Raw genomic sequence first — 141,914 nt, forward strand, 5'->3', positions numbered from 1 at the left:
AAACAAAAAAAATCTTTATTTATTTCCTGCAAGTAGATTTTTTTCCATATTGCAGGCTTTTCTTGGCTTATCTGTGTATTCATGCAGCTATGTTCACGTGTGAGAGTGGGTGCATAATGCATGGCCCTGTTGAGAAGAGTGATTGCTTTATTCCTGCCTTGTAGGTGCTATGGGGGCCAGGGCCGTGTCTTTGGGCAGCTGTATGGATGGCTTGAGGAGGTCTCCATCATTCATAAAGCACACTCCTACATGTAGAATTGATCTTGCAAAGAAACAGGGTGGCAATAGCAGTTCATCAGTCTTCCCCGACCACAAATCACTCTGAGGTGTCCCCCCTGGGGGAGAGGTGACACCATTGTCAGTGCAGCAGTCCCCTTGGACAACAGAAGGGGCAGGACAAGAACTCTTGCTCATATGGAGGCCTCAAAGTGTGCAATGAAATGTGGAACATGTTTGTGTAAATGTAAGCAAACAGAGTAAGTCTCAAAGAATATCTAAAGAATATTACAAATACTTGGAATAAAAAGCTAAATTAAATTGTGAGAATATCTAACTGTGATTCATTAATTGTTCTGATTGAATAGAAATTTTCTTAGCTTAATATCACCATCACTAATGTGTGTAGAACAGATTTATTAGAAACCACTGAAATTTCTAAGGTAGAGTGAGGCAAAATTGCTACATTAACTAATTTGTCAAGAATCTGATTAAGTTTGAAAATGCACCTTCGGAGCAGGTGCTGAAGTCAAACAGGTTTTATAAAGGATTCATAATTAAAGCTACCTTTACTCATGGTGTTTAAAATATGCACCTCTGCCTATTAATAACCCAGGTCATTAATTTGTGTAAATCAGCTATGTATGGCACTGTGTAATTTCCACTCCTGTAAAGAGAATTGGTGAGATGAAGCTCTTGCCTTTGGCCTTGAGTTGCACATTACACTCATCTTACATTAGTGTCGATGTCTCTCCTGCTCCTCCTCCTCCTCCTGCTGCTCCTTCTCACACCGTTTGGACTTTGTCATTGATCTTCATTCTAAAATAATCTCTTATCATTTCTCATTGTAAGCCTGCAGAAAAACCTTCTCCAGATCCCAATTCATTAGCTTCATACTGAAAATAGAAAAGCTCTGGCAAAGGTGGACATGTGATGATAGCTCAGAGCAAGCACCTTAATAATATGTCCAGCGATCCAGCCTTAAACACTCATGATTTTTCTTTAAGCTTCTGACATTCTACAAATTTCTCCTTGGACCATTGGTGCCCGAAAGCTTGGATTCCTCACTTTAATAGATAAACTCGTCTCGTGTTGAGTGTTGTCTCTCTCTTTCCCCCGTTATTAAGCCATGTGGTTTAGTTTTCAGTTCATGTCTTCATTAAAAAACATTAACATTCACAAGCTGAATGGTTCAGACTTTGAAAAGGTCTCCTTAACATTTCTCAATGCTTCTCCCCAGACAGCCAACAAGCAACTCTTCCTTAATCATTGTCCAGACAGGAAAGCAGAAGCACATAAGTGATGCAAGTAGATTTGATACATTTGTGGCAAATTATTTGGAAAAAAACCCACTCAGTTGATATGCTTAATCTTTTAGGGGAGGGAGATCGCTCGGCACCATTTCAATTAACACACTTCTGATTGTAGAGGCAGGACTCAGACGATTGATCAAGTCTCTCTGTCGTCTTCTCTTTCCCTGCCTCATTGCCCAAAAGACCCTTTTAAAATATTCAGGTAGATTATGAATTGTTACATCCCTATCTATTTATATCTTCTTTATTGACAGTATTACATTTATATGAAGTCAAGGTGAAGGATTTAATTTAAGACTCTTCCAGAACTGCTGAGAATATTTAGAAAGAGACTGATTAAGGAACAGTGATATGTATGATTAACACTTCTTGCAAGAAAAAGTTTAACACAGGATCAGTTGTTTCTCAGTTACAGCTTTTTAGAGTTGTGCTACGGTATGCAGAATTCTGTACTAATTCAGTAATGTTGCAGTAAGTTCATGGTCTCACTGAGTGACTTATAATTGTGGTGTTACCTTGTTATGGAAATTCAAATCTGTGTCTGGCACATTGCTCCTCTGATGTCACGTCAGTCTGCTTAGTGCTGTCAGCTCGTGTTTGAGAGAGGGCTGATTTCTCTTTCCTCTTCCTTCTCAGGCGGGGAACATAAAAGGGTGGATGTTTATGATGGACGGGCAGCTTTTTAAAGTGAAGCATCACAGGGTGTTGGATGGGAGGGATCCGAATCAGGACGTCTGTGATGTGACGAGACAGACAGGAACATCCTTCTCCTCATGTCGAGATGTCAAGCAGGGGGAGTCTTAGCAAAGCAGACAGTATCATCACTCTCTGGAGTGAAGTAAGAATTCGCAGGGGTGGAGAAAAGTGGAGGGACAGTGATGCAGAGCGGGTGACTGACTTTTGTGTCAAGATGGGCCTTTTTTCAGCCACACTTTTTTATCTTTAAAAACAAAGAAAGGCTTAGACTCAGACTGAGTTATAACGATGGTGAAGATTATGGCCAAATAAATCAACAATTTAGAAAATGGTTCAGCATAAAATTGTAAAGAATTGGGGGATTTTGCCCGTAGAGAATCTAGGGAAATTTTATAATTAAGAGACAAGGCATACAAGTGTTAGAGAATGACCTGTGATCCTCAGTTTCTCAGGCAACACCTAATCAAAAACAGATATAATTCTGTTGTGGAATTTACATCTTGGGATTTGAAACACAGTCAACATAGTTTGAAGTAACAAGCACAAATGTAAGATATAATTGTACAAAAAAAAGAGAAAAAAGAAGAAGAGGAAACAAACATTTTCCAACCAGATCTGGCACATATGACATTAGCATACTTACTGTAGTAAGAGTAAGATGCTTAATTAGGTTGCCTAATAAGATGGTCCAAACTTTGGAGCAGCTGAAATCCTGCACTAATGGTTAAATATTCTGCCAATACCTTACAATTAATCTTCAGAGCTCCAAAACACTGACAGAGTGCTAGTAAAGAAAAGAAGCGATGCTACTAGAGCTAAACGTGGTCTTGTCCCAAATTTAAAAAAAAAAAACCCAGCACTTTTAAAAGTACTATTATCAAATTAATAAAAAGTTTAAGTGATTCTTAGATAGTTCTATTGAGATCTATATTTTCTACATTCTAAGTTCTTGATTGATTGGACCGAGTTAAGTCTCTGCTGTCAGATAATTAAGTTTTTCAAACAACCCAATTCAGTCTTTATCCTGAAGGTATAGACATTTGAGTGGTAAGAGAGTAAATATGCTTGAAAATATTGATAGTACAGTATTTTAATCTTCATTTTAAAAATGATGGTGTGGTATGATTTAATGTTTTCTTTTTGCATACGATTCATTGTTTTTCCCCTTCACGTGAGATAAGCCGAAATCGAGCACCAAGACAGGTGTGCTGTTAAACTTTGGATACATATGTGGAGCAGCTTTTTCTTCTTAAATTACAGCTGAAAGACATTCTACTCTTAGAAATAATCTGCATAAATTTACACCTCTTAAAATTGTGAACGCTCTGTCTTTCTCCTCCTCTGCCTCTTATCCTGTTTGCTAATTAGCCTTTGACCCCCCTGGGCTCGTGCAGGCATGAAAATTGAAGGACAGAGATAGTTTAAGCGATGGATTTGTCATAGAAATTGCTCATCAATCCGAAATCTTGAGGGCACAGCTCCCAATTCATTATATTATAGAGCACATCTTGTAGCACTATCACTTAGGGGGGAGGTGTCGAGAAGAATCTGGCTTTGACTGTCGTGCCAACTCCATTTGCCTGGGTTTTGCAGCTTGCCCCTTGACTTTGCCATGTGTGGAGAATCAGTCGATGGTAGTGATGGGCAGTAATTCCCTTGCCTATATGAGTGAGTGATCAGAATTCATATTAGCATCTTTACACGCTGATGGCAGCCTGTCACTCCAGGTGCCAAGTGGTCTCCTTGGACTGCAGGCAGTCACTCACAGGGAGGAAGCTGCTTCATTTTTTTTATCCTGCTGCAGAAAAAAAAACATGTTTAGCTCCATCTGGAAGATAGAAAAAAAACCCTGACTTAAGATGTAGCATATTTTTAACATAAGCAAATTTTAGCAATTGCTATTTAGTGATGTGCCAGCCTGCACATCCTTGCGTGTGTGTATACTCCCAAGATTTCTGCGCAGCAAAATGTGTCTTTCTATGCACATATTCTATTAGCAGTCTGTGATTCTGTTGTATTGGTTTCTCTGTCTGTAATTTCTGGAGATTAATGATACTGTCATACACTTGTGAAGCGTCCTTAACTAAGATTCAGCAGCATAATGTCCACTCCATCTTTGTTTCATTTTTCCTATTCAAAAGGAATTCCAATCAGCTTAAGGCCATCTTGAATCCCTCCTCGTTCTGGCTACTGCGCACTGATGGTGCCAGTGTTGGAGGGAGAGTGTTTTTGCCAAACAGATGGAAAAGCATCACTGTGTTGCACACCCACAGACTCACATACTTCTCTCTTGGTGGTTTCATGGCCTGCATTGACATTCAGTTATTCATTACAAAGTGAATTAATGTGCCAGAGTTGCAGTTTTCCCTTAAAAACAGATGTCGCCGGAACATCTAATTAAGCTATACACCAAATCATTACGGCTTGGTCGTCTCCAGCCTTTTTGCTTGTGTCTAAGAAAGTGTCTCTTAAAAGTGTGCACAGTAAAGCTGCATCTCATCTGGATCTCTCTATAGGTAGGTAATTTTGCTGTGACCTCGGTGCCCAATAACCTAAATCACAATTTAAATTATTCACACAATAACGACACCGGAGCACTCCATTATGAACATTATTGCTGAGAAATGGGCTCAGCTGAGGTGAAGGATGAGTCTTATCTTTCGCTGTCAGTCGGTGCATTAGTCATTGTAACGGGTCCCTCAGACCTGTGTTCGAGGTTTTCATTGAGCTTTACATAGCAGATTTATCACAGATCACTGCTGGATGTCAGCCTCTTAACAATAAGATGAGATGACCGTCTTAAGATGTTTAGCTTCACTTTTATAATTTAAAGTCGAGCTGATGCAGAATATGGCCACTGGCATGTGGTCTGTGTGATTAATACAAAGAATGTGGAGTAAAAAGGGGATCAAAATCACGTGTGTTTAACCGATAGCAAAGATACCAAATTCATCACCACGCCACTTTGACACTGACGTCTACATTCACTGTGGCACAGGAGTAAATGAAACTTCACAGACAGAAAAACTTTCCATTTGAACCAAACAAGATAGGAGAACGGAAAGTGTTTTCTCTGTCATTGCTCTTTTTTTCCCTGTCAAGAAGCCAAACTCAATTTATGTCAAACAAGGTTTAAAGGACCTTGGGATTAAAGCCATAAACTGGCTGCTGTCAGACCTGAAGCCCTGCTAACAATTTAGTGCCAAACCGGCGTTGTTCAATATCATTTCATATTATATCATGTCACGACACAGTGACAGCTACGCATCAGCCCAGTCACAGCTGGTTTGCCCTGAAGAACTCCTCCGATGTCGACTCCAATCGAAGCTGACTCCACTTTGCTCTGATCTAAAATGGGAAATCTATCTGAAGTACTCTGCAGGGAGCGGCTACAGCTTTTGGTAACGAATGCTAACAGGTCGATCAGGTAATGAGACGAGATATTTGGGGGATGGGGGAGGTGGGTCGGGGGGCTGTAATGGGCATGCCAAATGCTTTCACTGGCCCATTATTATAACGGCTTTAGGCAGTGCTAATGCAGTACTCACCTATACGCAGATAGAAAAAAGCTACACTGTAATGTGCAGCATTCAACTGCACTGCCTCTCTTATTATTATTATTTTTTCTGCTAATCTGTTTTGATACCATTTTAACTTAGTTCTGTTTAATGGTATCAGAGGCCACATGCAGATGTATTTCATTTGTGTGGAAATTTTTGTTCTTATACTCAGGCTTTTAAATTGTTTGCAGGAATTTCTAAATCCATGTCAAAGCAAGAAATGTTTTATTTTTCTTTAAAGGCCCCTTTAAACAAAAGTTTTCAATTTAAGGCCAGCAGGTTTCCACTTTTTGCTTCCACATTTCTTATGTGTAAGAGGTATGAGGAAGCAAGCTTCCCTTTTATCACAGATCATTACGGAGCAGATTCATGAAAGTTTTCCAATCCCTAAAACAGTGAAAGGACTGTTTGCAATACACAGTCCAGTGGAAAAAAAGCACACACACTTTCAGTTTTAAAGTTTTATGCATCAGGGTATAATTAAAAAAAGGGTCTTAAAATGATATCAATACAACCTCCAATAAACAACATAACAACTGATGCTGTGTTAATCATAACAGCGTGTCATTATTCATAAAGCAAAAACTTAGCCAAAATATTGAAGCCATGTATGAAAAAATAAGTACACTACCTTTGGCAGCAAGTTTTTGTTTTCTGTAACGTGTTATCAGTCTCTCACATAGTTGTGGATACATTTTGGCCCACTTTTTTACAATGTTGGTTCATTTTATTGAGGTTTGCAGGCATTCATTTAAGCACAGCTCTCGTAAGGTTCTGCCACATTATTTCAGTATGTTATGGTCTGGACTTGCTGGACTGTTGGAGATTTTCTGGTGTGCTTGGCACCTTTGACAGTTGGTATGAGGCGTTTATGCTGTGTTTGTTTTTCACTAAAAGCAGAGCTGTGTATTATGACCAGTCATCTCCACTTTATTTTGTCTATAGGTCATTGTTCCAGAAGTCCTGTGGTTTGTTCAGAAAAAACTCTGCAAACTTAAGCCATTTTTTTTAGTGAGAAGAAGCTCTACCCTGGTCACCACACAAACAAACCTTTGTCTTTTTTCTAATTGTACTGCCTTGTACTTTAACATTTAACAAGTTAACTAAGGCCTGTAAAGTCTGAGATGTCTTGGGTTTTGAACAGTTTCTCTAAGCATTGCACAGTCTGACCTTGTGAAGATTGGCAGCTGTCGTGAATGAGTTGCAGCAGCTGGCTACTTACACTCTTAATTCTATGAAAGTGGTAAGGGTTAGGGGTGTATTTACTTTTACCCATACTGCTTCAGCATTTGAACTTTTTAATGTTTTTGTTAAACAAATAATGACACGGAATAATGTGTTTTTTGTTTATCTGAAGTTGTAACAAACATTTTTTTTTCTAACATGTTAAGGACCAGGTGATTTTTTTTCTATGACCTAATATATAAAACCTAAGAATTGAAAGAGAGTGTAGTTTCCTTTTGTCATGATTATAAGACAGCGAGAGGGCAAAAAATAATCATGAAATCAAATATACATACAAACGTATTTGCTGTATGAACATAACATTTAATGATTGCCTATTGTATTAAATAGCTTTATAACCAAGCATCTACAAAAGTTTGGAATTGAATTAATTTAATTTAATTGAAGTACTTTAAGTTTGGAAGAATGGGATTGTTTCCTGGTTCCAGGATTGTTGTTGTCTTGTTTTTCGTTTTTTTATTTCTCTGGACAGCTGAAAGGAAAAAAAAAAAGAAGGAAAATGCTCTTTTTAAAATGATCAAAAGCAATGCAGCAGAACCAGGACAACAAGTTATTGCTCCTTATTACATACAGACTTATTTCTTGTCAAGACCTGGTGCCTTCGTTATAGGCAGTGCGAAAGAATTTCCAGCTTCACTCAGTCACTTATGGAAGTAGTTTTGTTTTTTATTGTTTTTAATGGTTAATTGTAGCTTTAAGCTACTGTTGTTCAGTGATGTGGGCATAGCCACAGAGTTCTGATAAGTTAGCTTTCATCTAACTCTATAATATTATAATCTCAGGCATTATTTGTTTTCAAACTAGCAGACCCAATCAGGAACCCAATGTTTTTTGACAAAGGATAATGCCCTTTGGGGGGGTGGGGGCAGGCAGTCCTGAATTCATGTTACTGACAGCAAACAACCAGATAACAAACAGTGTTGGGGTCACGACTTTATATTCTGATCAATGGTAATCATCATCAAATAAAAAAAAAGGTAATATGAAGCGATATTGTCATTAAACAATGGTTGATGGTTTTTAGTAATGCATTCAATGTCTTTTAGTATCCACATCACAACTAAGTCGTAGTTTATGCTTTAACGTCAGTCGACGTTGACCCCTCCGCCGTAGCCTGACGTGCACCTCCAAAAAATTCTAACGTCACGTCGCGTAGACGCGGGCCGTAAGGCCTGTGATTGGTCCGCTCAGAACGTAATTTCCGGCAGTTGCTTTTTCTGGTCTTAATGGCTGTATACGGCGAAGAAGCTCGACATTCGAAATGATTGAAAGTGCATTTGTTCATCCAGGTAGTAAATTCACACCAGTGAATTCCCAGCCTCGGCCGGTCGTACAGACCACCTCCGTGAACGTCTTCTCTGTCGCCTGTGCTTCAACATTTGCAATTTAAGCATTTGTTCTTCAATATTGATGAGCTCCAACTACAACTACAGCTGCTGCACCTCGGTTGCCATTGTTTAGTGTTGTTAACTGTGACTAGAAGAAAAAGCAAGGATTCGGCTATAACCCCTGAGACCACACAAACACACATCCACACACCCCTACCGGTATGGTGAATTGCAGAGCAACGTGTTCCCTCGACGCAGGACTGCGAATGCTCAATGAAGACGTCATGTCGACCTCGTCGACGTTCTGGAAGAGTATAAATCTAGCTTTAGATGCATGCAACCAAAGCTCAAATGTGTTAGCCAATACTATTTAGTGAAAAAACATGAGATCACTCTTTATCTGACATTGTCCAGCTCCCTTTAAAGCCACAAAAGATGTCATTCAGCTTTTTTTTCAGTTTGTAACCTTTGATGTGCAAAATAGGTTGACTTCTAAGCTCAGTGTCCAGGCTCAGAGTTTATCATTCCCCACATGTATGTTTCCAAGAGAATAATGAAGATATGAGTGAATATTTAAATCATCAAAGTATAGATGATACTGGGCAGCAAGCAGAACAGCAGCAGCATGAGCACATCACAAGGAACGATGGAAATTTTGCAGCTTAAATAGATCACCAAATTGAAAGCTTGCATTTGGTCGATGATGTGTGAAGAATGAGGTTAATCATCTGAGAACCTGGCAGCACAGCTCAAGCTCATGCCCTTAACTAGTTTTCAGGTTTCACTCCAATTACTCAAAATGTCAGAATTTGGAGATACACAGTTTTTTTTTTTGGACAGTGATAGTTCAATATATAAAGTGTTTCTTGCAAAAAGTGTAGTGAGAGCTTTAAATGCCATAGAGAAATCAATTGCCCTATCAGCTGCGTTTGGGAGTAATTTTTGCCCTGCTGTTGAAGAACCAATGAAAAAAAAATGTAGCTAATCATTCACATGTTTCATTTCGTCTTACTCTGAGAGCTCCTCTTCTCCTCTTCCACGTCGTTGGTAGATGCTTTTTGTTATAATGTGTCTCCACTTGCTTTGTGGCTTCTCATCTTAGCTTCTTTCACAGAAGATGTGAATCCCATGTTTCTGCGAGTGCAGCAAAAACTTTTCCCAAGAAATGTTTATGGAAAAGAGAGGTGCCAATCCCAAACATGTGAAAGTCAGACCAAAATATGTGGATGTTGTGACAGTGGCCATGATACGCAGCTATAATCAGTGCTGTTGATGGCGGGGCATTACAGCAGGAGCACTATCCGCACTCCTGATAATGTCACAGCTGCGCTCCAAAACAAAACACTGAGGACATAAAAACAGTGGTAGGGATGATAATGTACACTGCAAGGCCAAAACAGTCCATCCAAAGCAAATATTAGTATGTATAAATGTGTTTACTTCTTTTGAATTCAGTTATTTTACTATGACTCATTTACACAATGCTGCATATTTTCTACTGATCCAATAACAATAGATGCCCCTTTTCTTTACAGGCAGTCCTTTGAAAAAAATCCTATGCAGACTGTCCTTAATTTAATAAAAGTGAGTGGAATTTACTGCCAATAAACTAAGTCAAATGTGCCATAAAGAGACAGAGAGAAAAAAGGAAAAAAAATAAATAGAAAACCACAAGGAAAGACAAATTCTCACTTGGCATTTAGATTGTTTTAAGAATATTGGACAACATCCCACTGTTTTGGGTGGATAAAGACTCTCCCAGTTGTCTTTCTCTCTTTATATAATCCTAGTCATCATGGTTCAAAAAGTCCTAGAAAACTTTGTTGTTCTTTTTTTTCTCAACACTCCTGACAGTTTTGACTCATATTTGTCTATAACAACAGACGAGAGGCACAAATCTGGGCCTAACAATTCCATTACACTCTACATCACGACGTCTGTATATTTACTGCTATCTCTAAGTCCCTTTTCATAAAACCTCTTGAGCAGAGAAGGACAGAAGAGATCTGGGACTGCAGGAGTTGAAGGACGATGGGACAATTTGTACAATCGGAGGAGAAGGCTGAGAAGGAGAGCGACAGAGGGAGGGTGAAACCTCCACGTATTTGATGGTGATTGGAGACATCACTTACACAAACAATGAGGCGGAAGACGACAACATCTTCTGCATGACGTGTATGTTTGTGAAGGCTGTCCTCACACAACGAAATGGCACTTTGAATCATCCTCACGCCCCAGAAGTGTACACACGACAACGTGCGCAGACACATCTTAACACACATCCACGTGCAGATTTCACTTCATATTTTCCAGTCTGATGTCATTTAAAGTATGTAACTGCAAGAGGTGGGTGCAAGACACAGGGTCACTTTGTGAGAGGAGAGGATACCCCTTGTTTGTCAATCAATATACAAGCTCTCAAAGGAGAGAATTAAATACAGGTGTTGTGTATGGAGCCACATCTGTAACACAGAATCAGTAGGTTGTTTGAAATTAACTCTGCTCACTCTCTTCTCTCTCCATGTTTGCTCACTCTTTCTGTTTTTGTCCCCCCAAACATAAATGGCTGTGACAACTCACTGGTCTATGGCAACTCCACAGTGCTATCCTTTCATTTGCCTTCCCCTTTAGGTTAATGTGATTTTACGCATTCGAAGTGGAGGCTCTAACACATCCAGTAGCGGCATAACAGTGGGCTTAGCATACAGGCCAAGTCGTTCTACAAGTGTGAACTATTTTGGAAGCCTTCTTGGATGTGGCTAAGAGGGGAGTAGAAGAAACTAAACTAAAAGTATTATGTCTAATGAATTATCTAAGCAGGCACAATAGATGAATGAAGTGTGTGAATGAAGTCATGCTAGAAGAATATTTGCGGGCTCAGATTCGATTTATAATTTATTACTGTTTTAGGATGACGTATGAGTTAGCTTTATATTTTTAGTTTGTTGTGGCCTCAGAGTTTCAAGCATTTCTCTATAAATTCAAATACTGCCATATAAACAGACAAAAAACATTAATCAGCCAGTCTGTCATCAGAATTGTGTGGGTATTTCTATCACTTTTGATCAGGATCAGTAATCGACATTCCCACCCCCCTACATTTGCCTAATTTTATACCAAAATTATTTCCAAAGATTTTTAAGGGATTTCACTGTCACAGGCAAATTTCCAAAGACAAAATAAAAACAGGGGTTTTACAATAATTGTGTCAAGTCTTTCGTTTTGTGCCATATAAAAAGTTAAGTTTAACCATATCAGCGACAACCAATGGGGGCTCCGCTGTCAGCATCCAATGTGAAGCAAGCAAAAAAATCTGTATTGGCAGTAAACATGGAACAGACACTGGGGAGATGCAAAAGCATTGATAAGCATTGGTTTGCTTTCTTTCAGTTCAAGTTCAAGGGTCAATGTCATTCAAAGTCGCAAATACATTTACAGTTTACAGTTGTTGAGCAATGCAGTTAATTAAACTACTTTCCTTTGTCTCAGTACACATGCACGGTAGGGGAATTTATTTTCGACAACATTGTGGATTGTGTGAAAAAATATTCAAGACATTTTTCATGTTCTGCTGTATCTTTTCTTTTACTATTTTTATTTTGTCTCATTTTGGCCAAAAGCTGCATCCATTTTTTTTTACACAAGCATGATGGGAAATACTCTCAGTAGGCATGCAGCTGTAGTTTTGTTAATAGTGACCCTGCAAGATAACAAGGCAAAATTTTAGCCTATGACTGACCTGTAATTCATTGTCTTCAGATTTGTCAAGGTGTCAGACTTCAGTCTCTTAAAAGTCAGTTCCGTCTTTCCAAAGTTTTCTAGTGTATTAAAGATTGTGTATGTATTCCAGATTAAAACAGTGAAAACATTAACTGAAACCAGATTAACTGGATGGGACAATCAAAGTGGTTTTGATCTATTTTTAAGGTAAATATGTTGGCTCTTTAGAGCACAGCTTCTTATAAATGTAAACTATAGATCGATACTACAGATTTCTGTCTATATGACTGCTTGTGCCACATGAAAAGTGGTACAAAAGGAATGATCATGATGACACAAGAAGACATATGTTCATCATTTCAAATAAATGCCTAGTTTGTTGTTATTTTAGAATAACATTTCTTGTTACTTTGTCATTTTTACCACAGTTTTAGTTGTTATGGATCAGTCTAATAAGAAGTATAAATTGAAAATGTAATTTACAAGTAAACAGTTACATAGAAATACAATGCATGTAGTAAAATTAAATTCTTAGTATAAAGTAAATACAGTATCCTGAACACTAGTATTTATTGACTTTACGTATTATTTACTTTTATTTTATTAATTAATAAACATTAATTAAAAATATTAGGTTAATAAATTCACTTATCCACTATACAAGTCATAAAGCAAGGCATTAATTATATCTGCTCTTTTGGTTTGATAATTGCTTTTATTTTGTTAGCGATAGTTTTTATGATTTCCAAATCTTTATCTTAAATTGCTGACCTTTACTTCATTTGTGGAGTTGCCATTATCCGTGATTGTCTTCCTCACTGCATCCTTCACATGCATCAGCGAAGAGTTCAAATGGATGTCATCACGGGAGAAAAAGCCTACTTTTTTTCACATGCCCTTTTCCACTTGGAGGTCAAAGTGCAGCCGCAAACACAACAGCACCACTGGAGGTGATCATTTTTCAGCGCTCAGTGGAGCAGATGATGCAAAATACCGGGCGTGAACGCAGTTCTTTAAACTGTAGTACACTGTGATGACTAGTGATATATAGATGGTGTTGTAGTTGGAAAATTTCCCAAACAGATGTGATACAGTATGTTTAACAATTTTTGTCAATACTACACGGTCCAGTGCCCCCCACCCATGCTGTCATTTATAAAACCCATCACCTCCTCAGGTGTGGTCCTCCCAGTTACAGACCATCAGCTGTGCAATCCACCAAATTCTACTGCCAGGCTAATAAATGGCTTGTGTCAGAGGCAGTGTCTGTCTATTGGTTACTCATTTTGAGTTTGTCTAGGGGTTGAAGTGGAGCTTTGCATTCTCTGCTGCTCTGCTCAGTGACTGGTAAAGTCCTGACTTTATTGATTTCTTTCTTCGCTGCTCTTTGTCAAAAGATCCAACTGCAGACCTTAAAGACCTCCACCATTGCTCGACATCTGCAGCCACACAGAGCTTCTCTTCAAATGGCCAACCCAGGCACTTTGTTTTTGGAAGGGGGAGGAACGGATGATAGGCTGTGTGAGTGGAAGATGATTGGAGAACACAATCTAAAGCCTCAGCAGCTCTCTTTTTCTCTCTCCCTTTCCAGTCTGACACAGAGAAAATATTGTACACTGACTGGCTTCCATTGAATCCCCGTTGTGATTCATCGCCCAATTTCAAACTGCCAAGCAGCTAAATTGCACCAGGTCTGCCAAAATTCATCCCAGGAACACGCAGGAGATGTGAAAAATTAAATGTCATCGTGGCACAGTGGAAAACTTTCACCTCTCATCGAGCAGAATATGCTCGCTTCATTCTGTACTGATGGATGATGGCCCAGGGCTATACTTAACCTACTTAGTAATGTCATGTACCGCAGAATGTGTTTACTTTTGAAAAATAGTGAGAAAACATAAACTCTATCAGAGCTTGACATCTGCGCATTCTTCCTCCAAATAAAGTGGCTTTTTATGTTGATGCAGGAATGAATTTTCCCCTTCATCAGACTTGTTTGCTGTATATCATGTGCTAACGCTGGATGTGTAAAATAATGTAGGCCAGCTGAAGAGACAGATACTGTTTCTTAATATGAAAGGGTTTCTGTTAGGCTTCACTGCTTGCTGCAAGATTATAATTTTTTTCCTCACATGGCTACACTTTAGCTGCCAATTTGAAGTTTTATCAAGCAAAGTTGAGACAGTTCAGACATTTTGAAGAGATAAAGGTACATTATTGAGCATTAACGAGAGAGAAGGCAAGAGACAATAAGTTGAAAAGCGGAGAAAGGATAAGGTTTGGAAGCAGGGAGAGGGTAGGAGGGCTGAGCGATGACTGGCTACTTTAGCAATTAAAATGTGGGGCAAAGACACAGAGGCTTGGTTTGACCGAGAGACTGCACCATTCATCATCCCAGCTGCCATAAAGCAGCAGTAGATGGAATCTTTGATTTGAGCTTCACAGGAACATAAATCAAAATCCAAACCATGGCCTGTCAGGGCCATCGCCAGAATAACCCATTTGAAAGAGTGAGAAAGAGGAAGAGAGGGGAGGTAAGGTTGGGGAGAGTAAAGGTAGTTACTTTTCTGGCTTTGCACTTCACCCCCCCTCCCTCCCCACACACACACACACACACACACACACACACAGAACACAAAGACAGATACAGTTTACAGACACACACCTTTGTCCCTTTATATGTATTTGATGCTCAGATGCTGCTGCCTCACACACATCTTGCCACAATATCGAATCCAGGGGTCATTGATCAAGTGGCTGGGTCCTGTCAGTGGCCAGTGGTGTGCCTGACCCACCCCGCCCTGCCAGCATATCGCCGTCCACACCCCTCCTCCCTTTACCCTGGAATACAAGGCAGAAAACAAGGAAGTGAGGTCATGCCGCGTGTACATCCATCCATCTAAATAGCATGACAACGACAGCTAATAAATCATTCATTCATTGTTTAATCTATTGTCTGCCCGGGCAAAAGTCATGTGGCTGATATGAAGACAGATTTGTCCCATGCAGGTGGGGCCCTTTGAAGGGAGATTTTTTACTGTTTCTGGTTCCTTATCAATTAATAATGTGTTCATTATACCTTGGAGCAATTAAAACCACTAATGATTGAAATAACACAGAGGGTCTTTCATCAAGTCAGTGCCAAAGTAATTTAAGCCAATTTAGTCATACATTTTATTTTGCTGGAGGCTTTGGGATCTCAAATACTGTGATTTACTTACTTTACTGACTGAGAAATAAATTATTGCTCATCAAGTTATTCTACCCCACATTCACCTGCACAGTTGCCTGAGTGACTCAAATAATCCATTAATTTGGGAAGGTTGGAGGCTATGGATGAGACTGTTGGCTTGTGAGGTCAGGGAGGGTTCACTTTAAATGCTATGCACAATCTCAGAAGGTTGAATTTTTAGGTTTATCTTCTCCACTGTGAGCCATGCTTAATTTATTCTAATTACCAAAAGTCTGAGTGAAGGTGGCGTGTTATGAGCAAAGGTAACAACTCTAACATAACCCTATAATCGAAGGGGTTATGTTTCCCCAGTGCAGAATCAATGTAAAACATGTGACCTGAAACAGCTCAGGACAGGTTAATGAGACTACATTTGGGATGTGCATCTCATTACGACAGCCAGAGGGAAGGTCACGAAACATCAGTGTTTACCTTAGCCTGCCGCTTTACAGAATCATTCATGAAAAGCAGGGGGAAATACAACAATACACCGACAAATCATCACACAGTTCTGGCATGACTTGGATACAAGCACCAAAGCACCAAAAAAACTCACAAACGCTTACATTTCCATTTGTAAAAGGTCATAAGCATATGTCCCATAGCCAACATGACTGCCATTTTTGACCTGTTGTTAAAGCGACACCTGCAGTTGTTTCATGCAAGATTAGCCTCATTCACAGTGTGATTTAGACGCCATAAAAAGCGAGGAGGTAGTGTTGATCTTTCTGATGAATGATTGAACTTAAACTTGACAATGGGAGGCCATGAGAAATTCTATTTTCATTTATGTGATGGTGTACACAACAGCCAAAAAAACGGTGTGGCGTTGCTGCCTGTGCCTGCATGCGGAGCGTGGCATTAGTCAGTATGTGTAAAGCCTTACCAGTCAGACGGGAGATGGGTTGAGGGAGATGAATGGGAGGCAGGTTCACTTTATTACTGTCACTCTGCTCTTTTCCAGTCTGCCTCAACCTCCCCACTACCACCTATCCATTAATCACATGATACTGCCTCCTCCCTCCCTCTTTCACTGTCTATTTTTCCTCCTCCTCCTCCATCTCTACCTCTATCACAACTGCATCACTATTTCCAAACTCTCACTTAGCGCTTGTCCTCACATTCTCTCTGTCATTAGATCACGTTCTGTCTAGTTTGACACTTCCTCGATGATGCCAAGGCCCAAGCAGACTTTAAATTGTGTCAGTAAGTAAGAATTATCAATACATATGGCATACCAGGATGATTTAGTAATACTGGGATAGAACGGGTTGCACAGTGGGACTTTTCAGGCCTGGTGTTGTCAAGCACCCTAAGTAAGGGTTTAGCTCTAAATACATGTCTTCACACCCAGCATTAAAATGAGTCTGGAGTAAGTATTTGTGTGTGGATCTTAGGTCGTCGCTCTAGTGTATGGAAATGAGCACATCGTAGCTCTTACAGGCAGCTGTAAACTGAGCAACAAACAGGTCATCAGTGAATCTACTAATGTTTTTGTAAAATCACAAATCCATTCACTGACCTTAACTGCATATTCTGACATTAGTAACATGTTTTAGCTTCACTTGAGTTGGATGTAGATTGTTGCAGAATCTATTATTACAACATTTTCATGATGAGAAAGGTAAAGCTGCAAAAAACAACTGATTTATGGTCTTGCAAAGCTTGGTGTAGGTGCACCTCTGATGACTAAAGAAACAAACTGGATGTTTTAAACTTTCTGCAGCTTTTGCTCCTACAAGCCAGATAACATATGCTCACAATAAACACCAGTTTTGCTGTATGTAGTACATTTGTATCGTGTAACGTGCGCAAACAAATTTCCAGTTCAGTTGTTTCCATGTTAAGTCCTGCTGTGTTGCATAAAAACGAGGAGCAGAGATATGTGCAGCTTGGCTCCAAACATTCTGGGTAAGTGCTATTTAAAGGAATCCAGGGTCAACACGACAGGTTTAAGTCTCAGTCTCTCAGTTGCTTTGTTGATTGTCGCTTCAAAAAGAACAACACAAAAGTCAAGCAAGGGGTATTAGGTGAATTATATGTTCTGGTGACAGGAATAATTCACAAACACGGTACATGTAAGACATAATGGGGGGGAATAACCACAAAATTATTGCTTTTCAACTGTGCTGTACCTTGAAAAGTTTTACTTTTCTCAACGTTCCACTGCAAACAACTCAGTCAAAGAAAAGCTGATCCACATTCAGAATTTTCATTCATCCCATTTAAAGAGAATGAAAAGACAAACTCTGGGCTCTTAATACACTCAACAACTCTTTGCACTCATGGTGTTATGAATGCTAATGTGACACAAAAATACGTCAAACAAAAAACACTTTAACTCTTTTATTGTGTTCAGTCAAAGAACAACCCAGTGTGACAAAATATGAATGACCTTCAGCTAGCATCCATAAACTTTGCTAAAGAACTTCCTCAATGCCTCAAAGATCAAACCGCCCTGATGTCAGTTAACTCTTCAGATGGCCTTTTTTGATGGAAGGTAAGGCAGGGAGAAAAATAGTGCAGGCCAGAAACTGACAAAGAGATCTATCTTTGTCTCGTAGACCAAACTAATCTAAAATGTCCAGTTTTACAAATACTGTTTCATTAGATTTAAACCTGCTTAAGAAAAGCTGCTACATTAAACTAACAGGCAAACTCGAGCTCAAGATAACTGTCAAACCAGATACACCAGATTTTGGCCCTGCTTTGGCTGTAATATCATTGATATCACTGTGAATGCAATACTGTTGAAGGCTACTGAATGTGAATTTATTCCCTTTTAATGCATTCATCAATAGAATGAGTGAATTTGGTATTCCCTCCCTCTCTATCATGGTAGCCAAACCACTATTTATTTCTACTTCACTATGTTATTTTAGAAAGATTTTATTGTTATCACTCATCTGTCATTCAGAGCAGATTTACCAGCATAAATCAGACCTTGTTATGATGTATGTACATTGCATCAGATCATATCAATCATCTACTCTTTGAAGTTAAATGGCTTTTTAAAGCTGAACTTTATGTATGAAACAGTTTGTGAGGTGCAACCTGTTTGAATTGAGGGATCTACCCATGCTGAACACTTTATAAGTTATGAATAATCCTGAGATTCATTTTATGAGGACTGGTGCAACTGGCTTCTGGTCCATAAGCATGCACACTGTTATAGTTGAGACACAACAGATCAGTGTGGAGCAGCAGCATTACCCAACCCCTGCAGTGATGCCACCAGCTCTCCCTCTGTCCCAGCAGCTATCAGCCTCTCTGCAGATCCCATGGGCCACATGTCAGACAGTAGTGCTGTGTTGATGCTTTTGCTACATAATATATATATATATTTATATATATATATATAGCCAGCCAGTGCTACCTCTCTGGGGTACCTGGATGAGCTGTGTGCAACTTGGATACCAGGTCTGAGGGGGAGGAGGGAGATAGAGAGAAGAGGCCCCCATAGGCTGGCCATGCCGCCGCTCCCCCGGATCCTATCGGCTAATGGGTCGGCAGGGATTTGGGGAGGGGGGTGGAGGTGGACAGAGACGGATGGCTCCTGACAAACTCACACTGACAGCCAGTGAATACAGGGCAGCCTAGCAGAAAGGTCAGAGCAGGGATGGATAAAGGACCGCTTGACTTTCAAAGTTTCATCGTTTGGTGCCACCACATTGTCAACACTGGGAGAAAAGTGTTTACGGCTCGTCAGTTGTTTTTTCTGTACAGCTAGCTGTGCATATTCACAAGTGCCTCTTCTTCACACACGATAGTCTGAGATTCTACACACCAACCTGTACAGCATGTGCATAGCTTTATACCAAGATCGTAACATGACAACAGTCACCAAAAAGGACTTTGCCTTGTCCAAAATTTGTAAAATGTAAATTGTAAATATGTGTACCACATATATGCAACAACACTAACTTTATCATTAAGTCTTTAGTAAGCTGTATACCTTCAAGGAGAAAGAATCAAACCCTCTCTAAATGAACTAATCTGGTGTTCACCCTGGAGGCTCAGTAACTCAGTGCATGTGTGTGTTTGTGCGTAGGTGATGTGTTTATTGACTCTAGTAGAGGAGTGGATAAGAGGAGAGCCTCTGACTGAAGAACACTGATCCAGTCAGATGTCACAGGCCCTCAGAACTGCCTCTAATGGGGCCCAAGGGACTCTCTATCTTTCTTTCACCCTCTTCTTACTTCTCTCCCTGCCTCACTAGCTCCATAAAGCCAGCCCCTCTATCTATATGCCTCTGGCGTTCTGCTCTTATTACACTTTGAGAAGCTATTGTTTCATGTGAAATTATAAAAAGGATAAATCTAGCAAGCAGTGAAAAGTCCATCATAAGTACTTTTCAGTAAACAACATAGGCATGGCTGTTTTTAATCTAATTTTTTGTTTGACATTTTGGTAAATATCTACTTTTTAACAGCAATTTTCTTTTTAATGGATGTTTATTATATGTGTTTGTTTGCTCTCTAAGATCAACATCTTGGTTGTCAACCATGCACCCCTCCTTCTTCTCCTTATGAAACCTTCTAACTGGTAAAAGTAATACTCACAATAGAGGTTATGTTGCTTATATTGGGAGGAGATTGTCAGAGCCCTGTATAAATAAGATCACAGATAGTTCAGCTTGTCTACTTGTCATCAAGCTCAGTAAAAAAACATGTAATGACCCAGCTACTGAAATCAGGTGGGTTTTTTTTAGCAGGGAAAGTTCTAAAATCTGCAGAGTGGGGTCGTCCAGGACACAGAATTGATTTAAAGTATAATCGGCACTGACTTTTATGCGTTCTTAACAATGTTTTCAAATTATGGTCTACAGAAATTTGATATGAACCTATTTGTCGTCAGAGAATCCTGGTCTTTGTCAGAGTTAAAGCATGTTGAAATGGCACACATTATTTAGTGAGCAGCCACATATGAAACAAAGCCAGTCTTAGGATAAAATATGAAACAGACAAGGAATTTGAATCACTGTATATGTTAGCAAGGTGTGTTGGCACAACTTGCAAGTAATGTATTTTAGCTGAGAGATTTTGTTTCATGCCTACTCCACGTTTTTGCATTTTGCGGTAACTGTAGTTACCTCCTACGTCAAAAAAGGAGATTTGTTGCAGGAGTTACATGTGAGAGGGTCTGTCTATTTTGAGGCAATAATAAGGCCATGATATTTATTTCCCGTAACCTAGTTTTATTGCCTCATTCCAGTCACATATGTTTTAATGCCTAAACCCAACCAAATAGCAAGTGAAAGTAGACATCGTCTGAGATCAAACTTGAAGTAAAAAACCAGATAGTGTTTAAAGTACAGAGGCAAATGAAAAGCAAAGTCTGATCTCCTGGAGGGTAGTAATATGTGTAACTCAGACAATTCACCAACATCCTAAAACATCACTAAGATTAGTTTAAATGGGAAAGCCTTAAGATGTTTTTTCAATAAAATCACATGCTAATTTCAAAGCTTTCAAGGGGGTTGTAAGCATTTGACAGTAGCCTAGCTACAGTACAATTTTCTGTCTTACTCTCAGTACGAAAGTGAGATGGAAGGTTTTTTTCAAAATGTTTTTGAAAATTTTCTTCAAGGTATCCCATCTTTGAATATGTTGAAAAAAATGTATGTTCACTTATAAAAATATCTTTAAACTTTCATCTATGCCAATAAATGCTGTTTAAGTTGAATCTGTGTTCAATGTCCAGATGAATGCACCATTGCTGAATGTCTTCTGTAGCCCTTATTTCCACATTTTCTGAATAAATGTAACTTTCCAAAAAAAAAGATAAATAAATTATATAGAAAGAAAAAAATCAGTTATAAGACAAGTTCTTGATATCAATAATATACTAAATTGTTTGCGCAAGCTGTTACAACATAATGTATGCATCAGAATATGCACATTTCTTGGCTAACATGTCATCTTACATTTTAGATAAGGCATGTGCTGCCCTGATTACTCCTGAAACTGTCCACACTTGATTTGCTTACTTAGTGTGAGCCTCATCATGTGAAATCAGTGAGGACACCACTCGTCAGCAGGCCGGAGGAACGGGAAGGGACAGTTCCCGGCAGGATGTCCACTCCTCCCACCGCTCCCAGAAGGCCATGCTTCAGCCATGTGTCCATCATCACCGTCGGGAGGCGTCCATTTTTGAGTCCTCGCGTCCTCCATCTGAGGCACCCCTGTCTCTTTGACGAGTCGTGTGACCTTTTCCCCACGTCAGGTGTCGTGCTCAGTTACGTCAGGACGGCGGCTGAGTGTCAAAATGTGGTCCTGTTTGTGTCTGTTGACTCTGTTAATGGTTATACCCAAAGAGCACTGCTTTGGAGTGAAACAAGATCTGATGGGAGATGACAGGGGTGACACAGACAGGGCCGGCATTGCTGTGTTCTACGAGGTGGCCCTGACGCGGTGGGAAGCCTCCTATTAAGACACGACACACGGCTCATTATCAAAGTGGAAAAAGAGCAGATTCCAGGTTGAATGCCAAAACCTAGTACACACTGTATGTGTATTTGACACCTCAAGCCTTAAAGAGAGTGCTGATCCGGCAACACTGAGTTCCAGGGGACCATTATCAGACAGATCACAACTAAAACCACACACAATAAATGTCTCAGATTATGAAGACAGTCAGAATACATAGTGGCTCCTAGACAGAGTTCTTTTTGGCAGATTTTTAACAGCTTAACAGCTCAGTTTATGTGAGTGTCTCAATGAACAACACATACTGACCTTACAACCCCAAAAACGCTGAATCTAAGGCCAGGCAGATAGTGCATGTCTTCCCACTGTGTCATAACCCTTTTTCTTCTCCCTCATTACATTTCTTAGGGTGGGCAAAAAAACATTGTGCTTACACACCATTGCCTGATTATGTTAGAGTTGACTGGGACACCAGAGCAAGAGTTCAGTGACCTCCCCTGAGGCTTTTCCCTTACCCCCTACTGTTACTGTACGTTCACAGAAACAGTAACCCAAATCCTCCATATTTTCCTGTAAATTAGCAACAAGCTGTTCTGTTCAGAGCCAAGCATTTCTGCTACAGACTATCTGAATGCGATGCATTATTAGATATATTATATGATTTTTTGAGAGGTCCATGAAAAGGGCTTGACTTCATGGCAGTTGTGTCAGCACATAGTCCCTCCATTGTATAGTTTATTTGGAGGCATATTTTCAGCACTGAAACCACTCCTAACTGATGGTTTTGTTCCAGCGTTTAAACCTGCCTGAAAGGCCTGTTTGAAGCCTCCAACATTTGGTGTTAATAGGGCAGAACGGAGGGGTGTATTTGATAACCACAGCAGCTACAGTATGACATCCACAGCCAAACGATGGCTACCAGCTTTGCAAACAACCACCACACCCTCGATCCATTTTTATTGTATTTGAGCAGCAGTGTTATATTTCCTGGCCTCCCCTTAGCACCACACACACAGGGCACTCCAAACAAAAAATCCATACTATCGACCCGCCAGTGTCACCACAATTACTCTTCCCAAACAGCCATTGAGGACAAATTACATCTGCACTGCCTTTTCACCCGGTCACTATGGCTGAGCAGTCCCCCTCCCCTTACACCATCACCTCCTCCCCCTACTCCCCTTCTCAGCCTCTTGTCTCCGTCCCTACATTTGCCCCGTAACTAAAGTATGGATGGCGATATGGCGAGAGGGGTCACAACAGGGGATTGGAACAGCAGAAGAGCAAAAGAGCCAGCAGCTTATACTATCACAACGGCAACACTTCATGAAATAGCTTCAGCTTATCGGTGATCACGCAATTTCATGGCCTCTAGGCAGCTGCCGCTACATGTGCAACAGTTATTCTGCCTTAGCCCTCAATCATCAAAGCAGATTTTCCCTTCCATTGACACACAGCGTAGGTGCCCAGAAAAAAAATTGCTTTATATTTACATACATTATATTAGAATGGGTGATGCTCAAATATCATCTTCCTGCCAGCGGCAGACTCTGAGAGCGGCATCTTCCTCTGCACCCGGGCAGACCTCCAGTGGTGAGAGGTAATCTCACTCTGAGGTGTGAAGAAAACCACTTCCCATGTTTACATGAATACAGAGGCTCAACGCCACAGAAAACCCTCTTGTATTGATTTTCCTGTCTGTATACACTGCCAAAATCATTTATTCACTATTGGCAGCAGTACTCGCAACAACCAGCATTTAATGCTCTTAGCTATTAAGTTTCTTTGCAAGTAATCTCAGAGAACGCTGTCCCCCTCCAACAGCAGACAGGGTGATTGAATTTTTTTCCGATGTTACGATGGCCCAGGAGGACATTTAAATGACTTCTGGTGCAGGTGGTGTATACCTGACTTTTTGAGTTTGATTCTATTTCAGACGCTGCAAAGGTCCCCATTCTGATCAAGATCATCAGTCACCACCTACACACACAAACACACACACACTCTACCTTTTAGCTTCATCTTAAACAATGAAAGGCTCAACACTCTTTTAGGTTTAATAGCTTCAATGCCATTTACTCAGTATTTCTCCTCATAGGTGCAGTTGTGCAGAACTGTTTCTCTCTCTAAAGACTGGAATCAGTGTAGGTTTTTCTTAACGCTCTCACTTCTGGTGCAACATGCTGACACATCTAACAGCAGCGACCAAATAAGATGGAGCATTAGAAGAATAGAAAATATGTTTTATTCAACTCCTCCAGCAAGAGGAGGTTACTCATGTAAATGATATTCATAAACAAGCAGAGCTAGCTTTTCACTGGAATCATGAATGTAACAGAGATATAAATAATGAGATCTTTATTTTGGTTGAAGTTGTGAAAGCTCCAAGTCATACATCAACTAAATCTTAAATTCTTAAACTTAAAACATTTGGAATGGCAGAAGATATTTGACTGCACCAGTCTCAGACAAAATACATGTACAATAGTCACCGGGATATCTGCATACTCTAGTGGAAAGATACTGTAGAATATATCTCGTGCAGGTACTTCAGGCTGTTCAGATTTGAAGCAATTTTAAATAGTTTTGTTTTGTGATTTATTCAAACAAATAAAGCGCCACCAATTCACATGACAGCGTTCTTCCTCTCTAGGTCCTGCATTAATGCACAAATCTGCATTACAACACTGAAGCTCCACCTATCAAGAGCCCGTGTGCATGTGTGTGAGGGAATCATCCATGCATCTGTAAGTGTGTATCTGTATGATATATGGCGATCAGTCACAGGAGGGGTTTTTACTGCGTGATTATTTCTGCTGTGACACTAACGAGCTTCGGCTGCAGATCCACTGCAGACCAATTACACAGGGGAAGAGGCTGCTTGCTTATTACAGTCAGATAATCAGTGGGTTTAACCCTCCATGTTAAAGCTCCAGCTACACACGTGAACATTTGATTATATATGTCTGTATGTCTATGTGTGTTTTACTCTGCTCTTCAGATGGACAACAGGGTATTGTATGTGATGTTGTGCTATCTATATTGGGGAGCTCTCGTTTGTTGATTTATCACTCCCGCATTGTTGCCACAGCTCTCCTCTTGATTGTGTCTGTGGTGCACCAATGTGCCACCTCTGCATGTGTCACATTGTGACCGGTTCGGTATGAGGGATTTGTGACTGGAGGGGAACCTTGAAAACAGTAGACTTGGAGAAGATGAGGGGAGAAAGAGCGTTCAAAATTTTTCTGTATTTCAGTGATTGGGTTATTCTCAGCAGCACTGTCAGCACTTTCCAGAAAGAGTTGCAGAAAACTGGGGAGGGTGATGGGGGAGATCCTTTGATGTATACAGTACGAATGTGTGTATGTGTGTGTGGGTGCATGTAACGCACTCTAATCACCTTAATTATTTCCTCTAATTACCTGCAAACAGCTAATGAATTCCTCAGGAATCCTATCATGTTGTGTATGTGCTCACATCATCATCCGTTTTGCACGGCTGCCATTAATTTGCTCATAAACAAATACAATTAGCATAAAATGTTTCATTACAGGCTCATATATCTGGTTTGGTCTCTGGTATGGGTATGAAACAGCTGAACAATACACAGAAACAGAGTATTTTGTTGCAGTACCTCTTTTGCTTTTTAAATGGTGTGATGAAATGTTGATGGTTTAGAGGAATATTTCATGTTGCGTATATTTGTTGTCCTTGGGGATGTTGATGTGTGCACTGGTTTGCATGCTGGCGTGTCTCGGTGTTTGTATTTGTGAGTGTTTGTTATTTTTTTTGCTTTATAAATTTTCCATCCAAGGTCGTCTGGCGAGGAGGGACAATGGATTCGGTCCTGGGTGGACTAATGATGAATGTGTACATTTCATGACAACAAAAGCATAATGACCTTATTCTATAATGAATGGATTCATCATTAAAAATCTCTGGCCTGCGGCAAAGTCTTTTTTGCATATTCTGATGTCACCTCCTCTCAGAACATCTCGTGCATTTGTGGTCTCTGCCTCTGGTGCTCTGTGTGTGTGTGTGCATGTTGTAGTGTCTTTGCATTTTTGTTTGTGTCGGTCTACGCTTGCTTTCCTGTACATATTCATACGTGTGTCCTTCGCACCTTTGTGGTGCATTAGTTCAGCATTACTAATCATGGCCCCCATTAATATGGTCGTATATGGAAGCCCAAAAGGAAGGATGTTTAGTCAGTCTTGTCACAGACGTGTTTATGGATCCATTTGTACTGCAGGGTATGTCTTTGTGATTGCAGTGTTTATTCAGTACTTTTCCTCAGATAGAGATAAAACCACCCCAAATGAAGCTCCGTCCTGCACAATAACACCGAACCCAAATTTGAAGAACTGTGTTCATCAAACCAGGAAACATTAACTTAAAGACTATTTATTTATTTATTTATTCTTTCTTTATTTCTTTCTTGAGAAATCTCTGAGGTACTTTCCTCGCTTATTGATCGATTGCTTGCAACCAAATCTTCAGTTTTTTTCAGCCATTCAAAGCACAGATGCGTTTTATTTCCACTGGTGGGAAACAGTCAAGATCTTTTAAGACTTTTTAAAAAAAATTCATATAATTTTGTACTTTGTTTCAGAGTCAGTTTCTCCACTAAGCCTACATACATCTGAAAGCCATACTTACTTGTTCCTTTAAAGTTAAACAGATTCTACAAACAAATTATACATTACTTTTGATTCTTGATCAATAATAAAATGACAGAGCTTCATGTGCATTAAATTAACTGCCTTCTTCTCATCTTATTGAAGACCCAAATCGCGATAAATTGATAAATCTGTCTGTTCGTTTGCCATTTTAAGATAATCATCATTGGCTTACATTTTGGCAGAGCTGGTAAACAAAAACATGAGGCGAGACATCTGCGTTCCAGGCAGCCTTGTCAGTGTGGCTGCTGTGGTTTGAGGTTTTTGATTACCTGATTTGGTGGTAAATGCAGAACAGAAACTACAAAATAAATATAGATGAAACAATGCTTTTTTTAAACAATGATAAAGAAAAGAAAGCCATGATATCTTAGTCATACATTGGCAATCAGCTACTACCTGCTCTTTAAATACTCACCACTGGCAATAAAACAGCAACATATTGGTCAACTTCTGCACTTGAAGCACTTTACAAAACAAGTATTCATATAAGGTATTTATTTTACACAAAACGGGGCTTTTTGTATCAAATGCAGACTGATGATACATTGGGAGCAGCTGTGTGGTTCACAGTCCTGCTCAAGGACACTTTGACGTGTGGATTAGACGAGCTGGGGATCAAAGCACTGACCCTCATATTAGTGCATGACCCACTTTACTGCCTGGTACACAGAATATCAAATATCACGACATTCACATGCCGTTATTTTCTGCATTTAATTTTCACCTAATTTTTAGTTGATTCAAGTTTAAAGTATACACTTTAATTTAAGTGAGTCTCAGTGCAGGAGTCTGATGAGCAGATATGCTGCTTATACTGCGTAAAGCTCTATTTTCTGCCTCCCTACTGACAAAGACACATTTAATGGCTGCACAAACACAGTGTTGATTGATTGACAGTGGTCAATTATCAGGTCCTCTCTGTGCTGTATTGATCCCTGCGCGAGATTAGTATCTTTTCTCCAGCTCTGTGTCCTGCAGGTCAGGTAACATAGTCTGACCCTGCCATGGATACAAATGGCACATACGTCTCCTGAACTGCTCCAAATGTCACCTGTCACACAGGCGCAGACAGAATGGGGAATTTAGAGTCATTTGGGGTAAACACACATGCTCAAGCATACACTGCCATCAGAAGAGAGGTTTGCAAGCTGTAGAGATGTCTCTAGTTATAAAATGGTAATGATGTCATGTGACAGTCTTGCGTCTCTCCATGTGCAGAACTTGTCTGGTTAACTGTGTTATACCCTGCAGGTATAGTTTGAATAGCACTTGAATTTGATCATTCTTTCATCAAACATTCGATTAGAATATAGAGCAACACTGTTTCTTAGCCAGTCACCTCACTGTTGCAATTCCTGATAAAGAAATAGGCTGAATTTAGAAGCCACAATGGAGGTACTGTACAAAACTGAGAAGGCAGCAGTGGAGTCTGGGTGCCAAGTTGAGAATTCAGATCTTCCCCCCTGTCTGTAGTCAGGTGGGATGACAGGGGGCGAGTGCTGGTTGGTGGCTCTCCAGCGGCTCTGACAGCCTGTCACAGGAAGATCACTGCCACATGCCTGTCTGTCCACAACACTGACGGCTGACCCGTCCAACATGGCCCGGCCCGCTGGTCATGCCATCCCTGTCTGCTGTCGGACGTCTCTGACAGCTGACAAGACACCTGGGACACGGCCGGCAGGGGCCAGAGCACTGCTACCTGTATAGACATCACGATTTACTGCTGCCAAGGAAAAAAAGTGTAGAGGCAGAAGAGGAGAGAGAGCATGTTCATTTTTAGAGCATCAAATACTGAATTTGCTAAATTCTGTTAATTTAAACAGTGTGGACCTGCCACCCATAAACTTTATCATCACTTTCTTTCCATATTGGGTCTTGAACAGTAACATGTGTGTGTCTAAGTTGCTTTGTTTGTGCCTGTGTGCATCACATTTTTCACAGCATAACTCCCTTTAGATCTGAAGACAAAGGAGGCTGATGGCTGGAGACTAAGCTGCTGAAACATATGGGCCATGTCATTTATCACGTCTGCTGGTGAAGGAATGAGAGCCCATCAGTGGCCTGGCATTGATCCCTGCATGGGCCAGCCATTGTTCCCAGCAGCACCTGGTGGAGTTCTGTCTGCAGTAATAGGGAGGAGGACACACACAGAGGGAGGACAAGATTACTTTAGGGAGGGGTTAACATTTTGTAGGCTACTCTTTTAAGGTAGCAAGAAAACTGAAACATGAGATGTGTTTTTTTTTTTATTAGTTTGTGTATTTGTGATACATTTTTTCAAATATTGATCTTGAAAATGTCAGTCCTGGTTGATTTGGCAACAACAGCGATTACTGAAGATAACTGAATCACGCTAAACTCAGGGAGAACTGCTTTCTGAGAAACACCTCAATATTTAATACAATGGCCCTTAGGGGAACATAAAACTGCACTGCACAAAACATACCATAAAACCGAAAATTTGTTTGCCAAGTGATTGCTAGACAAGCACAAAAGAAAACAAACAAATAAACAGCACAACATTTCGCAAACAACTATATTAAAGAAAATAAACAAAAACCATGTAAACACAAAAGAAAAATCACAATAAGTTATTTTTTTAAATTTCACAGAACACAACAAAACAAAAACAATGCAGAAGTGTTTATGATATTTTGTGCCCAATCACACATCTGTTTTGATGCGATACATTATTAAAGTGTCTGTTTTAATGCAAGCCATGAGGTTTTCCTTTCATTGACCATGTAGTTTTTAATAATCAAACATGTTTTTAACGCCTAACCTTGACAAAATAGTTTGGACTTTGTAAAACAGTGAAAAAATGGTGAGTGAAAGTCAAGGTAAGTGGAAATAATGACTTGAAAACATTAGTGGCTGGGATGGACTTCAAGCTTGGCTCTTCAGCTTGGCAGTCGTGTGCATTGCACCATCCTCCAACCCCATTAATCTTCAAGTATGGACTTTTTTGCATGTATGGTGAAACAGTGGAGTGGATTCTCCTTTTCTTTCTTTCCTACTCTTACGTAAGTAAATAAAGTTTTATGTTCTTTTACAGTGTTCATTTCCCCTTAACGTTTGTCATGTTCTGCTAACTCTATAGGATGTCTTGAAGGCTTTTTTGTCACATACTGGTACAATCAGCGTAGTATGATTCAGGCCGACATGTGTTTAAAGCTGTGGCTCCTGTTATGATATCAATTAAAACAAAGTGAAGGTTAGGAATAATGAAATGGGAAGATAAAAATATGAACAATTATTAAATGACACTGAAATGTATTTGCTTTGCTGGGCTGTATCCTTATATAACCTAAAAAGAAGCAGACATGAATACAGCTGATATTTTCATGTTTGAAGCTCTCAAATGAAGCTCTAATATTTCCACCTGGCTTTGTTAAAAACACATTTGCTTACTCAGCATTGTTTGTCTGCAGTAATTCATCACACAGGCTTTGAGCTATTGATGGAGCCAGCATCCGTTTGCAAGCCCCTGTCAATGATTCACTCACTAAGCCCATCTGTCAGGCACCCTCTGCTTCTCCCCCTCTTCCTCTCCACCACGCCACTCAGCTCAACCCTCCTCTTCCTCAGTGATGGATGGACAAAGTCCTTAGACCTCATAGATTCAGTTGCTCTGATGTAATCCTCCTCAAATAGTCAGTCAGTTCTTGCATCAACGTCACCTGTGGTGCAAACTAGTTTAAAACCATTTAGAGCATTAAAAAACAAAGGGAGGTGATTACTCGATGTGATTAGTAACTATCTGAGGATTTGCAGCTAAGCAGAGAACTATGATCAATACATCAGCCGCTCCCAGAATCCATCACAGTAGTGCCATTAAATGCCTCTAATTCAGTCAATGATAAACTGTGACCACCACATTTCTGAGAGACCGTTGTGCATCGTTCCAGATCACAGTGCTGGAGCACTGTAGCACAACAAGCGGATGAAGTGTCGGACCTGGGGATCCTGATGTGAGCACAGATCAGTAGTGTGAGTCAGAGCTCAGGTGCGGCAGTGAGTGCCATCTTTGGGCAGATAGCACAAACTGCATGATGGAATGGCATTTAACTACATTTTGTCTGGAAAAACAGCAACAAAAAACTATATGAATATATGTATAGAAAAAAATAATGATGAAAAAAAAAAATATATATATATATGTGTGTGTGTGTGTGTGTATATAAAGCATATGAATATATTGAACCTCCCAAACTTCACTTTTAATCTCAAAAGAAGGGATTGAAAAATCTGAACAGTGTTTACATGGATTATGTTTCTGCAGATTTCAATTGTTTCATGAGTGTTTGCAGGCTGAGTAGTTGTCAAAATGTTTAAAACTACAAAGAAATATATATCTATATACACATATAAGTAGACAGGCATATATAAGTAAGGAAGTGACGATGCAGTGTGAAACATATATTAGGACTTTATATAGTGCGCACATGTGACCAAATTCTGTTTGCTAACGTTCAGATTATTGTTGTTTTTTACTTTCTTAACAACAGCAAAAGCAACAATAATATACAAAATGAACAAAGACCAAAACAGGCCACACTGACAAAAAAATTAATACAAAAACAAAAATTGGGTGAGGTGCTTTGCAGTCATTGTGGGATTCTGATCATTCCTGAAGTCTAGTCAAGATCTCCACTATTCTTTATGTGGACAAAAATATAATCTCAATGAGTCACATTTTCTCTTCAGCTTTCTGATCGAGCAAACAGGAATCATAAAATGCAGTCTCAAGCACTACTGCTTTGTACTTTAAGTTTCCATTGTCTCAAAAAAATCCTGGCAGCTCTGACAAAATCAGCCAGAGATCCACGTTCTGATAAATTCAGTGTGTGAGATCTGTCCCTTTACTTTAGGAGCCCAGGGAATTAGAGAACCACAGCAATTATAATAGAATAGAAGAAAAATACTTTATTCATCATCAACTACTTACACTATCAATATTCTGTTGGTAAATTTGTGGAATATATATTTCCAGTTGTTGATATTTTGTTTGGACTGTAGAACACGTGTAAAATAGACTTTAGTTTCATTATTTATTTCAAATAGTGTAGAAAGTGAGGGAAGAACGAGATATAGGACTAGGAGAAAAAAGAACCCTGAAGAAAAGATATTCTTTCTTTTTATTCTTAAACCCTTAAACAAAAAATGTTCTTTTCTTAACCTTGCATGGGAATGCTGAAATATGATTAAAAACTGTTCCTCAGTAACTCTCTTAAATTCACTGACAGCTCTTTGGTAGATTTCTTTCAGTTTGTTTTGTTATTCAAGAGCATGAGTGTCTTTTATCTCAAAAAAAGAATTACTATACAAAAACTGCTCTGATTTGTGTTTCAAAGACGTGTTGGAATTGATTTTTCATTCATTTGCCATATGTCATCGGCTGCTGAAATAATCTCCGATCACGACCGCTACTTTTTTCCACTGTAAAGCCGAGATCAGCACTATATTAAGTGCTGTATCAAAGCAGGTAAAAACTGCTGGTACAAGCGAAATTCCAAACTGTATTGTATTGGTGTTAACAAGCTATACAGTGATAGATCTAAACTGCATCTGCACTTTCCCCACAAAAACAAGTTTCTCTTACAACCATTTGAAAAAAACAAAAAAAAACAAGCTGTAAGTGATGTGCAACAGAGCTGCTGCGTCTCCAGCTGTGCAGAGATCACTGCAGCTCTCACTCAGCCTCTGAGAACCCAGACCCTCAACATTGACCCCCTCACATCAAACTTGACTGCTTGTGTCCTGTCTGCAAGCGGAGTTGTCGTGTAGGCTGTGTCGCTCTGTCACAAGACATGTCCCACATTTGCAACCGCCATCGTTGGCCAGCAGGATGAGAGTGTCTGTCAGGAGAGCTGACACGCATGCCACTTTGCTGGGCGACTGACAGAGGGCCACGCCACACTGTCACTTCTCCCAGATCTATTGCCTGAGGATAAACATGGACACACACATACACACACGTTAATAACACAAGAGTAAACAGAGTTGGAATCTCAGAGAGTGACTGACTGACAGTCTGGCTTGGTGACCATCCAGGGCTGAGGAAGCGAGAGCTCTGTGTCACCCCTCATTCTTACAATCTCCAGCTGTCACATCAAACACTCTGCTCTTCTGCTACTCCTCCTACAGACTTAGCCAAGTCACCTCGCCCTATCCCCAGGTTTTTTCTTCTGATATTGCATAAGAAATTTATCTTGTAGTGCAAGAGTACACACAGTGGATCATCTTCCTCAATGGTCCCTCATTAAAGTGCTTCTTCCCATTCCCTCTGTTGAGTTTGAGGGCTTTAAAAATGATCATCTCTTACGAACTTAACTCGAAGATTGTGTCAAATTCAGAGCTTCAGGGTAGATTTGACCCCGATAATATGATTACCCGTAGATGGGTGATAGATCACAAGTGACGAAGAGTCAGCTTACATAACATATCCAGTTGTTCTAACTCATACATCAGACAATACAGAAATAGATCTTATAGATAGTATCTTTATACTACTCTATACTAGATTTATTTGACCACTATAAAAATAACTTACTTTCAAGTTTCTAAAATACATCTTAAACAGGTACTGTAACCCTTTAAACTGGGGAAATGTTCCACATTTCCTCTTATTTTGGAGCTATATCCCATTTTAGATCAATATTAGTAGTTATGAAATGAATCAGTCATTAAGATAAATATCCTAAATTCTAGGATATTTTGCTTAAGACCCATCCACCCATTTACCGTACCTGCTTTATCTGTTCAGGTTCACCAGGTAGCTGCATCCTATTGCTGCCAACTTTGGGAGAGAGGCAGGGCACAGCTGGTACAAGCTGCCAATCCATCACAGGTTTAACACAGACTGACAACCATGCATGCTCACACTCGCACCTATGGTCAATTTTGAATCATCACTTAACGTGACATGAGTATCTATGTACTGTGAGAGGAAGCAGGAGTAGTGATAGAAAGCCCACGCAAGCACATGAAGAACATACAAGCTGCACTCAGACAGGCCCCAACCAAGACAAAAACCAGGAACCTTTTTGCTCATAAATCGCATTGCCGCCTCATCTTTCCTAAAACATGACCCAAAATTACTCAAAAAAGAAAAACGAAAGAAAATAAAAATGCAACAACTTAAAAAGTTTGGGAAAAAAAAGTTGTAAAATTTAAAAGGAAATTCATGCAGCATAGCATTATACTATCTGAACGTTAACCAGCTAAACAGTTGTAAGTAATATTGTCAACTTAGTCTGTTAATATCAATGACTTTCTGCATCATGAGTGCATGATACATTATATCATACTTGTATTGCATTACTATCTCTACTTAAGTAATTTATTCAAACATAAACATGTAAAATTTTGTGCACTTATTCATCAACTTTTTTCATTTGAAACCCCATCCCCCCCATCCCCCCATGCCTCCAGGTGTTGCTAAAAGTTTGCTAAGTTGAATTTACTGTTAATAGACTTACACTGCCCTCTAATGGCTGACAAATATTTTGCAACAACTGAAATCAAGTAATGGATTTCTCATGTTCTTCTATGGTCATTGGAGGACGTTTTTCTGTCCCCTGTAAAAGGACTGAAAATGATTACTATAATGACACACTCATGCCCACAAACAAGCAGCAACACCAAGATTAATGGAGATTCAGGCTGCTGAAATCTAACATTTCAAAGGTTGTATTATCAAAAGAGCAGTGCAATGTCATTCGTTACCTGGAACATTTTTCAGAATCTCTTTTCAACAATCTAAATTTAAATATTATTCATGTTAGTGAGCTGTTTATACTATAAGTAGGTAGATAATCTAGCAGCAATACAAATGAGCACTTTAAATTTCCACTTATTCATACAGTAGTTGGACTAATTTTCATAAATGCAATAATATTTGGCCTAAATTGTAAATCAAGATGCCAGAAACAACCATGAACCTGCTCAAGGATCCTTAAATTCCGCTGGATGAAATCCCACTTGTGCATAACACTGAGATAAACTCTGAAGCGGAGTAATGAGATTCTGTTTGAATCGAAGGTAGTGTTAGTAGCTTGCCAATAGGTGGCAGTGTGGACTCACGCAACACATTTTTCTCTTAGCCCATTACTGGATCAAAAATAACCATATGAAAGTAAATGCTTAGCAGCATTAATGTAGAGATGACTTTTATTAACTCAGAGTGATCTGGTTTCTCATGTGGATTTCATACCAAAACTCATGAATACAAATGTACATATATGAACCCCCTTAAAGACCTTCAGGGTGTAAAAATCATCGTCTTTGCTTCTCATATCTGATAACGATGCATTATGTAGGTGGGCAGACAGACCCAAAGCAGACATCAAGACCATCAGCTGCTGGCAGCAGTTCTGCATGCTTCCCAGGAGGCTTGCTCTAGTGTCACACTTGTTTAATTCTAGTAATACTGGCCAATTAAGTATGATGTAGGGCTGCCTGCTGGGACACCCACATTTTGAGTTTGCACAGTAGAGTCTGAGCAGCTTGGGTCAGAAGGCTGCAGGAGGCTGTGAACATGAATGATTAATCCCCAAATTGACTTGTTCTTCTCATCAGTGGCTCCTCTAGCTTGTAATAGCTGAATATGACAAGAACAGCTGTTCCATTTTTACATGAATGTTATCATTGGAAAATCCTGGAAATGCAAAGTTATTTCCATTCGTGGGTAATGAGATATCTTACCTACATCTGACTTTGGCTTGAACTTCAAAAACTAAATATTTGCAAATCACATATATGAGCTGCTGTTTGAAGAAGATTGAGTTTGAAATATTATCAAAGATACTCATTTATTTAAAAGGAAATAGATAATACAAATGATTAATTTTGTTACATAAATGATTTCATGAGTCATTAACAGCAAAAAGAATCCAGATAACTTGCGGGAAACTTGTTTGCCATCTTACTTTGCAGACATTACTCTTATGAGTTGTATGACACGAGTAGTTTGGACACAGGGCACCTTTTAAAAAGTGCATTTTGTGAAGAAAATAATGTACAGTGCAATGCCAAGTAAACAATACATCACATCTGATCATTCATTGGTAAACATCTTTTATATCAAAGAACATAAATGTTCAAAGTTTCATCAATACAGTAAATTTATTACAGACTTCACGTAGACCCTGGGCAAACTCCCAATCTCAAAGTATTTCACATTTAATTACCTCCCTTTGGATTTCCAACACTGACTTCTGATTAGTGTTGCTTTTTTGAAACCTGCAGCTCTGTGTCTCCGAGTGCAGCCTCACCCACTCTTCTCACAGTTCAGCTGCCCTCTGCTTTCCTTAATTTTGTCTCTCTGGCCCTGTGTAGTCTTGGAGTCTCCTCTTAAATCGCTCACCACAGCTCGGAGAGTTTTGAATTTGTCCATCCGGGTGTTCTGGGCTGCCTGAAGCCTGGCTTCTGAACCCTGAGATGCATTAAGGGAGCTGAGGGAGCGTACTGCTGCGAGGCTGCGCTCCTTTCCAGAGGGACGGCGTGGTGTGGTCATGGTGCCGAGCACCTCTGGGTGCTCCATGTCCCTGATGACCTCACACAAGTAGCGAGCCAAGTCTTGGCTGGAGAAGGAAAAGGCTCTCTGGGAGCGACGGAAAGTCAGAGGGGATGATAGGGTCTCTGCCTCTGAGGGAGGGATGGCCAAACGCAGGGCAATAGCTGCGCTGCCATTCCCGTTTGACATACCCTTTTTGTCGTTGTCCTGGGGAAGCTTATTCTGCGGGTAGGAGATGATGCTCTGTGGGTAACTGTAGCGGAGTGACTGCGCAGGGCTGGGCTGGAGAGAGCGCTGCAGCTCTACCATGTTAAAGGCATTCTGAGGAAAGCAGGAAATTAAAGAAGGACAGACAGAACACGGAATTCATATTTTTCTTCTCTGTCTAATCTTTTTTTGAATTTAGGAGATAATAATAAATAAGATTGCACAGGACAACACACTATCAGTGTGCTAAGTTTAAGCCTCTGCGAACAAATTAGTCTGTTACTTGGACCTTGACAAGGAGCCACGGTGTAGGAAGAGATGTTGGTAACGACAGCACCTTTGATCAGCCAAGTAATTAATTATCTGATTGGTGTACTAGGTTCTACTCTTATGAGCACTATGAACACGGAAGCGTTAACTTCCATTGTGTCTTCTTGTTTAATTTCAACTAATTGACTGTCATTCCCAGATCTCCAGGGATCTGATATTTAGTTTTCATTTCACAGACCCAACAAAAATCTTTCTCAACCAAATGTTAATGTTTGCCAGTATAGCAGGATGACATTTAAAATAGATAAAAGTAGAGCTAAGACATTCAAAAAGTGCATTGTGCATGTTGCATTTTTTATTTATTTATTGCCACATAAAATGCCAGCGAGTTTGTGTGATCACCTGGTCTTGCTCCCCTCCACCTTCCTCATCGTAGTTGAGCACATTTTCTCGGATGTCCTCCCACTCGCCGTGGTGTGCAGACACGTGGTAAACACCCTCCTTCAGGCCCTTGTGTCTTCTCCAACAGGAGTAGAGAAACAGCCCCAGCATCAACACTGAGGGGTGTCAGAGAGTGTGTTAGCACAGCAAGGAGCCCTCTCGCATAATTACAAAGGGTTTTCGAGCAGAAAAAGCACCTCTTTGGGTGTAAACAAAATTGACAATGTGAGCAGAAAGTTATGATGTAAATGTAAAAACTTTAGTGAATACCACACCTGTGTTACAATGATAATTCATATTTTTTCATCAAATATAATAAAACACCTCACGTTATATGAAATAAATGACAAATATGGAATTCATAACATCGATTTGTCCTGGAAGACCTACTAGATGCACTGAGTGTACAGTTAAGACATACTAATGGAGCACACATGGAAATAGAGGTACCACCTTTCCACCTATTCCCTTTGAAGTTGCCTCTCTGTTTCCCGTCTTATCAAAGACCACAGTTCCTCAGAACCCTATTAAATGAATTTGTACTCCTCCCAGCTTAAACTCAAAGCCTCAGTGGCTCAGCTAAACGCAGAGAGGAATGCTGCGGATGCTGAGCAGGAAAGGTCCTAAAGCATACACATCAATCACAGCTATTGTGTGCTGAATTATACAACATGCTGGACTGACCTTTAAAGTCCATTAATCTCAACCAATATTTTTCTCCCATCTGCCATCCCTCTTGCTCATTTTTTTCTTTCTGCTATCTGTTTTTACTACTTCACTCTTTGACTCTTTTTTCCTGTTATCTCTGTTTTTTTCTTTCTTTTTGTTGCTGCATATTGGACGCTCCCTCTGTCCTCCCTTCTCTCCTCCTCACTCATTAAGTCTCCTGCAGTTCCTGTTTTTCAGTCCCTCTCTGGCCTCGGCTTTTATCTTGTGCACTAGATAGGATCCATTTCACAAAGAGTAGCTTACATGGTGTGAGCTAAGTATCAGTTTAATTGGAAATCTTCAGAGAAATGCAGGGTAATGACATTAGTCTGGATTTTTAAAGTAATTGCTTCGAAAGAGAATTCTGCACCAACGACTCTTTGGTGGTCGCGCATGCAGGTATTGAGAGCCTATAAACACAGACAGTAAAACAACTCCCAGAGAGCTCATCTCCACCAGTAAAATGTTGGTTCAATTAAAAAGCATCTATTTTAGTCAATGCCCGTTCAATTTTAAGCTCCTCAGCTGCTACACACTTTTACTTCTATGTTGCTCTAATTTCAGACAGAAAAAAGATTTGAAGCATTCCCTCTCAATCCCCAACAGACCTGTCCTCTGTATGGGGTAGAGAGGAGAGCAGTATTGATCAGCTGACCTGGCTCCTTCGCTGTTACGCCAGAGCAGCCTTGGAGCAAACACCAGAATCTTGATAAGGCCAGGCGCCAACCAGACGCTGGCTCTCGTCCTCACCTCCAGGATTACCTGCTCTGAGGTGTTGCCTCAGGCATGAGCTTACCTCATCCCTCAACATCACCTGAGCTGATATCGAACACATCACTATAGGGGGAGGAGTTGGACGTGAAGCCAAGCAAGACAACTTCACCGTACAAACATACAAAATTAGCCGCAGGTAAACAGACAGCCACTAGCACACAGAGTTGAGAGAGTGAAAGTGCAACTACATTCCTGGGAGATCAATATCACACAGGGTGGAGCACAAACATCGCAGTCATTCATCAATCCATAGTACGGCTGCCTTTCGGTCCACCAACTGTTACTATGAACAGGGTATTATGATGTTAGCCTTGACTGGACTGTGCATTATGAATGAGTGTGAAGTAAACTACAACCAAGCATGATCTAAACACTTAACCCCTTCATTGTACCTCCAGTCTGAGCGTAGTGAGGAAGAAAAAATAGTTGTGAGACAGATGAAACATCAGTAGAGGATAAAGGAGAGAAGAAAACTGATGAAGAAGCAGATGGAAATGAGACAGGTGAGAGATGAGAAGGAGTTGGAAAAATGATTTATTTATACATCTTTCAGGGAAGTAAAAGGAACAGGCACTTTACACAATCGTTTGGCATCTGAGCCCATATGGGCAGCTGATTTCTTCTATTCATCAAAAAACAGAGTCAGATTTGATGCTGAACTAATGAGAATTGGTCAGCTCATCTGGCTCTGTCAATAGCACATGCTGAGCTCACAGACTGCTGTGATGGCGTATGTATAACTTAATAATGGATGATCGTTTTAACTTTTAATGCACTTTGAGGCAGGGTAAGAGTCCCCCTTTAATTTAGTAGCGAGCCAGCAGTCTTGCTTAGTGTTGCGAGTGTGTTTTTATGATTGTGGTTCTCGTGGTGATGAGGGTCATCTTTAAACTATGAGTCTATGCGCTGTAAAGCCAGCTGTTTTCCAAACTCAAAACCTGGACTAATTTTATTTCCACATGCAACTAAAAGGATGGTTGATCTTGAGGTGAAGCTGACTCTCCCTTTTGCTTTAAGCTCCAATGAGTGACTCGACTTGTTTTATTATTTTTCTAAGGTGTGAAAATGTAATTACACTCACCAACGAGCGCTTGTTCTAATCTGAATTACATTAAGGAGCAGTGATTCTTGGTGAGGTGAAAAGTTTGCGCTCTGAATATAAATGCTTCATCTGCAGCAGTGGACAAGCTACTTCAAATGGACGGCACCTTTTTTTAGTAAGCACTGCAAGCAACACATGAATTTCTATGAAAGAGGCCAAGGCCCCACTTCATCAGCTTTGAATTAATTATCAGATACAGCTGAAAACTTAACATGTTTCATTCACAAGTGTCAGAATAACTGATGTCCTAATACTCGCCACACAGCCCTGGAGGGAATGTTGAGTCAGTTATAGGCAGGGACAGTGTATTGAATCGCCCAGGCGTTTTATATGTGACACAAAGACTCATAAACAGCAAACGCCCTTTAGATGGAAGTGAGCAACAAGAAGGGAGCCATCTGTCCTTCCATCTCCATGAGGACCAGAAAAAGAACACCATTCCTCATATACGATCCCTGAAACTAGCACAACCAGCTCATTCTTTTCTTCAACCACAGCAATGTATTAAAGCAATCGTCCACCTCTTTTTACAACAATTGTAGCGATATTGATGCATACTTCTTTAAAGAAAAAAGACCCTGCCGGCAGCAGATGTGGGCGGATATTGAATTTTGATCCTGTTAGATCTTAACACAGCTTATGAGACTATCAACCATGCAGTTTTATCTGATTGTTTACACATGCGGGCAAGTGTCATTGATACCAAACTGGGTCAGGTCCACAGCTGGAGCATCTTTTTCATAGTTAATTAGTTGATAACTTTTCACTGATGATTTAAAATTTAGGCTATTTTTCTTTTTAGCCTGACTTTTGGATGGAACGCTTTTACAACACTTTTCTTACATTTTCCTTAACAAATTAATCATTCTGAAGTTCAGAGAAAACAAGCAGACTTTGTACAAAGAATAATGAACAGAAAGGCATCTTCAGATCTTACCATCTACCATCAAGCATTTTTTTCTCACTGAAAATTATATTTGCTAACTATAAAGTGTCACAAAAATTGTCCTTACTTTTTCATATTGTTTCTTTTTGTTTTTCTTTCTTATAATTCAGTGCTGCCTGTCACCGTTTACATCTGCAAAAATCATGGTTTTGAACATGCAACATTTGTAACCTGGCAGCAATGATATACTGGTCACATATAGAAAAACCAAGTCACTTCTCATCTCTTCATAACTTTCAATTGATTTCCATTTAAACTCTCAAGTACTAGACCTAACCTTATGTTTTTGGACTTTCCAAAATCATTCTTCAATTTACAACATACCTGGAAAAGGTTTCCCATACCTGCATCTATGCTGTCTGGCCTCAATAACATTGTGTACTCGGGCATCAGTGCAAAACTTCAGCTGCTTAGTTCTCAACAGGCAGAAAAAGGAGACCACATAATCCTCTTCTTATAATTATTGATGTTAACACTCTGATCCTAATCTACAAAGCAGTCTGAGGTTTCTTTCTGGTATACGTCTATGAACTCATGACCTCTTAAATGTCAGAGTGCAGTCTCAGATCATCTGATGAGTCTTCAAAGGGAGACGTTTGCAAACTCCCACAGCCAAAGTTTGCAAACTTCAAAATATTTCCACAAAAATCATTATTTTCAAGCTTTCACTTGATCACTGTATTATGATTGCTTAAGATGAACATTCAGTAATACTCCCATTGACGCCTTAATCCGGTGCTTTATTTTCTTAGCCTCAATCACCACTTCACCCACAAATATGGACTAAATCCTTTCACCTGACTCAGTTTATTGCTGCTGGCATTCTGTGCTACAGCTGGGCATGTGCTGAGAGACGTTGGTTAGATTTAAATTTCTTCCAAAAATATTACAAATCTTTGTCAAACTACACCTTTATGATCCACTTATTCTAAAGTAAGTTTAAACCTTCCTACACTGACAATGATTCTGATAAATTCACTTTACGATGGATTTTAACTAAACTTTATCTAACCCCAAGCCTAGGCAGATCTTAGAATGAACAAGGGAACAATAGAAGCTGTCCACACTTTGAAGGTTTTGCCTGTTCTATATACTCCATATGCTGCACAACACTAAAGTGTACAATAGGGAGACATTTAGTATGATATGGGAGAACAGAAATGTACCCAGAAATGTATAAAAGACAAACATCAAGGGAGCAATATGAGTGTATGGTGGGATATAAAATAAGTGAGACAAATAAAAAGTAAGGCTGTGAGTGAAATGAACTTCTGATGTCAACACTGAAAGAGAAAGTGGGTACAGGGGTGATGAGAAAGATAGAAAAACAAAGAAACTCCCCAATTCTCAAGGATTCTCACAGCTTCATCTTACAGCACAGCTGTACACAGCGCTTACAGTTTGTGTACATATTTCTTTCATGTTTTTTCACCAACCAACCATAGAGAAAATACATCCTGGCACAACTCAAGAGATCAATACGGCATCAAGATGTGTGTTTGTGACTAGATATGACAGAACAAAAAGGGTTGGAGAACAGATAAAACAGCTGATGTTACAGAAAAAAAAACAGATCAAATATTCTGTGATAATAATCCCATGACTATGTCAAGCAATAAAAAGACAGCAAAAATTAATGATGGCAAAGTTGAGTTACCACAAGTAGAAGAGGACATAGTCAACATAGCTACCTAAAAAAGCAAAGACACAGATGCTGATGGCGAACATGGAGCTGAGGCTGAGGCTATTGCCGTCCACGTTGTGGAACACGGCGAGCGCCACCTCGCAGTGCCGTCCCCGGTAGCCCTCGCTGCAGTGGCACGAGTAGCGGGATGGAGAATGAGCTACACATGTGCCATGGCGACACGGCCGGCTGGCACACAGCGTATAGATGCACACTCTGCCCAATGAGCTCTCTTTGGTCATGTGGCCTGGAGGGCACCTGTGCAGAGAAGATGAAGAACTATAAAGCACAGACATGAGCCACTTGGGAAACTGTCAGATAAAAAGAACACTGAATTCCACAGAGCTATGAGGCCTAAGCCGATAGAGAAGAAATAAATCCCTCAGGAGTTAGGCCTCTTATATCAGATTCAAAGATATACTCTTTGAAGGTTACAGAGTGTCGACTGTAAATGAAATAAAGAACAGAAACCGAGAAGCTAAGATTGGCTTTGCAGTAGTAGTTCCTCAGTATATTTGTACAAAATATCCTCTGAATATCATTCACCCCTACCCCCAACTTCTCTCAGTGCTTTGTATCCCGAGGCTTTGCCGCAATCACAGAATATGGATGTCAAAGTCCCTGCTGGTTTTGAGTCTTGACATCACAGCAAGGAGACTTAGTGGTCCTGCAGAGTTTAAAGGGGCAGCCAGGACTCAGACAGTCACCACTGCTATACACTATTCTATCAAGTTGAAACCCTATAGAGCTTTTTCTCAGCGTACATTTCGATTTGTTATCATAGAGACAGCTCAAGTGTATTAATGATGACTGCATTCAATTTATGGAAGGCTGTGCATTTACATGCTGGTTCAGTGTCATTGCTTACTGGGACTCTTAACCGAACTATATAAAGGTACAGCTCAGTATGTTATCATTGACGAATAGTCACAAGCTTCTCACATTCTAATAAGCAATTAGTCAGACTTAATTAGTCATGAATAGTAGTAACAGATTATATTCTTATATTTACATAAATAAAGGCAAACAAATTGTAAAAAAAATGTTTGAGAGTGACAACTAAAATGACTTTTTACAACAACCTGAGGGTTGTTTTCACAAACACTGGTCTCAGACTAACATGAACTGGATGTGAATGTAAATGTACTCCTGTGTGCCAATTAACTTCACGTTTGTAAACTGCATTATTGTTAGATTTGAATTTCATTTTAAATTTCAACCTTTTTTCTTATGTCCGTTTTCATTTTTTTCCAGGTTTTCATTAAAATCCAACCCCCTCGCCCCCCATGGCACATTTGAAATATGATGACTTAATGTCCATGTGTTCAGATGTTTATTATGTTTCCACTCTGTGTGACTAACCAGAGCCTTACTGTGTTTGTTGTAAATTTACTTTTTTTTATTTAGTTGTCTATTGTCTAGTTAGGCCTCAAAACTTGAGGTACTGGACTAATGAGTAGCACTCATATAACCAATAGCCAATGTTACAGTTATGAAACTGGCTTTTCTATGTCATAATTGGCAGAAAAAAATAGCTCCTGTTTCCTGTTTTTCACAAATGTGAATTATTGCACTTTTTGACCTCTTAGACTATTTTTTTGTGTTACATAGCTGAAAAATGCTAACTGAATGCTAACTTATGTGAAGAAACTATAAATTTTTACTCTGCACATAAATTATAAATAATTAAATCTGTAGTGAATCGATTTTACAGTTTCAAAAGTTTTCAGTTACTGACTTTTGATGCAATCTGAGTTTTGGCTTCACTATTTCTTTTAATGAGTAAGGTTGTGTTATGCATTCCTTACGATATGCATTTTTGGACAGAATGGTCTCATCTTGTTGGGTTGTTTATCCTGCATATTTACAGTACCTGCACTCATGGTGTCTCCAGAGGTCCACGCAGACCAAGGGAGGAGAGCATTGATGCTTTCTGCAGGCATCTGAGGAGCAGCCGACAGAAACACCCTGCAAAGTGACAACCTGACGCCCCTCCGAAGGCTGCTCGGGATCCAGAGGGATGGGGCGTCCATTGAACCTCACATCTCGTAAACAGCCTGGTGAAGAAACAGAGAAAGGGGAAGCGGAGACAAGTCCTCAGGCAGAATCTTTTATAAACACACATTTACACAACAGCAGGGTGTACCCTCAGATGCGCAGATACATAAACTGACACTGATACATACACCTGCAGACCAACACTCTCACTCAGTCAAACACACAAACAGCCTCCGGCTAAGCTGTCAGCATGTTTTTTTCTGGGTATTTTCTCTGCTGGTTACTCACTCTGTGGGATGCATCAGGTATAACACATAATGTAAATACAGTACATATCAATGCCACTGACTCACCCTCTCTCATCTGTTCAAAACTGAGGCTTAAAAACAGAAATATAGAAGCACCAGTAAGGGGTGAAGATAAGGCTCAGATCATTTGCATCTCCAACTGTGAGAGCCACTTCTTTGAGTAAACACAGCCTATTCATACATCTCTCAACTATCACCTAATTTCTCCACTCATCTTACACTTCATCCACTCATGTATTCTGTGATACATCAGCAATGGAAAGTTTTCAGTCATTTCAACTTTTCTACATTATGTTATGTTTTAATCTTCTCTCAGAATGGATTTGATTAATTTTTCGTCATTAATCTATACACAGTATCAAAGTAAATACAAATTTGTGTTTGTGAATTTATTGAAAATAATATACTAAAATATTCCATTAACATAGCCATTTACACACTTTGCACACACTGGAGCTCTCATGCATCGTACCTCAATCACTGATCCTTGAGATACCTCTATGAGCTGACTGCAAGTCTGCTCCCTTGTGTCCTTGGTGATAATTCGTAAAGGCTAACACTTTTCTACAGTATTTAACATTTCACTGTGGATGGCGTGTGTCAGAGAGCCAACCAAGCCATGCGGTTGAGAGAATTGTCCAACAAAACAAGACTGTGTGAAGACAGAGATCTGGGGAGGCATTTCCCAAACCAAATTCACCAGAAGATACCTGAATAACTTTTAGACCATGAGAAACAAAATCCTTTGATTTAAATAAATTTGGCCACATTTCCAAATGTGGTGTGTGAATTAAACGAGGCTCTGAGCACCACTTAAATAATGTTAACTTACAATCGAACATGGTGATGGCAGCAACATTTTGTAGGGATAATTTCTGTGAGGGAGATGGATGCAGAAAAATATATAGCAATCCCGGTAATAATATTTCAGACTGCTCATGATGTCAGGCTGGTGCAAAAGTTGACATTTCAACAACAACAGCAACCCAAAGTATACAAACAAAAGAGGGGCTGTACTCTTTTGCCCTGAAGGGAACCAGTCAGATTTCACAGCTCAACTAGGTAGAGTATCTCTGAAAAAACCTGAAAATGGCTGATACTGCCAATCCAACACTGTTAAGTTTGAATGTTTTTGTCAAGACTTACAAATCTAGGTGTTCCAAACTTGTAGGCGTTAAGCACCTCAGGCTCTCATTGCTGCTGAGGGTACTTTAATCAGGTATCATATTCAAAATGTATACTTATATACAATACCATGCAAAAGTCTGGAGCGATCCCTCATTTGGTTGCTTCCAAGTAACCAGACTTCATTATAATCTTTAAAAGTGGTCTTGAGAAATAGTTACCCAGTCTTTCTGAAGGTCTTTTAAAGTTTTTCCTCAGACTTCAGCTGCTTTTTAAATAATTTTCAGACCTTAAGGGATAAAGCAGTGTTGTATCTATATACATCATCTATATCTATATCTGTATCTATCTACAACAGACAACTAAGCAAAGAACCATATTTAGATGGTATCTTTGGGCACTTGTTAGTAGCACCCTGTTCCAAACTGTACAGTACTGTGAATACAATATCTCAGTCAGTTCATCAACAAAATCAAACTTTTGAAATCAAAATTGAAAGGGCCTGAAATTTTACTGTTAGCACTGTTTCACGTAATAATTCAAACTATGTCAATACGTAGAGTTTCAAAACATTTCTATTTTGTTTTTGGAGTGCTTTATGATCAGAATAGGAAAGCAGACACCTACCTAGGAAACTGCGGTTATGTCCAGATGGAAAAGAGTTTCCAAGCATTACCACAGAGGGATCGATAATGATCTCCTGACTTCGGCCAGGTGAGGCTGTAATTTCTTGTCGTCCTCCACCTCCGTCCAGTCTCAGGGTGAACTCTCTTCCATACCGATCCAGCTCCACCTCGTGCCACTCCCCGTCATCCAGCCGAAGGTAGGGCAGTGTGATGTTGTAGACTCCATCTCCCAAGTTGTAGAAAACAGCCAGCAGTCCTTGAATAACCTAATATACACAGAAGGGATTTACTGATGTGTGTATCCTACATTCTAAGAGAAGAAGAATGAAACGTATTTTAATATTCAGGAGTGGCTTCACATTTAAGGCATCATAACTACTACTGAGAACTATCGCGCTGTTATAAAACAAGCTGTTCAGTTTTGTCAGCAGCTACAGTAACACTATTTTTGTTAGTCTAGAGTTTAAGACTTGTGAATAAATTGAAAAATAGGGTGACACAAATCCCAGCAGACTGACAGTTTGACAGACCTGGATTCCTTTCATTTTTTGCCGTGTTGATAGGCAAAAACAGCTCTTGAGCATAAGAACATTAAAGGAAATAGGGCAAGTCCCAAGGTGAAGAAAAGGCAGCTAAGGTTGAGCAAGGCGTGAATTGTGAAATTTAACCACCCAGACAAGTCTCTCTGTGGTGAGTATGACAGGAAATGGCACGAAAATTTCTGTGGTAAGAATTAATTCAGCAATTTTGCAGCAATGTGGCTTTGCCGAGACGCTATACACAACACTACATGCCAGAGTCATCCCGAAGGGAAGGTATACATGAAACAACAATTATCTTCAGCAGTTAAGGATGCGCGAACAGAGTGGACGGAACCAATGTGAGGCACCCATAACTTCAGCTTGTACTTGTCCAAAGCTTAATTGGAAACAGTAGGACTAGATAATTCACTTTCAGCCTAGCTTGCATTAACTATTGCTCCCTCAGCATGAGCATCTCAAATGTGCATTCCCTACTGGACACACAAATACACACGCATTAAAAGCTGACTGGGCTCTCCCTATAGCTTCATACCACAACAAGCCCACAGCAAAAATGTGCAAAGGACTCATTAAATACTCAGGTAAAATCTGATAACATAAACTTTTGCATCAGGTATATAGTGTCACCACAAAGCAAAAAAATGTTCAAGCACGTACTTTGAAGTCTGAACTTTCACATTTCACAAGGAAAAAAAGAACATCAATTTCAAAGCTATGATTTTTATTCTTTTTAGGGGTTACTGGTCTTTGACAGAAAGTGCAATGCATCTCAGTCACTCCCAAAAAAAATTCTTCACTGACTGCATTGGATAAATGTTTTCTTTACAGAGACCATATTCCTCAGAGAGCTGCATGCTGTTTATACCCAGCAAGCCCCTGGTAACCTCTGTGTGAAAGTGTGGTTATTTATTCAGTGTGCACTCCATTCCACATCTACCCTTAAGAGAAAAAAAAAAACGGGCAGGGAGGCAGCCCTTTAAATTAGAGCTTGTTGTCAGAAAACACAGCAGGGTTTTGCTCAAGTGTTTCTACGAGCTTTGGGACAAGAAGGCTGAAAATGTTTCAGTGTGCTAGCTGCAGACAGACAGACAGATGCTTTATACAGCTCACCAGTTCAGTTCCAGAGAGGCTTTCACAGAGAGGCTTCACAGCTCTCATATTGCACACTAAAGACTACAGTCTTTTCCTTCTCCTGTCACTGAGGGACTGCAAGAAAGGAGGGGTGTGACAGCGTTTTCCCTTATGTAGCTTAAAAACCCAAAGAAAAACAAGAGATGACGCTTTAAACAATGCTTTCTGACAAATAGCAGGCACTGGCACAGAAAAAAATGAAGATGTTTTCAAAGACAGACCAGTGGTGTGAAATCCACAATAACATTGACAGATTCAGTGGAAAAAGGTGACCTGTGAGTCACAGTCCTACCATCCTACCTACAGAGGTTTACTTCCAGGTGCTGTTCCCACTGGGCCTGTCAGCTGACGAGACAAAATGCTTTGACAAGGAATGCAGCCTTCATAAACTCTCAGGAATGTGTCAGCCAGGAGAGAAACTATATCATGGAAAATTAGCAAAGTGAAATAACCCACTCCAGTTGTGGCAAAACAAGCAGCATGTATGCAGACATGACTTTGACCTCACCACTTAAAGCAAGCTGTGTCTGAAACTCCAAACTGCTAAGCAAGGGATTTGACCTTCCACTTATTACAGTACACAATCACCCTTCTGCCATACTAAATTGGGTTTGACTCATTAACCAGAAGCACAAGTAACCTTGAATAAAGAAGACCTATTCTTTAAATAGAATCTTTGCAAAAACAACATTCTACAGACCTATGAAAAGGCCCTGTTGAGAACATACATATGTCAGTCACCAGCCCCCTCAGTATCCACCCATATGTCTCCAACCCTGATATTACTCACTCTCAGCCTGACAAGCATCCGAAGCAGTCATTTACAGGCCGTAATCATCATTTTAAGGCTCACAAACAAGACAATCACAGCTGCCAAGGTGGAGGCAAGTTAGCAACCATGACTCACCTCTAAACGTAGGTATTCACTCTGTTCCTGGGTCAGCAGGCTTAGGATGACACCAGCAGCGACACGCGTCCGAAGCCCAACCTGGACTCTAGTTTGTCGTGCGGGCAGAGACCACAAGAGCTGGATCTGAACATGGCTCCGGCCATCAAAGGAAAACTCTGGAGCCACTTGTCAATCAAAAACACACAAGGCTTGCTTGAGTAGCTGTCACATGGGAAATATATGCAGGAAACAGATTGAGGGCATGTTTATGTGCAAAAGTTCTTTCATGTAAGGTTATCTTCCTACACCAGCAAGTTACCCATTTGGTTTGTTCACTTCATAAGATTTAGATCTAAAACAGACTGAAAACCTCATTAAAAAGCAACTCCACCTGCTTACCTTCATTACACTGTGCGCCAGTAAACCCTTTTTCACACAAACAGCTGAACGAGCCCCACTCCCCATGACAGTGGCCCCGCTTCCCACAGGAGGGAAACTGCTCTACATTGGTGCAATGGTCATCAATAAGACTGCAGCCCGGCAAAGAGTTAGAAGATTCAGCAGGTGAACCAAGGTCATAAAGCTGGATGGTGGAAGAAAAAGAGCAGATTTGAAAATTAGAAAAATGTATGGAATTAAGGAAAATTACATATTTCATTTCTCTGTCCTTGCAATACAAGTAGATCAGTGAAAAGAACTTGTTTGCTGATTGAGAAAGATATGTCCTATCATATGTAAGAAACATCTTATACCATCATTACCATCAAGAAAAAGATCAAATACGTTCTTTCTGAGCACATGTATCAAAGGATCTTAAAGTGGTACAAAATAATAGGTTTAATCCAAAAAAATTGAGAAATAATACAGATAACAAATATCTGCCATATATCAGTAGAAGCGTGAAAATTTAAACCAAATGTACTTCATACATAATAAATTACTTAGGGGTGACAAATTAAGATAGAAAACAGGATAAAGTGTCTTATTAAGGTGTTGGGCTACATGTTCCACTTTATCTTGGCATTGATCACATTATAAATGTTAGATTAGATTCATGGCTAGTGTGTGTGCATTTACTTAGTGTGGTCCTGCTTGGGGCATTTCACAACTGTTTCCGCATTCAAAAGCAATCTCTAAAGTTTCACAAGGCTCCCATTGCTGCCGTCTTCAGACATAGTTGATAAACGTGTGCGTGTACCGATACTGCAATTTATTATGTGTCTGGCTGTGTGATCATTTTGATGGGTTTTGGGATTTTAATTACTATGCGATGTTTAATACAAGCTGGGTGTGTGCTTTATTGATTAAAGATCCACTTCTTTTATGTTGTTTTTGTTATATATCTTGTGTTTATTTCTATATCAAGATTTTGAATGCAAAGCACACCGAATTCATGTCTAATGAAATATAAAGGATTGGTATCTCCCACAGTGCTCCATAAGTGCTCAGCTAAATTAAGAGTCGGTTGTTACAAAAGCCCAAGCACAAAATTCATATCATTTTCATACTCAGACCATTAAGTGTGGTTCAGGATGGGGACATTTTCATTTTAGGGCAGATGTCTTTCATAACAAGTTCGCCCAGATTTGTGGTGATGGAAAACCCAACCCATGACACCAAATGCACCGCATAACACTGCTACTGGATCCACTCCCAGTAAGGTGAAGGGTTCAGGTTTTTTCATTTCATTTTTATCCTGTAGAATGACAGCGCGTTGTCAAAACACAAATGTCACATAAGAAATTAACTGTAATGATTCACTGAAAATTAAGCTGTCATATTTCTGCCGCCAACAAAGTTAGCAGCAGTAAGCTGATGTTATTGAACTTTCAGCAAGTAAACAAACTCAAGCAGAGATAAAACAAAAGCCTTTTCACACAAATACATTCTTATAGACGTTTCAAGATTAAAATGTAGGAACGGTCAGCAAAATTTAAACTAATCCCATAACAACACTACTTACACTTGAATGGATCTGTTATAACATTTTATGATGTTCCTCATAATAATACATCACTGACATATACAGAGCTATATTCTGATGGAGGCTTTTGCTCTTGTCATTTGAGGTCTTTTCTTTGTGAGAGAGACATTATAGACAGCCTGAGAGAATCTGACCAGAGGAAAAAGTGATGGGCGAAGAATATCAGCATTCATCAGGTTTCCCTGTGCAGCCTTGAGGTCACATTTACATTCTTATTAAAGTAGAATCCTCCATCACCTGTGAGGCCTGTCATCCAAACAGCTAAAAAACAAGGGTACAATATAGCAATCCATTCTTCCAGCTATGCACATGAATTAAATCCAGCTCGCTCTATACTTTACCTTGCTATCCACAAGAACGTTCCTTATACACCCGGAATAGTGCTTGTGCTGCAGCTGTGGGTATTCATATGATATGTTCTCATTGACTCCTCCAAGCTGCAGCACATGACTCCCATTCAGGTACCTTGGAAACAAGAGCAACAGAAGAATGTGAGCTGAAGAAAAGGAAAGGGGCTTCATGTAAGTTCTCAAGGTTACAATTTAAAACCCAGTTCATAATATAAACAAAGACTGACTGCACACAGATGGAATTAAGCAAATTTACACTCCATATAAGCTGTCGAGCTTAAAATTCAGTTTCCTTCAATTCTTGCTGAGGCTGTCATCACTTTTACTACTTTCTGCAAGCAAATGTGACACCTTATTATTGTTCTTTTCCCCCTATTTTGAAAACATGCATGACAGGTAAATTACATTCAACGAACCAATCCAAACATAAAGTTGTTTGCTACAGCACCTCTGCTCTTTTCAAATCTGAATTTACAAAGTGATAATTCTTCTGCCAAGGCAAGAGTCAAAGCAGAGTCTCAGCAGAATTTTTTAGTTCTGCTTATTTTCATATCTGTCTCTCAACAAGTTGTGTTTACTAAAACTTAATTAGACAGCGCTGCATGGGCAAATGAAGAATCCATTAAATTTGTTTAATACCATTACTATTTGCAGCGGAAATACAGTGAGTAGGACATAGTGAAAAGGAAAACTCATAAATTATGATGCAACATACAATGAGTACAGTGGGAAACAAGCAAAGCTGTAGTCAAGCAAAGTAAGCTGTGAACACAAACACAGTCAAAGATTAATTTCAAGGATTGTGTCTGAAGATTTTATCAACATTTTCTTCCCTCCAGAGTGGACAGAGTAGTAAATTGGGATCTGGTCTAAATCACAACCTGACTCCATCTGAACAAATACCGTATTTTTCGGACCATAAGGCGCACTTAAAATCCTTAAATTTTCTCAGAAATCGACAGTGCACCTTAAAATGCAGTGCGCCTAATGTATGAATTCATTCTGGTTGTGCTTTCTGACCTAGAACTGATTTTATGTGGTACACGGCGCTCAAAAATCTGTCAAAATGTTTTAGCAGCTTTACTGCTTGATGGATTGAGCATTATGGGCCACCGTAGTCAGGAGCCTGGCGGAGTAATACGATCTGTGCTTCAACATTAAGGTGTGTGCATCCATTCATTCATTTTCTATACCTGCTGCCCCAAAAATGGCTCCTGTTAAGAGACATGCTTACGAAGCGGATTTCAAACTCAATGCTATCAGTCATGCAGTACAACAAGTGAGTTGAATAAAGTTTGACTTATCTGAGTTTTGTTTAATTCAATGCACCTTATAACCCGGTGCGCTTTCTGTATGAAAATAGACCCATTAGCTGTCAGTCATTGATATTGCGGCTTATAACCTGTAGTGCTTTATAGCCCGAAAAATACGGTAATACAGCTTGCATGCACATAAACATACTACATTTTGGAACATGAATGCATCAACATCTTTTTCATATTCAGGAACCATCACAAGTTCTCATTTTATAATATATCACTTGTGATAAAATAATACTGAAGATAGTTTTGCTTTAAAAGTGAATCAGCGACAGTTTAACACACAACAGTCCACAATACCTTTCAAGCAAAAATAGAAAACTTTCTCTGAACCAAATCTTTGATTATTCGTCAACTGTATGATTGATTAGTTTTGCGTGGCAGCAATAAAAAAAAAAATACATAAAATAAAATTAAAAAACACTGATCATTAAAATGTAACTAGTCTATGAGCAATCAAAAAACATATCCAAAATTCACTGATCCACCGATTAGTTCCCGTTTGGTTATTTCCAAGCCATGTTGACATAGTGTACATGACAGAATATCCTCAGTATACAATATTAAAATCAAAACAATTTTGTGAATTCTTGATCTTCATTTTTACAACACAGCAAGCTGCTGTTGGTATGACTGCTAATGCTCAACTCTACAGACGGTTATTTAGCCTGGTGGGAGCATGGGACATTTTGACACTGTTCCTTTGGGCCACGCATCTATTCTGGTTTAGAAAACAGCAAACAGGAGGAAACACAACTAGATCAGTTTTGTTGTACCACAATTAAAGCCCCAGAAGGCTTGCTGGAGAAATTCTGAACCATAATTGTGACCTACTTCAAAACAAATCTAACCACATTTATTCTTGTGCGTACACTGTTCATTGAAAATACTGTGTATTATTTATCCCATGTTTTAGACCTGAGGGTTTATTATAATGGGCTCCCCTTAAAATTGGAAGAACCACCTGGATTTTACATTGTTCTCCTACTTCATTTAATTATTGATCTTACTTGTCTTTGTTGGGTGTGACCCCTCGGATTTCACAGGATGAGCGGTCCTCTGTCATCGCCCATGAGTCCACACCTTCGTTCTCCATTACAATCGCACCGGAGCATCGATCCAGAGTGAAGCGTACTTCCTTTAAATTGGGGAAAAGGGAAGAGGGAGGTCACCACTGCTGCATTCGGGGATAGGGGAGTGTACTGCTGCCTGGCACTCTCTAAGAACTGCAGCCTACATTCAAATCTGACATCTACTCTGCCCACAGGGAGAAAAAATGACAGCCGTATAGGTGCTTTGGCATGAATGTACTTCTCTTACTTTACTGTTGCTCCTCACATCAAGGCGATGCCAGCGTTTGTCAGCCACTCCACCGTTATTTGTTAACTGGAGGACCAGGGTTCCAGAACCATGGTTGATTTTAAGGCTAGGCGTCCCTCCAATCAGCTCTATGAAAGATCACAATTAACACCAGCCACTCAAAAGATCATTATTTGATGTGGATGAAAATATTTAGGGAAATAAAGAAAGCAAACGATGACTCTTACAGACATGTAGAATGATAAAAACCTTGACTTGCTGGCAGAGATGAAATATAAAGGCAGGGTCAAAGAAATAAGAACTGTGATGAAAAGCACAGTAAACCAAAATAAGAAAAAAGTAAAAGAAATAAAGAAAATGAAAAAGAAAATTGGCAAGATACAAATAACTAGTTTGTGTAGACACAGATTGAAAAGAAAAACAGTATATGAAAGTATCTCATATCAAAACGGAAAAGAAACAAGAAGGAAGAAAAATAGAACGCAACACAGCTGGGTTGCAGCAGAAACTCTAACTGGCAGCGGAAACATGTAATAGAAAATAGTTGGACATGGTTTTCATATAGGAAATGAAATCCAATTAAAGTTCCATTTCACCTAAATTGCTGTTCACAGTTAGCTCTGTGGATTATCCTGTGTACTTTCTGTGTTATGACATGTTACTGCAGATTTCTTTTATATCTAATTTCTAGCTGATGCACAACAAATATTACTGAGTTCACGTTTATTATAGTTGGATAAAGGCAGAAACAAAAAAAATCATCTGCGTGGTTAAACAGCATAAGCGGAAAGTGGGGAAAAGTAATTTGGGTGAAATGAGTCCTTTCATAAATTATGAAATAACTATTAGGTTAGCAAATGATCGTTTTTTTTTTACATATGCAAACATAATGACCATTTACACAGCGGCTGCTACAGAACTGTGATCAAAATCCATATTTTAGATAATTTTTTCTTATCGTTGTCACAGTCCTGCAGTGGTTGTTGGTGTTTTGTTTTGTTTTTTTCCCTTTTAGCACTAAGTTGGTCTGAGCAGGCTTGGAATTCATTCTCCTGCATGAAGCCTGGGCCTCGACTCTCCTGGTACTGCACCTGCTCTCATCACTGGAGCTGCTTTTAAGAACCAGTTCGTGCACCCAATCACCACCAGATTGTCAGATTCACCAGCATGGTAATCAGGCCACTTGCCAACACTTCCCTGAGTAATGTTTTCTCTTGTTCTAACAAACTTTCTCCTGTGCCTCCAAGTATCTTCCTGTTGGTCAATAAGTGGCTTATTCACCTGTACTTTGGACCAGTCTCCTTTGTGTAAACCAGCTCCTGTCAAAGACTTCCTGTGGATTATTTACCTTAACTAATTACCTGCCTGCCCACCTTCCTACAGCTCCAACACCCATTGAGGGGAACCAGTGGCTCCCCTCACTATCTCTTTGATATTCTACACCAGTAAGACTAGACATTAATTGAAGCTAAATTATTCTGGATATATCATTGGGTTATCACCTTCTCTCATTCCTTGACTTAACACACCTCTCCTCTCCTTCAGGGATTTAGACCCCGTAACCAAACTGTTTTCCAAACTCCCTGATTCCCAGCTCAATCTCATCTGTTAAATAAACCTTATACACTGGGTTTTGCTTAAGAGTCCGCATTACTTTGGCTGCCCCAGCCATGAACATCATGATATCAATCAAAAGCCTAAAAATCCAGCATCACTATGCTACATACCACACATTTACCACCATCATACGATCATCGGTGGCTACATGTACAAGTACAGCTTTATTTCATCATTTACCGAATTAAGACCTTACTCTGAATAAAACAATGCTATTCAAAACAGAATTTTATATAACTTTAACCATATAAGGTTAAGTTTACTTTTGGAGTAGGACATTTTTGGATTAACGTATGTAGAGTATGCCGATCTTAATCAGATCTTAATTCGTTAAACGTGCACCTTGATCGCAACAGAGTATCCAAATCCATTACTTATGTAATTATAATTAAAAACAATTCAGGACAGGTTCTTTGTTTCTGTCTCAAGATCTGGCAACATCAGCTCTGTCTTAGTTCAGTGCAGAACAAGAAGGGTGCAATAAAAAGATGCTCTGCTGGGCCGAGTAAGACACCCAAGTAGGCTAAAGGCCAGAACATGCCAGTGCTGAATGACGAATCTAAACAGATGCTCCTACTATTTTCTACTTTAACAACCCACAAAAGCAGCAGCTGGCCCCACCACAGAATGTGTGATGTGTTGTCTGGCGTAACTTCTGAATGATGTCCTACTATCAAGCATCGCTGCACCTGAAGAAACACATTCTTAATTAATTATACCCACTCCATGCAAGAACATCCATCCCACAGCAGCTCGTCTTCTTTTAAATGTTTTTCTTTTAAATGTTTTTTTCCCCATAACCTTATTGCAGTCCAAAATATCCTGTGAAATATCCTAAATATTGCTGTTTTTTCTCCCTAAGTGTCTCAGTATGGCAGAAAAACCCTTTATGGTAGACATTTTATTGTATAATACACATTTTTTCTGTGATGTAAAAGCAATTATATACTTTATAGGTGAAGCTCATTTTAAATCCCACCAAACCATTCAGCTATGCCACCTGCTGACCTAAACCGGTGGGCTACCCGCCTTGTCCCTTGTAAGATACAACATGTAGGACCATTATAGTAAGTTTAGCCTCTGTGTTGTCAGAAAAATAATAAAAACATGGTAGCCAACCAGCTATGCTGTTTTTAAGAAATTTTCATCTTATTAACTGAAAACTGACAACTACAATTGTGAGCTTAACCACAGCCCACAATGTGTGTGGTCAGATGTGAGCTGCTTCAATGTTTGTCAGAGCTCATAAGGTTGCAATAAAATATTACTTTTACCAGACTGTATTACTGTTTCTATATATTCATATATATTGCTAACATGGTGCTTTACATTCAGCTGACATACCAAATACCCTTACTCAGTTTAAAGTTTAAAACATTTACCCCTGTCCTTCACTTGGAAGGTCCTATTTAATAAGTCTTTGTGTCAGCATGGATTAACTGTGCCGATGGGTCCTTCAGTGAGACATTGGGTGCCTTCCCAGTTTTTCCCTGTGAATTGGTTTGCACAGGGTAATACTACCATAGAGGGAAAAAAAGCTCAGTTAGAAGGGAACTGTTATCTGTGACGCTGGGAGAAATTAGTAACGATTCATTACTTCACCAAAGGGTGACACAGAAGATTAGTCATTGGGCCTGGTTGGTGTGCCAAAAAAATATATATTTGTGTGTGTTAGTGAAGTAACATACAATTTGTTGTTGTTATTTAAGAAGTTAAGTTTTCAAAAAGAGCTAAAAAATCTTGGGAAATATTACCATATTCCTTTCAACTTTAAATTTCATAGTCTGCACTGAAATGACCACTGAAGTAGTAACAGACATCCAGAGTGATTGTGTTACCGGGGTAATACACAGAAGGATGGGCTGGGAGACAACTTACCCAGTACCTGATGAGGAATGAATGTACTGTTACAACAAAAACTCACATATTGAGTTTGAATGTTTGGAATAAAGATATTTTTGTTTTTTAAGTATTTGACCTCTACTTATTTTTTATTTTTCATTTTTAAATCTAAATTAGGAATTGATTGTGGTGATTCCAGAACAAACATGAAGTAAACTGTGTGGGTGTCGCAATTACATATGAAGTCAGTGGAAGGAAGTATGTTTGTGTCATGCAATTTGATTAAATCCGAATCTGCACAAGTTCAAATTTTCAACCTGAGCAAACAATTTGCATGACACTGTTCTGACACCCTATCAGTATCCTTCAAACATCACCAGGAGTGAGAATCAGTAATACCATAAGTCTACCAGTTTAATCATGAAAATATTGTATATATTTATTACATGGTTTACAGCCATCGTTTGTATTTTATTACAAAGCACTTTAGGACTAAAACCAACTAGATAAACCAACAAATTTTGTGGCATTTTGAGGATTTCTACAAAACAACAGAAGTTGCCATGCTCATTTTTGAAGCTGTAAATAAAGGTGGGTGGGTGGTATCTCTTGGATTCCACCATGCCACAAAAACAACCCATTTGTTTGCCCACCTCTGGAGTGGTGAAGTAGCAGGGTGAAAGAAGGTAACTGACATTCCTTGTCAAGGGAGCAAGGGGTAGGTTGTACCGTGCATGTGTATTAAAAAAGCACAATTATTTATTTGACATTGAACTGGGTATGCATGACAAAGTATTACTTACTTTTAAGAGTGAAACTGGTTAGTCAAGCATCATATAAAGAGCTTGCTGATTACTTACACTAAAAAATAAAATCTGCCTTAGATTTGCCACTGATTAATGTTCACCAAGTAATTAACATAAGGTTCCAAGTTTTGGAGCACAGAGGCCCCAAGGCCCTAATTATCCAGAATCCTTACCTATTGCCATGTAGTCTTCACTGTCCCCAGGTAGAAGAGTGGCCAATGGGCCAGCATACAGCAGCAGCCCGTCATCTTCCTCCGTCATAAACTCCAGTGAAAGATGGCTATCAAAGCATGGCTTTATAGGAGGAAACCAGGCATAACCGTTGCCAAGGAAACTAAGTCTAGTCTGCTGACAATTTGGCCCCTCAAGCTGCGGGGGGCAGTGGCACCTGTAGCACAGAGGAGTGGAAAAAGTGAAGAAAAGCAGGACAAAACAAGCGGAAAGAAATAATCAGTGTCATTCAGTTTTGAGGTCTTAGAAATCTTCACATTGTCAGTTCTCTGGCATACGAGACAGTCATGTTGATTCACACAGGCAGAGGTCTGACTTTGCTTGAACATGCTGGCTGTCAACAGAGAGCGGCAAGAGCACTTTTATCAATCAACTGTTTGCATTAGCGACAAAGCCGTGAATATTCAGTGCTACATTAAATCAATTAGCTGTGAACACAACATTACTCTGGTTTATTCTTTATCTATCACAGCTGTCTGAGCTGAACTCCCTGGAGACTGTTCATGCACAGCACATCACGTACTCTTTGTTAGGAGATAATTAAATCTATTTCACTCACTTTTCTGTGTGCCAGGCCACTGCTGATGTTCTGGACTTTCTTCTACTATCTTCCCCCACCTCCTTCTCAATCTTAAGGTATTACACACTCTGCTAGATTGCCTCCGCTTGTACTCATCTACTTTGATTAGAGCTTTAGTGTTAAGGATCACTGTTCTTGCAGAAACTGGAAATTAAATGTTATTCATGACTCTTTTGAATCTCTTTGTATAATAGGTAAATCTGAATAATCGTACACAAATGTCATAAAGACGAAAATACATATGTGATGAAAAACAACCCATTCAGTTGCAACGATGGCGAGGATTGAGGGGACCGGTTGATCTTACCCTGTCCTCTCCACTGCAGGCATGTGAGACAAGCTGGCTTTGCTGATAATGTCAAAGCCATCTATTTTCATGCAGTGTCTGAAGAAGTCTGTGTGTACCGAGGCTGTAAGGGGCTGTTTCTCCCATCACTGTTTATTGTGCAGAGGGGCAACATATGTCAGGAATACTGATCCATATGCAGCAAAAGGGACGGTTGAGGCTGCATATGTATGCATACATGTGCACGCACTAAGCATAGCACCTCAATCTTTCGCTGCTCTTTCATGTGACTCACGAGTGGTCCCTGTTGAAATCAGGCAGGGCACGGCCTGTTTTTCTCACTTTGGACTGACAATATCTGATTAGCTGCTGTTTAAGGTTTCCAGTTAAGTTCCTCTAACAGAGGAAAGGACCAAAATTTGGATTCTTTATAGCTGGTTGACTTTCACATCAACACACATATAGCACATACTGAGAGTTATCTAACAGAACACTGATTTTTCATGGGTTTAAGTTGAAACTATTTAAAAGATAATGAAAATAAGTTCTACACATGCTGTCTTTGAGGACTTGGCCTTTAACAAACGTGCATATTCATGTAAATGGCATTAAGTGAGATTTTAAATTGTGAGCACTGTGGGGGGTAGATTTAAAATAATCCCAATGCCCTATATTTATCTAATCTGGGCATTAGTAAGTGCATGAAACTAAGTGCATGCGTTTACCCAACATAAGACACCCACGGAGACCTTTACACTTACAGGTGAAGGTCTTTAAACTGACTACAGGCATTGATCAATATCTAATATTTAATTCAATACTACAAACTTTGTTTATTACCTACTAGGAGGTTTTACAAAACACAACATACTACAACTTTAAAAATCACAGCTTACATAACTAGATACCATCCAGTTAATCTTTGAAAGATTATGCATATGGATGTATGAACAGTGCTTTTATGGCAAATTCAGTTAGTCTTTTAGAAAATGAGGCTTTTTTCATTTCAGTTTACAATACTGAAGAGTAGCTCAAAATCATTTGGTTCTTAGGGGTACTTTTAGTAATCACTTTTACGAGAGGACTGCAGTATATAAAGGATATATTATTTCTGTCTCTAAACTTTTAAGAGCCTTTTTCCAAGTCCAACTGCAGGCATGCTTCTCACCTGTATCCATTCTGGGTGTCGATGCACGTTCCCCCATTAAGGCAGGGATTATTTGGGTAGGAGGAGCAGGGTTGGCGGGTCATTTCTCTGGCAGCACAGCCACACACAGGCATGGATGTCACTTTCCCTGAGACCAGGGATAAAGCACCAGAGTCTATCAAGGTGGGTGAGTCACTGATGGTTAACTGTGTGTAGCAGCCGCCGGATGTCTTGCAGTCGACGTGCACACACTCATCGACCTGCACCTGGATCACATTCACACGCAGAAGTGACTCGAGCTGCAGCGAGAATGGAAGAGGGAAGCAGTAGGGGGAGACAAAAATGGGATTTACAATAACTGTCAGTGGAGATAACAAGGATTTGGATCTCCAATTTTGGTGGCTAGTAGGAAACAAACATATACCATATGGAGAAACACCCTCACAATACAAACACAAAATAACAAAATAAATAATAAAATAGCAAGATAATCACATTGATGCAGGTTGATAACACGATAGAAAGAAAGTGTGTCACAGATGGAGGGAAGACAATTACAATTGAATGAGAGACAAATAGCCATGACAGGGTCAAGCTGTAAACAGACAGGAAGTTGGTATGAGAATAAAACAGCAGATAAAAAGCCCTGTCTTCTCCTCAAGCTAACAAGTTTATCACTTGATTTATTACCACAGATCTCTATCAGTCGGACAGTATGTGTATATACCTTCTTTTTATGTGCTGCAAGGGCACTGTGCAGTTTCTCAGGGTGCAAGTAGCCACTATTAGTGAGCACATAGAAATGGATGTCCACTGTTTTCTGCTCTCTTTCCTCTATGCTGAAAATGTTGATACTTCCAGGTCTAACGGATAGGGTTTCGGATAGGAAGTCCCAGAACACCTCCAGTCGACTCTTCCCCTCAATGTTGAGGTCGATAAACTCTCTCGCTGTTATGCCTTAAGGAGACAAAGAGAATGGAGGCTCATGATACAGGAACTACTGACTCATCAATGACAACTACAGAGTTGATCAAAGTCTGTGAAGTTCCTGATTCCATTAGCACAAGAGGTAGCCTGACATCTCCCTCTATTGATCCATTTCATTACTGACTTGTCCATAAGGTGAATGAGTCTTGACACAGCCCAGTATAAATAACTTGTTTCCTCCCTCACACAAAGTTAAAGTTCTTGACAAACTGCCTTGTACAAAATATTTTAACAACTGAAAAAAATCAATCATATTTGGATTGCAACCTCTCAGTAATGTCTCGAGAATGTGAGCAGTCATCTTTAATCTCTCAAATATGATAACGACTTGGAGTCAGAGGAATCCATAACAGCCTTTGACTCTGTTCAGCGAATGGCTTTTTAAATGTCAAGGACTTTACCTGACACTTCCAAATTGACCTTTATAACTCAGATTTGATCTGAGAGACTGTCAGAAAAATGAATACTCTAAATATAAACTTCAAAGTGCAGACAAAGAAGAAGAAGAAAACTATTCTTCTGAACTGTTGCTTTAAAATGTTTAGAAATGTTAAACAATGCGAGCATAAAAAAAAGCTGTCGACAGCCTATTATTTCAGTGTTAACTGGATTGACAACCTGATAATCATTCAATGAAAAGTACCAATTTATTCATGCCTGTGGCAGATGCTGCCTCTTTCAACATCAACTTCAAAACAGAATTTACCAGTGATGACAAATAACTTTCTTTTTGTTTTTGAAGAATGAGTGCAGCTTGGAATCAAACTGAAAGGCTTTTATATTCAGTTATGGGGTCATGTAATGATATAAGAGGCAAAACAAACCGCATCTTCTATTCAGCTGCTGATCTGTAGGCACCCTTGGATATATATATATATATACATATTTTCATGTATTTGTATTGTAATAGTGTAAAATAAAATAGATTTGCATCATCAGGTAAGTCGGTGTTTCTGCAAACGTTACCTGCCAAACGCAGCGATGCAGATGACAGGATGGCCTTTTCCTCCAGCTCCCTGACATGAACCCTGACTCCTGAGATTACATCAGGCCACACCCCATCGGAAACCCCTACCCTCAACCAGTAGCTCCCTGCTGGAATGCTCTGTCGCATGGTCAGCACTCCTGAGCTCTGGTTCAGACTGAAGTACCTGACAGAGGAAGGTAGGAGAGGACTGCTTCAGTGTAAGATGACAGAGAATGAAAATAAAAGACAAGTGGCTGTTTATGTTTCTGAGCCTGTTGGCAGAAAGACAAGTAGAGAGCTGGTCAGTGATACTTGGGTGTACTCCAGAAAACTGAATGCGAATTAATTTGAACACAATAAGAGGAAACTAGAAAAATTCAACCTGCCAAGAAGGAAAAGAGGAGAGAAAAAAAAAGGGAATTCTTTGGCTCCAAGCACTCCTAAAAATGCTTGATAGTTGTCATGGTAACTATCAGAATTTTCTATATGAATAAAACAAATATGCCAATGGCATTTCTAATCTGATTTTCAAAGTGTGAATACTGAATAGCCGCACAAGGTCCCCAATGTAGTTAAAATGTGCTCGTACCGGCTGATTCATCTTCCCAATCTTATGCAGGCTGACAAAGATTTCTCAGTCTGTTTGATTTTCATTGTGTCTTCCAGAGTGGCAATTACTGATGATGGCAATTATCAAAATCTCATTGAAAAGTGTGGCATATATGAGAGGTCAGGGAATTTAATCTGAGATTGGGAGGAATATCAGATAGACACATTTCAAGACAAGTGATATCACTCACAAAAGGCCTTGATGGGGAAATGCAGACTCATCACCAACTCCAGTACCTCTTTAGTGCTCAACTTTTTTTTTGGCTGTACTTGTTGCTAGGTGCCTCTGCTGCACATTTAGAGATCTGCACGTTTTCAGAAAAATGTATTTAGCAGTCAGCTCTTACTTTGCTGCGCTTGTCTCTAGAGTGTATGTCTTGTTGTCCCAATCATCTGGATCTGGGGCATACACCTTCCCCAGAGCTGCATTTGCCATCCTTCCTGTTCAAGGTAAACACACACATGCACACACTCACATTGGTTCAGTCAGGACAAAATCTGCTGATGCCAACACTTATCTTTTCGTCCCTCTCTTCTCCTTATCTTGCATTCTTGTGTTCTGTTCTACTTATTATGCTCATAACTGTGGAGTCCCACTGCTGGAATGAATAGGCTCTCAATGCTCCACTTCAGAGAGCGTGGGGCTTAAGGAAGCGAGGCTATCTCAGTATGGATTATGTTATTATCGACCTGCAGTGCCAGAGTATTTCAGCTGGGTAAACAATGGCAGCCTGGATGAGTCATGGTGCTTCTGTTTCCCCACAATTACCAAAACTACCATGTAGCTGTGTGTAGGATCCAAACACTAACAAGCCAAAGTATCTAACCAACTTACCTGGGGGGTGAAAACAAAAACAGGCACAGGAATGATGATCTTTGCAATAAAGTGAAGTTCATAAGAGCTTTAGGCATAGGGCTGGCAAGGGATGAATGCGCTTACAGCTTAAGAAAGAATTTTAGGTTATTATTACCATAACAAAACACTGGAATTCATAATTGCTCTTTTATGTTTACATTCTACCAGACTACACCAGGCAGGTATAGCAGTGATAACTCTTGGCTTCAGATTTATCCTCAGTTCCCCTCCTCAGTCAAGTTCTGCCTGCAGTGTAAAGCTCTGAAGCAGAAACAAAAAGCAAAGAAAGAAATGAGGGTAGGGATGCAACTCACCCTTGCGGCTATGCACATAGATATCTTTCTCTCCTGCCTGATGGGCATTATCATTATGATCGCCAATAGTAATGGTGAGAGTGTTTGTGGCCGTTATCGGTGGAACGCCACTGTCAATCATTATCACCGGCAAGTGGAACTCGCTCTGCCTTTCCCTGTCAAATCTCCGTAGGGTGGTGAGAGTGGCAGAGCCGTTCCCATGGTCCTGAAGGTGGAAATCAGCAGAGTAAAGTGACGGTAGAGAGAGAAAGAAAGGAGGCCCATGCTCTGGGGAGTCTCTGTCCACAACATAAAGCAGAGCCGAACTCTGGTTGAGCCAAACCACTTGAGGTGCTGGGCCGTTTTCCCACAGCACAGGAGTGTAGGCTGTCTCCAACTCTGGTCCGTTATCATTCATGTCTAGCAACGGCAAGTGGACCGTGACACTGCCAGTCAATGCTGGTGTACCACGGTCTGTAGCCATGACAACCAGCTCATAACCTGCCACTGTCTCCCTGTCCAGTGGCTTGACAACAGTGACAACACCAGCACGACTGACTGTAAAATGTTCATATGGGTCTGATTGATGGAGAATGCTGTAGAAAATCTCCCCATTTAGGCCTGAGTCAGAGTCAGCAGCTGTGACCTGAATCACACTGGTTCCTACAGTCACATCCTCAGGCAAAGGGGAGAGCAGGTGAGAGCTCGGGATAAACACGGGGACATTATCATTCTCATCCTCCACCAGAATCAGACAGTGAATCAGGCTAGAAAAGTCCGAGTCCTCTACTCTTATGGTGAGGTTAAATCGCTGTTCCCCAGGCTGCTCAAAGTCCAGCTTTTTCTTTAACCTCAGAGTGCCCATCTGCTCCAATCTGTTACTAACCATGTAGAATCGTTGCTCTGAATCTCCTGCCACCACACTAAATGCCAGCTGTCCATATATGCCATCATCAGGATCCACTGCACTCAGCTCCATAAGGGGAGAATCCTCCAGTGTGCTTTCAGGTACACGAGCACCACACCAATCCTCTCTAAACCTTGGAACATGGTCATTGATGTCTGTTACCACAATAGTGACAGTAGCTGTCCCCGTCATGCCCCCACCATCCCTGGCCTCTACTACCAGGTGGTGGCTGTCAGCAAGCTCTCGGTCAAGACCCTCTGCTGCCACAGATATGCTGCCAGTGCTGGAATCAATAGAGAAAAGGTCTTCTTTGTTTGAATTAACTGCATTCACTATAATCTGGTAAGTGAGGATGGCATTTTGGCCAACGGCTGTGTCATCAAGATCGACTGCTGTCATTTCCACCACAAACGTTCCAGAAGGAGAGTTCTCTGCCACGTTACTGAGGCAATTATCAGGCGCACATGAGAAGGCGGGAGCATTGTCATTGATGTCCCATACATTGATAATAACATCTGTAAAACCAGTAAGTCCCTCGCCCTCTTCGTCCGTCGCCATGACAACAAATCGCCAGACTGCACGCTCTTCTCGGTCCATTGTACGCTGAGCGTACATTTCCCCTGTGATATCGTTGATCATGAAATGGGACTCTGCTCCTTGGCCGTGAATGGAGTATCGTATGGCACCCTGGTCTGCATCTTTGTCTGGGTCAGTGGCCGTCACCTGCAAAGATAAAGACAACTTCTTAAGAAAATGGATATTCACTCATGCATTCAAACCCCAATTACTGCTTCCTCTTATCTCTTTTAAACCATCATCCAAGTCCTCTTTACTTTGGATTTTTTTAGACAGCTCATTTAAGTGTTTGCACTTTTTTTCTGACCACCTAAATTAAAGCAGCAAGCTCTGATCAGGGATGTTTCTAGTGTCTAGTCTGAAAGTAGGTTAGACAGCCTCACTGCTGAATTTCCCTGAGCAAGATCCATCACTGCCGTCTTTGTAACTTAGTGGAATTAAAATTCTATAATGTTCCAAGCTCGATTTAAACATCAGCAGTAGATAAACTGAAATAACATGCCAGAATAAGAAATTGTAAGCATTAGTCAGCTGTCACATAAAGCTACAATGATAGCAAAGTTTAGGTGCCGATTAAAAAAAAAAAAAAAAAAAAAGGACTCTAAATATAATTGCAGATGTATGGATTAATGATTACGGAAAAATATAGAAAATCTTGCAATAAGCCTCTCACCTGTAATACAAACACAGGTGACCCATCAAGCTCCTCTGTGACTGATCCATAGTACTCATTCATGGAAAACACAGGTGCCTCGTCATTCTTATTAACCACAGTGACTACAACAGCAGCGTAGTCTTCCCACTTCCCGTCTGAGGCGAGCACCAGTAGCTTGTACCTCTTTTGTTGCTCATAGTCCAGTGGCTGTGCAATAAAGATGGTCCCAACTTCTGGCTCGATGTCAAAAGCCCCACCTTTGTTGCCAGATGTTATTTGGTAGCGTAACTTGGCATTTGCCCCTGTGGCATATATCACAAAATACATAAGATTATGTTTAGTAACATTTTAACTAGGTTTTCAAATCTATGGCAGGTTACTATCAACGTTGTTGTTCCAGTAATATCTGTACACTTAAAACATCAATACGGTACCTTTTCTTAACTTAATACCAACTATGTGGAGTTTTACGCCTCATTTCCTCCAAGAGTTGAGGATTAGCAGATTTTCCTGTAACCCCTTCTTGTTTGATGACTCAATTAAATGGAAAGTTTGTACTTTGTGTCCTCGGCTTTAATCAGATACTAATTAAAAAAAAAAGATAGCCGAAAAAAGTAATGAGAGTGGAGGGCAGCACTGTGCACCCTGATTGTGCCCTCTATGGAATTATTGAAAGGCTTGGGTGAGGTTGGGGGATGCAGTTTACTAAAAATGAAGTCAGTCACTGAATTTATTTACGTGGTCACCAATCTAATGTTTTAATGTTGAAATAGATGAGATAATCTTCTGGAACATACAGTCTTTGCTTTCAATCATCCCGTGGGGTTAAAGTAGCTGAAATCCCATGTAAATTCACTAATCTGTTCTATTAAGACAGCCATAACTGACAAAATACACCCTGTCTCCCACAGGGTTCTGGCAGGCTTACAGCAGTCAGAGCCAGGGTGGGGTCTTTAAACAAGAAAGATTGAGCATGGTCTCTTAGGCGCAAATGAAACAGTATTGTAACTCTAATGTTGGGGGTTGGTATTATTCCACAGCTATTCATCATTAGTGCTGCAGCCCAGCCTAAGCTGCACCCCCGCTCTCCATAAATACTTGATTAACGGACCTAAACATTCCAGATAAAGGGATCTTAGGCCAGTGCTGTATAGAGCATGAGCAACTGCTTTATTGCTTAAATCCCGCCCACCTACTGTGTGGGAGCATGTCACTCTTTTTGGAACAAATGTGCTACAGTGCATTACCACGCACTTAAATGACTACTAAATCTGGCACACCGCTTGATTGCAGTAACATGATTTTTGCAGTGCTCAGGCCAGACTGAAATTGTCTGCCCCAAGGGGGACTTCATGTGTACTGCTACATACTCTTATTATGTAGTAAAATGGTGTCTCTTTGGCACACCACTCAATAAAAAACTGACTGATAGACTGCCAAAATGATTTTGTTATTATCAGAAAGCGTGTGTGTAAGGACAAGGACATCCACAAACTGTAATATAGGTTCTGGTTGGCTAACATCTTTAATCATCTTTAGATTTAGGGAATGGCATTGCTAAAATCTCCTCGTAACCCCACCAGCGTGTAGCTTCATTAAAAATACCTTCATCTTCATCGTTAGCACTAACAGTGACAACTGCCAGGCCCACATCTGCATTCTCATCAACACCAACTTCATACAGTCGCTGAGCAAAGACAGGCTTGTTGTCGTTGACATCGCTGATAAAAACTCTCACATAGGCTGTGTCTGCAAGAATGAGAATGTAGAAGATTAAACAGTAAAGCACACTAGCCAAAACGCACCCACAACTCAGCTAACACTGTACAGTATGCATTACTCTCATTCCATCTGTTTATTGATTCTACATTTCATCGTCTCTGTTTAGAGGTAAATAGCTATTTAACTTAACATGATTTGCCTCAGTGACAGAAAAAAAAATAAAAATAAAAAAAATCAGACCCAACGTTACTTATAAAGATTTGTTCTAATTTATATAAAGTATCTATTTATTCTTTTAACAGGTTTAATAGTATCACAGCTGAACCTCTTTAACCAGCTGCACTTTTTTTGCTGAGAGGAGATATAGACACTCTACTGGGAAGGTTAAATATTCATAAGATGACAAGTGTTTGTGTCTTATCTGTGCCCTCCTCATTACACTGTTTATTTCTTTCGTAAGAAACTGTAAATTATCAGCTCAGAGAGCACATTGGTGACATGTTAATTTGGAGCTGCTGCAGTAAGAGATGATGGGGGAATGTGGATTTTTTTTTTCTTGGCTTATTTTTACATTTCTCTCCTCTTTTTGGTGTATCCCAGAGGTGACAAAGAGGCAGGTAATGTTTGCAGTGTAGATGAGCCCTTCTGGATGTGACAGATATGTAGACACAGCTAAGGCTCATTGTAAATGCTAAGCAGCCCTGGCAACCCAGGAGCGAGGGCTTTGCTGCTCCAAAACATCACCCGTTACTCCTAATACATTCTTCACAAATACAGGCAAAAGACCAACTTCTGAATAGAAATGTCACATTACATCACTTCAGATACAGACTCAGATTTTCTGTCTGCCAAAATGTCACAGATGGTAAATAAACAAAGGCGGTACAGTTTAAATATTGAATAGTAAAAATTAAAAGAACAACAAAAAAGGGTTTTTCTTTTTTCAAAAAAGAGAATGCCAATAAATCTGAGCTCTTTTCACATGGAAGGGCATTAGGCTGTCTGGTCATGGCTGTGGAATAAATCAAATTAAGATTCCCTTTTCAAAGTCAATCTCAAGGTGTGAATTTAAACCAATGCTGTTTAAAATACAGGGCACAGAAGTAGAACCCTTCATAGAAATATAAAGTTTGGGTATGCCCCTTGGGCTTACAAGAAAAGAGCAATGAAGTTTTTTTTTCTATTAATGAATGGAACATTATTTGAAGGCAGGGGTCACTTCAAAGTTAACTCTGCCAACTGGTTTGACATAAAAAGGCTAAGGATCCACTAATGGCATGTTTCCATTTCATGCTACGGTACAGTTGAAGCTCTTAAATGCTGCACTCTCCATTGCAGGTAGTATCCCTTTACAGTGGGCGGGATCAGCTGTTTATCATTACCGAGTGTGTGAAGCTGCAGGGGAGACACAACTTTGCTTTGTGTGGGCCTTTATAACATTACTCAGACAACTTTATCCAGACTACTTATTGCACTGAATGAGTTTGCAGCAGGCTTTTAGTTTAGATGGGTTTGAATATCTTTTGGGAGTGATCATTACTGACAAAGGGCTACAGAGCTAAACTCCTGCCAGCAAAGATCTACAAAGATTTGTCTGTAAATCCATACTCGTGGTTAACATGTTCATGCATCTATTAATGCAGCTGGATAGTGTAGAGGTAAGATTGCCACGTTTCATGTGGGTGACCTGGGTTCAAATCCCCTGCATGAAAGGTACTACCTCCAATAGGGGTCCTTAGACAAGACCCCCTAACCCTACCAGTGTAAGTTGCTTTGCATAAAAGTGTCTGATAAATGCATAAACATTAATGAAGAATGCATTATGCAATAGGTTGCACAAATTAGATATTTATTATATATGTGTTATAAATTGTGTGCCAGACTTTCAAATGACTTCATAGACCAAGGTGTGTCAGTGTGTGTGCGCTGCTGTAAAGATGTTCATGCCCACAGCTGATCCTCTGATCAATCAGCGCTTTGCAGTGTTTCCACATAACTGTATACCAGGGATGTCAAACTCCGGTCCTCGAGGCCGCTGTCCTGCAGGTATTAGATGGTTCCCTGCTTCAACGCACCTGAATCAGATCAATACATCATTAGCAGGCTTGTGCAGAACTTAATCTTTCGAAGAGATCCATTTAATCTGAATCAGGTGTGTTGAAGTTGAGAAGCATCTAAAACCTGCAGGACAGCAGCCCTCGAGGACTGGAGTTTGACAACCCTGCTGTATAGTATTGGCTGGCCTTGCTTCGAACTTTGGCGGAGGTAGAACCAAAAAGGCATCAGATAGGATCAATAATATGGTATTACCTAAAAATTGCACAAATGAATGCATTATAAAAAAAAAGGTAAATTTTTCCAAACAACCTCTAACATTGCTCCGGTTATAAATCTGGTTGTCTCCCCAAAAGTGAAAGCAAAATGAGCCAGTGCTGGTTTCCAGTTTTCTAGATGGAAAGTGTGCACTTATGATGTATCATGAAAGAGTTTGACTTCTTATGTCCCAAAATGCCTCCATGAACATGTACTGTTAGGCCAAACATAACCATTCAGTTTTAACACTGCAAATAATAAGACATAGACAGATTTTGGTTCCCTTATATTTCGAGTGTCCCAAAGCTGTGAATAATAGAGTAAAATACAAATACATGTTTTTTGCTGGATAAAAAATCCTTCCCATGCATTCATCCATCCTCCCATCAGCCATCCATCAATCAGTCTATTCTCCTGATTTCTAACCTGTGTTGGGCTGTTTGTTTTTGCCAGGTCGTGCTGACTCTTGGCCATCTTCTGACTGAACTTCCAGTAAGTAGGAGCTGCGGGCCTCACGGTCAAACACAGCTTCTGTGTAGATGATCCCGTGTTTTGGGTCAATACGAAACAAATGGTGGTCGCCACTGCTGTCATTCAGCAGAGAATAAGTGATCTGTGGAGCACAGGTAATTTGAAAAGTAATATACAGCATACTTTGAAGCAGTCACCTGCAGAAACATCAGAAATTAAAGGAGCTATATCAGAAAATGTCAGGGTGTCTCCGTTATATTCCCAGAATCCGTCTCCTCATTAAATCAAATCAATACACTTTGGTCTGCCAATATTGTCACAATCATTCAGATAACTTATGACAGCAACTCTGAACACTACCTCAACAATAGTCTGACAACAGTGGAACAATAGCTCCTACACCGAAGGGAGTAGTGAGTGATGTTACATAATGTTCCTTCTGGTGTGACAGGGATGGTTTCGCAAGGAAAAAGCACTCTGTGGATTTAGCTGGAGAGATTTTTGTGAAAGCTTGTCATTTCCTGTTCTTTCAGAACATGAACACAAACAGATCACCACAAACCTCTCCGTTAAGACCCAGGTCTTTGTCGTGAGCAGACACTTGGAGAACTGACGTCCCTATCTGGGCTCCTTCAGTTACTGAGGCCTCGTAGATTGAGGATGTGAAAAATGGCACGTTGTCGTTGACATCTTAGAAAAGAACAAAGATTTAGTAGCAAAATTATCATTTTATTTCCACAGAGTGTCTGTATTAAACTCTCAAGTATTTAGAACTATATGCAGATATCTTTTTTCTCTCGAACATAAAATGATTAACTACATAAATGTATTGTCTTATCTTTTCATGATACAAATTAATTGTACTTTGATATCTAATCTTACTAAAAATTCATTACACAATATAGAATATAAACACGTGCTTAAACAACTTTCCAACTGAATGATGAAATCTACCAATCTCTGTTACATATCTGATGACAAAGGTGTAAAAAATATACCTGTAATATTAACATAAACCCTCGTGAAAGCAGCAAGAGGCACTGCAGCTACGTTCTGCGCCCGGACTTGGAGAGAGAAAAAGGGAGTGGTCTCGTAGTCCAGCGGCTCAGACACCAGTATAGATGCAGAGCCATCTTCCCGATTGGGGGAGAGGTAGAAACGAACTGGCATGTTGGTTTCAGGGACCATCCCATCCTCAAGGTTGTAGGTCACCCTTGGGTCACCCAGCTGAGAGGTTGCCTTAATTGTCTGAAAAAGATGGGAAGTTCAGTCATGGTTTAACTTGGCTTGGATGTCAGGGAATGCTTATATAAAGGCGAGAACGCTGCATAATAGAAAAAAAAACAACTGAGTTTAGTCGATCATGAACAAAATACTGTTGATCCTCACAGAAATAATTCTTTAATTACCTAAAAAGAATATATCATTCCTGGAGGTGTTTTTTCTTGATAATTATATATCTCTTTAAAGAAACAAAGACCCAGTAGACCCATTGTTTCCACAACTGGAGGTCAAACAGAGAAAATAATAAGCTTTTTAGACTGTGACATTAAACTCTTTGTACCCAGTTTTCAATCATGTAGCTAATGACTCTCAGTTATTAATTTTTCTAATTCTATGACCTAGATGTAGCCACATGAACTTTAGACATTGAAACCTCCTTTGTCCATACCCAACTTGGATTTTTATGAAATTACAAATGTCTAGGTCAGATTGTTGATTACCAGGAGGAACACATACTGTATTAACCTCAAGAAAAAAAACTTTAATTCTATCATTTCTTGTGTGCAAAAACCAGTGATGACTCAAGTAGCCTGACTTTTGTAGTTTTTAAATAGTAACTTGCAAGGCTTGCAATTTACTTATAATTACAGCGCTGAACACAAATGCTTCTTCATGTGAAGGCAATAAAAACAGAAAGAGGATTTGCCTATCTGAAAGAATTATCTTCTGGTTCTCTGTCAAACCTTATTGTACCACATTTACCTCTGAAACTAAGAGCATACATTTGTAAAAAAAAAACAAAAAAAAACCCTTCAAGTAAACACATTTCACAAATGGTCATTTTACACAAGAAAAATGAAGAAAACATTTGGATATCGCATCTCAGGTTTATAAAGTTTGTGCTATGAATAAATAGATGTGCCCAACACACCCCTGAGTGACACACTTGATTCAAGTGGATAAACTTAACTGGTTTGTAAGTATTTTATATTCACTTAAAATGTATTTTATTGAATGTTTTATGATGACATAACTAAAGGAAACACATTCGTCTTATAAAGTTGTTCTACATACTATGTTATTGGAGTTTTGACCTCTGCAACTGTTAACAAATTGCAGGGCAACCAAAGCTTTATAAAATGGGCACACATAAAATTGTTATTGATTGTCTCAGCAAGGAAGCAAAGAAGTGTAGTTTACAAAGTAATTCTATAAAAAATGTTTGTGTTCCTGGAGTGTTGACCACTTTCATTTTTCCCCTCTTTGTACCTTGGAAAAAGGTGAAGCTGAAACCTTTACGTTGTAATTTCACAGTTGCAGCAAGACTCCATGAGGTCAGCAAGTCCCGCCAAGAACTAATGAAAGCATTTGATTTCTTGTATAATCAGACTTTTTATTTTTATGGAAAGATCAAAAAAATATATAACATGTCAATTAGTGAGCTCAACAGGGGCCAGTATGCTTATTTTTTCTGACTTAGACTTAGATAGATATTTGCCCCCGCTTCAGGTCTTATGCCATGTAATAGTTTCTTGGCTCTGGCCACATGCTCAACTGCTTCAAGCTGCTAAAGATGGATATCGTTCTGGATTTAAAGGAATAATTTAGCGTTTCTTTCTTGCTGAGTGCCCAGTGTCAGATGACACCACTCTCATATTTGCATGAGCTTAGCATAAAAGCTGGTAACAAAGTTATTCTGGCAAAACAAATGAGATACAATTTGTTAATTACTGTACTTCAGGACCGCTGGTAGGCATGTCTCTTTGACTTTGGCCAAAGCCACTAACTGTTTTAACTGTTTTCCAAGCTTTATGTTGCGCTGAACTTGCTGCAGGCTACAGTTTCATAATTAACAGACATGGAGTGGTATCAAGCTTTAAGTGCAAAGAAGTGAATAAGCCTATTTCCCAAACTCTTTTCTTTTGCCAAACTCTTTCATTACTTGAGGTGGCTCGGGTAACATTTATTCTCATCTGACAGGGTACAAGAACTGGGTCAGACTGCATGTGGGGTTTGTAGTCTGAAAATGTCAAGGGTTGTGTCGAATTTTGATTACATGTATTGCAATGATTGATTACCTGAGTGAGAGCTATAGTGGGATGAAAGTCAAGCTTGCTGTCTAAATCCTGAAAAAAATCTCTTATCTCTAAGTGACTTCTTTTGTGAAGACCTTGAAAGTTTTTTCATTCTCCAGACTGATAGCTATTCTTTATTTTTTTACATCAAAGATACTTTGAATAGATCTAATTGGCCTCCAGTCACGAACCTTGCTTAGTACATGTGGATTAATGTCAGTTCTTTTATAGCATCAATCTATTATAGATTTTCCATTGCACTGACAAGCTTTCAAAGGTGTGTTCTGAGAACAAAGAGAACACAGTGTAAAAATAACCCTCGCACTCTGTACTAATCCAAGAGAGCAAGCAAACAGACACTTGGTTCAATTACAGTAACCCCAGATTGGAAGAAAAACAAACATGACAGCATGTGTCCTGACATCGGCAATTTAGTAATTTAAAGTTCCATGCAATCATACCACTATGGGTGTGTCCCTGGCAGTGTTCTCTGGTATGACGACACTGTAGCTATCTTTTTCCCACTGTGGAGGCTGGTTCTTCACATTTGTGATGGTGACTGCCAACTCCACAGAAGTGCTGCGATTTCCTCCATCTGTTGCTATGATGTCCCGTGTGATATAGGTTCTCTGTGGACAAAAGTAACGGTTCAGTTGTTGAAAGGATCATGATGTTATGGGTTAATGAAATAATCACCTGAAAAATCAAATCATGATGAATGGGGATGTAGCCTCTAAAAGGGACGGTATCATTTTTATTTTTTTAATATATTTTTCATTTGTTTTGTGCATGTTTTTTTATTGCACGTAAAAGGTCTCCGGTTACAAAGCCACAAAAAGTATAAGCAGTAGTTCACCCTCTGCCTTTTTTAGTTTATCAGTTGACCAATCAGGGTAGACTGGGACTTAATAAGAGAGGAGTTGATGTTTCAGATGAGTTTCAGACTTGGTCAGATTAATCACTTGCTCACTCTTTGATTAAGTATTCTATTTATTCATGTATACATGTATTCTTCTTATCTTTCTTTTAAAAGATTTTATTAGATTTAAGAAGCGTTGCCTCAATTTGAAACTTAACTTTAAAAACATTACTAAAATAACTTTGTGATCATCGATATCAAATACTTTCATGATAGCGTCTTAGAATGGTTTCCCTTACAAATAAAAAGTCAGGACAAGACGTCTGAAGTGTAAAATATAGTTTATGGTATTGATGTCCAAAGAAAATGGTCAATAAATTAACTAACACCATAGAATTTTCTTGACATATTTTAAGTTGAGTAACATTTCTCTGCACTGCAGCAGTGGCTTTGTGGACACCGTCAAACGATGGCAGCAGCGACATAATGCAGATATTTAAATCTGGGTGAAGTCTGTGATCAGATCACCCACAGTTGATTGGAGACAACAACTGTGTGAACAACTCTTGAGCAGCACTTGTTTTCAATGAGAACATATCCATATGTACAGTAGGATATAAAAATAGTCTTTCTCCCCCTTATTGCATTGAAAAGGCAACCATTGTATCTCAAAGCTGGGAACGGTGCTGCACATTTTATTTTAAGCCTATTTGTTTTTAATATTGATTACAATGCTGTTAGAATCTAATGAGAAAATCAAAATAAAGCCCTGTTTGAGACCAGCTGACACATTTAAAATTTAATGAAGTGCTTTTATTATTTTAGCTACAGCACAGAGATTGTGGGATGATTCAAATCGCTTTTGAAACCATCCTAAAATATGCAGCAGCTTTGCTTGGTGAGTTTTTGGACTTAACACTTTCAATTTTGCATGAAGTCAGTGGTCAAGACATGAAGTCAATATTACCAGAGACATAAAACACCAGGGTGCTGAGAAGTATGCTAAATAATAAACATCCCCACAGTGCTATAGTGTCTATTCAAAGAAAACTAATTTTTGAATAACTAAAGAAAAACAGGGAGAATAGCACTGAAAGGCCAAGAAAAAAAAAAAAAAAAAACTGTTGACAGCTCGTAATCTTTGCAGGTAGTTTTTATAATGAACGTAATTATTTGCAATTGAAATAAATCACATTTCCAGAAGACCTGCTGTAATATTGTATGTGTTATCTAACTGGTTTACTTAGTCTTTTAGTTTTTCCACAGCTGGTAGAATTGAGATTGCAAGCAGAATCTTAAAGTGTTGCAAAATTGATGGGTCATCTCAAGTTGCACAATGCTGTCTGTTTCCACAGATGATAAATGACGCTTCAAAAAGTCTTGTATTCAGTTTGTCAAAGACAGAGTAATTACGGTGGACAGAGTTACTGTGTGTGATAATTAGCTTTTAAAAAATATGTGCTATCCATTCGAAGTAATCTACCACACTCCTATATCTGAATCTGACAATCAGTGAGCTATTCATATTTGCAGGGAGAACTTACATCATTTTACAAGGATATCCGAACAATTTCCTCATTATTTCTGCTCAGTGCTGCGTATAAACGCGTTAAGATGAGCATTAACTTGAGCTGCAGTCTTATTTTCGGGGAATTTTGAACCGACCAGGATTGTTTTTAAACTGAGGGAACCTGAAGAGAGCATTTCTCTCTCTCGTTATTGACAGTGGATGTGTCATGCTGAAGTGTACTTGCACGCAGCCTGCAGGTATGCACTCCAGCAGATGCCACAGACCTTGCAATGAATTCTACACCAGTAAAAAAAAAAACTTATGCACAAGTAATACAACTGCATCAGGATGTGTAGTTATAGACATGTAGAACTACACAGCAAGGCTTCTACAGCAGGCAGCATGATGGAAACTGGCAAAAAAAGGTTTCAAAAGAGAGCTACAAAGGCTGTAACAGATAACTTTCCATAGCAGAAAGTCAGAGAACACCCGTAATGTAGATTCAACTTTTGTTTACTCGCCTCACCTGTATCCTGCACTGCCACTAAGTCTTGACTTAATCTCCTTTTGTAATTCCACACCAGATTTAGTAAAACACTCCTAGTCTGGTTTCTGATTTTTTTTTTGCATCTTTTTATTCACCTGCTGCTGAAATTACTTTGTCGGTGGGATGTTAATTGCAAAACTGAAACATTTGTCACTGGGCTTCTATTGTGACAGGCAGTGACATGTGAAAATGGTCAAATAAAGTAGGAAGTTGAAACCCTTTGGCTTCACTATTAACATCAAATGTCATCACCATTTATATAGCTCACTTGATTGAAAAATAATGCTCTATCAGTGCTTTGTTCAATGATTTGTATCCTAACTGGGAAATCTGACCAGATAGATAGATTTACCATTTGTCAATCAATGCACCATCAGTACAACACCGGTAGCAGCCATTTAAAAACAAACATTGGTAAAATACTGGCCCTACAAGCAACAGTTCTTAATCTTAGCCACTAAAACCTCAAACAATACATAGATGAATGAAGCTTCAGGGAAGTCCAGAGTTTATGGAGCCAATATGTGATGGAGGAATTATGATGTGAGTGACTGACTATGGTCCAACTATAAATGAGGGAAATGTACGTATTTGAGTATAAGTTTGTCAGTCTGGTGTGTGTTCTGAGCTCTCAGACTATTTACAATATGCTCTCCCATACAATAAATATGTGCTCTCCACAAGTTATTAGGTATTACATATCTCAAAAGAAGAAGCCCTGAGGAAAAGAGAGGCAAAATGATCTTAAGTGGGTCACTCCATGCCCTAAAATTATCCACTTGAATAGAGGTGTAAATAATTGGAGGAAAAAGGAGTTGTTTTAAGGTCTCTCTCTCGGCTAATTTGACCAAGGAATGTCCCAATATTTCATTAAGACCTCAGACAATTGTGTCAGCTTGTTAAAAAAAAAAAAGGAATTGCATGTCTCCTTTAAAGTGTAGTGTTGTAACTGATTATTGCATCGAAGTCATCAAAAATAACCATGGGAATCTCAGCTTGTTAAAATTTCTTTTAAATAATGGCTGTTTAGCCTGAATTGGTTTGCCTCCATCTTCTTTCTCTGTGGTATTTCTCACATGCAGCACCTCTGGGAGCAAATATACCCCAGATTGGTAGTTCCAGACAGAGACACTTTGATGTGGCTCATTAATTAACTTTGTTGACACAGACCTACAGGCCACTGGCTGATACGACTCTATGAGTGTATGTGTGTGTGTGTGTGTGTGTGTGTGTGTGCATGAATGTGTGTTTTTGTGTATGCTGGCTAACAGAGAGACTGCTAATAACTGCTGACTAACCTGAGATATTGGCTGGTTAACGTAGACCCATCCAGTAACAGGGTTAACCTGCAGGTACTCTGGCTGCTCAAGCGACATGGAATAAGTGATAGCTGCATTAGTGCCAAAGTCCCCATCGTGAGCTGCCACACGCAGGAAACTGGTGCCAACCAAAGTGTCTTCTCTCAGGAAGTCTACAGAGAACAGACATAAAGTGTACACACTCAGTTTGATGTTTAAGAACGGAAATAGTTTTTTTTTTTTAAATAGTAAAGGGCAAAATATTATGATAGTCACATGTAAGATGGTTAGTACATAGGCTGATATGTAAAAGTAATTTCTTGGGATACAGTTCATGATGCAGCATTAATGAATGATCTTCACTATTTTTGCACAATAAAACCCCATATAGATACATTTATATGATACAAGTTACATAATTCTATAAATGTAGTCAATTAAAGAGGTCATTTCATGTTTTTTCCCCTTTTCCTCAGGATGTTATAGTTGTTGTGCTTGTTACAAATCTGCAGTTATGGCCTTGAGAAGTAGGTGCTAAAAAGTTTTGTGCAGGAGTTTTAACAACAGAAAAAAAGAGAAGACGGTTCCTGTGTTGGTTCAGAGCCAGTGCCTACCAAGCAAGTGACCACAAATCCAACCCTGAAAAGCTGGCACCACACTTGCAACAGCTATTTGCTGGGCCAGAGTAAAGAGATATGCAGACCAACTGGAGCAACTAAACCGTTGTGATTGCCATGTTTGAAAATCCAGATTCAGTGTTGTGTTTAGTCAGCTTAATTCAAGAGAGAACAATTCAAAATGGAGCTTCAACATGGTAATAGCAGCAGTGGTGAGACATGAGCTACCCGTTTCTTTCATTTTCCAGCTGTTTGTGTAGGAATCTCAACAAACCCATTTGTGAACACTTAATGTTCACTTTAGTGTTCACTTAATGTGCCGCATAGAGTGTCATTAACAGCCAACATTTTGAGCTGAATTTATAAATCGTGTTTGCAGTAACATTTACAAACAATATTGCTTTAATTTTGCCAGATAAATACTGGTCAGTGTTTAGAGTTGCTGGTCAGCACTGCAGAGAGCACACAGCATTTGTAAACCAGTCTGTTAATACTAAGACATTGACTTTCTGGGGAAAAAAGAGACAAACTCTGTGATCTGTGAAGATAAACCATCTCCCTGCACTGTGGTCCTCCACAGAATTTCAGGATGCTATCAATAATTCAGGGAGGTTCAGATGCATATTGGAAAAGATGTTTAGGCTAATATAATGAAGTGGCTCTGTAGTGGCTGTTTGACTGTGGACAAGCAAACCAGTTATTTCCTGGTTCTCTAGTCCTGAACCAGCGCTGAAGCCACTGTGGTCAAAAAGGGGTGTGTTTCAAACAAAACTTGACAATAATACAAAATACAGTTTGCAAATGGAATATTGTGGGGGGGGGGGGTTACAATAAAGCACAAATGCTTCTAGAAGACCCATAAAATGTAATTAAGAACAAATAAAAGAGTAGAATGTGGGCTCTTTAAATCAATTAACTCTATTAAAGAAATTAAAGGGCATACTGGATAACCCTCCATTAATCTCACTCCGTTTACATCTGCATTATTCAGTCTCTGACTGTGCCTCAGTGTTAATATTCATATTTTATTTGGATACTAGAATGAATAATGTATATCCAACACTTACACTCATAGCGCAGATTTTCAAATTTGGGGCTGTTATCATTCTGATCAAGTATCTGGATGGTGAGCTGACAGATGCCAATGAGCGGCTCCTCAGCCCAATCAGTAGCCGTTACTGTAATTGAGTACTCTCTCTGTCGCTCCCTGTCAAATCGCCTGGCCGTCACAATCACGCCTGTAAAGTCAGAAACATAGTCAGCTCGTACACCAACCCCCGCCACATACACACACACACATGATTGAATACAAATTCATTCACCCATTCAGCACTTTTCCAATTCTCCTAGTCCATCCATCCATCCATCCATCCATCCATCCATCATCCATCCATAAATAAATCAAGACAATCAAGACAAGACCAATCATGAATTTAGAGTTTGAGCAAATATTACATTATTTTCACTTACAGTGACTTTGTTCTTGAATATAGAATACAAGACTGAAAGAAAAATGACTGACAGAATAACACAGTGACTTCACGTGTTAAGACTTCAGAGCAGCTTCTCTATTTACCTTCCCCTCATTAAATGCAATCTTCTTCTATATGAAAGGACATGTCAAGCTTTTCCAGATTCCATTAAATGCTGTTCAATGTACTGACTTTGGCTTTCTTGTGAATAACACGTTTAATGATGCTAAAAAAGAAAATTGCCCCACATTCCATTTCTTAATGTTACTACTTCCTTGGTGGTATATATGATCGACTACAAAGAAAAAAAACTGTTGTAGTTAGCCAGATGCTATTCAGCATGTTTAATGACCAATAAAGACCATTTCTATGCACACTCTTGATCATTAACTGTCTTAAAGTGTGTTGATTGTATGATCACATGAAAGTTCTCGCTTCTGGAGTAACTCGATTTTAAGGCCCATGTAGTCTTATCATTCACCCAACCCCTTTATCCAAGAATGTATGGGGACACACTAGCTCTTGGCATGAATGCATAAAACGTAGGGATAGGCTAAGTGGTACGGGGAATGGGTGAAATGGGATAAGGTAATTATCTCAGGCCTATCTATGCAGCCTCTCCTCTCATCTCACAATTCATTTTAAAATCACCATTAAATATGTCAGTTATCATTAAACTACAGCACTGTCTATCTACAGGATAGCCTGTGTTCTTCATATAATTGAGACCAATTTTGCCTCTAACAATCTATGACTGCTGTACCTGTGTCTGGATGGATTCTGAAGGCAGGCATGGAGCTGTCTCTGTGCATTAAGCCATATTTGACTTTTCCATTCGCTCCCTCATCTGCATCCTCGGCATGCACTTGTAACACAAAAGTCCCCGTTGGCTGGTTCTCCAATACTGAAGCTTGTTCACGATATTGCTGGCACTAAGATAAAGAGAGGGAAAAGGTAACAATAAGACAAATAAATACAAAGACTTTGTTCACATATAGTCAGAATTTGTAACCATAATGAGAATACAGGGATCAAAGAAAATAAACTCATTAGGCAGAAGGTCAGTACACTCACTACACAGGGAGGTACTGTGCATCAGCACTATGCAGCAGTTAGAGATCCAGCAGCTCTCATCAATGGAAATGAAAATACTTGAACTGATTTGTTTTGAAGAGCCAGCAGCAAACAGCTTTGTCTTAGCAGAGAATTCATTCTATTCCCTAGAATGAACATAGTCCCCAGATTAAGAGTAGCCCTCCAGAGTCTTTCTCTTTTGTAATCAGATATGAATGCAATCTACTCTTTCAACAGAATGACCATGAAAAAAGAAAAACAACTGACAAGATTAAAACAGGGGGCTGGAGATGGATCAAAGAATGTGAGAAATAGGAATAATGCAATAGTTCATAGAACGTGAAGGCAGAGACAGCACGGCCCATAGGTAACTGTTCATAAAAATCACATTAGATAAAACATAAGGTCAGCCCATGCTTCTCTGAGGCATAACTTGATATTTACACATATCAAGTTGCCAAGAGTTACTAGCCCGGCCCAAAAGACCTTGGAAGCTCCCAGAGAATATGTTTCCTGCTGAAGTTCAAGTCATACCTAATTAAGGAAGGAAGGATTAAACAGGTGTAGAATATTGTGATGATACTGCACTTTTTTCATAAATTAATTGAAATCCCAATGGAGTGCCTAAAGATAGAGTGGGTGTGCAGACTAATCGTAACCCATGGGGGAAAAAAAGTGGAGAGACAGAGGCGAGGGAAATGAGACTGAAAATAACATAGCAGTAAAGAGAGAGGGAGAAAGGAGGGAGCGATTCAAAGAGGAAAAACCTAAGTTCACTGAGAAAATGACTGACAGGTCAGGAAAAACATGACAATAAAGTAGATATCCAGTCACCAGAGTAAAATATTGCCATGTTGTGTTTCCTGAAATCCCAGATACAACTAATCTCAACATTTCTCAGAAAATATTGCAGCAACATGCTTAAGTATGCAGCTGATTGTCAGGGAAACAAGAGTATTAAGATTTATACTTTTTAAATGAATTTGATGGCAAAACAACTTATTCTTTCTAGGAAAAGCTGATAGTTTGATGGTGTTATAACTGACAGAAAAGAAAGCCGTTGCCTTGCTGCTTGTTCTATTAAGGGTTTGTATTGGATCAAACTCTCATCCAGTTTAAGTTTCTGTTGACACATGTTATTTGTGTAACGTATGTTATGTCTGATTCAACTTGATTCTGTCATGAACGGGTGGAAAGGTAGGACCCAGATGCAGCTCTTTTCCAAAAATCTAAAGGTTTATTCCAGAACAAAAAGCGCGGCAGAGCCGGATTCAAAAATACTTCAACGTTGACAATGAAAACCAAGACTATGACAAACAAAACAAGACTTGTTAACTGTGGCAAGACTGTGAATAAACAAAGGAACAAGACCAAGGCTATGAGGCAAAACCAGACTTATCTTTCCGTGGCATGAAGGGTTAGTGATGATTCCACAATGACTGAAAGGAAACCAGGAGACTAAATACTGTGGGAGTGATTAGTGAATGAGGTGCAGCTGTGAACCCTGTAGCAGGTGACGTGAGTGAAACTAGGTGGCAGGGGAAAAATATGACCAGAACAGAACCTGAAAACGTGACTAATAAAACATAAACTGTGACATGAATATAGACTGTGACAGATTCACTTACAGCAGGACTTCATAGGAGTGAGCGCCATTAATTTTCATTCTCCTTTTCTCCTGCTTTTGTTAGTTTGGAGGGTGATTTTTTTCTGCTTACTTCTATTTTGCTTTGAACGGGTTATCTTGTTCAGGCTCGATGGTTTAATTTTGTTTATTGTTTCCGCCTCTGCCCACTCTGAAGTTAACTCTAACTCCTTTTAGAGCTTGTGATCTTTTCTATAAATAGATTTCTGTATTGTTAAATCTCAACAATGTATCTGTGGCTTAGACCCAGAGAGGATGGGTCCCTTTCATGTTGTGTCTTGGTCACCCATAGACAGGGCATAACATGAATAAAACACAACCTTGAAAAGATTTTCTCACAAAGCACTGACTATTTGACAAGGTAGGAGAGAGGACGGACTCTAATGGTTGATTTATGTATTCATGGATTCACAAAGCTGACTTGGTGACAGCAACAGTAGTACAAAAAGATGAAAGAAACAATGATATTTTGGTATCACGCAGTGTTGCTGGTATATAGCTTAAAAGATTAGTTCAGTTCTGTGCCTGTGCTGTTTGTATGTTTCTAGAATCAAAAGTCCTTAACACACAGTGGTAGCACAATATCAGCGCAAAAAATTAAACAGATCCTAAACAGAGGGATCAGTGCAGCATCAGTGTGTGCCTAAACACAACAAGGGCTGGTTTGCCTTCACACAAACGACAACTTTTCTCTGAGACTACATCGATTGTTGCAGCATATCAACTCGATTAGCTTAACATAGAATAAAGACTAAAAATTGGAATAAACAGTAAGCCAGGCTTTAACCATTAGCATAAAAATCTACTAGTGGATTTTCTGCTGGTTGCACGGCAGCTGGTCATATATAAAGGAAGATAACCAACTACTGGAATTTTTGTCGAAATATGAGCAGTGAAGATATTTGATAAAGTAGCAGTTGTCCTATAAGAAAGAGTTTTACCTCCTCAAATATAGGTTTGTTGTTGTTGACATCATCAACTCCAACGATGACCCGTGCAGTGGAAAGAAGAGGGTGCAGCCCGCCTGATGCATTATCATCTGTGGCTGTTACATTCAGGATGTACTCTAAGCCTTGAAGTTTGGGCAATGGAGTGGAGCGGAGACGAATCAACCCTAGAGAGAGTACAGACCCATTAATATACACATTATGAAATATTGTGCATCATAACCGAGCATGTACATCCAATCCATTAGTCATTAAGCAGGATGTTATTGCCACAGTGGCCTTGCAACGAATGGGATGTGCTATCAATAAACCACATCAGAAAATTCATACAGCATGCTGTTGTTCTAGAAGTCAGGAGTGAGAGGGTTAGCGGTAGAAATTCATCAACACAAAAGCCCACAGAAAGGTAAAATCGGATATGCCAACTAAATCCAAGAACCAATTTCACAGTTACAATTTTGTCATATTTTGATCTAATAATTGCACGCTTTCCCTCTAAAGATGCCCATCTAGCACAAGCACTTGAGTGAAAACATGAAGTAGTAAAGATATTTTGGTTAGAAGTTAACCTGGCTCAGCAGGGGCCTATTAGCTGTTCCTCTTCCCTCCTTTGTCTTCTTTCATGTAACCGTCAAGATAAAAGATCGGATGAAAGGACTGAGCATCTGAGTCAACATCTTTCTCGTCAACGGTAACACAAAAACATCAGAAGTTGCAGGACGAGCAAGCTGCCTGTGATGTGGGGGGGAGCCATTGAAGTAAGAGCACAGGGAGGTTTTGGATGTTCTTGTGGGGTTTCTATTCATCTCTTTCAACGCACATGATTAAAGACAATTCAGCAAGTTTATACACACTCTCCCATGTCACTTGTGCTTCTGTCTACGAATGGTGCAGGAAAGGATCCAAGCTGCTAATGACAATACATGACACTGATATCACTGCAGCACGACATTAAAACAAATATACTGCAGGATGCAATTTACAGGGTACCGCTTGTGCCTTGAATGTCAACCTTGTTTACAAATGCAACACCAGCTCTACCAGGTAATAAATGAGCCAGCACTCTGCATACACATGTGTATGTACTTATAAATATACATATATATATATGAATATATAGGAAGAAGAGAACATTTAGTGATTTCCCTGCACCTTAAAAGACATCAGCCTTAGCATTTTCTCTTTCTGAGAATACAGAGAGAGGATGGAAAGGAATATAAAGAGATGACACAAAAGATAGAGGAGCTGGCGGAGCACAGCCTGGAGATTGTAAGCTATGATAGAGCAGTTGTTGTGAAATTGAATTGAAAGGGTTGGGTGACAAATGTCACAGCGATTGCCACTGGTTTCGGATCAAAGGGTAAATAAAAAAGATAAACTATGCAGTTACCAATGCTAGAAAACTGAGAAACACGTGGAACATTCCTTTCTATATTTGTCGAATGAAAAACCAAATGTGGAAGTTTCCTAAATAGTGCTATAGATTATATTTATAACCCTAATAATAGAGATGGCAGCACTTGTATAAAAATTACAGCTTTTAATATCAACTTTCAATATCTTCGTACATTGACTTTGAAAATAGAGGGCATTCAATGCGCACCACTGCAGCAGGAGTGCATTAGATAAAATTGAGTGTGTAGTTTGACAGAAAGCCTGCCAATTAGTGTGAGAGGTGCAAATATGAAGCGTAGCTGGGAAATTAGGAAGCATTACCTTTCTGGTTGTCAATGACAAAGTTTCCTTCCTCGTTGCCTGCTGTTATGGTATACGTTATACCATCACCATCTGGATCCTTGGCCAGAACTGTAGCAACAAGAGTGTTGGGTCCTGCATCCTCAGAAACAAATGTGCGATATCTGCAAGGAGGAACTCAGGTTTAAACAGAGACAGTGAAATACAACACAAATAAAAGGTTTTCAGAAATGGTTTAGACTCATCTTAACAGATTATTTTTTTGTCTAATCATCCTATGAATAGTTCTCCCCAATGACAACAAAACAGCTTTTTAGATGATTTATTAAATTCAAAAACACTGAAATAACCCATTTTCATAAGATCCCCCTCTACTTGAGCACTTTAAGCAGCTTGAAATGTTGGCTACAACATTCAGAATGACAGTCTACAATTGTTATCTTGTGCTTAGTCACTTTGATGGTATGTTTCAGGTCACTGTCATGTTGAAATCTAGATATTTGCAACCAGCCTGAGATTATGAGTGTTCGGGAAATGGTTTTCACCCAGGATTCTTCCATATTTTTCTGTATCCATATTTTCCTCTTTCTTGAAAAACCCAGTTCTTGTCACAGAAAGAAAATCTCCATAGAATGATGCTGCCATCACCATGTTTAATTGTAAGGAAGGTATCAATATGATATTGCTCAATGCCTTATTGATACACATCAGATTTCATCGTTTGAGTCATTTAGGTGCCTTCTGGAAAATTCATAGCAAGGTGTCATGTGCCCTGACTTGAGGAATAGTTTCTGCCTGGTAGCTCTGCCATAAAGGCCTGATTGGTAGACTCCTGGACCATTTGTTTCCATAAGATTCGCTTATTTCCAAGAAGGAACTCTGGTCATTGGCCTGTTGATTAGCTATTTGCCCAAGGCCCTTTGTGCCTGATCAGTCTGCTTTGCTGGACAGCCAAAACTAGGAAGTCTGTTTGATTCAAACCGCTTTAATTTAAAAATGATCGAGATTACGGTACTTGCTCTCTGGTACTAAATGCAGCAGGAATTTTCTTGTATTCTACCCGGACTTGTGCTTTACACAATCTTGTCTCACAGGTCAACAGTCAATTCTCAACTTAATTTGGTTTTAATTCACACAAACATCGACACGAAAAATATAATGACCTCCAGTGAATTCAATAAGGCACCGGTGGATTACAGTCGAGTACTACTGATTGAAGTGGGATGCACAAGAGCTCAGTTTTAAGTGTCATACAAAGAGTCTGAAAGCTTTTGTGAATGGGATATTTTAGTATTTCATTTGTAATGACTGTAAAAAAAAAAAAAACCTAACAACATTGTTTTTGCTTGGACATTATGAGTATTGTGTGTAGATTAATGAGAGAAAAATAAACTGAATGATTTTTTGAGACGCATTTGAAACTTAGAAAAATGTGTAAACCTAAGGAGGTGGTGAAAACTTTCCGTTAGCACTGTACAAACACACACACTAACACACATACAAACAAGTCAATAACAGAAACACATAAAGACAGGTCATATGAATCATTACACAGTCCAAAGCACCAGCGAGCTGATTAGACTTATGCTTGTGGCTTTTACTTGTCACTGTGATTTAACCTGTCCTCTTAGCTGGCCAGGCCAGAGACAAATGATAATGTCTACTGGGATGTTAAAGTCATTGAACAAATGGTGCTTCCTCATACCCAGCCCACTATGGGCCATTTGATCCAGTGCCTTTTAAAATGTCAGCAGTGATTTGCCTTCTCTGTTGTGCTGGGCAGCAAGATGCCCAGCGAGGCACAGGACACTGATATACCGCTATGGCATGAAGAGCTATGGAGAGGAAATTAACTCTTTGACTAAGAGGAAGCAGAGACGTGGAGAAATGGACAAAAAGTGAGGAAGGAGCAGGTGACAAAGAAGAAGACTTCCATGTAAATGACAGTTAAAGTGATATGTGGGGATGAAAGAAAAAATGGTGAAAGAGTATTGTTGATAGAGAGGAGCAGGATATAAGAGACTGTTAGATTCTCAGAGTTTCAGTTGATTCGTCAGCAGAACTCATCCACTGAGGCTTCGCGCCACATCCGCTTCTAATGTGTGTGTGTGTGTGCGTACGGGTGGGGCTTCAGTGTCTGTGGTGAGAAGTCAGAGGTGATTGATGGTTTACAGAGGAACGCCGATGGGTGATTCATCTCCGCCAGCCACGGCAATCTCCGTGGCAACATGAGTGACCTGTAATCTGTCACCCGGCTCAGAGGCCACTTCTCCGCAGTTCGGTGGGATGAGACACGTTCACTCCCTCTGCTTTTCTTCCTGAAGCATCTCCCTACATCTCACTGAACTGTGAAGATGTGCTCTGACAGAGTATGTCTATGTGTCCAGCTGCTTGCATTTCCACAGAATCCGTCTTTTCTTTGCACCACCTCATTTTAGCCTCTATCACTCATTCAGTAAAAAAAATAGGGAATGAAAAAAAAAAAAAAAAAGCTTTTATATTCACTTTTGCAAGTATCATAATTATTCTGAATTTAAGACTAATTTCACAAGTGTCTAGTATTCTATCACTCTGTTCCTAAATGTGCTGATTTTGAACACCATGTCCTCATTTTCCCTCTTTGCATTTATAAACTTCTGAGTAAGCCACACAATGATGAAGCACCCAACACGCACAATCTGGAGAATGAGCACTATCTGATGGCCGACAGGCTGCTCTGTTTATCTGCATATCCGAATGTCTTCTGTCTGTGTTTTGGTATTCTCCACAGACTTGCCCTGCATCCATGTTTCAGCGTGTTTTTCCTCCGAGTTTTATGTTTGTCTGCTTACGTCTCCACCTCTCTTCTCACTTGTTTGTTTGGCTCTGTGTCTCGCCACCCACCGAGACTGACACCTGACAATGCAATATGAGCATGTAACAGAGCTCTGCAACAATATTCCATGAAGGTCACTAAAAAAGAGTGACAGGACAAGCTGCTGACTCGTCCTGGGAAATAAATGCAGTGGAGTCACAGTGACAGGGGCAGCCCGCCCACTCATGGAGCCTTTTTGGAAAGGCGAGCAGTGACACAGTGGATTTTGTTCACATGTCAGTTCACTGCACAAAAAATATTCAATAAAGTATTGAGTGAATTCCTCAGTTTTCTACAATATTTGTTTGTGATTGTGTGTGAGAAATGAGTACCAACTTTTTTTATGCCAGATGGCTGCTATTCACACACCAAACAAACATGTTGGGTTTGTTTTGGTGCTTTGGTTTTACTACATAAGTTTTGATGTAAGTCAGCCTCTATTTATGAAAGTACTACCAGCATCCAATATTACTGCAATGAGCAGCCTGAAGGAAGCAGGTCTGAGATGTGTGATGTAACAGCCCATCTATCTGTGATGCAAGTATCTTGTCTGCTAAGCTTTGATATAAGGAGACGTGATCAACTGGTGGATCAGGGATAAAGAAGTGGTGCAGTGGGAACATTATTCTACCTTGTCATTTTGGTGACTAGTATTGATCTTTGGAGATTTACTCTGAAGCAACATTCAGTCAGAAGCAGGGAGACACGTACAAACAAAAACCCACGCTGAATATTTTTGATAATTGGTCATTAATTAATTACAGCACTTTCCTTTTTTCACCAAGCTTTTTTTTTCAATCCATATGAAACCTTGAGGTGCTTTATTCTGAAAGAGTTTTCTCAGAGTGTCATAACGAACACAGAGTTTCATGTGAGGTAAAAAGGAGGAGATAGATCAGGAAATGACAGTAACAAAATGTTCTTTTTTTCTATTTAAGCCATTTACCAAAACATAAACTTACAGTTATATAATGACTGATCTTAAAAATCAGTCTCTTAGCTTTAGTTTGAAAGACAGAGTTTAGGAACTGAAGCTCATTAATATGTACAACCATCTTTCTTCTGGGCTCAAATATAAATGGACAATTAACTCAGAAGCTGTTTCATACAAACAGTAGGTGTGGGCATGTGCCTCATTATTTCTTCATCACTGAAACAGGGAAAGGTCTGCAGTTGATTGTTTTACAAATATAAAAAAATTACCTTTTCATTTATAGGCTGTGAATCAACAAAATATGGCAAAAATAACTTGCTACATAAGTCCGATCAAAATAGTATACATTTTTCTTGTATTGTTGGTTGTATACTTATCTTATAATAACTAATATTTTTCTTTTCATCATCACTGTACACAAGGCTTGTAAAAAAAAAAAACAGGCCATTATTAGGTGGAAAACAGAAACAAATCAGTCAGGCCAAATGAAGAATTTAGCACTTTCTGAGAAAAAATGAACACACAGGTGAGCTTGGCAATGTTAAAAGCCCTGGATGTCCAAGGAAAATAACAACCGGGTGAGAAATAAAAGAAAAAAAACATTACATCCGACCAAGGCAGGAGCATTTTTGAGGAGGTGGATGTATTATGCGAGTCTGTCATAAAAAGGAAGACTTAATCAGAGGAAACACAGAAGATTCACCTCAAGGTGCAAACCATCCATGAGACACATTTAAATCATTTGTACAAGAATGGTTGGAAAAATAAAGCGTGGAGAAGACTTGGAACAGCTCATTACCATAAGCATACGGCATCAACAGTGACACAAATAGAAGCTGCATTACGGCATGAATGACTTCCAATAACACTGGGTCACTGGCGTTTATTGCTTATGTGAAAGTAAATGCAAGCAAAGATAATTCAACATGAATTCTCATGAGTTAAGGATTATAGCTTCTACTGAGCTTCAGCCACGGGCAACAAAACCAAATGGGCAGCGCCTCACAGACCAGATGGACAATAGACTGAAATACACAGGGTGCTTAGAAGTTAAAGAAGTTAAATATTCAGCCCTGACGACTGTGTCAGTCACCTGATCTCAACCTGATCAAACTGAGTTTAACTTGATAAAGACTAAAGCAGAAAGACCCATTAATGAAAACAGCTAAAGATGAGGTCTAGCAAAACACCTCAAAGGAGGAAAAGCATTATATGCTGATGTTCAGACTTCAGGCACTTGAGCCAGTTGCCTGAAATGGATTGTCTGAAAAGCATTAAAAATCTATTGTTTGTCCTCAATCTCTGTCTAAACCTCAGTCTAAATTCTAAATACAACTATAAATTCTAATAAATTTACAGCAACAGGATTGGATTAAGTTTGAATAAACATTCAAATGTGAACAACTAAGATGGAGTCAAAAATGTTTCTTACTGTGCTTTGAATAAACTTCAGTTACAAAATGACCAAAATTAGGAGGACAGAAGTGATGGAATGGACAGGTTTTTTTTAGTTTTTTTTTTTTAAATGTGATAAAGCCACTCACACAGATTGAGAGAATTCTGGGGCTTCATCATTGACGTTTGCCATCCTCACACGGACCGTTGCAGTGCCAGAGTTCGGCTCATCCCCGCTGTCCACTGCCATCACCACAAATTCATATAGATGGTTGGACCTCTCATAGTCGAGCCGCCTCGCAGGGAAAACCGTCCCATGGGGCGAAATGCTGAAATCCGGGCTCAGGGTGTAATAGGTGAGCTCAGCATTTAACCCCGAGTCACAATCCGTGGCTAAAACTGGGAGACAAAACATGACAAAAGAACCTTCAATTAAAACTTAATCGAAACGAGCTGATGAGATGGCATCAGCTGATGAATATGTTGACATCTGTGTAGATCATTATCTCGTTATGGCCTTGCTAAACGTGAAATAAATCATAAGCTCAGACATCTACAATTACCAGAACACAAACTGTGCCCTGCCATAATGATTACCATCATTTGCAAAAATGAGCTTAAAGACAGGAAAAGAAATAAATAGAACGTGTTTTCTGTGTTTGTGTATATGTGTGTTTGGAAATTATAATATTCTAAGGTAATTACACAGAAAAGTATAGATTTGTCTCTTGTGTCTGATGAGATTTTTTTTCTGAGGCTACAGTCACAGCCACTGTGAATTTCACTGAAGCTCACTGTTTCAAACAGATTTTCTCAAGCTCATAACACTTGCATACATCAGATTCCTTTGATGTGTTTATTTCCTGTGTGTCAAGCATCAGCAGCCTGTGCATGTCAATGCCTCATTTTTCTTACATTTCAGCTCCTTGTAAAATAGTTCATGACTGGCAATTTACTACACTCCTTTTTTTATTTATTTAGCTTGTATAATGCAGCTGACTCATTAAATGTTGAAGGAATTGAAACCGGTTTTCTTTGAACCTCAATGTGACAAGTTCTCCACAGTTTTTAATCTTCTTTGCTGTTAACCTGAGTTTGTCTTTGCCCACAAGAGAGACGATGATGGCGTACAGGGGACTTTACTCCCTCGGTGCTTAAAAAAAAAGTTCAGGATTTAACTAAGCAATTAACCAGATTACCATATTCACACTATCCATCTGTCCTTTTACATTTTTGCCTCCTTCGTCTAAGTTGGGGCCTTTCCTTTGCCTTTTTGAAATACAAAGACATACATTCACATAGTGTTCTAGCTACAGACTATTTGTAGCATATAAATCTAACTTTCATGCTTTTGCTGTCAGAATACTCCCCGTCTCCACTCCTATATTTTGATTCTTTCAGTGCTGATTTTCTCCCACCAAACGATTTACTTCTTGATGCATTCGTTTCTATTGGTTGCCATTTTCTCCTACAGCTTGCTCTGCAGCGCCAACAATTTCTACTAACCCAGGGTGTGCCATTGAGTGCTTTCAGATTAAATTTCCTCAATTTTTCTTAGTCAGAAAGCACTAGAAACAGTTGCTCAGCGATTCCTACAGCCTGTGGAGGAAAGAAAGTTTGAAAGCACAACGTGTGACAGGGAATCAACACTGTAGTGTACTCTGAATGTAATATATCTGAATAATCTTGTATAGGCCTTTATTTTTTTTTACGTGATTTTTCAGGTGTAATTTGATGTTAATATATGAATGAAATATAAATAACTGTGGGCAATTCTCAAATCCTGTTAAGCTGTTTTTCAATCTGAGGCTGAAGTTGAATACTGCAGAGTAATTTGTTGGGCGCATCATCCTAAAATACCTGAACCTCATGAGTGCAATTAGAAGTGCAATTTCTTTTAAAGCAAGAAAATGCCAGTGTTAAATAATATCTTTGGAGGAAAAAAAGACTCACACATTATAAAGTAAACATCTGCATCTGACAAGAAATGGTACATTATGTCATTATCAATAATGATATTTACAAGTTAAGCTGTGATTAGCCATACACTTACCTTCATTTCCATCATTAAAAATCTTAAGGTAGCTTTGTGCAGCAAATGATAGCAATAAATGAAAAGCAATAACTATAGTTGTGATGCACAAATGCAAGCAAAACATGTCTGTAAGTTGAAACAAGTCTCAAGTTAAGAAGTGAAAGTTTAAATCTCATCTAAGATACAGCAGCAGTTTCCAGAAAAAGTAACTTTTTGGATTGTTTCCCTCTCCATTTAAAAAAAGAAACAGATGGATGGGAAAGATGGGGTCAGAGGAGTCTCACCCTGCAGCAGGGATGTTGCCGTGGTTACAGTCTCAGGGACTCCATCTACACTGTAGATGGACTGGAGGAACTCAGGGACACAATCATTCTCATCCGTTATCAGCACCTGAACCTGATTAGTGCCAGTGAGAGGAGAGGAAAGTGAAGGAAAGGGGAAGAGAGGGACAAAATCAGAGTGGAAGGGCACAAAATTAACCAGTTTTTATTAGTTCACAAATCCGAAAGACAACCATATCAAATTCTCTGTACAGGAAGTTGACCCCAAAACTTAATCTTAATTGCATTTTCTAGCTCCAGTTCAACACATCCTTTATCTTCCACTTCATGATTTTCTTGGGTCAAAAATAGAAATGTTTTGAGCATGTGAGTGCCTCACTGTGTGTGTTTTCAACAAAAGCCTTTAGCTGTCCTCCATCCCACGAGCTCCCTGTCACCACAGTGTGTAAAGTGTGAAGTGACAGCTGAGTAATAGTCCTGAAATAGCCAGGATAGGATTTTCCCAGTATCCATCACCTACTCTGTAACATTGTCCTGCTAAATCTGTGGTGTGAAAGGAGCCGGTGATGTGGTAATTGGGTAACAAAATGTTTAAATCAATAATTCAAACAAAACCTAATTCATGAATAGTTTGAAGAGAATTGCCAATAACAATGAAGGATTCTGAGGTTTCATGCCCCAAAGCATGTTATGTGTATATTACACACACACACATGTATATATATATATATATATATATACACACGAGTTCATCTCCAGAATTTACTTTTTACAAAAAACAACAAACAAAAAAAAGCAAGAAAACAAATGGTAATATAAACAGAAAAAAAATCCCAAAACCTATTGGTCACTTGTTAACATTTCAAAACCATTAAGCCATGGCTTTCCTGCAGACAGTGACAAGCTCAGCTGGTCTTCCTTGACTTTGTGGCCAAGCAGTGTGATGTCAGTAAGTCGCACTGAGTTTTAATCATTAAAGCTCATACAGCATGAGCCTACAGTGCCACTGAGGCACAGTAAAGCACAGCAACACTGAACAAAAACCACAAACAAGAAAAGAGAAGGAGGGAATGACAAGAAAGGAAAAACACAGCAACAACACACTGAAACAGAAAACACAAAGGCAAACATATGTACATTTCAGAAAGCACACAACCTGTTTAGGTCACTAAACAAAAAAAACACTACAAATTGAAATTAGACAACAGATAAACGATAAAACAGCAATCACAACCAAATATGTGTGGCCGTTTCAGATGGCACAATATTTCAGAAAGCATGAAAACCCAAGACATGTTTTACATAAAACAAAAACCGCCGAAATAGAAAAACATAAAACACATTTTGTGTGTTGTGCCTCCTGAAGTTTTGTTTTTATCTTTGCTTTGTTGTTGCACTCTTTTGAATAAATGTTGTGGTGTTTTGTCACTGTTTTTTGTTCTGTTGCTATATTTTCGGAAAAGTTTGTGTTTTGGATTTTGCTTTGACCTCAGGGTCATCGTACTCGCCAGCTGTCAGGAGCAATAAAACACAAAAAGTTGCATGCCTGAGAGCTTTTTAATTATATATTTATCTCAACTAAATTCACCACAGTAACTGCAAATGTCTTTTTAAACGAAGCAATAATAAAACATCAAAGTGGACCTCAGCTTTAGGCTTTGTTGACCAGAGTGTGTGAACTCTTACATGACTCATATTTGCTGGCTGTATCACTGCCTAATTAGACTAACCTCTGTGGCAGTGCTGAGGCTGCCAGGCTCTTCACTGGCTCGCACCATCAGAAGGTAGCGTCGCTGGTCACTCTCATAATCCAGTGTCCTCGTCAGACTGATCTCCCCTGTCTCCTTCTGAATGCTGAAAAGGCTACTGGGATTGATCAGCAGACTGTAGCTGGTTTGCTGCTTCTGGAAGGAACGGGCAAACACCACCAGGAAGCTGTGGAAAAAGAGAAAGTGATTTAAAGAAGTGGAAAAACTGGCTTTGCAATTTGATTTCAGCTGTGACCATGTTGAATTAGAGTTGAAATCCTATTTTCTTACATCAGCACTAAGCTGTAATGAAATCAATTTCTTTATGCCCCATTGCCTACATGCTATAAACACGGTCAATCAGTACTTGTCAGTTCGGTGCAATAATGCAATACTATTATGCAGATACAACTGTTTGCTTTTATGGTTAAGAGAGTCTGCAATCTTTAGTGTGTGATGATTGTCAGTGCTTGCTTGAGTGCAATGGTGTGATCAAATGAATACTTATTAACACATGTTTTAATGTTTGAGATACAGCACCAAATGTGTGTTAATACACATGTCTGCATTAGTTACTATAGGAGTTGTGTCTATAGATACACAGAAGCTAAAAATGTCCCTGTGTGAGTCAGCCAGTGAATCAGGAAGAGTCTGTGCATTGTGAAATTAGATGTTTTGATATTGCGTTCCTGTTATACTGTATTCTCCTGTGACAGGCAATCATACTTATTGTGGCAGAAATAAAGGTGTTGGGAGATAACCACATAGGAATACATTACATTTGAAAAAAAACGTGTTTAATTACAAGGCAGAACCTTAGAGAAATACCACGATGACATTTCTTTAGAAAACGTTAGAGGTTTTCACACAATCTGGGAAACTATAGAGGAACAGTATACATTTTATATTACTCTGCCTATCACTCAGCTGATATTCATCCTCGCTTATGTTAACCACGCAGCACTCACGGCTGTCCTTCCGGCGTGTTTTCTGGTATGGAGATGGCGTAGCTGGCGTTGGTGAACTGTGGCGCTCTGGACCCTGCCACTACAGAGAGCATGGCAGGTGCACTGCGGCTTCCCATGCCGTCAAGGGCCACCACGCTTAACAAGTACTCTCTCTCCCTCTGAAGCACCAGCCCTGTGGTCACCACCTGGCCTGTCTTCTTGTCGACAGCAAAGCAGCCGTCACCGCCTACGGGAAAATACATTGACATTATTTCCTATTGCTGGATCCAAACCAATCTGATGCTGTTGGCTTGAATACTAACTAAGACATGTTAGTCAAGTGAATTGAAATAGGTCTGTCTTGCTGGGTTTACTATATCACGGCTCAAAACACATACAGTACATACATACTGAGTTTCAAAAACATTTTCTAAATGTCATTCATGAATTCATTTGAAAAAGTACAGAGGAATGAACAAACTATATCATATTGCAATGGCTTTGACAGGAGGAAAAATACTGAGAGGAACATATTAGTATTAAAACGCTTTGATAATTGCATCCATGTTCATCTTGTTCTCATTCAAACAAGGACTCTACAACAAACCACCTGATGGATTTAAGATATTGAAATCAGTGATAATACTCTATTCTTTATTGCTATCTTGTTTCCAAGTCATCATAGACAGCAGTGGCTGTAGGCTGAAAACACATCTAGATTTTTGTTTGCCAGTTGCATTTGTCCATAGCACACAGCCCAGAGGTAATCTTTGTACATTTCCATATCATACTGAGTGCAATTTGTGATTAGAGGTTAATATGAATGGTGAGTGAGAGCTGGTTGTAAGTAATCGAAAATTAAATGACACACTCACTCACACACCTGTTATGTACGCAGTAGAGAACTTCCTTCTAATATCTAACACTGTACCATATCCAAATGAGAGCGTGGATCAGGCACAACACTATATGGGCATAGTGAACATAATTACAGGACATCTTCATGTGCGTACTTCAATGGGTCAAAACTGTTTTAGTAGCATGATATGAACCAACACAATAACAAGCAGTGGTTTAAATGCTTTGGCTAATGATTGGCCCAAACAAAGTACCAATAAAGTAGTAAGGGCCAAGCACAGATTCCAGAGAAACCCCAATTAGTAGAAGCGATTAATCAATTCCTTGGCATGCAATTTACACGCATCTTAAGACGTTACTCAGAAAGACTGGCTTGAATAGATAACAAAAATGTGATGTTAGCCCAGCTTACAGCCCAGAAAGTTCTCATGCTCCCAACTAGTCCAGCCAGATAATAACTCATGACGAGCCACCAGGTCTTGCTGTCCTCAGGATTTCTATTGCTGACAGTAGTGCAGTGATAGAAGAAATTTCAGCCTTGGTCCTTCTGTGCATCAGGGGTAAATGTTGGTGATCTAACTTTAAAAAGCACATTCACCATGGTAAAATTCAAGCAATTATAAAACACCAGAACTTCTTTTCTACAGCATGCCGACAAGAAAGTAGCACTGACTCTTGGTTATTAATGTTACAACACAAATGCTCTTCTGTCTGTAATCTATAAAACATTTTCATTCAGTACACAAAGTCTGCAGAAATTATAAATTTTCAGACGTTTTCAGATTATTTATTGAACAAAAACTCTTATCAAAGAGGTTGGATTGTCCCAATTCATCTTTGTTGTAATTTTAATCATAACATTGAGTATATTCTGTTGATATGAGTTTTTATCAAAGATAATTGGTTGGGATTTTCTCTTTGTAAAGTATCCTTGGATGACAATGTTGTGAACTGCTGCTATAGGCATAAGACTGAATTGAGTTCAACTCATATAATGCACTGTTTGACCAGTACAAAGAACAGGGAGCCTATAGGGTTAGCTGCTGGACAAACAAGTCAACATCTGTTGACTGCTAAATCCCACCTGCAACAAACTTAATTGTGGATGATTTATTTAGCTTGCAATCAGTCTTACCAGCTGACATGTGCATGAAGCCGTGATGACTGGACATCAGCAATAAACCACCCATCAGTCATGCTTAATCTGCTGATAGCTTTCTCATATTATACGTCTGCTACATTTTAACTTTAATCTTTAACAAGGGTACATACATGGAGGGGGTATGCAGACTGAAAAGTAATTAAGCACCAGTGCATTGTTACTGTGTCAGGAAGTGGTGGTGAGGTAGGACCCAGATGCAGCTCTCTTGGTTAAAAAAAAAAAAAAAAAGGTTTATTCCACAAACAAGACGGGGAGCATGAACAAAAGGGCCACCACGATGAGCCGGATCATCAAAAATGCTTAACTATGAAAAAACACTAACAAAAATCAAGACTATGAAATCCAGAGGACTGTGGTAACAAGACCATGAATAAACAGGACTGTGACCAACCTTATCTTTTCGTGACTCGGCATGAAGGGACAGTGAGGATTCTGCAGTGACTGAAAGGAAACCAGGAAGCTAAATACTGTGGAGGGAGTGATCAGTGACATGAGGTGCAGCTGTGAACAATGAGCCAGGTGACGTGAGTGAATTGAACGTGACAGGGGAAAAACATGACTAGAACAACACATGGTTAAACATAAACTGTGACATGACAAACTGATAGAACAGACTGTGACATACTGCTAGAAAATGACCTCATAAAAACACTGTGCGAGTCTGTCTTTGAGTGCTATGACTGCCCTACTCTCTTTGTGGCTCTCAGCCCAAAGTCCATTTTTTCTTGTGGGAGACATAGATTTTCTTTAAACAGCTCACAAATTAAAAAGAGAGAATGCAATAGGCATTAAATGGCACTATGATTTCCTAAAACAGCTGGGCGCTGATGAATTTTGATAATATGACTCAAATAGGAGATAACAGTGCTTTGGTTGAAAGCTTTTTTCAGTTGCAGATTGATGCATGAGTACCTAGAGCAGCAGGACATTGTATGAGGGAATTACCTAGAATGAGGTGCAGTGTCAATTTTTATAATAATAAAAGAACATGTGACACACAGCAACACTGTGACTCACTAAAGTGTTTTCTTCCTATATTCATATCATTTTACTGATCAAGAGGTCTACTCAGGGGAATAAAACAGCAAGACTTACTTAATGTGATTTGATGGCAATGTGTATAAAAAAATAAAATACAAACCAATATCATAACGTATTCTGCACAGTGCAGAGGTTCTTGTCCTTGACTTCCATTTCTATTTCATAGAATTCCATAGCATTTACCATCCTAAACAATTTATCTTATTTTCATTTGCTACTTTTTTATTCTTTTTTTTTCATCTCTTCTTCTCTTTAAGATAATTCATGAATTTTCTGACAATTAGCAGAGCAACAGAGTTTTAATTAGCAGATGCCCTTTTGTTTTATCATGTTGCTCCACTATTCTGCAGACAGACAGCTGGTAGGAGTAATGCATCAACAAAGGTATCAATGAGTCAAAGGCACTGAGGACTCCTGCAAACTAGGATATAAACAATGTATAATCTTAAATATTTAAATAAAGGGCCTAATAAATGTTTAATAGAGAGAGGAATGCATTAAAAAAGTTAGTTAGACAACAACAATATGCACGGTGGATTTTGATGAGAACCATTGCATGAAGGGCTGTTCCAATGTCACATTCTGACCACATGATTATCACAACCAAAATAATTAACCATAGCAATATCATTGGGACATCTAGAGCTACCACAATATCTACAAACCCTTAAACTGCAGTAATGGGAGACCAGAGACTCCAAGCAACCACCACCTTTTTCATAATTCAATGTGAATGCACTGCAAGTTAAATACATACTCAAAAAAATATGAAGCCTTGACATAGAGCAGCAAAGCTTCTTGCTGGAGTCCAAATAACACACATCAAAAATCTTGTCCACTGTAGAGGCTGCCAGAGGTAGCTACTGCTCTTCTGGTTCCAACCGTCCAACCTCTATTCCTCTTTGCAAGAGATGCTCAAACCACCCACCTAAGCCATGCTATCCACAGCAGAAGTGTTTCGAAGGCTCAAGTGACTTGACACTGGGTTGCACGTTGAAACAGTTGCATGACATCCAGTCCAAGCCTGATCCTCTGAACCTTAACCTCAGCATTGTGCCATGGTTTAACCCTAACTGTCACTTATGAAGCCCCCAGGTACCAACTCTCCTAGCGGCTCAAGGAAAAAAGATTCAATAAAATCATATACTACTCCGTTGAGCCACTCAAAATCAGAGCAGGAAATTAAAGAGAATGTGATGGTAAATGTATAACAATTACACCTAATGGACAGTAAAATACAAAGGCATCTAGATGAACTGATAAAGAAGAGATATGCAGACCTAACATCTACCTCACAATATTGTAATATGTGCATCTTTAACACCAGATATATACATACATATATATGTATACTGTGTATATGTACACATATATATAATTCTATTCAAGTTATTGTTAGTGCTGGTACATACATTTAAATAAAAAGTTGTGTTTGTTTATCTCATCCTGTGGTCTTTAAAACTAAGCACTGAATGAGATAAACAAATGTGAAATCCAAACAGTCGGTCAACATCACTTTGAAGAGAAACAAGCTTGCAAAATCTCAGATGACAAACTCAACTTCTGACATAAGTTCTTTGCATGGTCATATAGACTTGAGGTAAGGCACCTCTGGGTAATTGTGGTATAAATCAAATCAGGATGCTGTGGGATGTACTATCCTAAGTCAAAAAGAAATCAGTAAACCCCACCTAACAACATCGGCACATCCCCCAATCTCTGCCAACATCCCTCTATCCATTCAACTACCAGGGGGGCTACTGTTCTGGCAGACTACCAATAGCCCACAGCATGTGTTTGTGTATGAGTGAATATATGCTTGCAAGATTATCTGTGTGTATGAAACAGAAAGAAGCAGACAGACAAGAGTGCATGAAAAGTGCATAAAAATGTGTGAAAGCCTCTGGCTGTGTGGGATTTTCTGATTGTGTGCTTTTGTATCTGTGTGTTTATGTATAGGAGAGAGAAAAGGGAGACAAAGGTAGAGAGGTAGAGAGAGGCAGGGTAAAAAAAGACAGAAAAGCTAATGGACACCTGAAGAGTATATGAATGCATGAATGAATGTGTGAATGCCTGTGGCTGTGTGTCTGGGCAACTGTGCCAGACAAACTGTATTTTTTTCCAAAGCTTTGCAGCCAGCAAGCTTATTTACCAACAGCACATCATATTTTTATTTGCTCCTATACATCTTGTGTTTGTGTGCATGTATATGAGCAGTAAAAATCTTACCATCTGACAAAAAGTATTCCACTTCTCCGTGTTTGCCCTCATCCCCATCATGTGCCTGGAGTTGGTAGACAAATGTTCCTGTAGGGGCCTCTGGAGACACAACAGCCAGGTAAGGGTAAGGCTTCATATTCCATTCAGGGACATTGTCGTTGACATCAGTGATCTTCAGCTTCACCTTGTTGAGGTACCAGTCTGTGCCTGGGGGATAGTGCAGAGATAGTGACGGAGCTGCGGTTACTAAAAGTGACAGCTGTCATGTAACTGTATGTGTAAAGGAGAGACAAGCAACCAGGGAAATCTGAAATACTAACAAACAAGAGTCAACTAAGGGTATATGTATTTGAGATATAAATCCTTTCCAGTAAATGGAAAAACATAAAGCAACAGGGTTATTCTGAATGTCAACGTTCTTGTGTAAGCAATGTGGAACGGAACCCAGAGCTCTACTCAAAGAGAATATACCACATCACCCTTACATGAGACATTTTATACTCTTCTTTCATGTGTTGGCACAACCTCCAGAGGTCTTAAAGAAATGTCTTCGACACGCTATGGTCATAATACCACAGGAAAACACCACAACTGCACCCATTTCAACCATGTTTTTCGAGTTCTGTTTCTAGAAGTCAATTTTAAGGTGTGAAGGGATCCACTTGACACGACAATACACTGCTATAAGAGGTTGGATTTACTAGACAAAGTACTGGTAAAGCATTATTAGCTCATTAAATTCTTAAAGTAATTTAGTGAACTATAGATCAGGAAAATAGACTTTTATTTTAATATGTCCCCATTTAAGTAGTGATTTTGAAACTTTCTTTATCTTTGTCATTGCCAGCATGCATATAAGATTGTTCTTAATGGACATGAGCAGGTATGTTCAGGTCCATATTAGAGTTCGGTGGATGTGACATCATCCATCCTTTCAGTATTAGGGTTCCCATCCAGGCATTCAGGTTCCCATGTGAGACAGCTTCAGCCACAGTCTCATCCAACAAGTCTGGTAAAGCTACCTTGATCTTCCCACGGGGGTGCAGGAATGACGCCTCAAGACAGCAGGCTCTTTGTCGCCTGCACACTGTCTCAGTGAGGTGAATAAGAAGATTCAAGGAATCCAATTACCAGCTTGCTCAGACTTAGCTGAGACATACTCAAAAGCAGCACAGTAGCACCGAAGGATAGACCACGAACAACTGTGTCTTCATGACATGGGCATAGCATGACTTTTGCTTGAACTGGTAGTAGGGTATCATTATCACATTAAATACAATGACAAAATCTGGAAACAACGTTCACTTTCTTTGAAAGATCTATTGTCTGAAAGTGGAGCAAGTCACAGAATTGTGAGCTAAGACACTAGTTCCATAAATATTGGCTGTGGTCATGTGTCAACACGGTATGAAGTAATGTCAGAAGAGCTGCCAACCAGCACAGTGGGCTGTGATCCACAGATGCCATCTGCCTCACCACAAAGAAGAAGAAATGCAAAGATTTGATATACAAGCAAAATATATATTGTCACACCCAGACAACATGCTCATGCACTTGACATAAGTGCTATTGGCATCTCTTCTTCTATCTCACCTTCTCTCTCTAACAAATGCACGTGTGTGGACACTTAGGCAAAGAGGTGAGCCTCCTACGACCTAAAAGTAGCTGCAGGTTTCAAATCCTATTATGTGAGAGCTCTCCAGTTTGTGACCAAAGGATAAATATGTGCTTTTTAATCCATGACAAAAGCAGAGCAGCAGAGTTTGTGATGCATCCTGTCACTACCAAGTTTGAGTCAACAGATATGTTGTGATGTTCAATGTTCTATTTTACCAGTTTCCCCAATTTTCTGTGACATCCCTCCAAAGTCTCCTCTCGCTGATGAACAATACTATATAAATATGATGACTGGTTCAGGCATACAGCAAATAGTGCTCCAAATGAGATGTAGAGCAGAAACTATATGCAGAAATCCCAGTTCCTTTTTTTTTTTTAAACTAGCCAGTGTAATAAAACGTGATGCACTTGACACCAGCTCTGGAGCCTTCACAACTAAAGCACAATAGCTACAAAGTGTGTGACAGCTCTTAAAAGGATTGTTAGAAGGATAATAACACAAGGAGGAAGAAGCTAGAGGAGAGAATTAATCTAGCTTTCCGCTCAGGCTTTAAAGTTGCTCTGCTGAAGAGGAAAACTTCAGACAAGGATGTGACAATAGTTCCTTTTGGATAAATAGCCACTGTATCGTGGGGGCAGAGAAACCAATCAATGTTCAGATGCTATCTTATAAAATGTTGACAGTGGCAATTTATGCACTTTAAACCAGATCATCCTGCCCAGCAAGACAGAACAATCCTTTTGTGATGAATAATGAGAGAGGATAAAGATTCTATGGTGAGGCAGAGGAGATTTAAAAGGCACTTAATCAAAAAGAAATCAGAGCTCCAGCACTTAACATTTAGTTAACTATCAAATCTTTACAGGGAGTGGCAAGACACATTCCTTGCTTCCTGCTTGTTGGTGTCTTTCCCAACCATGTCTCTGTGGTAATGGCAGCGATGATTTTACAAAGCTCCATCTAATTAGCTTGTTACAGAGAGACTAATCAGAGCCAAGGCAGATAATTAGAGTCTATCAGCTTTGGAATGATAATGAAAAATGTGTGTGCGCAGATGCATGTTTGTGAGGTGTAAGACTGCATGTGCACATAAGCCAAGAAAAGTTACACACTGCATGGTCTGAGGCCACAAACATGCACGCTTTTTCTCTGATCTGGTAGGTTATGTAGAGAGCAGCAGTGAGCAATGCTCCATGAGCACCAAACTGACACAAGCTGCCTCACCTGACCAGACAAAAGATGCAATGAAATAACAGGCAGGCTCCAGTAGATTTTTCAAAGTCAAATATGCCTTGTGCACTCTGTGTGATGAAAAGCTGGTCCACACTGCATCTGCTCAACAACTAACATAATATTGTATCATGAAAGTTGGAAGATGCAATATGTCATTGGCCAAGGCTCAGTGAGTACAATGCCCATGGAGTGTCTGCACGTGTGTGAGTTTTGCTTGAGTGTGTGTGAATTTTCTATCACCGCGGGCCATTCTGTTGAAGTTTCCTGCTGTTAATCCTCTCCTTGGGAACTTGCTATATAAAGCTGCTAAGTGGCTTGCCAGTAATAAAAAAAAAAGTTGTTTCAAGTGCTTCTATGCACATATACACTGCCCACAGTACAAGGATGCTGAGTGTGTGTGGGAAGGGGATGAGAGGAAACAGAGTAAAGGAGAGAGGCACAGATACCGACACACAAATATCCACAGAAAAAGAAGCTGAGTGGGGGAAAGAGGAAGGCAGCGCAGTGGAAGGTCTATTGTGTGATGCTTACCAGAAAAAGCAAAATAACAAAGCAAAGACAAGAGCACATGTGAAGCACAACAAACAGCATAGCACAACAAAAGATGGTGGGAGCATCCTTGATTGGAAAGAACACATACAGTAGCAGATCAAGACAGGAGAAAATTAAGGTAGGGCACACAGCATAATTAATAACACAGGGTTTTTCTCATGCATCCCTGGTTCCCTCCACTTCCATTGAAGGAGGAAATTAAGATACAAATACGTCTGTGTGGAATTAAACAAACTGCATCTGCAAGCATAAACATCAATGGCCTGTGTCAGATGTGGAATTTCAGGGGTGCTTTTTCGCAGCAAGTGAATGGATAGTAGAAATCAGCTCGAAAGGAAGGTGATGAGGTACATTAAACAAACGCTTGCAGTGTTAAGGAGAATCTATTCCAAACCACGTTCAAACTCTGTGCTTAAAGCAGAGTGTGAAGCCATCAGCAGGAAATCGACGCTCTAAAAGCACAGGGGACTGAAATCTATTAACTCAGGGAAACCCCACAACACACTCTCTGGACTCTGAAATAGCTCAGAAGGGCTGACACACTTACCATTTCCAAATCTGCATCTCTGCAGTAAACATGTGTGTGGTTGATGAAGGATGTGTCTTTTTGCAGCTATACATGCAAATAACATCTAAAAGTATCAGCATCCTTCTGGCCCACCTCAGAGCTGCAGAAAATGACTGATAATAAAATGTCACATTTTAAAGCCACCCTCCGGTCCTCTTTAAAAAGGGGGACCGGAGGGTGTGTTCCAACTATAGGGGTATCACACTCCTCAGCCTCCCTGGTAAGGTCTATTCGGGGGTATTGGAGAGGAGGATCCGTCGGATAATTGAGCCTTGGATTCAGGAGATGCAGTGTGGCTTTCGTCCTGGCCGTGGAACAGTGGACCAGCTCTATACCCTCGGCAGGATCCTGGAGGGTGCATGGGAGTTCGCCCAACCGGTCTACTTGTGTTTTGTGGACTTGGAGAAAGCGTTCGACCGTGTCCCTCGTGGAGTCCTGTGGGGGGTGCTCCGGGAATATGGAGTGCCGGACCCCTTGATAGGGGCCGTTCGGTCTCTGTATGACCGGTGCCAGAGTTTGGTCCACATTGCCGGCAGTAAGTCGGATACGTTTCCGGTGAGAGTTGGACTCCGTCAGGGCTGCCCTTTGTCACCGATTCTGTTCCTAACTTTTATGGACAGAATTTCTAGGCGGAGCCAGGACGTTGAGGGTGTCCGATTTGGCGACCTCAGAATCGGGTCTGTGCTTTTTGCAGATGATGTGGTTCTGTTAGCGTCGTCAGGCTGTGACCTTCAGGTCTCACTGGAGCGATTCGCAGCCGAGTGTGAAGCGGCTGGGATGAGAATCAGCACCTCCAAATCCGAGACTATGGTTCTCAGCCGGAAAAGGGTGGAATGCTCTCTCCGGGTCGGGAATGAGATCCTTCCCCAAGTGGAGGAGTTCAAGTATCTCGGGGTCTTGTTCACGAGTGAGGGACGAATGGAGCGGGAGATTGACGGGCGGATCGGTGCGGCGTCTGTAGTGTTGCGGGCTCTGCACCGACTTATTGTTGTGAAGAAGGAGCTGAGCCAGAAGGCGAAGCTCTCTATTTACTGGTCAATCTACGTTCCCATCCTCAGCTATGGTCACGAGTTGTGGGTAGTGACCGAAAGAACAAGATCGCGAATACAAGCGGCCGAAATGGGTTTCCTCCGCAGGGTGTCTGGGCTCTCCCTTAGAGATAGGGTGAGAAGCTCAGTCATCCGGGAGGGGCTCGGAGTAGAACCGCTGCTCCTCCGCATTGAGAGGAGTCAGATGAGGTGGCTCGGGCATCTGGTTAGGATGCCCCCTGGACGCCTCCCTGGGGAGGTGTTCTGGGCCCGTCCCACTGGGAGAAGACTCCGGGGAAGACCCAGAACACGTTGGAGAGACTATGTCTCTCGGCTGGCCTGGGAACGCCTCGGGGTCCCCCCGGAAGAGCTGGAGGAAGTGGCCGGGGACAGGGACGTCTGGGTTTCTCTGCTCAAGCTGCTGCCCCCGCGACCCGACCCCCGGATAAGCGGCAGATGATGGATGGATGGATAACAGATGGTATGCAAATATATACAACACATCAGTTTCAGCAAGGGGAATTTTGAAACTAAACTAATTTGTTTTTACCTGTATTTAACAGACACAAATACAAGGGGAATTATTTTCTGTATTCTTACTGCCCAACTTAATAGTATTTAGAAGATATAAATAAATCTAGAATTTATTGCCAGCAACACACTGAAAAAAGTTGGGAGATCCACCATTGTGTTACATCCCACTTTCTTCTAATTACGCTTTTTAAGTGTTTAAGGACAGAAGAGGAATCTGGGTCTATTTGCTGAATGCAGGATTTCGGCTGCTTAACAGGCCATGTTTGGTTTTGTTGTCTGATTTCCCTCCTTATGATGCACCATACATTTTCACTTTGAGACACATCTGGTCTGGAGGCAAACCCATGAGACACGTGTATAAAGTCATGCTGTTGTAAGTTCTATAGAATGACATCTGGCATTGTTCCCTAAGGAAAAGACGTCGCCTTGATGGTAGAATATATCTTTCCAAAACTCCAATACTTGTCCCTGCATCAATGCTACCTTCACATATCTGCAAGACACCCGAACTATGGGCACTGATGCAAGACCATATCATCGCAGATGCTGGCTTTTGCACCTCTCGCTGATGACAGCCTGGACTGTTTTTCCTCTTTGACTCTCAGAACCTTGCATACATTTTTCCCAGAAACAACTGAAACATGGACTCATCTGACCACTCTTTCTGTCCATCTGAGATGAGCTTGTGTCCAGTGAACTCAGTAGCATTTGTGCAAAGAGTTATGGTTTCTTACCTGCGTAATACAGTCTCAGGATACATTTCTGAATGCGGTGGCAGACTGTGTTGAGTGACAATGACTTTCCAAGGTACTCCTGAGCTGATGTGGCTATATGAATCATGGTGGCATGAAGGTTTTTCATGCATTGCTGTTTGAAGGCCACAAACATCAAACAGTAGTTTCGAAACTTGGGTTTTATGCACTGAGATTTCCTCAGACTCCCTGAATCCTTTTACAACATTATGCACTGTAGATGTTGAAAGACTTAAGTTTTTTGTAATTTCTCATGAATAAATATATTTCTTGAACTGATTGATGATTCTCTGACAGAGTTTGGCACAAAGTGGGGAGCCACAATCCATTTTCCATTTTCTTGTGTCTGTTAACGGTGGAAAGAAATAAACAAACTGCAGATATCGGTATTTGTTGCATTTTGGAAAACTGTGTAACTTTTTAGGAAGTTGGATTTGTAGAAGTAGCAAGAGTGGCATCAATATTTGATTATCGTGGGGACTTTAACCAATATACCTCCAAGTATGTCAAATCAGCTGTAACTCTGTAACTCTGTATATGTGAAATACAGCAGCTGTGTAGTTTAACATGCATCTTTAAAATTATTACCTGAATAATACTTCACAATGAAAGATTCTGTGGATTTGATTGAATGTAATGTTATTTTAAAACTACATAAGGGAACATGAAGAGATTTTGCCCATTAAGCTACAAATTTAACCTTGTTTTAACTTTTTTTTTTGTAAGAATCGTGTTTGTGCATCTAAATATTCTTGTTGTAAGCATTCTCATGAAATGATTTCCCTTGCATGTTGCATGTCTCTGACATGGCTGTGTTAAAGATATAACAAACTGCCTACGTTTCCTATTGAACGGGGCAACATTTGCATGTAGCTTTTTTCTATTTTTTTGTGTTTACTGAAGCCAGAGGGTGCCAACACTCCCACCGCAGATTCTTTTTTATTTACCGCTTTTCCTCTCTTCTTCAACTTGACAGAACAGGAAAGTAAACAAAGCCAAGTGAGCTAAAAAAGAAAAAAAAACATCTTTGCCAATTGGTAAAAAAAACTGAAGAAGAAAATGAAAATCTGAAAAGCCAGCATCACAGCCCCAAAGTGAATGAAGCTGCAGATATAGATTACGATTGTTTCCTGGTGACACAAAAAAAAAAAATTCCTACCAGGTTCTATTTTTAACAAAGATTCAAATGTTCTTACAACCTGAGAGATTCAAGGGGAGATGCGCATGATGTGACATATATGCTTGCTTCTTATTGTCTTGCCACATTGCTTGTCTTCTGCTCCCCTACACCAGCAACAGTGTGAAATATGGTCTAAGGTTTAGAAACTAAGTCTTCTAACATCAATAAGTCTGGCTCCCTGTAGAAACAGACCCCAGACATATTCTGACGTTATGGTCGTCTGGCAAAATAACATTACCCCATTATGTATTTTTCCTTAACGTCATTAGGAAAATATTATGAGGTCCATTAAAGACAGAGGGAGGGATTTGTATGGACTACAATACAAGCACACCGCCATGAAAGCCTAACAACACCAATGCAAGACTGTGATGTAGGTTTGATGGAGTGAAACTATTACTTTTTCCAAAGTTGGACAACAAGAAGCGCATTAGATCATCCAGTGTTCTTTCATTCATGTTAATGCAGACAACCCTGTGAAGGTGAGTACATTCAAAATCATAGAAGGAAATATTTTTTGTGACATTGAAAGGCTAAATTATGTTGTCGTCACTGATTTCCCACCCTTCACGTTTTAGATTAGAACCAGAACTTGAAGATGAAATGTAGTCTACAGTCTTAAACATATTCAGTCATATGTCTTTCATTTTTTCCTTACCCAGCATACTCATTCTTGCCTTCTAACTGTGCAAAGTGCAAGCATGTGTTCAACCTCTGGCTTCAGGATGGTAAATGCACTTCACTTAACAGCCACTGGTGCCATTAATAACAGGGGCTTTATGAATCCCTGTTGTACAGTTAGAACTTATATGTAATAGCTCATTGGGTTTCCATTGCTTCTACTTTACTTTAAAGATGGATGAAGCAACAGAATCTAAAACTGTTAAGTAAAAGCAGAACTGCCTTGAAGTGCAATTCCACTTACGAGGAGCTAACTCCAGAAATAATCTGGTTTCAATAGACTGAAAAAGTATCAATTTCTCAAAGGTAACACTAGACAATATGATGCCATCACCTAATTTACTTATATAAATAAATTAATACTGATTATAGTCTGCTTGGAGAAACTTCCACATTTGAATAAGTCTGAAAAAAGATATTAAGTTTTATCACTCCCCAGTTCCATCCAAACTTGGCAATGGCTAAATGCCAAACTCAAGGCTTCAAAAGAGCAGTCCACAAAGCAATAGGTGTCGTCTCAGGGGTGATATCCATTTCTTTTATTCAGACTATGGGGTACCTCTGCGTTCACTTACATTGATTCAGAAGTCAGCTTACTATAAGGTACACACCAGTGGCGTTCATGAGTTTGTGTGTACGTCTGATAAAAAAAAAATAAAAATAGCAAAGCCACTGTCTCTCCACTGATTGGTTGTTTACTAATTAGAAATACTTTGTCACATTTTTTTGTGTCATGCGGAAGTTTAAACAGCAACAGAGCATCAAGGATAAGACTGTCTGTTTGAAAGAAATTATTCATTGAGTTTATCAACATGAGCTAATAATAAGAATTTCATTAATTGCATATCCTAATATGAATAGTATAATTGGCTAAGAAGATGAATGGATGGATGGAATAATGGATTTCTCCAATAGCCACTGACTATAGTTTCCTTTGTGGTACTGTAGGCTTTTTTTTTTTCTTGTAGTTCAGCCAAAGGAATTACGTAACTTATTCAATCCCCTTTGTTTTATTGTTTAGAGCGGTAAAAAATGTGCCCTATTCACTCGCATAAAAGAGGAGGATTTAGAGGGGAGCAAGTGTTACATGGAGATATACTGGTCGTGTATGCATAGCCTCCAGTGAAGTGAAAAGTATAATTTAGCTTAAACACTCATTTGGAATAAATGTGGCCTGTGCTTTACTATTTTGAAAAAAAAATCTTAACAATGTAAACAAAGTTTGAAGGCACAAAATTTATTTCAGATATGTTATACATTCATATCTGCAAAGTGTGGTAAATCACAAGATTTAACCTCTACCAGGCAGTTTCTAAAAGTGCTTAAAAACAGTCCTTTAAAGATACAATAAGTTCAGTTATTCACTGATTCCTTCCTTCCTCCCTTCCTCCCTTCCTTCCTTCCTCCCTTCCTTCCTTCCTTCCTTCCTTCCTTCCTTCCTTCCTTCCTTCCTTCCTTCCTTCCTTCCTTCCTTCCTTCCTTCCTTCCTTCCTTCCTTCCTTCCTTCCTTCCTTCCTTCCTTCCTTCCTTCCTTCCTTCCTTCCTTCCTTCCTTCCTTCCTTCCTTCCTTCCTTCCTTCCTTCCTTCCTTCCTTCCTTCCTTCCTTCCTTCCTTCCTTCCTTCCTTCCTTCCTTCCTTCCTTCCTTCCTTCCTTCCTTCCTTCCTTCCTTCCTTCCTTCCTTCCTTCCTTCCTTCCTTCCTTCCGTCTACAAAAGAGAGAGGTTTTGCCATTTAGAACAAAATAAACTTTTTGTATCATAAAAGTTGTTTACATTGTCACTATTTCTTTTTCGAAACTGAAGAATGTCCGCAAATAACCCTGAAAGTGGAGATACAAGGGCTTCAATAACCAGAGAGGGCGTGAAGAACCTGGACCAGCTATGCTGTCCATGGAGGCAGAGGAGGTGCAATTGAGCCAGGTTGCTAATTCAGCTAAAAGTGTCACCATGTCTTCTTCTTCAGCTTTTTTAACTTTTATGGCAACTGCTTTCTCACTGGACAATGAATGAAAGCTGTTCCAGTAGAGATTGTTATACTGTTGCTGAACAAAGCAATTCAACTTGGCACCTCATTTCCACAAAGCCCTGTTTAATTCAATATGTGTACAAAACTTCACCCTCTGTTTTTATTTTACAGAATTTGAATCAGGTATGCTGAAGAAAACAAAATGTTTTTGTGGGTTTAAGATTGATGAAATTGCATGCCAAGATGTTGAAAAAAGAAACAACTAACTGACAAACTAACTACAAACTAGCAAACTACTAACTTGACTTTGTTAACAGTAACCTTAATCACAATCTACATTTCCAAGTGAAAAGTTATTGATGTCCTTAAATAAGGCGTGATGCTGTTCTTCAGACTGGACAGAAATTCACAGTTGGGGAAGATGACGCGGGGGGTAACAGGTGAAAATGCATATATGGTGCAATGGGTTGCTTTCACATCGAGTCACATTGCTGTAAAATGAGATGGAGGGCAGGAAGTGAACCGGGTTAGACTGCCGTCTGAAGAAATGCCAATGTTTTGTGTGGTTTACAGTTGCTCTAATAGTTCTTATAGAGAAACGGAAAAGGATTTTTTAGAGTATCGAAGAAAGTCACAAAAGTGAGAAATGTAAAAAGCTCACAGAACAATATTGTAAAAAGTGGGTTTTAAACCTAAGTCTGCTGTCAGGAGGAGCAGAGACTGCTAATGCCGTGTCTGCAGCGACCACTTCCTCAGAGGTATGTTAGCTTGCTAACTTGGTTTTTGTGGCTGTGTTTATATAGCATTAGTTTGTCATTAAATGCTCATTTACTTAGAAATGATAATGAAGTTAACGGTAGTCTAATATGGACTTTTTAGGCTGCCCTAGCGCTCAGGGTGACTCAGGGTTGAGTCGGTAGACTGGGCTCCGACGGTCAACCTCGGTTACCAAAAAACTATGCACAAATCAGAGCAATCTTTTCAACAAGAACAGAGAATGAAGCTCGATGAAAACCAACAAATATGGTCAGAATGTGCAGAGACTGTGTTGGAATTCCAACAGACAGCTGAGAGCCCAGGTATGAGCCCGGATCTGAAGCAGTCAGACAAGAGTGTTTTGTTCGATCTCAGAGAGTGGTTTACCTTGAAACATAAAGGACTGTCAGGCTACATCGTTGTTAAGATGTGTTGTATGTAGCTTCCCTTGGCAAAGCAAATGTGTTTGGCATAAACGGTATTCAGATTACAATTCTGCTGCCATAATGCTGGACATGACAAGGGGAAAAAAAAGATGTGTGGCATGTTTGTTAACATTATAGCCGCAGATGCTAGCTGCTAGCATCTTAACACATAAAACAATACAAGAACAAACACTCATCCTGGTGAAGAAATAATAATCATCGTGGAGCCGTTTGGTACTGAGGTTGTTGACCCACCAGGTATGCCAAGATGACAAAAAAGTGATATGCCTCCATATTTTTATAAGCTTTCATCTGCTGTTTGGTGTACTAGGATGTCTGAAGGAGCAGATAATCCGTGATGTCAACAGCCTCGATTGTCTGCAAATCTGTTCTGTGGAAAAGTCACTCATCTCCATGAGATACGGTTCACGTCCAACATATTTGTCGATTAATTATTTGTGTCTTTGTCTCGAAACTGGCTCTAAATCCCTACAATACGGACTCTCTGCAACGATTTTCTCCATAGGCCATTCTCAATTTTTACTTCCTGACCTCCATCTAAACTCGCGCCGCCTTCGTGCGTCATCATAATCACGTGACTGAAACCCAGCTATTCAGGGAGGTCATTGTGTTGATACAAGCTTACTTTTGTCAGAGATACAGAAAATATCTTGAGGATTTCACTGTGGATCTCAAACTGATTTTTTTTGACAAAGATAAGATCTCCTAGTATTTCCTTTATAAATGTTATGTACATATAACAGATCCATAATTTGTATACCGCTGGATCTCTTAGGATATATAGATATTTTGGTTCAGTGTCTCCAAACTGCATAAATCTCAAAAATAATTCAGAGACAAGACTACCTTTTTAAATGCCAATGTTGTGTATCCAAGCATGGGTGCTGGTGTTGTGTTTATTTGTCTGGCTATTTTTTTATGATAAAAGAAGTCAACTCTAATGACCACAGGACCACTTATTTCTAACAAGACATCTCGTTTAAGGACAGTATGGGATTTTCTCTAACAGAACAACTAACTGTGGCCTCTACTATCCATCCATCCATTTTCTATACCTGCTTTATCCACTTCAGGGCCACCGGAGAGCTGGAGCCTATCCAAACTGCCATCGGACGAGAGGCGGGGTACACCCTGGAAAGGTCGCCAGTCCATCACAGGCCCAACACAGAGACAAATGAGGCAAGGAACTATACGTGCTCTTGACCTCTATGATGCAGACGTTAAACTGAGTTGAAATAGTAATTACATTTTTCTTTCATTGTGGTCTTTAGTCATGGTCCCCTTTCCTAAAGTCAGAACAATAATTGGTACAACTCTGTCGAAGCATATCTTTCTTACCCACTGCTATGGACTGTAAAATTGATCATTTGCACACTGAGATGATGAATTTGTATTTGAGCAGTTGATTAGGTGTCTTAAGTGTCTTTCACTTCTTCAAGCAAAGTCATAATTGTTTAATTACCACCGTGGACACAGAGGCAACTGTCGTAACTGCTTGGTAAATGCTAGCTACTACTGTTTTACTGCTGGGATTTTTAATTCTTATTTTTTAGATTGGGTTGTGTGACGTGTCATGTGTGGTCAGCATCTTATCTGCAATTCATAGGGGTCAGAGGGCTCAACTTAAGAGCATGTGCGCTGTTCCACATCATTGCATACTGTTGCTGCCCAGCTTATACTGTTGCTGATAATCTGTGAAGGTCAGGAGCTGTGTCAGACTTGTTTGAACGCTTAATGCTGGGCATTACTGCAAAAAAATGAATAAATGGCATTTGTGTTTTCCCAGACTTCTCAATAATTTTTACAGTCCCATAGTCGGTATAAGAGCATTGATAAACAGACTTTTGAGTCAGAGCTGATAAGAGGAGACTGTCCTCCACAAAACATGCACATGTAGTTTGTTCATGCAGGCAGATATAGCCAATAATTACGTTCAAACAATGTGCAACCTGCAGTGGTCTTGAGAGCAACTGAATTATAATATGATAGCATGATACAGCCACGTTGTAAAAATGTTTTTAGCCTTAACCCAAGTAGCCTAAATTTCTATCATTTCTCTAAAGCCAACCAGAAAGTAACAAAGTTTTGTCGCAACATTTGGTGTTTACATGTAAGCAAGGCAACCAGCAAAATGTATTTCAGGCCAAACTGTCATAGTTTTCTAACCCTGTCCAAGTAACTTTATTGCCTACACACAGCCAGAAAGTGACAGAAAAATAATAAATGATAAAGTTTTTTAATGTCAATAAAAAAATTAAAAAACTTGTGTTGATCTCAATCTCACGTCAAAAAAAGGTTGAAAGTGGACCCTCCATGATCAGTCAATGACAGGATAAACTGGGCAGCCACTGCACATGCAATGATGCAAAGAAACACAGCAGCAAAAATGGTGACAATGTAATAATCTGTACAATGCATGTGACGCAGGGTAAATTCACAACATATAATATTTGCTTAAAATGCTATGAAAATCTTCAGATTTGATTTGTTTTAAATTGAAAAATTCCTTCCGCTGTAACCACCTTTTTGAGAACTTGTTATCTTAACTCTCCAGTCAGAATTACCCCTAATTGTCAAAAATGAGCCCCACAGCAAGAGGGTTCAAGGTTCAACTCCCAGCTGGGGCCTTTCTGTGTGGAGTGTGTATGCGTGGGTTCTCTCCGGGTACTCTGGCTTCCTCCCACTGGCTCTTAAATTATTCTTAGGAGTGAGTGTGAGTGAGTGTGTGGTTGTTTGTCTCGCTCGTCTCTGTGTGGCCCTGTGATGGACTAGCAACCTGTCCAAGGTATACCCTGCCTCTCGCCCGATGACCGCTGGGATAGGCTCCAGCTCCCCTGCGACCCGACCGACGGATTAAGCGGGTATAGAAAATGGATGGATGGATGGATGGATGGATGGATGGATGGATGGATGGATGGATGGATGGATGGATGGCCAAAATTACAATGCTGCCGTCTACTGCAGATAAGACACTAACTGCATAGAGGTAACCTACTTCACACAACTACATTTTAAAAGAAATAATCAAAAAACATTTCTCATAACTATCTATTCTTTTAGGGAACACTTGCTTCCAATTTAACTACCTTTAACTTTTGTGAAGACTAATGGATATTAAGAGCACTCACAGATTCGGTTCTTTTGTTTTTACTTTAATTCACAATATCAACGTCAGTTGTTTGCTTTGTGAGATGTGGATGATGCTCCATCCGAAAGGAGAGTTTGTTTGATCAGCTAAAAGCATTTTTGTAATAGATAACCTTTCAGAGTGTGTCTCTTGTGGAGGCCACTTGTGCTTCTGTTTAAGAAGGAAGCCCGCCTCAACAGCAGCTCTTCTATAGGAAGTGAGTAGGTGTGCTGTCAGTTTCGATTGGATAATGTGATCAACTTAAGGTTTGCCAAAACAAAAACAAATGCTGAGAAATGTAGAAAGGGTTTGTTTGGAATGTTGTCTGAAATGTTAGTGTATGAGCAGACCAAACAAAGAATGAAACATTTGGATGTAATGTACTTGCCAAACACGTTTGGCCTACTTGGAAGAAAGCACAGATCCATGTTGTGAAGGTGAATGTACAGGATGTATTTCCCCTCACCATTTTGTTTTGGAGGCTGCTGATCTTCTTCAAAGTTGAAAAATCAATGGCATCCTGTTTCTCTGCTCCCTCAAGCCACAGTAATGCCTTTGCTCTCCCCATGCTTACGTGTCATCTTGCCACACTTTCCATTCATATTTTCCTTATCATACTATCATTAGCACATAAATATTTTTGTTCACTTGAGACAAGTGAAAATGAAAGAAACCTACCTTGAATTTTCTCTAGAGGGTTTTCAGTTCAGTTCAGTTCAGTTCAATTGAATTGAATTATCTATCAATCCCAGAAGGAAAATTTTATTGGTGCAGTATAAGTTGCTTCGATAAAACTACTATTTTTTTTTTAGATGGATAACGAAATAGAACGAAAATCAGTTGACAAACATTTTGAAAGTTGAAGTGTAGCAGAGAGAGGTGTCGAAGGTGTATTCAGAGATCACAATCAATTGATTGAGCTGCTGATTTTGCAGCTTGGCAATAACTGAGCTTATGATGTCACTCACAACACTGACAGGTAACACAGGTGACATGTCCAGGATTATGCCATCTGTTGTTAAGATATCATTTGTGGTAATGCTATTTCTAATACACAATGTTCAGATCAGCAAAGAGATGGCAGTGGAGACTATATTTTTTCGAGGGCTGATAACAACCATATTTGTTACTGTAAGTGCAAATCAACCTTAAGCGTCCTTGATCACATAACTTGGTCAATAAGCTTAAACCTCCAAGTTTTGCTGAACCCGGCCCATGTAAACATTCTAAAGAGTTTCTGTGTGAAAATTTCTCCTCATTCTCTCCTGTTATGCAAACTTGGTTGCACCCCAGTCTGAAACACAAACCCAAATGCCAGCTGCATTGATACCAATTTAACACAGCATATAAAGCTGAAGCATCGAGTCAGTCATGGGAAATATTTCCCTGTGACTGATGATGAGAAATTATTATCAAAGGATGACTAACACAGCTTCAAAACTCCTATGGAGCTGAATAATATCAATAAATCAATCTTGTATAACTTGGTAAACATATACTCTGATTAGTTTCCTTGGCCTTTTAAAAGTCTTTGAATTATTGTTAATGAGCTGCAATTCATGTAGTTTGTGAAGTGGCAATTACTTTAATGAGGTTTTAGTGAAAATGAAAAGCTCTGCATCTCATTATAGAAGCAAGACATAAATGTGAACTTCTTTTTTGTGACTGTAAACATGACTCATAATTGTTCATTGTGAACAATGACCTTGAATTAGTTTATTTAAACTAAATGTTGTGCTTTCTGAACCCTTAAGCTTTTGTGAGGCGTGACTTATACAACACTACCCCTAAATGATATTGGTTTGGTTTGTTTTGGATAACACCTTTAATGTTACATATTCCACTGCATTACTGAGTACTTGTCATTTTCCATGCATCAACCCTGCATGAATACTGAAAAAACAATCCATTCAATGTGTCTCTTTAATTCCTCTCAACACCTCAAGTGTACCATACAAATATTTTAAGATGTAACGTGCTGAGTAGATATCATTTGAATGTGAAGTGATAGCAAGGAGACAAAGCAAAGAATATGTGCATGACAAGTATGTTAGTCACTTTTAAAATGACTCATCAAATACCTGCTAGCCATGAAGACGGGGATACAAATTAGCCCAAGTGAGGTAATCCAAATGTGATGTCTTCACTGAAAAGCAGACCTTCTTTCTGTTAAGCTATGTTTTAGTAACCTCAGCCAAATGAATACTATGCAAAAAGGGATTTGTGTTAACAGAGATATGCACTGAGATCTAAAAAAGAAACTGAAGTACAATTCAACTGCCACTGTGAATAAATGATGATGAATGAGGGGCAGAATAATAAGACACCCACAATCTTTGTGGTCAGAATGCCTCATGTGAGAGGAAATTTTAAAGTAAAGTCTATGCACATGAAATTGTCACGGTTTATGTTCTGTTCCATGTCTTGTCTCGTCATTTCCCGTTTCATTTTGCAAACACTGACCTTCTCCTCTCGTTTCAGGTATCCTGTCCTTCCTCCTGTGTCAAGCGTCTCATTGTCTTCCCTGATTCCCAAGTGTTTCCACCTGTTCCCCATGGTCCCTCATGTGCTCAAATAGCCAGTATGTTGTCTCCATATGACCATCATTACCAGCCATTTTGTCTAGAACCTCGATCCACAGTTCCACGAGCCTGCAGTGAGCGATCCTCCTGCAGTGCAATCTTGTTTTGTAATTTATTCTTACCCCTAGCCTTAGTTTATTTATTCTACTCAGTAAGTTTCATAGCCTTGTTTTTCCCTCCGTTTTCAAGGAGCGATTTTTGCTGTAACCATTCATAGTTGCCTCCGTTAAAGGAGAGTTTTAAGTTAATTGGTAAAGTTTCATAGTGCCTCTGTTTTGGTAAAGAGTGCGTCTTTTGTTTCAATCCGCCTCGTTAGGAGAGCGTGTCTTTGTTCTGTTAAGTGTTCATAGCTTTTCTGTTTTCCTCCCAGTTTGGAGAGTTTTATGCTTGTAACTTTCATAGCTGCGCTCGTCCTCCACGCCATAGATACTGAGGAGAGCGCTTAGGTTTTCATAGCCTGTTCTTTTGCTCTGCCGGGAGATCGCCCTGCTTTGCTGTGCTCAGTGTGCTTCTTTGAAAATAAAACCTTGGAATCCAAACGACCCTGCGCCTGTGTCCAGACTCCTCTGGTAACAGACAGAAATTACTAACAGATGTGTAAAAAGTTTACTTTTATACATCTATTTTTTGACAAAAAATATTTCATATAGAATGAAAACATGACCAGAACATGATATATGACTAGCTTAAATTCAATAAATTATTATAATTCTACTTTATATAAGCATTTATATTTAATTATTAATGTAAAACGTAATTTGATGTTTTATTTAGTAGCAAAAAACAAGAATGAACCTATTTATTATTTCATCCACATTGAAGAGCATGCTAAATAATACAAATACAGTTAATGGATGTTTTCAGTGTAGTCAGTCAGTGTCGCACTCCTTCTAAATCCAGAGTAATGGAGTCCAGCATGTCTGATCAGTGAGTAGGCAGGGATGTTGTTGCAAGATGTTGATTACAACATTTGAATCACTGGCATTCATCAGAAACACTACTTACTTATAACAGATAAATGGAGGTCTTCTATTGGGATGCAGGAGAAATCTTATATTCTGCACTTTTGAGATGAATATTTCATACCATCTCCTCCAAGGTTCTATTTAATCATTCCGATATGCAATCTCCACAGAGTTTACTTCAACACACGTAATGGGGAGATTTCTTTCAAGTCAGAAGCTGTTGATGGAGTCAGTTCTTATTTCCATCCTAACAAAATATTTGGCATGCTCTTAAAAGGAGAGTGATTCATTCTGTCATGGATCTTTTTAGTCACACTTTTTTTGTAAGTGGGACTTTTGTCACACAGCAGTCCAACACACAAACAGCCCTGTGTCATGAGAAGATCCACGGTTTGTTGTCATGGCAGGTTATTTGCTGACAGAATCCAAACAGTGCTCTTGTATTTGCTGTCAACATGTTGGGAAATACTGCTAAAAGATTTACTCAGTGAAGTTTAACTGTTTTACCTGAGACTTATTCTGTGTTCATACTCATTGCTGTGAGTTTCACTCCCTTCTTCCGTATGTCTTTCATTGACAAGATACCCAAATGATTTTTCATTTTCATTCTAGATAATCCATTTGAACTTTAAAACCTCCAAATGGGTATGTCCTTTTTTTTTGTGGAAAGAGAAATGTTGAGCGTTCTTACTAAATATAGGTCCACCAATTAAACCCACAGAGAAAGCCCTTACACAAATAGTGACTGATGCATAGATCTCAAGCTGCAAACACTGAGCCTCATTTTTGTATAGTCACTTAACTCTGTAGACAGCTGTCTTTCAAAAAAGGGTACTTTTTTGCTCCTTATCAAACTTGTAACCTTGACCGCAGCGTTCAAGGATAAAGAGAAAATGCTATTCACACAGTTAATAGCCTTTTACACTTGACAAGATTAGTTTTAATTCAGGACATGCAAATGAATGAAAATAAATAAAATGGTTGAAAGTATTATTTCATTTATGTACTCCGAGCTCTGTGACAGTCGGCTAACTTCACACGGAGTTTGCTACTGATAGTTTTGTGCAACATGGCAGGATATTTATCAAATTTTGACTACGATGGATGTCCTTACTGGAGTGAATGAGCGGTGCTGCAGCGGTGGGCTTCGAAGACGTCGTCCCAGTAGACAAGTGTGTAGAAAGCCCTCTGTAAGCCCCCCAATAGCTGCCAATAACAACAACATTGCAGCTATGAGCTAACAGTGCAATAGTACGCATTCATTCGTCTTAAAGTATTGGTGAAATAATGCCATATTTAGAGGCTGCATCGTCTAAGCCCCGTTCACTCCGTTATATGGATCTCCAGTTATCTAAATATCTTCTGAAGGACGCCGACTTTCACCAAACTGATCTCGGTGAGTAGATAAACGTATTTCATGCCAGAATCAAGGTCTAGGTTTAAAGAAGGGAGTTCCCTTTTAAACTGCTTCCTGCTTAAATATATTGATCTTCATCAAAGTTCCCTGATTTGTTGTTGGCAGAGACATACAGTCATATGAAAAGAAAAGTACAGCATTTTCATTTCTAAGGATTCATCTATCAAGATATACGAATAAGTAAATAAAAACTATTTGGTTCTTACCAGGTCTGGTAAATACAACCTCAACAACAACACATGACAGTTGTACTCTTTATTTATTTAACAAGCCAAAATGCAGAGGCTGTGCTTCAATAACTAAGTACATCCCGTGATTCATAAGCTTGTAGAACTGCAATTAGCAGCAATAACTTTTTATCTGTATTTTGTTATCACTATCTTACATACCTTTCTACCTGACAAATACACCTTACAACCTCTTCTTTACAATGTTGCTTCAGTCAGCTCGAGGGCCGACATCAATAGATTATATAACAGAGGATGAAGCACCAAAAACAATAAACAGCAAAAAGCACAGGTGAAAAGAGCAGCCAATAACTACAACAGGAAAACTTTCACTGTTTTAACAATTAGTTTTATAAAAGTTTGACTTCTGTCTCTTCCACAAAGCTAAAGCATCAACAACAGCACCAACACAACTAAGAGCATCCCACAGCTCTGACTGTTCCACATATTTCTGATACTACCCCAAAGGGGAAGCAGAATACTATAACATGTGGACATGCAGTTGCAAAGCTCCAAAGAGGTTGCAGATGTATGTTCAAAGCAGTGAATGTAGGTCTTGTGTTTTTGCCGATTTCTTTAAACATTGCATGGTCTGACCTTGGGGCGAACTTGCAGGGACGTTGACTACTGTGAAGATTGGCATTATCATGGACCCCAAATTGTTTGAAAATGGTCATATAACTCTTACTAGATTGATGGGCAAAAATTGCTTCTCTATAATCATTACTGAGGTCTTTCCTCCTTGGCATTATGTTATTATTAAATATGAGGTTAAGACCTGATAAAACTACAAACCCACTATAGAATTGAAAGAAGGTCTCCTTTCTTTATAACATGAATGTGTACATGTATTTTAGGACTGACATCATATAACTTTGTTTGTTTTTCAATTACAGTTGATTTATATTTAGGATTTATATTACAATATGGATTTTACTTTAATAATTACTTTAATTATTTTCCAACCCAGTTTAATCTAAAAGAATATTTGAACAAAAGGCTAACACTTAAATCTAAACAGTTAACTAGAAAACATACCATTCAATACTGACTTGTGAGGATCCCCTCATAAGCATTACAGAATCTTAAAAACTGCCTCAAAAAGTAAAATAAATCTAAATGATTGCCTCTTTAAGATAAAAGTAAACCCCACATGACAGAAGCAGCAGAGAAGTGCCACCAAAATACATAAAAACAAGCCTAAAAGTCCTAAAAACTTTCTAGCAAGTGTTAAATACACCATCAAAGCCAACAAGATTCTGTGCTCACGGCAAATCGATACTAGTCCTGCGGCGTAATGAGCGCAGTAACAGGTTGAATGAATACAAGATAGGTTTCCAGTTGTGTCGAGAAAGAATATACAGCCTCACCATTTGCCTTTTGTCTGTTATCTAGACTCAGTCTAAGCAGTCTAAACAGAACAGCTTGATCTGTTGCTATTCTTTGGAATTACTGAAGATTGGAAGCTAAAAACACTCTAACAAATGCTGCAGACAGCCTATTTATTGTGAAAGAATAAGATCTTAAGGCTACAAAATTGATTGCAAAACACAAAAACCTGAATCCTGCTGGAGCATTTCTATAAATGTTTGTGTTTACTCTGAGCTTTCAATGGGCAGGTGAAGATGAATAAACGAACAAAGCTTCCAGGAAGACATTTTAAAAAGAAATTCCAAGTCCAAGTGATTAACAGTGAGTCGGATTCCTTGTCTCCTCTCAAATGAAACTGGGAGAAATAAGTATACACACAGGTAGCATGTTGCACTTGTATAAGTACTGCATTAGTAGTCAAATACCATATCTTCTCAACTATCTGTGGTAACACACATAATTAGAGCTGGCTGAGAAGTATGCTTTCTGCACTCAAATTTGTGATGGAATAATGTTGCTACAATCCAAACAGACACTCAGTTTAGAAATAACATGTACTCCAGCATATATCCAGAACAGAAAAACTGTGATTACACTCATCAACCCTCTGCACTACAGTGTAAATGACATGATATGCAATTGCACATACTATGTGCATGATCTGCCACAGTCATTTGCAAAGGTGGCAAAGGTGGCAAGGACAGTTAATCTAAATGACAGTGCAAGATGGAATATTCCAGTGCAATCTCTCAGCATGAGGATCTAAGGTAAACACACATAAATTGTTGTTTGACCTCTCCCTGTCCTGTCTCACACTTAGCTTTAGGTTTTCATTCATGTGTCCAGAGCAGCTACAGAATGCGTTGTGTCTGTTTATCCAGCTTGTACATACCATGCCTGTGCTTCTTTCTGCCCTGAACAGTATGTGCAAAGGTTTGTGAGAGAATTGATGTTTTACGAAATTGTGCCTTGATTGTGCATCCATGTGTGTTTGTGAGCTTTCAAGCATGTGAAATTGCATGTGCACGTATGGATGGGATGCTTTTTGTTGTGTGTTTGTTATTTAGCGATGTGTAACCACAGCTGTGTATTGTACAAAGCAGATGAGTGACGCATGGCTGTGCTTACCTCAGCTCACACTTCCTTCAGGTCAAATGGAAAGAAAGTCGACACAGCTCAACATATTATGCACAGAAAAAAATAAAATAAAATAAACCAGATGGAAGAGAAAGAGAAGAGAAGAGAAGAGAAGAGAAGAGAAGAGAAGAGAAGAGAAGAGAAGAGAAGAGAAGAGAAGAGAAGAGAAGAGAAGAGAAGAGAAGAGAAGAGAAGAGAAGAGAAGAGAAGAGAAGAGGAGAGAAGAGGAGAGGAAAAGGAAGCAGCTAATGTTGCTCTTTTCCATTCAAGTCAGAAAGGTGCACTGTTCTTTGCAGCGGCTTTCATTTAGTCATTAGTCTCTATCAGCACCCGTCTGCTGGTGTTACTGTGTCAGAGAGCCATCTTTCTCTCCCTCCACGGTTTGATAATGGAGAGGTAATTTCTCCTTTATGGCAGTATGACTCTAATGATGAGGAAGAGATAGCTGAGAGTATGTGAGGACAATGAAAAATGTGTGTCTTTGCATGTGAACACACACAACAACACACGTGTGCTTTTTCCAAGTATATTTATGAATATAAAAGCATGTGTGCACATGTGGACATGAGCAGGATGTGGTCCAACTCATAGTTGTCCCTATCTCTGAATGGACTGTTAATGGAGAGTAATGAGAGAATACTGCCATGGCAGATGTGCCCTCTCTGAAACATTGTTTTACCCCAACACTGTAAAACTGACCCAAGTGAGACATCAGCAAACAAGCAGCCGCTCTCCACCGTGATGAAACTCTGTGTGTGCTGCACAAATTTGAATGTTTGTTCATCTAGTTTGTTTCGTGCAGCTGAAAGCCAGGAAGTAAAAGTAAGTATCATTTCGACATTGCACCTAAAGTCACATTAAATGACAAAAGCGCTGGCAGTGTCAGCCAGGCCCAAAATCTGTTACAGGGCCATCTTCCTCATTGGAGTGTGAAATTATTTTAGCTCTCTCCTCATTATAGGATTTTAAAATGCATTATAGTTAGGGCTTTTATGGTGTGCCGCGGCATTAATTCAATTTGCCCCATTCACGCTTTCTTATTATCAAGCTCAGTTCAAGCTACAGGGAAGGAAGCTGCTGAGCAGTGCTCCCAGGCCTTATCTCTAAAGGATATAAACTACAGTACCCAGCTCTGATTGAGCTGGGTACTGCCTGCTCCATTCATTCAACCACTTTTCTTCTGTCTCCTCTGTTCCCTTTTTCCAGATGCTGCTTCCTCTGGTGACCTCTATCTCTCTTTTCATCTTCCATCCCTCTTTCCATTTCCCTCTGAGTTGGTGATTGATGGAGGTGCTCCATGGAGCGCTTTCGATATCTTTCCATAGAAACATGTCTCTAGGCAAACAATCACACAGCCCGTGCACAGGCAGAGATGCCAACACACACAAACACAAATGCTAGACCGGTGCCAGGCAGAAGCAACAGAGACTGCTGCACAGGTTTAATGGGAAAACAAGCCACAGTGTATGGTTTAGACAGCGTTAATCTATCACTGAAACCAGACCTGGGTCCGTGATTGTGTAGCACAGCAGAGAGGGAGGCATTCTGGGAACCCCCTATCACTATCTATTATTGTGCAAAGGTAGAACAATGTGTTAAACATTGCAAATACATTCTCATGGAAGTAGTAGCACATTAGTATGAAGCAGTGGTGTGAGTTTGGATTTTAGCGCTGACAGTGTTCCTGTAACGTAAAAACTCCATACCTGCATGAAGATGAATATGAATGCACACTGACAAAACACAATAAGATTTGATTTTTCAACTGCCTGAATAGGGCACTCAGAAGCTTGTACACAAAACATGCTACACACTAGTCACATGCATTAAACAGTAACTCAGCATGTGACTGCATTCCGGCTTATTGGTAATGGGAGGAAGAGAAAGAGAGGATAAAGTCCTCATTTAGATATTCTAATCCAGTGAGCAGTCTGTCCTGTTTGGACCATCATCTCCCATCATTAGCAGCAGGCCAGCAAGATTAAACAAGATCAATGTTTATCACCCACTGTGCGTGAGAGAAACCGAGTGTTTAACTCCCCCAACCTATCACAGTTTTTCACAATATGTGCGATCACAACTACGTAACCAACGGATATCTACAATTATAGCATACATATGTTGTAAAGAGCAGCATTAATCAATCTTAATACCCCAAATCCGTGATAACGTTCACATTGGATGAGCATGATCTCACACCATTTTTATCATAAAGTTATACTCTACCAGTAGGATTAGATGTAAATATAATCCAAATATTGAGACAAGCAGAGTGACTCATTTGTACCTTTGAACAGACAATTATTCAAGGCACTATATGAACATTTAGACACAGATCTTCAATTTAGTGTTTGGCAGACGCAGCCATTTCCAAGTCAGAGATATCCACCAAAACCAACTTACCGCAGTCACACAATTAATTACAGAAATTACACGATTAAATAGAAGCAGCAGTGTCGAGGCAGAAAGGGCAGAAGTAATTATGAGTTGATAACTTGAGAAAATATATGTGCACAGCTCGAGACAGGATATAAACAACATCTGTATAAACATCTGTAGGTTAATAAAGAGAAACATTTTAGATTATTGCTTTCCAGCTATTTGGTTTTCTTTTCATTCAGTTTCTAAGTTTGCAGCAAACAGATAGTGCCACATATAACTCTGTTTCTGTGGCATGGCTGGCACTTCTGACACAGCAACATCCCTATCACATCCTTCTCCTCACGTTATAAGATTGCAGAGACCATATGGCCTGATTAGTCAACAGAATTAAGCCGTACACTGTCGAGGCAGAGTGAAACATGGAAAGAAAGCCCTGCACATTCACCAGTTCAGCAGATAAAAACATACATACTGCACAAGCACATGTGCATGGAACAAAAATGTCCAAACTGAAAAGAGGAGAACCTAACAAAAGCATACAACAGAAGGCCAAAACTAGATCACAAAACAAGCAAGAGGAAAAATGTCATCTTTAGATTCTCCATTTCCATATTGTTCTATATAAGTCCAGCTCCCTCAAACACAGACAACCCCTCATCTTAAAATATCCATATAACAGCACATAGGCTCTCTTAGATGCTCATCAGCCCTGAGAGGCACTAGATTTTCTATGCATCAAAGACACCTGCTTCTGTAATCAGCTATCCTCTTGCTGTGATGGAGTTGTTCTGTGTCTCTGCCTTCAAGAAAATTATTGAACCATGAGTCCATGAGATGGACATCATCTTCAAACACATTTTTACAATCTGAGCCCCAATTCCCTTGCCTTCCACATAGTCTTTTTGATCACCATTCAGCTAAAAATGTAGCAAGAATCCTTGTCTTCATTCTACCATTTCTCTTTCTGCATGGCCAGTCATTTTCATCTTTTTAACAAAAGCTACACTCTGACTGTGCAAATTGGTGTTCTGCAATTACTTCAATTTCTGCAATTTGTGCACGTTACTCCAAAGCAAGGTTCATGGCATGTCAAAACAGCTCACCAGGCAACTTGGTCAGCCATGTGATCTTTTTCACTGCATTAAAAATCTCCTCGTTCACAGTTCAACCGGCAAAGCTTTCAAAGTTGTCTGCGTCCTGTGTGCTTATCAGTGCCTTCTTGGGCCACCGAGAAAAGAGCTGCAACCATTGTTATGCTCAGTTAATTGGACCTTTGGGTACAAAAGGTTGAGAAATTCAAGACCAAATAGATAAATAAGCACAAGCATTGAATTCCCATGACATATCCTAGTGCTGGCTCAAATTTTCCCTTTTTCATTCAAGCCTATAGGCGGGCCTGTCTGAAAGGCTGATTCATTAGAGTGCTTTAGGAGAGTTCTATCAGCCCCTCGACTCAATCACACACCTACCTCTTTGCGAGTTGGTAAACTATCAGCAAGCTTCTGTCACAGCCTATTCTGCGACACATAAATTGTTGTTTAAAGTGATGTTTTGTGACTGGGAGCAAAACTGCTTCTGGTTAATCAATACCACAAAATCAATTCAGCTCTCTGGGGAAATGCCACTGAGAGACGACCCAGCATGCCAAAATGGATCTAGAACAAAAGTTTTAAATGGATGGGGGAAGTGGCAGGTGTAGTGGAGACCAGTCAGCAAGCGATGTAAAATGTTACTGTGTTTATCAGAAATCTATCCACATTAGGCAATCACAGCAAACACAATAGTCTATGATTAAATTATGTCAACAAAACCCTCAAAATCCAGCATTCGTCTCCCACTAAGCTTGTGCCAGCGCATCATGGATTAGGTTTAATAAAACAAAACCTTCACTGCTGGTGATAAGCTCCTTGTACAATGTGTGAGTTGTGCTCATTTATCACAGAGGTAGACATCAGGTTGCATAGAGGCATTCGGGGAATATGTGCGATTGGAGGTCAGCAAGACATTTACCTGACAGCGCCTGTGCAAAGTTGAGACTTGACCATGTCTGTGGTAATGGGCATCAATAATGCAGCCGCTTGGCCCAATAAAAACTCCCTGTTACCATGACTGTCCACAAAGCACGGTGCCAAATGTAGCACTCTCATCTCCCACAACATCACACACAACAAACTAATACATGTAGGTTGAAGGATGAGGTTTCTGCCTCTGTGAGACAGATACTGTACGTACTCACTCATTCAGGGCTGTGACTTTAATTATATTTTTGGCCACTTCCTCCCTCTTCTACAGTAGCTGTTATTGCAGAAGGGATTCACCAGTCTTATATCACTTCAGAGTGTAGTATTAACCTTATGACTGATTCATGGCTGATTCACATTAAATGCACTTGCTGTCTTTGTCATCAAAGCATCATGATAACATGTGGTGTTTCTACTTTCAGTTATATTCATTTAGTCATGATGGGCTGACAGATCCCTGTAGACTCTCACCATGAAAAAACAGTAGCATCAGCCATTTCATCAATGTCTGAATCAATTGAAAAGATGGAAACAACATATGAATTTTATATTGTATTAATAGCTGAAGCAATCTTATAAAGAGCCGCAAAAACTAAACGTGAATCAGACATATTTTCATAGACTGCTTTGAAGTGACTCGGCCCCATAGTGTCTCCAGAGGGTAGTGGTGTAGGCAATGTTGCTATTGACTATAATTTCGTAGAAGAAGTGGTTGTCCTTTCTAGAAATGAACTTTAACTTGGAAAAAACATGGATGGATGGATGGACGGACGGATGGATGGAACCTTTTTCATGCAATAAATTATATCTTTATAATTATAAATAATTTTTTAGATTTTGAAAATTAAAATTTTTCTAATTTTCTACTCTCCAAAATAGTTACGTCTTCTTTTACTGTCGAGCTGTTTGCAGCACATCTATTTAAGCCCCCCTCCCTCGCTGTCTTTGGCAAATGGCCCACACACTGACATGATATATACAAGCCTGCTCCCCTCCATACGCACACATACACCCAATCAATAGGCCTGCTTGGATATACTGTTACCATTTGAGCACTTTTCTTGCAACATTTAAGCACCTAGTGAAAAATGTAGATTCATGCTGTCCATTCCCACTGCAGGAGGAGAGAAGTAAGAGCTTCTGCCTTTGTGGGTGTGCTCCGAATATAGGGGCAGACAATTTTACCAAATAGAAGTTGTAACGGATGTGAATGTGAGTGAGACAAGAAATATGAAGGCATTTTGTTGTTTATGTAATGATGTCGGTGTGAATGTAATTGTAATTAAAAACAGTTATAGCTGAAAAGTACAAACACACACACATTGACAGCACTTTCAGATTGCATATTGTGGTCAAGACTGAGAATGATCACTATAGAGAATAACATTGTAATAACATCTTTTACCCTCTCATGCAGCTCCTCTGTTCAGCAAAAATCTGTTTCACAAACCAAATGCTAAACCAAGTCATTGGCAATGGTGGAGATGTTACGGTATTTATCAGATATTCAAACATAAGTTAGAAAACGTATCATTATCACCCCACAGATGAAGCCTCAGTTAGTACCTTAGTTCTTTTACATACTAACTTGAACATTAGCAGATGAAAACAGTTCATCAAAATCTTGGAAGTTTGCAGCCTTTAAATGACCCTTTGCTCTTTTGCAATTCATAACACTGTGATATAAGCAATGTGCATTACGTTGCACATGTATTGATTTCACACATAAGCTGTATCCTTCAAAAATGTAAATCAGAAAAAGCTTACAGTACTACACATACACTAGAACGTGTTTTATAACAGCAGCTTTAAATCTCAAAACTGTAGGGAGAGCCAAAGACCAAAATTGAACAAATTATTTTGTGATGCTTTAAAATATTGTAGTCTAAATCATATTTGAGGTATTTGTACTATTACTATGAGTTTCATGCTGTATTTTTGACAAATTAATATTTATGTGCAACAAGCATTTGAGGATTACATTCATCAGCTTCATAAGCCGGAAAATTGACATGCAGTAGACTGAGGTTCAAGTATCTATTTCACACAAAGCTGTTTTTCTAACTCTAACCAAGAAGCCAGACCTAATTGATGCTGCATGACCTTTGAAGGGTCAGTATTGTAATTAATGGTGCCAGTGAGTTTATAGAAAACATATGACATATGAAAACAACACCTATAGACAGACGTGTTGTTCTGCACGTACCTTAGGATATAAATAGGACCTGCTTCCTTTGTTCGAGGTGTTATATCTGATACATGTGAGCTGTATGAGTACACAGTATTAAAGAATATTTTCTACTAAAGTCTCTTGCTTCCAGTCTCAATGATTCCAGCCTCATGTATTTTGACTCTTGGTCAACATATGACGACATGATGACGACAGGACAGCTGCCCAAGAAACCCACCTTACAACATGCCTAAGCCTAGCCATCAAGCTTTTTCATGCCTAAACCATACCTGGTGCTTTTGGTGTCTGAAATCAACCAATCAGCCTGTGACAGTGAAAACTAACAGTAAATAAAAATGGATGAAGTGTAACATTGTAGGAAGTTTGACAAATGCTGGTATAGGATGGAGATAAACTCCGAGCTACCAGGCCTTGATTTCAGACTCTTCAAGCCTCCAAATGCAAACTTTATTGCTTCTTAAAACAGGCAAGATTCTATTTTTGTCTGTCTATTTGTCTGTCTATTTAAACTAAACACATTTTTAAAAATATCATGTCCAAGAGCACTATTAAATCAACTTTATCTCATGGCAGTTTCACAGATTGCCACAATGTAGAATTGAGGGAGGACTTGTTCCAAAATTCTTTGGCCTCATGCTATCCGACATCAAAACAATCCAACTTAATCCCTCTTTTAATTGTGCTTTAAAGCGAGCACTGGTATGGGATGAGTGCTCTTACTCTGAGGGCAGAAAAGTCAATCCAAACATCTCTACTAGACAACACACATTTTTTTAAGTCCTTCTATCCTTTAGCGTTTAGCTCTCTCGCTCTCCATGCAATTCCCAAGGGCAGGTGATACTTGTCTTCTCATCTTTACTCCATTTGCCCTGCAACAATTTTCAGACAAATACCAGCACACACTGCCCTTTTCAGCTGTACAGTACTATATTTTTTCCCAACCCCGTCATGCCCTGTAACCATCCACTCTGCACAACAGGCTAGAGTACATGCACACCTCATTCCCCTCCTGCCACCCCAACAGTTTCTCACTCCTGCCCTCTAACCATCTGACAATTACATTTCACCAAGCTGACCTCTCATCAGCAGTCTACAAGGCTCTGTCTCTCATCTGGCTGCCCTTTACTTATTTTCAGTGAAGCTTGCAGAGGGGAAAAAAAACTGTTTCACGCACTGATACTATTAACACACTCCTTCCATCTTTTTCTGCCTTTGTGCTTCTTTATCTTTCTCATCTTTGCCTCTCTTAACTTCCCCAATCTCATAGCAGAGTTCTTGCCCTCAGCGTTACCATTTGTTCTGACCTTTCTGACTTTCTTGTATCCACTTTAAATATCTCTTCTACACGTAGAGCTCCTTTCCTTCCTCACACTGCTCTTGTTCTTACTGCTTAATCCCATCTTCCAAAAAACTGTGGCAGACACATACCCTTCCCTCCTACACGGCAGCAGATACATGCAAAGACTGTAGAAAAGAGAGGACTAGAGGGATGTTAGACACATCTATTTGATAGATGAGAGACCACAAAAGCAGAAATCTAGTGCTGCCGGCGTGTTACAGCTCCAAAGCAGAGTCGTCAGAGGTAACAAATCTGAGTCTCTGCAGTGGGTAATCTGTATTCTGAAAGGCCATTCTTAACATTTACCATGTAACAGACTGATACACAAACAAATTAATTTAACTAGATATATAAATGAAAAAACAATACTCATGAACATGTACACACAACCCCACAGATGCTCAAAATCACTAAATAAAGCATAATCACCACAGGCATTTAAAAAAAAAAGTAAATTCAATAAATGAAAACAGCTTTTTGAGAAATTGTTTCTACTTAAACAAACAGCCCCTCAGTCACAAATTACAAAAAAAATGAGATGAGAGTTTTTTCTCAATTCATTTCACATCACAAGGGGAATATGCAAATGTAGTTGGGGGGTGGGGGGCAACTAGGAAAAGAGAAATTGGATTAAAGGCAGCATGAGGCGAGATGCTCACTGTGAGAGAGAGACTGGAGGAGAAACGCGGGCGGACAAGAGAAAGAGAGGGTTCCCAGACTAAAACAGGCTGATTACCACAAGAGGTGATTACCACAAACTGAATACCAGCCTGCCCACAGATATCTATAGAAGAGACAGAAGCCACACCAATATCCCTCAATCCAGCCCACTTAGGACAGCATCACTTGTACAATACGTCTCCTGATCTGTCAAATTGCATTAACAGATTCCCGCTAAGTTGCAAAGACAGGGATTCTTTGGATAGGACAGCCAAAAAAGAAAAATCCCCACCACAAATCTAAAGTGACGTATTCTGTAGGCCAGTGAAAATTCTTTACCGGAAGAGCTGGAGAGGTACCTCACTCCCTCTCCCCTAAACAACACTGCATAACCAGTTTCTCTGAGTCATGAGTCATGGCCTACTTACACTGCTTTCGCCTTTTCCTTTTTTTTGCTTCCACAGATGGGTTGATACACAGAGGCTATTTAAAAAAAATATCATTGTTTTCTCAGGAGGATTGTTGGTGCACTGAGTATAGTGTAGAAGTTAAATATTGCTCCAGCATTAGTAGGAAATCTTGTCAGGGAAAGGAAGAATGCTTTCATTGGTCTCTGAGGAAGAGTAAACTCTTTAAACCAACAAAACTGTGTGCTAAATCTGATGCATCACAGTGGGAGGACCAGAGTCAAAACACATCAGGGGGCCCAAGTCTAATCTATCCTGAAGTAAAGCCCTGATTAATCCAAAACATCATGAGTGTTTTGTTATGACTACTGAATATGTACAGATGAAATAAAAATGAGACTTCACACATGCTCTGGTTGCACATAATTAATAATAAAGTTTTGCAAAGTGTGATTGAAAGAAAATAAATAGTCTTTGTTTTGTTTCCATACAGAGAATGTAATTCTCAACTTTGGGTGTGTAATTACAAATTAAGTGGAGTAATAAATCACAGCACTGTGATGGCAATATGTAACATTTGGATATTACTTCAGAGTGGAAGTTGTCATATGTGACAATATGTTGCTTGGTTACATTAACTGATCAATTTACTGCAGAAATACTAATCAAAACTGTGCCTAATCGTATGAGATCTGTAGCAGCAGATATCAAATTTATGTTAAATCATTTCAATTAAATCCATGATGATGAGAATCAGCAGCATTGGTACATGCAGGCCCATATGCCGCTATGGATGGTGAAATACAGTGTCCTACAAAACACTTATCTAAAAAAGAATTTAAAAAAAACTTATTTTAAGACTCATGTGGCAGGCTACAGTTAAGGCTTAGTGTTCAAACATGTCACATATTAGACCTGCAGGTGAGACAGAGTTGAGTTTTGGCTAAGCACATCTTTTTTTTACGTAAGTAACTCGATGAGGATAGACCCCATACTGAGAGAAATCCATACCCGCTGTTCCATGTTCTCCTTGCAGTTTGCCAGTATTTCTAAGTAACAAACTTGGATTATTAATCTCCATTTGAACAACACTAATTAGAGCTCATCTGATGGCTCTAATCATAATGCTGGAACCACAGCAAACGTATTAACACAAGAAAGCCTCGCACTTCTGTAATTAGCTTATTATGCCTGCATTAGCCATTTTATAAATGCTTTCACTGTACATTGACTAAATTTGCATTCACAATTGCATAGTAATGTGTACTGTCTTGAGCTAAAACACCTGAAGAAAGAAAATTATCACAAAAACACTTATTTACACACAAAGCGGTACCTGAAAGTTTTAAATATTCTCTGTTGTTGGATAAATACATTACGTAAATCATCTTCAGATTTTCATACACGGTCTTTATTCAAATGAAAGCCTAATCTATAAAAGAGAGTCAGAAATATTACTCTTGTCAATCATTTATCATTTCACATGTCCAATATTACATACCTGCAAGTGGAAAAATGGCATGAAGCCTCTCTTTAATTATACATCAGATCCTTCCACACTGTTTCTTTTGGAATTTTAGAATTTGCTGACGTAAAAAATCTAAATCAACAGTGCATTATTGGTAAGCTGTCCCAGTCCAGATGCGTGTAAACAGACCCAGATCGTAGTATCACCACCACCATTGTGTTCTTATTCCAGAATCCAGTGTTTTCTGTTTTGACCAATGCACATTAACATTAACCACTCTGAGTGTGGCCCTGGACTGTGGTTAACCTATAGGTCCATAAGTGATCTCACAGACTACTAATGCCTAATGCCTAGGATGAGTATCAATCTTGAAATTCCTCCAGTCATTAAACAAAATTGGGAGCCTACTAGTGTCATATAATTTTCTCAGAGGATACTTCAGCATGTGTCATATCTATGTCTAATTTGCTTAATCGCGTTCTCTTTCTCTCTTAGGACTTGTGTGAAAGCTTGATTATGTTTTACATCATTTACGTGCAGAAAATAAATAAGTTCTAGAAGGGTTACAAGCTTGCAAGCACCCGTCTGCAAAGCCTGGTTTATGTTAGTAATGCTAGTTGTAATAAAAATATGGGTAGCTGAAATGTTGGTGTTGTAAAAGAGGATCAGAGGCTAGAGGGGATCAGAGATGGTACATGAATGACATAATGAAAGAGATGGAACTGTAAGCTGAGGCCAAAGTCAAAAATAAGTGACTCATGCTGCAAAATCAACTACCTGTAGGAACATTTTTAGCTCTTGCATTTAATTCCTGTGGCCTTGCCATTTATGCTGCTCTCCTGGTTTGTGTCTCAGTATTACTTTGTTCACCTCACATGTTCAGTATCACTAATGTCAGTTGTAACTGTTGCTGAGTGAAATGCTGGAACCACATTTGGACTCTTCTCTGATGACACATGTTTGACATTCAGCAAGTGACTGTCAGCACTACGGACAGCTCTGTGCCACAGAGAGTTCAATCTGGTAAAATAACTCAACGTGAGACCTCATTAAAACGGTTGTTTTTGTGCCTGGGGTTAAATTTCATGTGACCATGCAGTTAAACTTGCACATAAACAAACATCTACAACGATGGATGTACAAACACAAAAGAAGAAGGGCTTCTCCCTTCTCTAATTTGTTTATCAGCTCACCCCTTGATCTTTGAGACACAGCACATATTTATTACCATACACAAAGCAAACCCACATGCAAAGATCACATGGGAGATTAGATTCAACCTCTACAAAGAATAATAAAACAAGCAAAAATTGACTTTTTCTATCAGAAATGTGTGTGTACGGATTTGGGGTGAGCAGAAGAAAAGCCTGTCCTCCCAGATTCCCGTCAGAATTCTGTCTCAAAAGCCACAGTCGCAGGATAAAGGACAGGCTGTTCCTTTGATCAAGGGAGGAGAGTTTTGCAGGTGAGACAGGTAAAATGGAGGCAGATACATCTGGACATCCGTCACACGAGAGCAGCAGAGTTATGTTACTCGCGTGTGAAGGGGATAGAAAAACAAGTGTCAAATTTCTAACTATTTTTGCCCCCTCCAAAATACCTCCAGACACCTCCCTTTGCAAGAATGTATCCCAATCAGGCATGCAATTACAATCTAAAACATGCTGTGAAACGTAGCAGCAGCAGGCAATTTGAATGAAAACAGAGCACGCTCTTTCCTTCACACCGTGAGGCTCAATTACAAAGCAAATCATTCTGATTCCGTGCTTTATTTCTTTTCCATTTTGTTTTCATTGTCTTGTTTTTAAGCTTGATGTCAAAGTTTTGCAGGAGCAAAAACAAAACTCAACAGAAGTGAATTTCACCTTCCCGCTAAGTATGTGAGAGGTTTTCTGACTGTGGCAGCGCTACTTCAAATCCCTGGGACTAGAGAGTGAATGAGAGGAGGATTAGAGGGGTAATGCCGGTAGATGAGAGAAAGAGGGTCACAGTGGTTTGCCACTCTGCAAGGATTAGCTCTGAAAACAACTTCACAGTTGCAAACTATGTCAATCGAGAACATAATTCACTCATTCCAAAATAGACTCTTCGTGGCTCAACTCCCTTCTACAAAAAGGCTCCTAATTAGTACCCATTTTCTACATTACAAAATAACCTGGACAAATTTCTGAGTGGAGCATATTAAAAATTCTCAAATGAATGTGTCAGTGCTGGTAAAAAATATTCCAGGTATGTTGATAATGAAGCACCTGTGGAATGAGCCTACGGTATGTCCTGCGGCTACACTAACTGCCCAGTGTGCATGTAATGGATGTGTCAGGTCTGATGAGTGGACTCCGTTGATGAAGAGTAGGGCGTCCAGATGGCCATGTGCATTTAATGTGCTGCGTTTCATTAAATCAGACTAAAGAAATTCCCTCAAAGCAAATAATTGTAGGGGAAAGGCAGGGGAGGGTGTGTTGCGCGGCTAAAACCTAAGTGCGGACTGATAGGGAAATATTCAACACACCTCGTTTGTCTTGAATCTTAACAGTGAGCTCCACGAAAGGCTCTGTCTCCCTATCCAGTCTCCGGGTTATTGTAATGTCTCCATTGTCGCGGCCCACGGTGACTGGAGAGCTTTCTGGCTCCGGGTAAATCAACTCGTAGGCGGCTGACTGAAACCTGGTGGGATTCAGGGTCATTATGACTGAGCCGATGCCGGCATCTTCTGACACGTTGAGGGAGACCACGGTGCCAGGGTCAAGGAGCGCCCTGGGTGACCGTCCTGCCCTCTCCGAGCCCATAAATTCAACTGGACACGTTGCCCATCGCTGAGGAACAATAGTAACCAACACAGCTTTAGTGGTCAGATGGGGCCATCCGTGGTCTCTGGCATACACATAGAATTTTATTGTAGGGTTGAGCCCCAGGATAGAGTCAACCAACAATATTTCACCAGTTTTCGGGACAACATAGAAACTGCCATTTTGGGGGATTGAGATGTACGTCAACTCTCCGTTCTTTCCACTGTCTTCGTCGATAGCCTCCAGCTTGTAAACTACGCTACGAAGAGCTGTGGTGTCATTTAAACTTATGCGAATGCTGTCTGCAGTGAGAAAAGTCGGTTCGTGGTCGTTGGTATCCAAAACGTCCACTTTTATCGACGCAACCTCAAAGACCACAGATTCCGACGCGCAGGTCTGACAACACAGACCTACGCTCAGCAGGTACTCTGAGCGAACCTCTCTGTCTAAAACCCTGGAAGTTTTGAGTAATATATTTCCCCGCTTGTGGTGGGCAAAGACGCGGAAATCTTCACTGTCGTTTCCATACAGTTTGAAGTGGATCCCGGAGACCGGGCACCATTTTTGCGCGTTGATGCGCTTCACCGGAATGCTCAGTCCGTTTACTTTGGAAGCCACTGGCGAGTTTTCGAAAACATGCCCGTGAAAGAAAGGCTGTCGCCCCTGTGATTGATATCCAGCAGCCGGTATCAGAAGGCAGCATAACAGAACACCCAAAATCATGTTGGTGGCGAGTTATGTACCTCCTAGCGACTCAAGGGGGTTGACAGAAAATCATTTGAAAAGAAAAGAAAAACACTTGAGAAACATTTCTTTCATAGTTATCCACGGTACGATCCTTCTAGGAGGGCCCTCTGAACTTTAAGCTTTTTCATCCTGAAAGACTCGTCTCTTAGCTCCATGCAGCACGGCTGCGTGCAGGCAGTCCACAGCGCCGCAGGCAGTTTGCTGTTTTCGTATCCAGCGTTCAGCACCAGAACACCGGACAGCGCCAAGCGCGGGGGCGTGGCGGCGCACGGGGAAGGAGCTCCTCGGTGAACCCCACCCTGTGTGATGGTCAGAAGGGTCTCTGCCTCACAACTCTTCACGGCGGCTGAGCCTGTACACTCGCAGCATGCGCCTTCGCAGCTGTGTTGCACATAAATCCGCTCTCAGCATAAAGAATTGTTGATAGAAGAGAAAATCACTCATGCTTCCCGTCTACTGAAAGTCGACAGAACACATCAGCTTCTTCTCCGTACCACGCTCTATTCAAGCAATAGCCTACAATTTCCAAATACTGGTTAGAGGTGCCTTCGTTGAGTCCGCATTAGTTGCTGAAGAGAGAATTACTCATGCACAGCACTCATTTTCTCCCCGAGGAACTGAACCCGCGACCCACTGCTCTCCCTTTTTGAAATTTGGATTTATTTTCCCACATCGCACTGCACACATGTTTACACAATTGCACATTTCATTCATAGCTTGAAGAAACTAGAAAAAAAACTGAAAAAAGCATCAATATAAATGCAAATGCAAGGATTTGGGCTGTTAAACTGGGTAAACATGATGATTTAAGGCAGCTTATGTTGAGCAGCTCCATATGTCTTTGCAGCCAGAATATGCTCACCAGAGTTCAAATTGTGATTTGTCGTCCTCCTTGCTCTTCTTTCCTTTCTCACTCTGTTGGCGTGCCAACTAACCAGAGAAAACCTTAATCTGTAGGTGGCAGCTGCTAATTCCCACAGAGGGACAACTTCAAATTATTCTCACCTCTCTGTATGTAACAAGTCTGAATGTTAAATATTACACACACTGAAGAGCTTTGATTAGCCACGATAAGAAAATAAGATGTGAGGGAACACACAATGTTGTCTCTGCCTTTCATGTCTTGTCAGCCTTTTTCCTTGAGATGTATGCGGATCAATACCCATATGTATTGGAGGTGAGATTCCATGCAATGTTTCCCTGCTCATAATAAGATATCTAAAATAAAAATTCAGTAAAGCTCAGGGTTTAAGATTTTCATCATTTCAAAACTACAGTCCATCACAGTATTTTTAGACAAATCCACTCTCTGCAGTGAACTCCTTTCAGGCAACAACTCTGGGAACTGGCAGCAAGCCTCAAGACAATTTTGAATCATTGCTTACAGCTGGAGCACAAAGCTCAGATCGGTTCATAGTTGATTTATTTATTTTATTTATTTTTTTATGTAGCCCAAGCTTGAGGCTGTGTCACTCGGACACATGAGCCATCCCACATTCCCTGGTGTTTTTACGAAATCTGACCTGAAGATGGAACAGACATTTCAGAATATGCCCACAAAAAAAAGAGAAAATCCTCAGACCATTTGAATATAACAGCGACTTATCGATGGGAAGCGATCTCATGCAGCATTGCTCACATGTCAAATAGAGACTCTGTCTGAGAGGACCCTGCATGCTCATCTCACCCTGCAACTTTTCTTTGAACTTCCTAAGTGCTTCATGAATGCAAATCAAATCCTGTCTTTTATCACGTTGTCTCACATGGTGAAATTCACCATGACTACCAGTGTGGGAGATAGCTGTAGCAAAGACTAATTCAATCACAGGACCAGGCCAGAGTGTGAAGGATAGTTTACTTGAGGGTTGCTGCAGTTATCTGCTGAGATGAAACACCAACATACACCACATGAAAACAACAAAGCCATAATGAATTTTGAAAAAAACATCATGAAACAGCCTCATCATCCCTCTCCTCTAACAGATAACTTGGAGCTGCAGGGCACTGAAAAGAGAGGGGAAAAAATCACACCAAAAAAAAGCAGCCAGTGAACATTAGAAAGCTTCATGCTTACTTAATGAATAATTGACTGAATCCATTCCCTTCACTCAAACAGAGGCAGACAAAACTTCTGAAGGCATGGAGTGCAGCCTTGTAACATTTAAAGCACACCTCAGTTACCTCTGATTCTGTGTGCATCAGGAGTGGTTCTGGGAGAGCAGGTTCCATTATGGCACTTGTATGTTCTGTAAAATTATCCATTATTCCTTTCTGGAAAATAGGCCGAGACGTCAGGAAATGATGGAAGGTAGCGTTAACAGGAGTTGGCACTAACATCAGTTCATAGCCAGTTTGTGCCACCGAGTGAGTGGAGTGGTCAGAAAGTGTTAAAAATAGACTATTCAGCAAAAGTCAGTGAAATAATTGGCTGAGAAAGGCAGGTTTATTAAAGAATGACAGGACAATTAAAATGGATGACTAAGCATCCAGCGCTCTGGCTGCCATTCATCAGTGAACATTTTGAGTGAACAACCACAGAAATCCTGTCCCACGTGTTTCTCTGGAAGAGTCATTTCTGGGAACACCAAAACACCTGACAGGAACATCAGCTCTGCAGTGCTGTTTATTGTAGTGTTCCTGTGTGCATGAGGCCCTCAAGACGTTTTACCTCATCGAAACCTGAAGGCAAAAAGCAGTTAGAGGCGCTGGATAAATATAAAGACATTTCCCTCGTGTATAAGGTACAGCAGCTAATTAGATTTGATCTGTGATCCCCTAAAGGCACCTGACGAAAGCTATGCTGCAGAAACCATAACTGTTTATTAATAGATCCATTAATTATGGAGCAATGTGTGCAGCCAGGTTGAGAATTTACCTTCATGACTAATACTGCAGAGGAGCTTTTGTTAGTTTGTGAAAGTGTCAAACCAAACAAAAAAGACTAAACCAAACACTTTCATTACTGAGCATCTGGTTAACCTTCTAACTTAAAATGAACTTTCATAAAGGATTACTTTTGACATAAAAGATGACAATTCAATAAGTTTAATAGCTTAAAACAGCAGTTGTTTCGATAGAATAAAAAATTTCAGGGTAGCATTTTGTAAGAGGAGTTAATTATATCTACATAGTGATTAGGGAAGCCTGGAGTAGTATAATTTCTTCAGGTGATTATCACCTGAAGAAATTGAAGAAATGATTTGAAAAGTATGTTCTTGTTGTTGTGAATAATCTCATGTTAAAAGATTGCTCCCTTCATCGAAAGATACTGGAGAATGACATTAGAAAATCAAAGAAAATTCAAATTAGCACAGCTCAGTTGCGTCTATTAATCTGCCTAAATGAGAAGTGAGATTTGCAAGAAAATGCAGTGTTGATATTCTCTTTGGAATACAGTTTAAGCAGTGAGAACAAAACCTTGGATGCACAATAGAATTCTTCAGCTCTTTTCTGCGTTAATTATCCCATCAAGCCAAAGCCATTAAGGTAGGTATCCATTACTCACCAAGTTCAAGGCAATGGGCTAATGGTGTAAATTCAATAATGTGCTATTCATGAGGCTGGCAGGATTATGGGGAACCCATTGGGGTTGAATGTGAAAAATACTGAAGGCATCTCAGCCAGAGAAGACTGATGATTTCCAGAGACTTGCAGGTCCTTCAGCATCTTTTAAATGGCTCCCAAAAACAAGCAAACCAAAAGAGAAAACCTGCCCTCATCATCAACAGTTAAAGCAAAAATTCAACCGTCTCTTCCTTATTCTCTGGTGCCAATCAGGCGTGAATTTAGTCTCTTAATTTCAATCCAGTTCCACTTTTTTGTACGCCAATCTTGGTGCAAGAAACAACAACAAACAACTGAGTAATTTTCAGCACATAAGATTAGATCCCTCTCTGTTTCAGAAACACTTCTCATCCCGCCCTTAATTTCCCACTTATTCAGATCTGATATGCATGTTTCCCTTTTTTCTGAGTGTACACCATTAAGTGGCCCTGTTTATATGCTTCTAAATGCACTTTATGCTCATACATACATCATACAGCAGTAGACTCTGAAAACAGGCTTCTTTTCCAGGCAAAGGGGGCTGCGGTTCATCATCACTGTTCTCCAGGGTAAAAACACTTTATTCAGTCAGTTTAGCAGCAGGGCCAATATTTCACTAAATAATGGGGGGACTTTCAGCAGCTCATGGATATATAAATTTCACACACCCCGGAGTTTGTTTTACAAAGTAAAAGCTTGCAAACAGTGTGCAAATGTTAATTTACACTGTTTTATTAAGTCCCACCTGTGAGGTGGCCCATATGTTTGCCTGGAAATAAAATCTCCAACAGTTTATGGGAGCTCTATTAATATAAACCATACTGCATTTTTGTTACAATGTTACATGGACTGTAAGAGCACAGCTTCTGTTATGTGTTCACTGTTTTGTTGAACATGAACAAGTCCTTATACTGCATGTGCCTCTTTCTTCCTTTCACCCATCTACTTACCATCTATATAATCTTTAAGAAATAACAGCACTGAAGAAGCAACATCAAACGAAATCCCCCTTCACTGTCCACTTAACGGCACCTGTAAGGATCTGCGGCGCCCCCACCTGTCTGTTTAAAGTACTGCACTGTTGGACACAGTCCTGGAGCCTCACAGAGCTGACCTACAAAAAGAAAATGGTGACCTACAATAAAACGTTTGAAAATTGTTGTGAAATTATAACCACTGTCCTGGTAAAGCCATACAAAATGGATTGTTAACTAAAATATGAGAATCTACAGTAAAGAAAGCATACGTGGAAGGATTTTTCTGTTCT

General features: G+C 39.7%; 1 protein-coding gene across 1 annotated transcript; it reads right to left on the reverse strand.

The window, feature by feature from the left end:
• Positions 1-35,196: 35,196 nt before the first annotated feature.
• Positions 35,197-101,160, reverse strand: LOC140306848 (neural-cadherin-like). Its single transcript, XM_072385459.1, has 32 exons — positions 100,974-101,160; positions 95,705-95,930; positions 94,719-94,923; positions 92,992-93,103; positions 90,822-91,071; positions 85,511-85,653; positions 83,789-83,961; positions 80,892-81,060; positions 79,724-79,894; positions 78,040-78,212; positions 74,287-74,454; positions 71,525-71,774; positions 71,089-71,216; positions 70,482-70,668; positions 67,626-67,769; positions 66,039-66,322; positions 63,904-65,512; positions 63,081-63,174; positions 62,124-62,308; positions 60,898-61,127; positions 60,192-60,469; positions 58,100-58,314; positions 53,662-53,789; positions 53,352-53,479; positions 51,014-51,137; positions 49,088-49,271; positions 48,707-48,873; positions 46,128-46,392; positions 43,943-44,126; positions 42,077-42,327; positions 36,817-36,971; positions 35,197-36,258 (listed from the first exon to the last, which is right to left on the reverse strand). Exons 1-32 carry the CDS (start codon positions 101,098-101,100, stop codon positions 35,692-35,694), a joined length of 7,674 nt encoding a protein of 2,557 aa, XP_072241560.1. The 5' UTR covers positions 101,101-101,160; the 3' UTR covers positions 35,197-35,691.
• Positions 101,161-141,914: the final 40,754 nt, after the last annotated feature.

The sequence above is a fragment of the Leuresthes tenuis genome, unplaced genomic scaffold (assembly GCF_036924035.1).
Source record: "Leuresthes tenuis unplaced genomic scaffold, fLeuTen1.0.hap1 SCAF_5, whole genome shotgun sequence".
NCBI classification, from domain to species: Eukaryota; Metazoa; Chordata; class Actinopteri; order Atheriniformes; family Atherinopsidae; genus Leuresthes; species Leuresthes tenuis.

Bases quoted from the DNA above. Each gene is read 5' to 3' on its own strand.
- LOC140306848 (XM_072385459.1), bottom strand. From the start codon at position 101,100: ATGAAGCCTTACCCTTACCTGGCTGTTGTGTCTCCAGAGGCCCCTACA. The intron at 60,470-60,897 runs GTATATACACAT...TTCTCGCTGCAG, and splicing joins TTGCAGCACATAAAAAGAAG to CTCGAGTCACTTCTGCGTGT. The intron at 46,393-48,706 runs GTGAGTCATGGT...TGTGTATATTAG, and splicing joins GTGAATACCTACGTTTAGAG to GTTATTCAAGGACTGCTGGC.